We start from the raw sequence: 140730 nt of genomic DNA on the forward strand, positions 1-140730 counted from the left end.
CTATCACAGGGTCCAGCACATCGTAGGGGATAGCCCGTCTTGAGGAAGCCCCTGTCGCTAGTCAACCAGTCCTAAGGAAGGAGAAGACAGAGACAGGAAATCAGTGAAGAAAATAGAGTCTAGTTGTGGTGTGCTGGGGAGAAATCTGATGGGCAGTGATGGGGTAGGAAGGGGTGCCACTTTAGACAGAGTGGGCAGGGAAGTCCTCGTTGGAAAGGTAAGTTATTCCTGGAGAAGAAACCAGCTCTGTAAAAACCCAGGGGAGGGGCCTTGGGCTAGCACAGGAAAAGGCCAGAGGGGGGCTTGTTTTAAGAAACAGAAGATGTTTCTGGCCTGTAGTGATTAAAGCGGAGAGTGGTGTGAAATAAGGGGTCAGGGAGAGGACCTTGAACTTCCTGGTAGAGTTTTGATTTTATTTCAAGTGGATGGGGGGCTGTTGGAGGGTGTTATCCAGGAGTGTGTTCTAATCACTGGTAATAGTTTTAAAAACACCATCTGGCTGCTTTTTGGGAAACAGACGGGTGGTGAAGGGAGGAGGGGAGCAGGGAGCCCAGAGACCAGAGAGAAGCGGATGCAGTCATGTTTGTGGCCTGGACTCCAGCTGAAGCTCTGGGATGGAGAGCAGGGTCAGTTTGCTGTCTCTGGCTTCTTCCTTGGACGACTCTTAGTCAGGACCCTCCGTTGTTCATGGTCATTAGTCACTGTTCTCTCCAGTCTGCACGGGGAACGCTCTGCCCCCTGCAGGACGGCAGAGGAGGGCATCACTTCACTTCCTCTCCCACTGGAGGCCAGTGCTCCTGTGGTCTTCTGGTCTGGCGCTAGTTGTTTCTGCAGTTTCAGAGGTGATTGAAAGGGCTTTCAAGAGGCTTGCACGTTGGAAGGACACTCCAGCAGCAGCAGGAAGGCAGTGCAGACCGACCAGGCGGGGGCAGGGCAGGGATCCAGGAACAGACGGGGTAGAGTCTCAGGGATGGGGGTGTGTGCTGAGCTGTCTCACTAGCCCTGTGCGCCTTGGGAGCCCACTCTGCACCCCAGACTCCCCCCTGGAAATAGGGGTGCTGGTATCTATTTATTGGGTTAAATTATGTTATGCATGCAAAACTGTTAGCACAACGCCTGTCTATGGTTCGTGATCAGCAAAGGCTTGCCGTTGTCATTATTATACGGACACTTGTGATTAATCAAGTAGCAGCAAAGCACCCGGTGTAGGAGCATGGAACAGAAGGTGAGAAGTGACACGTGTCAGACTTTTCTAACCTCTGAGCAGCACGAACGTTCATGGACGTCCTCGTGCCTTCTGACCCTCCAGAGAGCGATCGATTTATTGTAAAAATGTATAAGGCAACATTGAAAAAGGGCAAATGTTCATTCTTCTTGTTTCTATAAATTGGTGATCAAACAAACATGATTTTAGGTTAATAAAACTGGAACTGGAACTAATTACTATTTTCATTAAAACCCTCACCACTGAAAGGGCTAAAGCAGAGTCAGAAGAGGCTGGTGGTAGATTAGAACTGGGGCCGGTGAGGGACAGGCAGGAGCTGAGAACAATTTTTTTTTTTAATTTTATTTATTCATTTTTTAGAGAGGAGAGAGAGAGAGAGGGAGAGAGAAACAGAGAGAGAGAAGGGGGGGAGGAGCTGAAAGCATCAACTCCCATATGTGCCTTGACCAGGCAAGCCAAGGGTTTCGAACCGGCTACCTCAGCATTTCCAGGTCGACGCTTTATCCACTGCGCCACCACTGGTCAGGCAAGAACAATTCTTAAGTTTATAGCTGGACAGTGGTTGGAGGGTGATGCCATTAACCACGTTGGGGAACACTGAGGGGGAGCAGCACTTCCTAATGGTATCAGTTCTCTGAAGTTTGCAAAAGTCTTTTTTTCATGAGTCTCACAGCATCCACTGAGGATGTTAAGTTCCATGGGGCATAATGTGATCATGTTCACCACTGTCTCTAGCACCTAGCACAGGGGCTGACATGTGGTTAATGCTTAGTAAGTATTTATTAAATGAATAAAAACAAAAAGACACACAAGCTTATCTGAGAATTCTCCTGTCTTCCTCTTAGTCACCTGGGCACTGGGTTTCTCAATCCAGAACTTATTCCGTGGATCCCTGAGACGATGACAAACATAGCTTCTCTGTCCCCGTGTTTCCCTCAACCCTCACGACAAGCCGGAAGGGGGAGGGAAAAGGGTGATTATGCCCCGTAACACAGGGCCACGGGGCTGGGACCCCAGAGGACTTGTTCCAATGGACAGCAAGTCCTGGTTCAAGGTTGCATTCTAACTTCCTGGGGGGGGGGGGAAGAAGGACTGTGGGCTGTGAGTACCTTTCCTGGGGGGACTGTGGGCACCTTTTCCGGGGGGAACTGAGGGCTGTGGGCACCTTTCACTCCCTTCATTCAAATGGACGTGGTCAGGGAACGGGGAGGACATGGGGTGGGGGTGAGGCAGACTCCACAGAGGACACTCTCACCTGTTCAGGAAGTCTCTGCTGTCCTGGAGGGAGAAAGCACAGGGTCAGTGTGAGTCAGACCTCACGCCCTGCAGCAACACCGCTCTAGAGAGAGGACGCAGCCCCTTCCTTCCGCAGCGGCGTTCTCGTGGATAAAACAGCAGACACAGCAGTGACAGAGCAGACAGGGCCGGTGGGGACAGAGAGGGCAGGGCCAGCGGGTCTGAGGCGATGGCCCGTGGGCTCAGGTGTGGAGGGCAGTGTGCAGGCCAGGGAGAGGACGGGCAGGTGGAGAGCCCTCGGCAAAGGCGGCAGGCCAGGTGGCAGTGGGTGGAAGGGCGTGGGTGGCATTTACACGGAGTTCCGTGCACAGCAGTATAACCACCCACGGGTTTCAGGTGGGGGTGCCACACGCCTCCGCTTCCCTGTGGCTGTGACGAAGCATCTTCCTGTGTCCAGGGTCCCCTTCTCCTTTTTAATAACAGGACCCAGCAAGAAACTGCACTCTCCAGGTTCCCTGGTAACCGGGGTCTGGACACGAGACCAAGCTCGTCAACAGGATGTAGGAGGAGGCAATGACGACAATTTGAGGGTCGTGTCCCTTAAAAAAGAAAGGAAACTGCCTTCTCCTCCTTCCTCTCTTCTCTTGGCTGAATTCTGGACATGGTGATGGTCCTTGAGAGCCCGGGCTGAGGGAGGCCCCGTGAACACGGCCCGTCTGGAGGCCGTGCTGGGGGCCAGCTGACAGTGAGAACAGCCTGCAGCCGCAGCGGCCGAGACAGAGAGCCACACGTGTCTACACAGACCCGCCCGCACAGCTGTGGACGGTCAAGGGCACTGTGGCCCGAGCTGGAGGAAGGACGGTGCTGTCATGTCTGTGTGGGGACAGGGTGCCCCAGGAAGGGGTCCCTGTGGGATGCTGGTTATTTCCTTCTGTGAGTCTAGAGCCTCCGTGACGTCTGCATTACATTCTGCCTGCCTTTCGCTCACTCACAAATATTAATTGCTTCCTACATGCCCGGCTCCGCTCTAGAAGCCTGGGGCACAGCAGTAAAACAAACAAGCAAACAAAACAAAACAGTGCTGTGCAAACCTCAACCTCATAGAGCTGACCTCGTACAGGGGAAGCTGACAGCAAGCTCTCCATGTAACACACACCGTTACAGGATCACGCAAGTGCTTGCGAACCAAATGGAATGGGCTGTCGGTCACTGCCTGTAACAGTCCCCAAAAGTCTCGGGAAAAAGGGGGCCCTGCAGCGGGCAGTTCTGAGCTCAGAGCCACACCCACTCGGCCAGGAAGCCGCTGCCCAGGGACGGCGGAGTTTCTGGCAAATCGTTCTCATCTGTCCCTCAACACAAGCCAGCCGCAGCCGCTTGAGGTCCGGGTAACGGCCGAGGCAGAGCGTGGAGTCTGCAGAGACGGGCGCTGTACAAGGGCCGACCCACGGGCGCTGAGCCCTCTACGGGATGGAGGTGGCGAGTGGCCCAGAGCTGGGACCCAGAGACAGGTGCAGGGACCCTTCTTTCACAGGACACAGAGGGGAGCCTGGGCAGTCCCAGGCCACCTGCGGCCAGACTCCTAGGGCTGCTGTCCAGCGGGCACATGGCTGGGCACCGCCAGGAGCAGTCACGAAGGGGCTCTTCACCGGCAAGGATGGTGACCAACACAGAGGAAGAGGAGTGAGCAGCCATCCAACCGGCAAGGTCTGTCTGTTCGTCCAGGGCTGGCCTGGAAGATGGCCATGTCTCTTATGGCCGCTCGTATCTCTGTCCCTTTAACACTGTCGTGAAATCCCCGCTCCGGAGAGCTCCCTTCCTTTCCCCGCCCTTTGTCTAAACGTCCGTGATGACATCTCTTGTCCTGCTGCCCCCTCTCGCCCGAGTTCTTTACCCGACAGTAGATCGAGCCCCTATCTCATTAGGACCTCATTCTTCCTGTCCACGGACAGTCCACTCACCTCCGGGAAAACATTACTGACAGTGAAGGAGCCGGCGGTCCGGTTCCTCTGCAGCAGAATCGGAACCCACACGGACAGAACCCACCGCCAGGACATTTCCTGTGCTGGTTTCTAAGGCGACACCCAGCCCTCCCTCTCCCCCCACCCGCCCCCAGGGACGTCCGTCTTCCGTCCGAAGGCACAGACGGCTGGGCCTCTACCGGCCACGGAGCTCCTTGGGGTGAAGCGGTGAGAGGCTCCCCTCGGGGCGCACACACCTGCTCGCCTGCCCCGCCCACACCGCCATGTCCCCCTGCTCCGCGCAAAGGCTGCAGACGAGGGGGAGGGGAGGGCGCTCCTCCCTGAAGGGGGAGGGAGAGAGGGGGGAGGGGCGGCAGCAAGTGGCCCCGTCAGAACCTGGAGAGACGTTCAGGGAACAGAATGACACCTGGAGGCTGGACGGAGCCAGAGACACACACTGGACACAACGAGAGCAAAGGACGCAGCAGAGAGAGCCCTGGGGATGAGGACAGTGGGGGCGGGGCTCTGACGGACACCTGACCCCCCCCATAGCCTGGGACAGCCCCCTCCCCCCCCTCTCTGGTCCTCAGCGAGTCCATCAGCACGGGGGCTGCACTGAGGGGGGGGGGGTTCTAAAAATCCCTGCTAGTCCTCAGTCCTGACTGCCAGTCACAGGGACAGAGCGCAGGCTGGAGCCACCTGAGGTCTGTGCCCTGTCATGTCCCCGGTGCCACCTGTCTGTGAGGCCTGTGCCCTGTCACGTCCCGGGTGCCACCTGTCTGTGAGGTCTGTGCCCTGTCACGTCCCGGGTGCCACCTGTCTGTGAGGTCTGTGCCCTGTCAGCTCCTGGGTGCCACCTGTCTGTGAGGTCTGTGCCCTGTCATGTCCTGGGTGCCACCTGTCTGTGAGGTCTGTGTCCTGTCACGTCCCGGGTGCCACCTGTCTGTGAGGTCTGTGTCCTGACACGTCCCGGGTGCCACCTGTCTGTGAGGTCTGTGTCCTGTCACGTCCCGGGTGCCACCTGTCTGTGAGGTCTGTGTCCTGACACGTCCCGGGTGCCACCTGTCTGTGAGGTCTGTGTCCTGACACGTCCTGGGTGCCACCTGTCTGTGAGGTCTGTGTCCTGTCACGTCCCGGGTGCCACCTGTCTGTGAGGTCTGTGCCCTGTCAGCTCCTGGGTGCCACCTGTCTGTGAGGTCTGTGCCCTGTCACGTCCCGGGTGCCACCTGTCTGTGAGCTCTGTGCCCTGTCACGTCCCAGGTGCCACCTGTCTGTGAGCTCTGTGCCCGGCCACGGGCCTGGGGTAGCGTTTCTGCTGCTGACAGGCAGGCCCAGCCCCCCACACCCTGCAGGTGGAGACCATCCGTGGGCCCTCCCCTGCCCCCCCCAGAGCAGGAAGACTGGGCACGCCCCTCCACTCCACAGGCTGCGAGCCCTTCTCAGCTGGGGGGGGTCTTCTCTGGGGGGAGGGCTCTGCAGGGCAGAGCTCTACTGCATTGCAACTTAGCAACCTGTTCTCCGGTCCTAGACATTCCCTCCTCCCAGAGACGGCCTCCCCACCCTACCTTTGGGGACCCCCCCTGGGCCACCCCCACCTCTAGAGCAACTTCACCCCCAGGACCACGGACAGCGTCCACGGACGGCTCTCTGCCGGAGCCTGGTCAGAAGGCAGGCTCGTGATGGTCAGGACCAGGGAGGAAGACAGTCCTGAAAATACTAGTAACCTTCCTTCCACTCTCATATCCTTAAACACTTTTTGTAGAAAAACTACTTTTTTTTTGTTGTTGTTGTTAGCAAGAGAGGGGGGAGGAGAGACAGGAAGGGAGAGATGAGAAGCATCAACTCTTCTTGGTGGCACCTTAGTTGTTCATTGATTGCTTTCTCATATGTGCCTTGACCAGGGGGTTACAGCAGAGCGAGTGACCCCTTGCTCAAGCCAGCGACCTTGGGCTCAAGTCAGAGAGACCTTTGGGCTCAAGACAATAAACTCAGGGTCATGTCTATGATCCCACACTCAAACTGGATGAGCCCTCGCTCAAGCCGGAACCTCGGGGTTTCGAACCTAGGACCTCAGCCTCCCAGGTCGATGCTCTGTCCACCGTGCCACCGCCTGGTTAGGCAGAACGCTTCCTTTTGGAAGTGTCCGCAGGCCAGTCATCTCATCTGATGTCCAAGTCACCACTGGGACAGGAGCTTGGGGGCAGGATGATCAGCCCCGTTGTGTCCGAGGAGGAAACCGAGGTCCCCAGCGGGAGTGGCTCCCCGGGGGACCGACGCCCTGGTGCCCAGGCTCCCTGCCCCCCGGGGAAGAGGTCTCACCTGCATGAGCTCGGCAGCCGGCTGCTGTGCTCTGCCCTCCAGCTCGGAGATGAGGAGCGTCAGCCGGGCGAGCTCCCTGCCGCCCGGGGCCTGGTCCTCCTCCCTGCCCTCCGCCAGCTCCTGCTCCAGCCTGGTCAGCTGGTCCAGCAGCCGCTGCTCCCGCTCCCGCAGGAACTGGTGGCCCTGCTCGAACTCGGCCACGATGGCTGCCTCTCCTCCTGGAGCTTCCTCTGCAAGGGCGAGAAGGGAGAGGGGTGATGCTGCCGCCGGGGGCTGGAAACCCCGGGATCTGGTGTGAGCGATGCCCCAGACGGATCCTTCCGCCCTAGCGGCCGCCTCTCATGAATTCTATTCTAGTGTTCGGGCTGGGGAGGGGGGTGGAGGGGAAAGGGGCTTTCCAGCATGCCTGGGCCAACCTCTTCTCCTCAAAGAAGAGTCGGGGAGGCCCTGGCCGGTGGGCTCAGTAGTAGAGCGTCAACGTTGTGTGCAGAAGTCCCAGGTTCGATTCCCGGCCAGGGCACACAGGAGAAGCGCCCATCTGCTTCTCCACCCCTCCCCCTCTCCTTCCTCTCTGTGTCTCTCTTCCCCTCCTGCAGCCAAGGCTCCATTGGAGCAATGTTGGCCCGGGCACTGAGGATGGCTCCTTGGCCTCTGCCCCAGGCGCTAGAGTGGCTCTGGTCGCAACAGAGCGATGCCCCGGATGGGCAGAGCATCGCCCCCTGGTGGGCATGCCGGGTGGATCCCGGTAGGGTGCATGCGAGAATCTGTCTCTGCCTCCCCGCTTCTCACTTCAGAAAAATACAAAAACAAAATAACAAAAACAAAGAAACAAAAAAAAAAATCAAGACAGGTAATAAGAACTGGGGGAGAGTCTGTGGAGAAAAAGAAAACCTCACTCACTGCTGGTGGGATGTAACTGGTGCAGCCAGTATGGAAGAAAGCAGGGTGGTTCCTCAAAAAATGAAGAGCTACCTTATGACCAAAAAATTTCCCTATTGGATATCTACCTTAAAAATTTGTAAACATTGTTACATAAAGACCCATGCACCCCCCCCCCCACATGCTTCATCACAGCATTATTCACAGTGGCCAACACATGGAAACAATGAAAGTGTCCCTTGATAGAGAATTGGATAAAGAAGATGTGGCCCACTGGGACACCACTCAGCATAAGACATGATGACACATTGCCGTTACGACAGCACGGATGAACCTGCAGAACATTATCCTGAGTGAAATAAGTAAATCAGAAAAAGCTAAGAACTATATGTTTTCACACAGGGTGGGATATAAAACTGAGACTCATGGACACAGATAAAAGTGAAGTCATTACCAGGGGAGGGGACTCTGGGAGAGGGGGAGGGGAGAAGGGAGTAAAGAGGGACAAATATACGGTGACAGAAAATGATTTGACTTTGGGTGATGGGTAGACAACATAATCAACAGTTCAAATGCTATAGAAATGTTTACCTGAAACCTAAGGACTCTTATTGATTAATGTCACCCTGTTAAATTTAATTTTCTAAATAAAAAATTTTAATAATTTATTTTTAACTTTTAGCATTTTAATTATGATGTGTTTGTGAGGACGGCTCTGGGTTTATCTTGTTTGGGACTCTCTGGGCTTCCTGGATGGTATGTCTATTTCCTTCTCTAGGCTAAGAAAGTTTTCAGTCATTTCTTCAAATAGGTTTCTCAACACCTTGCTCTCTCTCTCCTTTCTGGTACCCCAGTGATGTCAATGTTTTTATACTTGATGATGTCCCAGAGGTCTCTTAAACATCTCATTTTTTCTTAATTCTATTTTGCTTTTTGCTGTTCTGACTGGGTGTTTTTTGCTAACTTCTGTTCCAAATTGCTGACTTGATTCTCTGCTTCGTCTCATCCTCTGTTGACTCCATCCAATGTATTCTTCATTTCAGTTACTGTGTTCCTAATTTCCCACTGGTTCTTTTGACTGATTTCTGTCTCTCTGTGTAAGTTCTCACTGAGTTCACACGCTCTTCCCCTAAGTCCACTGAGCATCCATAGAACCAGTATTTTGAACTTTGCATCTGGTTCATTGCTTGTCTTCATTGTAATCAGGTTTTTTTCTTTCTGTTCTTCTCTTGAGACGTGTTTATTGATCTCCTCACTGTAGCTGCCTCCCTGTCTCTGTTTCTATGTATCCCTTAGGTAGAGCTGCTCTGTCTTGCATCTTGATAGAGTGGCCTTATGTAGTAAGTGCTCTGTGGGGGGTCTAGTGTTGCCGTCTTCCTGGTCACCTGCTCACCTGAGCCGGCTGGTCCAGGTGTGTTCCTGTCTGCACTGCATGTGCCCTCCTGTGGTGGTTGAGTCTTGATGACTCTTTGCACATTGATGATACACAGAAGCATCTAGATTCCAGGAAGATGTGAGAGTCCTCACAACACTTACTGCCTGTGGCTCCTCCCTCCCCAGCTCTGTCTCCCAGGCTTTCTCCACATCCATTATTTGCCCCAGCTGATGTTTTTGTCCAGAGACAGCTGCTGGTTCCTTGACATGAAATAGTTTTTGCACATGGTCTTTGCCTAGTTCATTCTTTACCCTGAGAGAGTTCTGAGTTATAAAAGGTGAAGATAAGACCTTTACATCCATCCTGTAAGGATCCACTGGACAGGTCACAACAGAAAGTTCCAGAGTTCTGATAAAGTTGATTCTGAGAGTTTTTGCTAGTTTTTCCATTGTTCTGAGTAAAAATGGACCTTCGAAGTTTTCTAGGCCACCACCTTCAGCCTATTTAAAATTGTACTTGTACATCATGATTCCTGGTCTTCTAAGGACGTCCAGGAAACACATTCATTTAGGAACATTGACTAAGTACCTACTTTATTCTGGGTACTGTGTATAAGAAATGGCACCTGAATAAAACTATCTCTCAGCTTTCGAGGATGATATCACCTCAGTGTGGTGGGATATAGGCAAAGAAACTGTAGCACAACATGGTACTTTATCTTTTTTATGTGTTTTGAACCCGACATTATTAATATTGTATAAAGGCTGTGTTCATTTATATGGATCTATCATTATCAATTGGTTTTCTGCTTTTCTTCTTTCTTACATGTTTCTATGACACTGTCAATATATTTAGAGCAGGTATTTTGCTAAGAGATTCAGTTATACTTATTTGAAAACATCTCTTTTTACTCCTGTACTTGAAAGGTCAGTTTCCCATCCCAAATTCCTACTTTGATATTGGTTGTCCCTCAGTCTATGATGACCACATTGCCCTGTCCTCTGACCACCACTCCTGACAGGGGGACTGAGCCACCTTCTACCTGCAGTTCCTTCCAGGTGACCTGTTTCCTTCTGTGGCTGCTTTAAGGTCAGCATCTGTCTCTGTGTCTGATGCTCCAGTGAAACATGAGTCTGTGTGGATCTCTGCAATGTTTCCTTAGTCCTGAGCCATAGTCTCCCCACACCGTGCCCCCTCCATGTGCTCTCTTCTCCCCTCTGGACTTGAACTAGACTCATGTTAAACCTCCTCATTCAGTCACCATGCAGCTGTGGTCGCAGAATAACAGCCACAGGAATACGTCCAAGCCCTAATCCCTGGGCCTGTGACTGTCACCATGCTCAGCAAGAGGGCCTTTGAGGGTGACATTAAAGGCATGACCTTGGAATAAGAGATTATCCTGCTAGCAGGGAGGGGCTAATCGAGTCTCCTGGGTCCTTAAATGTGAACATGACTAAGAAGTGAGAGTCAGACGGAGCACTGATTTCATCTGTAGTGATTTCTACACAGTAAGATACCATCAACCCTGTCTTTTTCAGTCTTAATGAAGTAGTGGATTTCATTAAGACATTTCAAGTTTAAATACTCTTATATTCCTGGAATACCTAACTTGGTCAAGATAGTTGCTTCATAGAGCAGTGATAGATACAGTCTGCTGAATTTCCTCAGGATTTTCACATCTGCTTTCTTAAATGTGATTTTCCTATTTCTTTCCCCCTTATTCATTGTTTGGCTTTCCCTGTATACCCTCATTCTCCTGAATACTGTGCAGAAGAGCAGGCGTCTTCCGGGAGGGTTAGTGAACTCACCTGGAATAGACTGGGTGTGGTTGGAGGGAAGCAGAATGTCTACAAAACTGCTGTTAATTCTTTCTTTACAGTCTTTCCCATTGACATCCATTTCTCCAGCCGCCATCTCTCCTCATCTCTGGTTTTTTCTGTCCAACTGCCAATCGGACGACTCTCTTCTATTTCTTTCTTCTTTTTTAAATTTTTTTTTGTGACAGAGACAGAGAGAGGGACAGATAGGGACAGATAGACAGGAAGGGAGAGAGATGAGAAGAATCAACCCCTCATCGCGGCTCCTTAGTCTCCTTAGTTGCTCATTGATTGCGCTCCCACATATGCCAGACCAGGGGGCTGCAGCGGAGTGAGTACCCCCTGCTCAAGCCAGCGACCCCTGGGCTCAAGCCAGCGACCATGGGGTCACGTCCATGATCCCGCACTCCAGCTGGTGAGCCCGCATTCATGACAGCAACCTTGGGGTCTCGAACCTGGGTCCTCCACATCCCAGTCTGACACTCCATCCACTGCGCCACCGCCTGGTCAGGCTCTCTTGTATTTCTAACAGACGTCTCAGCTCCAACATCTGTTACAATGAACGCCTGTGATGTCCCCTCAGATATGCTCCTTCCAGAGCCTCCCCATCTCCACTGACAGCGTCTGTCTACTGTGTCCTGAGATGTTTGGGGACCTTGACTCCTCTCTCTCACCCCAGATCAACCCATTGGGAAGCTGTAAAGTCAGTGGTGGGATTCAAATAATTTAACAACTGGTTCTCTGCCCTAATGACTGTTTTAAGTATAAAAAGCAATATACTGGCCTGACCTGTGGTGACTCAGTGGATAAAGCGTCAACCTGGAAATGCTGAGGTGTCCGGTTCAAAACCCTGGGCTTGCTTGGTCAAGGAACATATGGGAGTTGATGCTTTCTGCTCCCCTCTTCTCTTTTTGTTCTCTCTCTCTCTCCTTCTCTCCACCCTCTAAAATGAATAAATAAAAAAATATTTTTAAAAAATTAAACAGCCTGACCAGGCAGTGGTGCAGGGGATAGAGCATCAAACTGGGATGCCGAGGACCCAGGTTCGAAACCCCGAGGTTGCCAACTTGAGCGCGGGCTCATCTGGTTTGAACAAAAGCTCACCAGCTTGGACCCAGATCGCTGGCTCAAGCAAGGGGTTACTTGGTCTGCTGAAGGCCTGCATTCAAGGCAAATATGAGAAGGCAATCAATGAACAACTGAGGTGTCACAATGTGCAACTAAAAACTAATGATTGATGCTTCTCATCTCTCCGTTCCTGTCTGTCTGTCCCTGTCTATCCCTCTCTCTGACTCTGTTTCTGGGGGGGGGGGGAATATATATATATATATATATATATATATATATATATGTTAAACAAACAATATACTGAAAGGCAGTTTATTTCATGCATTTAATACTTAAATAAGAATGATAAAAGAGATATGGAAAACTAGAGTACAGTATAAAAATTTTTTTGTGTGTGTGTTCTAAATTTTGTTTTTTTATTTTTTATTTTTGTTTTTCTCTGATTTACTTATTTCACTCTGTATAATGTTATCAAGATCCCATCATTTTGTTGTAAATGATCCAATGTCATCATGTCTTATGGTAGTATAAAATTTTTTAAAAATATTAATGAAAAATATTAAATAACACCTGACAAAAAACAATAAAACTTTTATTTAAGATATTTTCATATTGTTCTTCATCAGGTAACACCAGCACACATATAATACCTCAGGGGAATTTGGGGAGCAGCACAAAGCTGAAACAAATGACAGCTTGTCACCCCTGGTTGTTTGCACTTTTTCTCTGGACCTTATATGTTTGTTTACTGAAGTAACAAATGTGAGCGAATTAAAATGTATAATATTATGAAAGGAATAATGAGTTTTATGAAATGAAGAAATACATATTTCAAGCATAGTTCTGTCAAACATTTTTCACCTATGGATGGAATGAACATTACTAAGGGCACTTAGAATACACTTTTGTGCAAATGAACATTATAAAAGAGTAAGGAATGTAAATCTGTGATGTCCACATGGGGCAGCTGCCCAGGCGCCCACCTTAAGAGAGAACCCTGATGACAAGTGTCATTTTAATGCCCATCCATGGAAATCAACAAAAAATTAAGTATCGGTTCTGCAGAACTGGTGTGAACCGGCTGAATCCCACCACTGTGTAAAGTCCATCCTCAGAAGGAACCAGATCCCACCACGCCCACTACGTCCACCGCTCACCCCGTGGAAGCACCTCCAGCCTGGAGCCTGCACAGACCCCACTGCTCCCCACTGCCCCCCTCGCCTCCACGTCTGTTCTCAGCACAGCAGCCACAGCTACCCTTCAAAGGGGACGTCCACCTGACCAGGTCGTGGCGCAGTGGAGAGAGCGTCGGCCTGGGACGCTAAGGACCCAGGTTCAAAACCCAGAGATCACTGGTTTGAACCTGGGCTCATCTGGCTTGAGTGTGGGATCATACACATGACCCATGGTCACTCGGGGTTGACCCCAAAGGTCAGTGGCTTGAAGCCCAAGGTCCCCAGCTTGAGCTAGGTGTCACGGGCTTGGCTATAGCCCCTCCCTCCCAGTCAAGGAACATATAAGAAAGTAATCAATAAATAACTAAGGTGCAGCAACTATGAGTTGATGCTTCTCATCTCTCTCCCTTCCTGTCTGTCCATCCCTATCTCGCTAAAAAGTAATAAAATAAAATAACAAATGAAGGGGACGTCAGACCATGTCCCTCTCCTGCTACAAAGCACGGCTCCCACCTCAGAGGACAGCCCGTGTCCTCTAACGTCGTCAGGCCCACGGGGTGTGGCCAGGCCTCTGTGGATTCCCACGCAGGCCTCCATTAGCACTGGACATTCCTGCCTGGACAGAACTCCTCCACACACCCTCGTGGACAATTCCTCATGTCCTTCACATCTTTCCTCAAGGCCACCTTCCCAGTGAGACCCACACTGACCCCCCAGATCACATAGCCGTCTTCCTGTCCCCACAGCCCACGCTCGGGGTCGCCTTCCCCACTGGGTTTTCCCAGGACACCTCCCCCTTCTGACAGACACCTCCCTGTTCACTGCGCTCATACACACCTGTCTCTCCCCACACGACACAGGCTCCCAAGGCCAGCAGTGTTCCTGACCTGACTTCAGTGATGTCCCCACGTGAACAACAGTGTCACACGTCTGCACACAACCAGTCGTGGTTCCTGAGTGGTCTGTGGGGGGCAGCTCCCTGCACTAGAGACGTGTCTCTATTGATGGGGCCTCAGAGCACAGCTGTCCTGTGGCGGCTGCAGCACAAGGTGCCCTCACACTGACCCCAATGCACCTGCACTTTCCCAGGCTGCTCCCCCTAAATCTACAGTGGACCCCACTCTGCACGTCCCAGAGTCTGCACTGAGCCAGCCCTGGAGCACGGGGCAGGGGAGGGCGGGCGGGCAGAGAGAATTCCAGCAGGGACTTCTCTAAGCTGAGGAATCCCTCCTCTCTGCTGATTCCAGAGCCTGTGTTTTTTTTTTGTTTTTGTTTTTTTTTATGTCTGCTTTTGTTTTGAGAAGGTTTAGAAAAGAAGGAGAGAACCATCAAGCCCCCAAAGGAGGAAAGAGCAGGATGCGTCTGAAAATTCTTCTCTCGACACCACAGACCCTGTGTGCAGGGACCCCCTTAGCTCTGCGGGACAATGACAGACAAGTCATCACCTGCTGCTGTCAGACAGGGACACCCAGAGGACAGTGAGACTGGAACTCCTAACAAGAACAAAAGCAGTCACATTGTCCCACAGAAACAAAGAAACAACAAATAAAGACCCAGGATACGGGGGTAATAGTAGGACCCAGGCCTGAGCCTCAGCTGACCAACCATATGATGCCATCGGAGCTCACAGAGCTGGAGGGGTCTTTTTTTTTTTTTTTTTTTTTTTTTTTACAGAGGCAGAGATAGACAGGGACAGACAGAGAGGAACGGAGAGAGATGAGAAGCATCAATCATCAGTTTCTCCTTGCGCGTTGCGACTTCTTAGTTGTTCATTGATTGCTTTCTCACATGTGCCTTGACCGCGGGCCTTCAGCAGACCGAGTAACCCCCTGCTGGAGCCAGCGACCTTGGGTCTAAGCTGGTGAGCTCTTTGCTCAAACCAGATGAGCCCGCGCTCAAGCTGGCGACCTCGGGGTCTCGAACCTGGGTCCTTCCGCATCCCAGTCCGACGCTCTATCCACTGCGCCACCACCTGGTCAGGCTGGAGGGGTCCTTTATTAGGACAAGTTACAAGGCCTGGGTGACACTTGAGTCCCTGTGATCACAGGTCCTGGTGGGACAAGTTCTACTGAAGAGATGAGGACAAAGGAGCAGAGAGGTGACCCAGCTGAGGAGTGACCACGTCAAAGTCCCACAGTGCCCTGAGCGCCGACTGGGCACAGGCCTGACCACAATCGGTCCTCACAGCCTCTCCTGTCCCTGCAACAGACTCAGCACAGCAGACACACGGGTTCTGGAAAGTTCTCAGTGCTCCCATTCATTTCTTCTCAAACTTTAAGGTCCTCTCTTTTAATTAACCCAGCAACCCCCACAGCAAGAACCGATAATACAAATTCACACCCAGAGTTTTATTTCAATAAGGGAGTAAGAAGCTGCAGCTCAGTGCTCCACGAAGTACAGACAGGGATGGGGAGGCCCAGCCCCCCTCTGCTGGACAGGGAAGTGTGGGGAGGGGACATGGGGGCAGGGGTGGGCCAGTCTCCCTCCTCTTCACACTATGCTGATAGGAATGCAGACACGTTCAGATGCCCTTTGCAGAGAGAGAAGTGAGAGGTTCCTGAAGTCACAAATTGGTTTGGGGTGTGTGTGTGTGTGTGTGTGTGTGTGTGTGTGTGTGTGTGAAGCATCTTCCGTCACTCAGTCCCCGACAACGCAGCTGTCTCACGCTGTAGAAGAAAATAATCACAAACAAATTCAGGTCAGTGGCTGTAACTGGTGACATTCTTAATAGTTCACCATGTGCTCAAAATGTCCCAGAGAATCCCCATCACCCAGTCCTGTTCCCTCTGTCCCAACTCCTCCCATCAGGGTCTCACCTTTAGAAGCCGTGAGAGACACATCAGAGCCCTGGGCACTGTCACTGCCTGAGGTAGAACACAACAGGACTTGGTCAGAGCCCCCAGGACAGGAGACTAAAGGAGGAACTATGGGGAGTGGGGTCCCCCATGGCTCCTGTCTGCACTGTCACAGGGTCTCAGGGGTCACCCCCTCCATACTCACTGGCAGCCTGATTGTAGCTCCCTCCTTTTCCACCTGTGGGAAGAAAACATCCCATGAGAGACCAGGGAGGAGGCAGGGCCATGAGGGCCTAAAGGAACCCCTAGTCCTGGACCCCAGAGAAGTTTCCAGAACTGTGACTACAGACCCAGGGCAGGATCAGGAAACCTGAGGAAATTATATGTGTGGGGACTGGACCACCCATCCTTCTGAAGGTCTGTCCTCAGCAGGACCCTCCCCTCTGACCTGTGACTGTTGGGGACCAGGTCCCAATCACAGACTCATCAAGGTGATAAATCTGTCCCTAATGTTCACACGTGCCTCACTAAAGAGTCAGTGTTAGCAAACAGCCCCAGACTGGGCAAGCACATGTGTGGGGACAGTACATCCCATTAATGAAGTGGACACACTTCTTCCTGGGCTTGGAACCCCCTGTGGGACAAGAAACTCAGACCCCACCCTTCCTTACCTGAGCGCCTCCTCCTCCACATCACAGCCCCCACCACAGCTCCAGTGACCACAGCTCCAAGGAGGACCAGGACAGCAACGATGACCACAGTGGGGATGGTGGCCTGAGGAGGCTCTGGAAAGGGAAGGGAAGGTGAGAGCCCTGACCCCCGGCCACAGCCCTGACCCTGCTGAAGTCCTCCAGAGGCCCCTGCTCCCTGAGAAGAGGCTCTGTGCCCACGTCTCCTCCTCACCCCATCTCAGGGTCAGGGGCTCAGGCAGCCCCTCGTGCTGCACATGGCACGTGTAGCTCTGCTCCTCTCCAGGGGGCACAGCCACGGCCGCCCACTTCTGGAAGCTCCCGTCCCCCGCAGGCCTGGTCTCCACAAACTCCATGTCCTGGGTCAGGTCCTGCCCGTCACGCTGCCAGGTCAGGGTGATCTCCGCAGGGTAGAAGCCCAGGGCCCAGCACCTCAGGGTGACCTCACGGTCAGAGATGGGGTGGTGGGTCACGTGTGTCTTTGGGGGGTCTGAGGAGAAAGGTGAGAAATTCAGAAACTTTTCATCCCTCATGGGACACTCCAGCAGCACTCCTGTGACCATCCTGAGAGTGGACAGGACAGCTGGGGTGGGGGAGGGAGTACAAAACCCAGACACCAGCCTGGACAGAGGCACCTGGGATGATGTCTTAGTGTCTGGAAAGTTCTAGAGTCAGAATCACACAGCCCAGGGTAGGAGGCAGGTCTCTGAGGGGAGAAGAGGGATTTCTGGTCCGGACATGGGTGGAGGCCAAATGAACCAGAAAAGCCGGGGTCAGACCTCAGACACACTGGGTGGGGGACAGAGAACAAGGCCTGAGGGAGAAAGTCCCCGTGGGGTCCCGGGGCCACTGCCAGGGTCAAGGGGAACCGCTGATGGGTTAGTTCAGGGTTGGTCTCCCCTCCATCCCGGAGAGACTGCACCTAATTGTCCCTGAGAGAAGGGAGAGGCGCTGTCTGTTCTCGGATCTGAAAACCCAGGGGACTCAATGTCCCGACCCAAAGGAGGGTGTTCTGACCCCGGTCCATTTCCTGTCTCCGTGTAGGAGCCGCAGCCCGAGGGGAGAGGAGGGAGCCCCGCGGCCCTGGTACCTGCGCGCTGCAGTGTCTCCTTCCCCTTTTCCAGGTAAAGGCGGAGCCCCTCCATACACCTGCCCTCCAGGTAGCTCCTGTGATGCTCCGCGTAACCGGCCTCCTCCAACTTGCGCCGGGAGATCTGAGCCGCCGCATCGGCCGCGGTCCAGGAGCGCAGGTCCTCGTTCAGGGCGAGGTAGTCGGTACCGTCGTAGGCGAACTGACTGTACCCGCGGAGGAGGCGCCCGTCCCGGTCCATTTCGCAGCCGTACATCTCCTGGAGGGTGTGAGACCCTGACCCCGCCCCGACCGCGGGGATTAAACCGAAACCGAAAACGAAACCGGGTCAAAGTCCCCGCGGGCTCCTCCCGGGTGGGGTGAGGGGTCCCGCGGTCTCGGGTGGAGCTCGGACCCGGACACTCGGGCGACCCCGGCCCGTCCGTGGGGATGGGGTCGTGACCGGGACCCGCCCGCGTGGCTCACCGTCCTCGCTCTGGTTGTAGTAGCCGCGCAGGGTGTTCAGGTTCACTCGGTTAATCTGTGCGTTGCTCTTGGCGCGCCGCGTCTCGCGGTCCCAATACTGCGGGTGCTCCTGCTCCACCCACGGCTGCTCCATCCACGGCGCCCGCGGCTCCATCCTCAGACTCGCGGCGTCGCTGTCGAACCGCACGAACTCCGTGTCGTCCACGTAGCCGACTTCGATGAACCGGGGCTCCCCGCGGCCGGGCCGGGACACGGCGGTGAGGAAATATCTCATCGAGTGGGAACCTGGCGACGGAGAGGTTCTGACACTCGCGACCCTTACCCGGCTCGGGTCCGGGAGACGGAAAAGGGGCCGGGACAGAGCAGGGGTCAGGACGGGGCGGTGGACACGCGTCTCCCCGGGGTCCTGCGCCCCCGCCGGGTCCCCTCGCTCCTCCCCGCAGAGGCCGTTCCCTCCCGACCCGCACTCACCCGCCCAGGTCGGGGTCAGGACCAGGGACCCCGAGAGCAGCAGGAGGAGGGTTGGGGACCCCATGACGCGAATTCTCAGGATCTGGGGACAATCTGTGTCGGGCGGGTCCGCGGAGACCTTATAACCGGGAACGACGGGGAGACTGATTGGCTTCTCTAGAAACCGGTCACCCAATGGGAGTGACATCTGAGGACTCATCATGAGTATCCAGGAAGGAGGACCCGACACAGGTTGTCAGAAGCAGAAGTGAAACCCGGGGTGATGGGGACTCCCCAACACTAACCTTCCCCGCCCAGACTCCGCCCTCGGGCTGAGACCCTGAGAGCCAGGCCTGGGGACCCGGGACTGTGCCCTGTCCCCTCCTCCTGCGCGGAGAGCTCTTTGTCACCCTGTCTCTCTGTGTCCTGGCCCAGGGGCTGTGTGAGGACACCAGGGAGAGACCCCCAGGCTAGGCCCCGACCCTTCCTCCTCTTCTCTTCCCGGAATCCCTTCCCCTGAAATGGACTCCCTGCCTCCCACCCCTTATCTCTCCCCCTGGACTCTTCTAGAAGAAAACTCACCCCAGGAACTTTGATATCAGAGAGTGAGCTCACCCTGGGAATAGAGGTGGAGGGACAGGGTTTCTCTTAACCCTGGAGGAGCTGTGTCTGAAAACACGGGATGGAAATTCTCAGAGACCAGTCTCCCTGTTGTCTGTGAACCCCAGTGGGGAGCACAGTCTTGGGAACCCTGAACATCAGGAAGCTGATCTGTAAAGAAATGATTTTGACTCCTTGGTACAGAAATGTGTCTACCCAGCACTGCAGTCAGACTCACAGAGCTCCTGAATTCTACTTCCCACACAGTGTGCCTGTGACTCGGGATTGTTACATTGTGAAATGATCTTCATTCCGTAGCCCTGAGTTCGTCTGCGAGTCCCCCACGTCCTCAATACAGAGAAGCCCAGGGAAGCCCTGTGTCACTGAGCATTTCAACAGGAGCATGTATGTCCTAGAAGTTACAAGTGCTCAGTGCGGTCATCCAGATAAGTGGTCCACAATCTTTTTTGGGCCACGGACTGGTTTAATGTCAGAAAATATTTTCACTGACCGGCCTTTAGGGCGGGACGGATAAATGTATCACATGACTGAGACAAGCGTCAAGAGTGAGTCTTAGAGGGATGTAACAGAGTCATTTTTTTAAAATAAAACATCGTTCAGACTTAAATATAAATAAAACAGAAATAATGTAAGTTGTCTATTCTTTTTCTGCGAACTGGTACCAAATGGCCCACGGATGGGCACCGGTCCGTGGCCCAGGGGTTGGGGACCACTGATCCAAATGATGGAGAGAGAGAAGGGAGGTTGGCTGGAGGCGTCCCAGATCCAGGGTGGAGTAAGGAGAGTTCAGAGATGGTGTCAGGGAGCCTGGAGCCTAAGTCAGCCTTCAGAGGGGCAATGGTCCTGCCTCAGTTTCCCTGCTGTTCTCGGTCTTAGACAGGAAGGAACCTGTGAGAAGTGAGGTCCCAGAGCAAATGGGGCAGCAGATCTGAGAGCACAGCAGCGGGGCCATCGGTCAGTTATGCTCCCTCAGGCTGAGGTCTGGGTGTGCATTCTCACGCTGCCATGTGACCTAGTGGAGGAAAGAATGACAAGAGAGGAAAAGGGAAGAACTGCTGGACCAGCACCTTTACGTAGACGAGAAGGGATGAGGCCTCGAGCACCAGCAGAGGGACGGCTCTGGCTGGGAGTGTGGACAGCTCACCTGTGGTGACGTCTCCAAGTAGATGGTGTTGGAAATCTGTAATAATCGTCTTCTAATGTGTTCAGTTTCCTCAGTGAAGCAGGAAACAAGGCCACTGGCAGTAATGAGATGGGGAAGGAGGGTGGGTGTTTGAGCAGAGGATGGGGGAGACTGAGGGAGCCGTGCAGGGACAGGATGATTGTGGGCAGCAGTGTGGACCCCCTTGTGGTCTGGGTCATGATGATAATGTGAGAGTGTCCAGGAGGCTGTGCTGTTCTCCAGCCTCCTGTAGCTGCACGGGGCAGGTGCAGGGAGGGCAGAGGTAGAATTCCCAGCTGTGTAGTTTTTTCAAGCAAGGGTGACAAGGCAAGGGAGATTAAGGGAGGGATTGAAATGCTGTCTCATGGAATTGAAGATGAGTGAGGAGGGAGGAGAGGACATCAAGGGGTGAGGGACGGTGACTAGATGGTAGGATAATAACCTGGGATCCCAGTGGGCACAAAGGATTGTGGGAGGTGATGTAGCACAGGGTGGTCTCGGGCCTGGGAAACAGGCACATTTGTGATGAATGGTTTGCTGATATTACATTACAACATGTGATCAAATAATCGCACCAGTGTTTCCAGAGCTTAGGCCGCCCTGCGGGGTGAGTAGGGAGATGGAGGGCAGAGCATGGGAAGCATGGCGTGGAGACTGTGGGAGGGCTGGGTTATTGGCAATGACAAGTCTAGGGGATGACAAGGGAGGGGGCCCAGGAAGAGCAGAGCAGAAGGTGATGGAGGAGAGGAGCTCAGGGAAGTGAGGAGCCAGGGACTGAGCATCCTCTGCTGTGTGTGTTCTGTCCCTGCTGTAAAGTGACCACAAACCGAGTGGCTTTAAACAGCAGCCCTTTATTATCTCATTGTTGTGTAGGTTATACATCAAACATGTCCTCACTGGACTAGGATTAAGGGGTCAGCAGGTCTCTGCCCCTCACTGGGGCTCTGGAAGAATCCACTGCCAAGCTCGTTCACTTGGTTGTCTGAACTTAGGTTCTTGCGAATGTGGGACTGAGTCCCTGTTTCCTTGCTGGGTGTCCGCTGGAGCTACCCTGAGCTCCCAGAGGATGTCTTCAGTCCTGGGACGTGGCCCCCACAGCACACACAATCCTTCCCCCACGTGGGTCCTCTCTGCCTCCCCTCACCCTCATCTCTCCTGCAGCATCTCTGACTCCAGCCAGAGAAACCTCTCTGCTTTTAGGTTTATGTGACGTGATTGTCCAGCCAGGTGATCCAGGATGGTCTCCCTGTCCTAAGGTCCTTAACCTTCATTACATCACCAAGTCCCGTTGCCATGTAAGGAAGCCTGTCCACAGGCTGCAAGGATCCAGGCTGGACATCTTTGGGGACTGTAAAGCCAGTAGCCGTGGCCAGGGCCACTATCACAGCAGCCTGGCCCATGCAGGTGCTCATTGGATTCGGACAGTCGGTAAAGAAACAGCGGAGCCAAAAACTGATGGGCCATAGCCTTTAATCCTAGCTTGCACCCGGCGGGCAAGTAAAAAATACACACTGGGCTCCAAAACCCAGTCACACTCAGTGCTCACAAAGCCACTGACTTATCGAGTTTCCTAGAATCAAAGGTTTCTAGCTCACTAGCCTTATTCTCCTCAGTTCCCCATCTCCTTCCTTATCCCAGATACAAACTCTACACAAACTGGCATCTCACTCAGCACTCCGCCATCTTGGCTGCTTCTCCTGGCCTCCTCCACGTGGCCTCCTTTAGCTGCTGGCTCTACTCTCTCTGCTCTCTCATGCTAACCTCAGGAACCAAGAGAGCAAACTCTCGTTCCGTCCCCATTTTATAGTGTAGAAATCCAAACCCTTAATCCAATATACATAACAGGGAAGTCTCTAATACAAAGTCACTTCTCTGAGGCATGATAGGATTGTACTACCTCACACCAAAAAGGGTGGGACAGGCTTAATCCCAAAACCAAGGCTACAAGGATTCTGCTTGCCCCTAGCCCACCCCAACACACATTAATATCACCTGGGCGACTGCCTCCTCGTGTTATCTTTAACAAAGTGAGCATAATACATTTTATCCGCCCAACAGGGACCAATGTTCATCCTTCCACATCTGATTATGTTGAAATCACTGAGGTCTAGGAGGTGGCACTCTGAGGAGGGTGACAGGGAGACAGGAGCTAAAAGAAATGGGGGTCCCCAGGAATTACCTACAATGAGGGGAGTGGGGGCTCTCATCTGATGATGGATTAGGGGATATTAGGAAGGAGAGAAGGGAAAAGTCAAAGCAGTTGAGGAGAAGGACCCACCCACCTCCAGGCCCAGGACACAAGGTCTGTGGGAGGGGAGACACCCCATGGCAGGACTTCAGAGGGAGCCGTGTCCTCAGGGAGACCCAGGTCCCTGTCAGAGCTGCAGGTGCAGGAACACCCTGGGAGGACTGTGTGGATTTGGCTGATCCTGGGCTGAGACCTCCGGGGGACACAGTGGGAAGGTTTCAGGAGCTGGGAGGGGGTGTGAGGGGAGACAGAGTAGGGGTGCACGGAGCCTGTGGAGATGAGCGTGCAGGATGTTTGGGGGACCAGGGGTGACTGAGACAGACAGGGGAAAGGAGAGAACGAGGTTCATCCTGGTGGGTTCAGGGCAGATGGTGGTGAGTGTGAGAGAGGGAGGTGGGAGGGGCAGGGGTCTGGGGCTCTCACTTGGGCTCTGTCGATGGGGATGAGGAGGTTTGGGGTGGTTGGTGGTTGTGTCTTGTTTCCAGTGTGTGGACCCTTTCTTGACCCCCTGAAGTGTTGGAGGAGAGAAGGGGTCTTAGAGGATGTGCCTGAGTTCACTCTTATCCCAGAAGTAGAAGACTGTGCCACACTAGGTCTAAGTGTGTCACCTGCCCCGTGTGACATGGGCTGGGCTGCAGTCACTGGAAGCCTGACTGGTCCAGTACAGTCAAGAGTCACCCTGATGGGGCTGCAGCTGGTGCAGGCTCTCAGCTGGGAGCTCCCTGGGGCTGTTCACCCGGTGGCCTCAGGCACCTCCACGGGGTTCTCTGCTGGGCGTGGCTGCTCCCAGCCGGGCACCTGGTTCCAGAAGGGGGAGTTCTAAGTGTTACTAAGCCATAAAAAAGAAGAAAGCCTTAACATTTGCAGCAATGCAGATGGATCTTTTTTTTTATTTTTATTTTTTTTATTTATTCATTTTAGAGAGGAGAGGAAGAGACAGAGAGAGAGAAGGGGGGAGGAGCTGGAAGCATCAACTCCCATATGTGCCTTGACCAGGCAAGCCCAGGGTTTCGAACCGGCAACCTCAGCATTTCCAGGTCAATGCTTTATCCACTGCGCCACCACAGGTCAGGCCAAATGGATCTTTAGGTAACTAATCGTCATTCTTTTCCTGCTTTTAAGATTCTTTGTAAAATTGGAAAGTCACATGCAATAGAATGAAACCTGACTACCCCTGCACAAAAATTCATTCAAAATGGATCAAAGACCTAAATAGAAGATATGAAACAATAAATTACGTAGAAGAAAACATAGGTACTAGACTATGGACCATGGCCATAGAGAACAATTTATGAATTTGACCCCTAAGGCAGGGGAAATTAGAGGGACAATGAATGAGTGAGACTATATCAACGAAAAAGCTTCTGCACAGCAAAAGAAATTGACAACAAAACAAAAATACAGCCAAACAAATGGGAGATGACATTTATAAACAACAGGTCCGATAAGGGCTTAATATCTAAAATATATATGGTCTACCTGAAAGTTCTGTTGGTTTTTGGAATAAAACAAAATACAAATTTTTCTTACCGTCAGTAAACTTTATTAAATACTATAATTGCCATTATTATGAATGATTGCTTGCCAGCGTGAGGGCAATTTGTATATCCCATTTTTGAAAAATGTTTTATCTTTTGATGCAAAAAATTGAACCAGTGCTTGTTTGATATCTTCTTCATTTTTGAATTTTTTGCCCTTCAAAAAATTTTGTAAGGACAAAAACAAGTGATAGTCGGAGGGTGCTAAGTCCAGGGAATATGGTGGATGCAACAGAATTTCCCAGCCTAGTTCTGCAATTTTTTGACGAGTCCCCAAAGCAGCATGTGGCCTGGCATTATCATGATGCAGCATGATGTTCTTCCTATTGAACATCGCCGGCCTCTTTTCTTGGACTGCTGTCTTTAAATTATCCAGTTGCTGACAATACTTCTCCGAATTGAGCTTTTTGTTCGGTTTTAAAAGCTCATAATGTATTGGTCCTCAAATGTCCCACCATATACACAACATTCTCTTATTCAGAGTCAAATTTGGTTTAGAGGTGGAAGGGCTAGGTTTTCCGGGTTCATAATATGCCCTTTTCCTTACAATGTTTTCGTAGGTAATCCACTTTTCATCCCCAGTTCTCATCCAATTCAAGAAGGGCTCGATTTTGTTCCGAGCAAGCAGAGATGTGCATATGACGACTCGATCATCCAAATTCTTCTGACTTAATTCATGTGGCACCCATCTTGAATATTTCCACACCAATCCTATCTTCTGAATATGATCCGAAATGGTTTGCTGAGCTGAATTAAACCTTTCTGCTATCTCTGATGTTGTCAGAAAAGGATCTTGCTCCAACATGGTCTTAACAACATCATCAATCAAAGATGGTCACCCAGAACGTGGCTTATCAGAAAGGTCGAAATCACCTGTTTCGAATTTTTCGAACCATCTTCTGCATGCCCTGTCAGAAACTGTACCTTCACCAAACACTTTCAATAAATTTCTACATGCTTCTGTAGCATTTCTTCCTTGTTGAAATTCATATCAAATACAGTGGCGTAAATGAACTTTATCAGTAGCTATGGGTACACTAAGGCTTCACACATAAGACTAATGTGAATCAACTTTGTTTTATTGAATAGTTAATTTGCTACGTCAGTATGTATACATTAAGTGATAAAAATAGAGAGGCACACATGCGCCAAATAAACATGTGCTTACATGTCGAAACTTGTTGTGATGGAAAGAGACAGAACTTTCCAGTAGACCTGATATAAAGAACTCATACAGCTCTACAAACAGGCAAGCACGCCAATGAAAAAATGGGGAGAGGACCTGAACAGACACTTCTCCCAAGAAGACACATAAACAGCAAACAGATATATGAAAAGATGCTCATCTTCACTAGTCTGAGAGAAATGCAAATCAAACTACAATGAGATACCGCCTCACACCTGTTAGATTAGCTCTTATCAACAAGACAGGTGATAGCAAGTGTGGTAGAGGCTGTGGAGAAGAAGGAACCCTCATCCACTGCTGATGGGAGTGTAGACTGGTACAGCCATTATGGAAGAAAGGATGGTGGTTCCTCAAAAAATTAATAATAGAAATAACATATGACCCAGCAATCCCTCTACTGGGTATCTACCAAAAAAACTCAAAGACATTGGTACACCCCCCACCCATGTTCATCGCAGCATCATTCCCAGTGGCCAAGACATGGAAACCAATCAATTGCCCTTCAATAAAGGGTTGGATAAAGAAGATGTGGTCCATATATACACTGGAACACCACTCAGCCACAAGAAATGGTGACCTATTGCCATTTACGACAACACAGATGGACCCTGAGAATGTTATACTGAGTGAAATAAATCAGTCAAAAAAAGCTAAGGACTATATAATTTCACACATAAATGGGATATAAAACGGAGACTCATGGACATAGATAAAAGTGAAGTGCTTACGGGAGGGGACAAGGGGGTGGAGGTGGAAAAAGGGAAGAAAATAAAGATGGACAAATATACGGTGACAGAAAATGATTTGAGTCTGAGCGATGGGTAGACAACATAATCCTCAGTTCAACTGATATACAAATGTCTGCCTGAAACCTATGTACTTTTCTTGATTGATGACACTTTGTCAAATTTAATTTTTTGAATAAAAAATTAAAAAAAAAGAATATTGGAGTATTACCTATTTGTGACAGATTCTTTCTTCAAGTCTAGATTCCACTGTTGGCCTCTAGGTGGCGACAGATCCTAGTTAATATTCCAGTTTTAAACCAGTTTAAACTCAGGTTCTCTGCAACAGGGGCATTCTGGCCTTTCATCCGAAACCTTAGACCACTTCTCACGAGAATTAAAAGCACCCACAGTTGTAATTCTCCACAGTTGTCAATGAGAAAGGAGAGGAAGGAAGGGATAGATCGTTACCGGCCCTGTTTCCAGATGACCCCGTCCACCCTCGGGGCAGCTGCAGTCCTGGCTCAGGGTGGACGTCCGCGTGCACACACAGCTCCACGCCTGTGCTCTGATGACGCACGTGGGGGGGAATTCTAGGCCGAGGGGGAAATCAGGGTGACCCCCTTCTTCTTATCAAACCGAAATTAATCAATTGATTGGTTCTGGTTTATAAGCAGAGGTGAAATGTTCAAGACTTCAATGTAACAGTCAAAATAGTCTTAAAAGTAAATCCTTTTTCATTATGACTCAAGACAGGATTAGTTAACTATCACTGGTTTCTCAGTCCTCTGCTGACCAGGTTTTCTTTTTATTTCTTTCTTCTCAAATCCCAAACACTGAACTTCCCTCACCTTAGACCAGGCCCACAATGAGAGACCAGTTCACAAAGTCCGTGGATGTGAAATTCCTTGGGCATAAAGTGGACTGCCTCTGTCTTTTTACCGGGAGGACTGACAGTCACTGCAGCGAATGACAACTTCTCTTTCTCACTTGGGGCACAGAGATTGGCTGCTTCTATTCTCAACTAGAAATATCACAGAATAGAAAGCAGTGCAGTTTCTCATGACACTGAGCAAACCCCCAAAATTTCACACAATAGAATATTTTCTTTTTGTGTGTGTGACAGAGACAGAGAGAGGGACAGAGAAAACAGAGAGAGGAACAGATAGGAACAGACAGACAGGAAGGGAGAGGGATAAGAAGCATCAATTCTTCTTTGGGGCACCTTAGTTGTTCAGTGATTGCTTCTCGTATGTGCCTTGACCAGGGGCTACAGCAGAACTAGTGGCCCTTTGATCAAGCCAGCGACCTTGAGCTTCAAGCCAGTGACCTTTGCGCCCAAGCCAGTGACCATGGAGTCATGTCTATGGTTTCACGCTCAAGCCAGGGACCTCTCAGGGTTTCGAATCTGGATCCTCTACATCCCAATCCGACTCCTTATCCACTGAGCCACTGCCTGGTCAGCCCACACAATAGAATACTCTCATTTCCTTCCTTGGTTTGTAACTTTGGCTTTTCTAAAACTGCTTACATGGTAATAGGGTTCATAAAACAGTTGTAGGCCCTGGCCGGTTGGCTCAGCGGTAGAGCGTCGGCCTGGCGTGCGGGGGACCCGGGTTCGATTCCTGGCCAGGGCACATAGGAGAAGTGCACATTTGCTTCTCCACCCCCACCCCCTCCTTCCTCTCTGTCTCTCTCTTCCCCTCCCGCAGCCAAGGCTCCATTGGAGCAAAGATGGCCCGGGCGCTGGGGATGGCTCCTTGGCCTCTGCCCCAGGCACTGGAGTGGCTCTGGTCGTGGCAGAGCGACGCCCCGGAGGGGCAGAGCATCGCCCTCTCGTGGGCAGAGCGTCGCCCCTGGTGGGCGTGCCGGGTGGATCCCGGTCGGGCGCATGCGGGAGTCTGTCTGACTGTCTCTCCCCGTTTCCAGCTTCAGAAAAATACAAAAAAAACAAAAAACAAAAAAACAGTTGTAATAAGAATTTCACATAATAATGGAAATAATTCTGTGTATTTATCTCTGTGTTCGGCAATAACCGATTGTTGTAGACTGCAAGGCTTAGCAAAAGGCTGAGTTCTCTCCCCTCCACCTCCATATTGGCTGTGATGCTGAGTATTTGCACCCACTTCACTTGCATCCTTAAGTTGCTGGAAGCAATTTACATGCCCTTTCCCTCACTCTTTGTTGAGATGTTCCCTTGAAGTTGGAAACTACTCCCGCAGTGCCCAACCGGGATCCACCTGGCATGCCCACCAGGGGGCGATGCTCTGCCGCAATCCGAGCCATTCTAGCGCCTGGGGCAGAGGCCACAGAGCCATCCTCAGTGCCTGGGCCAACTTTGCTCCAATGGAGCCTCAGCTGCGGGAGGGGAAGAGAGAGACAGAGAGGAAGGAGAGGGGGAGGGGTGGAGAAGCAGATGGGTGCTTCTTCTGTGTGCTCTGGCCGGGAATCGAACCCAGGACTCCTGCACGCCAGGCTGACGCTCTATCATTGAGCCAACCGGCCAGGGCCCATCCTCTTTTCTTTTCTTTTTTTTTTTTTTTTTTTTTTTTCATTTTTCTGAAGCTGGAAACGGGGAGAGACAGTCAGACAGACTTCCGCATGCGCCCGACCGGGATCCACCCGGCACGCCCACCACAGGGCGACGCTCTGCCCACCAGGGGGCGATGCTCTGCCCATCCTGGGCGTCGCCATATTGCGACCAGAGCCACTCTAGCGCCTGGGGCAGAGGCCACAGAGCCATCCCCAGCGCCCGGGCCATCTTTGCTCCAATGGAGCCTTGGCTGCGGGAGGGGAAGAGAGAGACAGAGAGGAAAGTGCGGCGGAGGGGTGGAGAAGCAAATGGGCGCTTCTCCTGTGTGCCCTGGCCGGGAATCGAACCCGGGTCCTCCGCACGCTAGGCCGACGCTCTACCGCTGAGCCAACCGGCCAGGGCCATCCTCTTTTCTTAATGAGTCTGTTTTCTTAATTCGGCACCATTCTCACTCAAGACCCAGAATTGTGAACTGTGCTCGAACAGGGACTTGAGTATGAGAAAATCAAACTGAATACAGGTGATGGAATCCCCAAGTGTGCACAGTGAGTAAAGAAAGATTTTGGGGAAAGTATAGTCGGGAGTAAAAAATTATGGGACAGTTAGGGTCAAACCTTTTCGTAAGAACAGTTATGCAGCTAGAACGCTTTTTGCGTTATGTTCAGAGGTGTGCCCCTGGTTCCCGGAGGAGGGAATGGTTATTTCTGCTGCAGGGGAGCCAGTAGGTAGAGCTCTGAGAAGGCAGTGGGGTGAGGAGACTGTGGCAGGAGGAATGAAGGTGGCAGTCTCTCTGGCAGCTGGTGCTGTACTTTGTGGCTCAGGGGCTGAGGAACGTAGGACAGTGTGGCTGCCTCTGGTTCTCTCCGGCTGCTTAGTCTGCCGCTCAGCTGAAGTTGAGGTGGGGGAGAAATCTCAGCATAGTCAACCTGAGCCACCAGTTACAGCAGCTATAGAATTTGAGAATGGATAGGAGACTCGGGTATTAGGAAAGTTACAGCTTTTCCTGTTATGGTCTAATTTTAATGTTCTAACTACAATCTTCTGAACTATCATTTTGTTTCTTATTCTTTGCCTGGAAAGAGGGTGAAGGGGGCACCTGTTTGGATGTTGCTAAACAGAAATCTCATACGGCCGTCTTGAGATTTTTTGAGAGAGATTCTGTTTGGTATTTATCCTTATTAAAACAGCCCTACATAAAATCAAGCAGCCCACGTTCTAATCTCTAAAATCCCGAGTTTCACTCTTGATTTGTGTGATTCTATGTGAGGTCTTTGTTTAATGTCTGCGTCTGTTTCTGAGACCCGAATTGACTTCTTGCATGCAAAGACTGGAAATGCCGGTTCTAATATTGAAAAATTAAAATGATTTTAGAACTTGTAAGGAGCACTCATTTAAATTTAAATAGAATAGAATGTAGATCCTTAAGACTTACTGATTTGGTTAGTGCATTGTGAGGTGTGTTCAGAGTTCGGAGCCAAATAGCAATTCAAGTATTAGAATTAATCAAAGTTACATACTTGTGTTTTTGTGCATAAATTGTCGTCGTTTCTTTCTTTTCTTTTTTTTTTACAGGGACAGACAGACAGGAACAGAGAGAGATGAGAAGCATCAATCATCAGTTTTTCATTGCGACACCTTAGTTGTTCATTGATTGCTTTCTCATATGTGCCTTGACTCGAGCCAGTGACCTTGGGTCCAGCTGGTGAGCTTTTGCTCAAACCAGATGAGCCTGCACTCAGGTTGGCGACCTTGGGGTCTCGAACCTGGGTCCTCCGCATCCCAGTCCCACGCTCTACCCACTGCGCCACCACCAGGTCAGGCAAGGAAGTGAATTTAAATGCATAAATATGTCACCAAACTACCAGGGCTTCTAGGAAGAAAAGGAGACAATGAAAGAAAGGAGATAAAGACACGAGTTTCCTTTTTTTTTTTTTAGGGGGTGTGGAATAACACTATTTTATATGTTTGTAAAAAAGGTAGGTTTTTTTTACTTTTAAAATAATTTTTTTTAAAATTTTTAATTTATTGTCTTGACACGGTTTCAAGTGTCCCACTCAGTATGACACCCTTAACCCCCCACACATCCTGTCCCCCAGGTCTCCATGCAAAGTAACACAAGATTTTTCTAGAACTGAAGACAGTAAACCTCCAGATTAAGAAAAGGCTCATCCCTGCCTCATATGTGACAAACTCCCCACGTCAGAGCACATCCTCATGAAGTACCAGAACCCTCAGGATAAAGCCAAGACCCTCAAAGAGAGAACACAGAGAGCTTGTCCAGGAAGGATTAGGAACCTCAGGGGCATCTTTCTTCTCCGCAGCAGCACTGGACGCTGCCTTCTAACTCATTTCCATAAAGGAAAACAATTTCCATATTAGACTTCTGATCCCAGCCAAACCACCAATCAAGTCTCAGGGGACATTAGTAGACTTGTAAACCCTCAAAAAACCTGCATCTCCCATGTCCCTTTCTCAGAAAGCTTCTGAGGACTTCTTCCACCAAACGGAGTTAAACTAAGAACAAGGAAGTTGTGTAACCCAGGAACGGGGGACCCTGACACAGGAGAAGAGTGAGGACGAGCCCCAGGGAGCCTGCTGCTCAGAACAATCAGTCCTCAGTACAGCAGAAGGAGGAGGACGAGAGAGATGCTGCCCAGTGGAGATGTAACCGACATTGCCTTTCTGTTTTACCATGAGTGTCAGAAGTTTCTGCTGAACTGAGAATAGATATTTAGAAAAGGAAGCAAAGACACAGGAGGAAATTACTTTGGAAAATATCTTAAAAAACTAAACATATTACCTGTGCTATGATCCCTCAATTCCACTCTAAGAAATGAGCACTTGTCTAAGAAGTGAGCACTTGTCTAAGAAGTGAGCACAGGCATATACAGTGTGTCCGTAAAGTCATGGTGCACTTTTGACCGGTCACAGGAAAGCAACAAAAGATGATAGAAATGTGAAATCTGCACCAAATAAAAGGAAAACCCTCCCAGTTTCTGTAGGATGATGTGGCAGCATGTGTGCATGCCCAGATGGTGATGTAACACCGTGTATACAGCGGAGCAGCCCACGGCCATGCCAGTCGAGATGTGGACGATACAGAGGAAAGTTCAGTGTGTTCTGTGGCTCGCTAAATTCGAATCCGTGACCAAAGTGCAACGTGAATATCAGCGCATTTATCATGAAGCACCACCACATAGGAATAACATGACTTGGTGAGATAAGCAGTTGAAGGAAACCGGCAGTTTGGTGGAGAAACCCTGTTCTGGTAGGCCATCAGTCAGTGACGAGTCTGTAGAGGCTATACGGGATAGCTACCTAAGGAGCCCTAAAAAATCTGTGCGTGAGCCCACATCAAACTGCACTGAATAGGTATGAAACTGGGAGGGTTTTCCTTTTATTTGGTGCAGATTTCACATTTCTATCGTCTTTTGTTGCTTTCCTGTGACTGGTCAAAAGTGCACCATGACTTTATGAATACACTGTATAAGAATGTTCAGGGCAGCCTTCTTCATAACAGACAAGAACTGAAGGCAACTCACAATTCAATATTGTTGGTGGCAAAATTATTCAATACATTGTGATCTAGTGATATAGTGAATCAATACTCAGCAGAATTACTGCTATAGAGAAGAATGATTCTTATATACAGAATGAATTTTTAAAAAGAAGCTAGACCCCCCCCCCCTCCAAAAAAAAAAAGGTGCTTACTGTATGATTCTGTAACTTTATGGGTAAAATGACCCGCAAGTTCTGCTGCCTGTGGCAACACAGAAGGCCGGTGTTTGTGACACAGGTGCTGGTGAAAAAACCCATCTTAACAGCTCAGATGCCTCGGTGCACATTGGGGAGCAGAGGAATTCAGGAGGCTGGAATCTCCTTAGGAGAAGGGCAGAGGGCAGTTTCTTTTCTTTCTTTCTTTCTTTTTTTTTTTTTTTACAAAGAGAGAGAGTCAGAGAGAGGAATAGATAGGAACAGACAGGAACGGAGAGAGATGAGAAGCATCAATCATTAGTTTTTCATTGCGCATTGCAACACCTTAGTTGTTCATTGATTGCTTTCTCATATGTGCCTTGACCGTGGGCCTTCAGCAGACTGAGTAACCCCTTGCTCGAGCCAGCGACCTTGGGTTCAAGCTGGTGAGCTTTGCTCAAGCCAGATGAGCCCGCACTCAAGCTGGTGACCTTGGGGTCTAGAACCTGGGTCCTCTGCATCCCAGTCTGACGCTCTATCCACTGCACCACCGCCTAGGCAGGCTGCAGTTTCTTTTGAGGAAAGGAAGTTCTCATCTTCACGGCTGGCTGGACTTCCTGGGTCCTCTTGGCTTCACGGGAGACCCAAAACTGGAAGCCTCAACCTGGTGAGAGAGGGGAGGCCTGCGGGGTCATTCTTCCCACTCTGATGTTAGCTCTTGACACGGGTCAGCTGGATGTCTGTCACTCATCACCAGCATGAACATTCCTTATTCTGGGAGGGGACCAGGCTGTTGAACTGGAATGAAAACTCAGCCAGAGGTGAAAGCAGAGGATTGAGTATCTATTTTTGATTTGTTACAGAATACCTGTCTTTGATTCCTAGATTGGTGATGTTAAATCCTAGTTATAGTTAAAGGAACAAGCTGATTTAATATTCACTAGATTAACATGGGTGCCTTTATATAAATTCTTTCATAGGCTTACTTTATTAGTATATTATTATTATTATTATTATTTTAGTGAGACAGACAGACAGGGACAGACAGACAGGAAGGGAGAGAGATGAGAATCATCAACTTGTAGTTGTAGCACCTTAGTTGTTCATTGATTGCTTTCCCATATGTGCCTTGACTGGGGGATATCGCTGAGCCAGTGACCCCTTGCTCAAGCCAGCGAACATGGGGTCATGTTTATGATCCCACACTCAAGTCAGCAACCCCACAGTCAAGCCGGCGACCTTGGGGTCTTGAGCCTGGGTCCTCAGCATCCCAGGCTGATGTTCTGTCCTCTGTGCCACCACTGGACAGGCTGCAATCAATGATCTTTCTGCACCTGGAGGAGAAGTGAAGTAAATAGTTCAAAGAGTTTGTGCATTAAAACAAATTAGCTATTCTGCTGCGGACCAGCGTGGCTAAATAATTCCAGGTCCTGAGTGGGAAGGGCAAGGAATGGAGAAAATAAACTTAGAAAAAAGATGGGATTGGGAGGTCTCTGCAATGCAAAGATAGCTTGTAAAAAGCCAAGAGCCCCCTCCCCCCGCTTATTATATAGCCATGTGCAAATAAGGAAGTCTCCCTTACAAAGTCGCACAACTCCAAGGCAACCCAAGAATTCCCCCAAGTGCAGAAACCCTCCACCCCCCATAACTGAAATCAACCAACATCAGAACAAACAAAGGGTGAGAGGAAGGGCATGTAAACTGCTTCTAGCAACTTAAGCAAGCAAGTGAAGTGGGGGGATGGGATGGGTGCAAATACTCAGCTTCTTGCCAACATGGAGGCGTGGGGGAAGAACCTAGCCTCTGGCTAAGCCTCAGACTGCAAGGGCTTTGCCAACCTGCAGTCTCTCACACCATTCTCCCAAGTTCCACTCACACAGTGTACAGAAATCCCTATTTCCTCACATTCTCACCAAAACTCTCAGTGAGCTTTTTAATTTTTTTTTTAAGATTTCTTTTTTTTAAAATTCATTTTAGAGAGGAGACAGAAAGGGAGAGAGAGAGACAGAGAGGGAGAGAGAGAAGAGAGACAGAGAGAGAAGGTGGGGAGGAGCTGGAAGCATCAACTCCCATATGTGCCTTGACCAGGCAAGCCCAGGGTTTCGAACCGGTGACCTCAGCATTTCCAGGTTGACGCTTTATCCACTGTGCCACCACAGGTCAGACCGAGCCTTTTAATTTGTATTGGCCTCATCAATTAAATGCATCATCACATAGTTTTACTTTGCTTTTTACTTAGGGCAGTGAAAGGATTTTTGTCTTCTAGGAAAAGTCATCCTTTGTCTTATTTGCCAAAAATAACTTTGTCCATTTTCCCCCTTTATCACTTGACTGTTTAGAGGCGCGTGTCTGTATAGATGTCATTTCAATTTTAATTTTGTTATCAACTGTATCTACTTGCGGCTTCCGGGTTTGGGGTCATGTTTAGAAAGAATTTCCAGATAAGATTTAAAAAGCAGCCACTCATTTCCCCACATGGCTAGCCTGTTGTTCCAGAATCGTGTGGCAGTAACTCTTTCATCTTGTACTAAATTCTTACTGAACGTTCGGGCTTCCTTCTCAGTTACTATTCTGTCCCACCGATCTTTTAGCTTATTCCTGACCACTCTATTTTTTCAGACTAACTTTAGAATCACTCGGTGAAGGTGTTGCAGCGAAACTGGCGAGAGTAGACAAACGTTCTCCACACCGAAGCACAAATTTAAAGGAGTCTTTTATCCAAAGCCCCTGAGACATAAGTCAAATCATGCGGGCCCCAAACACACTCAGGAGCAAGCTTTTTCTTTTTTTTTAATTTTTATTTCAGAGACAGAGTGAGAGTCAGAGAGAGGGACAGACAGGGATGGAAAGAGATGAGAAGCATCAATCATCAGTTTTTCTTTGCAACACCTTAGTTGTTCATTGATTGCTTTCTCATATGTGCCTTGACCGCAGGCCTTCAGCAGACCGAGTAACCCCTTGCTCGAGTCAGTGATCTTGGGTCCAAGCTGGTGAGCTTTTTGCTCAAACCAGATGAGCCCACGCTCAAGCTGGCAACCTCGGGGCCTCGAACCTGGGTCCTCTGCATCCCAGTCCGATGCTCTATCCACTGTGCCACTGCCTGGTCAGGCAGGAGCAAGCTTTTAAAGGCAGGATTACGTTCTGGCTAGGCCTAGGGTTTAGGGAGCAGCAAATAAAGCAATGAAACAAACTCATTTACAATGTTTATCTATAGGATAAACATTCAGGGAGAAACATTCTGGGAACATCGGCAACCTTGCAAAACCAGCCCAAGGCCACAGCCTGGGAAACCAGCTTCAAGGCCAGAGGTAGGGAGTCTTTTAGACAAAAGTAAGTTCTGCTGAAAGTCTCTTTGCTTCATTTCAAAGGAAGATAAGAGGAGACAGAGGAAGTAGATATACCCTGGGCTGCCTCAAGTTTAGTACCTGGAAGTTTAGCCAATACTCTCAGAAATCACTGGGACTCTTAGGGCAGGCGCAGGTGTCCCCAAACTACGCGGGCCACAATTTGGCCCCCTAAGGCCATTTATCCAGCTACCGCCGTACTTCCAGAAGGGGCAACTCTCTCATTGGTGGTCAGTGAGAGGAGCACTGTATGTGGGAGCCCTCCAATGGTCTGAGGGACAGTGAACTGGCCCCCTGTGTAAAAAGTTTGGGGACCCCTGGTAGAGGGTTAGTTCCGCTCAGATAGGTTTGGTTTCTGCTGCACCTGAGGACAGTCTGAGACGGTGGCTTTCGTCTTCCTAACATACATGACATTTGGATGCAGCCACTCTGCAGTGAAGAAGGTCCCGGGTATCACTGCCTTTTCATGACACTGTCTGGTGCTGGCTTTCACCTTCAAGAATGCCTGGCCTGACCAGGCAGTGGCGCAGTGGATAGAGCATCGGACTGGGATGCAGAAGGACCCAGGTTTGAGACCCTGAGGTCGCCAGCGTCAGCGCGGGCTCATCTGGTTTGAGCAAAAGCTCACCAGCTTGGACCCAAGGTAGCTGGCTTGAGCAAGGGGTCACTTGGTCTGCTGAAGGCCCATGGTCAAGGCACATATGAGAAATAAATCAATGAACAACTAAGGTGTTGCAACGCGCAATGAAAAACTGATGATTGATGCTTCTCATCTCTCTCCATTCCTGTCTGTCCCTCTCTCTCTCTCTCTCTCTCTCTCTCTTTCTCTCTCTCTGTCCTTGTAAAAAAAAAAAGATGGCCTCCTGGTCCCAGCAGCTGTGGAAGGCCCTGCTATGTGTGCATTCCAGGCTCTAAAGAATCAGGAAGGGGAAGAGGAAAGGGCATACTTCCCAGCTGAGCAGGTTTTTAAAACTGTCTCAGAATTCCCATGCAGAAAGTTCCACAAACATATCACAGGCTGCCCACAGCTCAGGACTGTGTTGGGGTGTGAAAGAGCCAACACTGGATGAGTGAACGAGTTGGGGGTCGATTCCTCGGGGCAGCCGTTACCAGCGGGACAAGCTTTTGTATGGTGGCACTGCCTTCATGAATTTGCGATAATATTGGCAGCAAAGGGGCCTGGGAGGTCCCTTTAGCTCAGGGGTCAGGAACCTTTTTGGTTGAGAGAGCCATGAATGCCACAGATTTTAAAATGTAATTCCATGAGAGCCATACAACAACCTGTGTACATTAAGCATTATCCAATAAAAATTTGGTGTTGTCCCGGAGGACAGCTGTGATTGGCTCCAGCCACCCACAACCATGAACATGAGCGGTAGGAAATGAGTGGATTGTAATACATGAGAATGTTTTATATTTTTAACGTTACTATTTTTTTTATTAAAGATTTGTCTGCAAGCCAGATGCAGCCACAAAAGAGCCACATCTGGCTCACGAGCCATAGGTTCCCAACCCCTGCTTTAGCTGGACATATTGCTACCTGGAATAAAACTTTAAGGAAGGGGTAGAGATTGACACTGAAACAGTTTACAACAGCCCCTTATCAAATAAACTGCTGTATCAGAAGTCTCAAACTGGAGGTCAGGAGGCCAATTTCATCTTGCAGATATGACTTTACAATTTTTAGTTATAGTTTTCAACAGTCAAAAGTCAGTATATTTCACATAAAACTCTCAGGTTTTTGCTTTCTCTTAAAAAAAATCTAAAAATTTGGAAACACGCTAGGATCACATTCTCAATAATCATCTTCAGTTAAAAGTGAGAAATAGTTGCCTTTCGAAAGGGACCTCTGTGGTTCCATTAGTCACTGTCCCATCTCACTATTTAATTGTCTACCTATCCGTCTCCAACAGGCATTTCTGTTTGTGCCCATTGGTTTACAACTGAATAATAATGGTTATAAAGAAGGATGTATAAAATGTGACAGTGGAATTATCCAATTAATTTTTAGTCTAATATTTAAGTACCAAATATTTAAGTACCGTCCGTATAATCAGAGCTGTGTGCAAATCATAATGGAGGACACAGGTTGGCGGAACAGCCTCTGTTCTCACAGTTACTTAAGGCTCTGACCTCAGCTTCCCTGTTTACTAATAAGCAGGTTAGTATTCTATCTACAAGAACTCTGACAGACAGGTAGGAGTGCCACACAAAGCCAAGTCAGAGGAAGTCAAGATAGACAATAACCAAGGGGCAGAATTTGAGGTGTTGTGTAAACAGGGGAGGCTGCCTGGAGAGACTGACCGGACTCCCGGGCAGGCCCCTCGGAGGACGGTGAGGAGAGCAGTGTTGCAGAAAGACAATGAGGACAGCCGGGGTGTTGTAGGCCAGAGGTGCTCACACTGAACCCCACGCTCAAGAGTTTGGACAATGTCCCAAAAGTAAAAAAGGAAGCTTGAAGCTTTCCAAGTGAGACTTGAACAACAAAAGGAGGATTCTAAGGGTTTTTTTTAAGAATGACTTCCCCTTGAGGTGTTTTTTATGTAAACAGGTTACAGGGAAAGACAGACTAGTGGAATTGGTTGCATTGATCCAGTGACTGATTCACTAAAAACAAAAAAACCACAAAAAGAACTTTTGCAAATGGACGCTTGAAATAATTTAGGTCAGAGGATAGTCATGGAAATGAAAATGAACAGAGGCCAAGTATGAGAGAGAAGCGAAGCAAGGCTGTCCAGAGGCCATTAAATCTAGGGGACAAAATAAATACTGTAGCAAACGGAAGAAGTACAGCAGGGATGAGGGTGAAACTCAAACGACTTGTAACTCGACTGGATAATGAAAAGAACCCCGGTCACCGCGGGGTTACGTCTCCCTAATACCTCGGGGAGGAGCAAGCACTTTAGGTCCTATTCAGTGTAACTGGAAGCAGCGGGTTCCTTTCATTTCCTTCCTTTTAAGTAAATAAACACCCTTACGGTCAAAGAAGCAAAGGACGTAATGAAGTCGCCCTCCTCGGTGGAGTATCATTATTCGCGTCTCACCGGAGAGGAGACTGACGCTCAGAATGGTAAACAATCTGCCTACGCACAGCTGCAAGTAGCCTGACTCGGTCTCTGTCCTGCCGGAATGTTGCCGTCTGATACCCTTTCTTCCTTGAAACAAAATTGCGAGTCCTGCAGATGGGGTGTGGCTAGGTCCGCTACCCCCGTCCGGCCTGGGGAGGCCAGATGCCTGTTCTTCCCACACCAGCGCGGAGGCCTCTTCCTCTCCCGGAGCTGAGACCTGGGCACCACACGGGAAACCCAGGCGAGGGCGCGGGGTCCAGGCCCACGGCCGCGGGAGCTCGGCGGTGGGCCCGCAGCGCGCAGACAGGGGCTTCTTTGTCACTGCCGCACCCCACGGACACTGCCTGCCTCCGCTACCGGTCCCCGAGGCTTGTGCTCCCGCGCGTTCCGTCCACGAGTGGGTGACCCGGCCTCTTCCGTCCTCCCCCGGAGGAAGTAAACCGCTTAGGTCCCGGAGGCCAAGACATGCAGTCGCCGGGAAGGCCCCCGCCAAGCCCCGCCCCGGGTGCCTCCTCTTCCGCTCTCGCCGGGGTGGGGTCTGTGCGGCCCCCCGGGATCCGCTCCAACGCGGCCACGTTGTCCCGCGCTCCTTGGCGCGCGCGGCCCACGGGGGCGCCCCCGTGGCGTAGCCGCCGGACTTGGTGGGGCCGCGGTCGTGCCGAGCTCGCTCTGCGCGGCTCCGCGGCGCGGGGAGCGGCCCGGCCACCGCGTGGTTCCAGCGCGCGGGCGCGTCAGAACCCGGGGCCCGGGAGGCGCCGCCCTCCGTCGGCCCCGCTCGCTTTCCCACGGTGCCGCCCAGGCACTGCGACCCGCGGCGGGGAGCGCGGTCCAGTTGGGCTCCGCGCAGACCGGGGCGCCGGGGCCCATGCCCGTGCGCCCCCGCCGGCCCGCGCCATGGCCTCCGGGAGCGTGGCCGAGTGCTTACAGCAGGAGACCACCTGCCCCGTGTGCCTGCAGTACTTTGCCGAGCCCATGATGCTGGACTGCGGCCACAACATCTGTTGCGCGTGCCTCACTCGCTGCTGGGGCGCGGCGGAGACCAACGTGTCGTGTCCGCAGTGCCGGGAGACCTTCCCGCAGCGGCACCTGCGGCCCAACCGGCACCTGGCCAACGTGACCCAGCTGGTGAAGCAGTTGCGCACCGAGCGGCCGTCGTCGGGGCCCGGAGGCGAGATGGGCGTGTGCGAGAAGCACCGCGAGCCCCTGAAGCTGTACTGCGAGGAGGACCAGATGCCCATCTGCGTGGTGTGCGACCGCTCGCGGGAGCACCGCGGCCACAGCGTGCTGCCGCTGGAGGAGGCGGTGGAGGGCTTCAAGGTGCGCGCGGGGCGCGCGGAGCTGGGGAGTGGGCCGTGTGTGTGTGTCTGTGTGTGCGTGGCGGGGGGAGCCGGACAAAGGGAGGCGAGAGCCCGAGAGGCTTCCTTTTTTTTTTTTCTTCTTTTTTTTTTTTTCGCCTAGAAAATGGCTGAGCCGGACGTGTGTGTTCACAGCCGTCATTTCCTCTCTGTCCGCACTAGAGTCCGGGCACTCAGATTGGGGAGGAAAACCTGTAGATGGTGAGGAAGCCACAAGGCCCCCTCCCGCCGCCCATGCGCCTTTCCTCCTGTGCCCCAGCTCGCGGGGCCCCCATCCTCCAGATGGATGACCCCACGGAAACCGCCCTTGGCCGTGGGAGAGGTGTGCTCGTGACACCGCGTCCGTATCAGCAGGCTTCAGAGGCGCGCGTCCTCCTCTGGGCCCCTAGTGGGTCTCTCAGACCCCCACACAAGTTCCACCGGCAGTCACGCATCAAGCAGGTCACCACCTAGTCGTTAAGCATTTCCCCGTCGAGGCCCGGCCTTGGGCTCCGTTTTGTTCTGGAAGCTCAGGGAAAGACTGCTGAAGTTACTTTACCATTCAGACCCGTAGAAGGTAACAGTTACTGTGAGGTTAAGTGAAATGAAGTGCTGTGTGGAGGAGCCCTTTTGTGGCTGTTGAACCAACAGAGAATAAATAATAATAGTACAGCTGAACTGTAACAGTAACAGGGAAACAGTAATTTCCTTGGCTATGGTGGAAGAGCTACTACGGCGTGGAAAGCCTTTGAGTAGAGTCACATTTCCACTAGGCCAGCGGTTTTCAACCTATGTGTTACAAGAATTTCTCTTTTCCTTTTTGGGAGACAGGAACGTTGAGCTGCTCTGTGTGCCCTGACCAGGGATGGAACCCGCAACCTTCTCATTTCGGTGTAGGATGGTTTTAACCGACTGAGCTAACAGGCCAGGGCCTTAAACCATGCAGTACCTGACTTCTTAGGGGCCCTGACCCCTTCTTCCTTAGAATGTCAAAATAACGACAACAGCCAGCACAGCACTGATAACCATCCGGTATGAACGAGTCAAAACTATACCTATTTTCTTTTTGTCTGATCAGAGGGGGAAAAAAAAAATATATATATATATATATATATATATATATGTGTGTGTGTGTGTGTGTGTGTGTGTGTATGATATATATATGTGTATATATATCACATATATGATATATACTTATATATAGGCGTGCCACAGAATTTTAATAATCAGTTGACGTATCCCGCGAGATAAAAAGGTTGAAAATCGCTGTACTAGGCCATGTGGTGTTTTTCCAGGGTCAGGTAGGTCGTGGACTCGCTGTTTAAGTTAAATTGCCGAAGGGAGAGTATGGGGACCCCCGTGTCCTGGTGATGGCATTGTGGTCCAGGGACAGGCTCAACCCTGGGACCTGGCATCAGGCACTGGGTGGCATGATGGCATTGTGGTCCAGGGACAGCCTCAACCCTGGGACCTGGCATCAGGCACTGGGTGGCATGTGTGATGAGCAGAATAGCCACGCTGAGCCAAAGGTCCTGGTCCTGAATGGCCCGACTGTGTTTGCTTTTCCTAGGAGCAGATTCAGAACCAGCTGGATCACTTGAAAAGGGTGAAGGATTTAAAGAAGAGGCGGCGGGCACAGGGCGAGCAGGCACGAGCCGAACTCCTGGTAAGGGTCTTCGCGGGTCACAGATACTGTCACTGCCGCTGGCTGCTTTCTCCTCGGTCAGGCTGGTCTTCCTTCCGCAACCTTGTCGCCCAGACTTCTGGCTTCAGGTGAAACAAGGCCATAGGCTGGTTGGAACCCCCTAGAGAGCTGACCTGTCAGAAGCTTCACCTTCTAGCCCTGGGTAGCTCAGGGCTGACCCTTGACAGAGCCGACAGAGATGAGGTTCTTAGCATCCCTGGGTACCGTTCTGCAGGCAGATGCTGACAGTGGCTTTGCCTGAGCCCCGTGCTGCTTCCTGTGGGGGTGTTCGCTTTCTTGATGACACTTCATTTCTGAAGGTTTCACTGTGTTTCCTTCCCCTGGTCTCCCAGGGCCTCGGCAAGGGGCTGATGTGCTAGTCTGTGATAGGGATATTTGGGGGTTTTATTTTGAAAATCGAGACAAAAAAGTACAGAGACGGTTATAGTATATATACTTAAAGAAACCCATCTTCTGGGTTTTTAAACATTTGTTTTTTGAACAATAAATATTAAAAATTTCCAGTATTGCAGGTATTTGCATGTGGAGAGCAAACCGTTAGACTAGTGGTGTGTAAACACCGTCTTGTGAGAAGTGCCCGTCCTGGCCGGAGGGTAGCCGAGAGCTTTGGCACGGGGATCTTGTGCCCGCGATGCCCTTAGAGGCTGTGCTTGTTGTCCCCGTTCAGGCCTCTGAGACCTCAGCTCCCCGAGGTCTGATGGATGGAGAGCTGAGGTTTCCAAACTCTTCTAGTGAGTTTGGGTGGAGTCAGGTTATTAAGCACATAACCTTGTTCTTTGCAGGAGGATTGTCAAGGAAAGGAGATAGCCCTTCTCTGATAGGGTATTTGGACACACTTATACTTTTTTTTTTGTATTTTTCCGAAGTGAGAAGCAGGGTAGCAGTTAGACTCCCACATGCGCCCGACCGGGATCCGCCCGGCATGCCCACCAGGGGGCGATGCTCTGTCCATCTGGGGTGTTGCTCTGTTGCAACCAGAGCCATTCTAGTGCCTGAGGCAGAGACCATGGAACCATCCTCAGCGCCTGGGCCAACTTTGCTCCAGTGGAGCCTCAGCTGCGGGAGGGGAAGAGAGAGACAGAGAGGAAGGAGAGGGGGAGGGGTGGAGAAGCAGATGGGCGCTTCTCCTGTGTGCCCTGGCCGGGAATCAAACCCCCGGGACTCCTGCACGCCAGGCTGACGCTCTACCACTGAGCCAACCAGCCAGGGCCCTGGACATACTTCTTGACTCTGACCACTAGCCAGTTGGATAGATGGAGAGAATAATGCAGCCTCCTGAGGCCTCAGTTTTCTCGTATGTGAAATGGGGCTACACTGTTTTTTTTGTTTTTTTTTACAGGGACAGAGAGAGAGTCAGATAGAGGGATAGATAGGGACAGACAGACAGGAACAGAGAGAGATGAGAAGCATCAATCATCAGTTTTTCATTGCGACACCGTAGTTGTTCATTGATTGCTTTCTCATATGTGCCTTGACCGTGGGCATTCAGCAGACTGAGTAACACCCCGCTCGAGCCAGTGACCTTGGGTCCATGCTAGTGAGCTTTTTGCTCGAGCCAGATGAGCCTGCGCTCAAGCTGGCAACCCCAGGGTCTCGAACCTGGGTCCTTCCTCATCCCAGTCCGATGCTCTAGCCACTGTGCCACTGCCTGGTCAGGCTACACTGGTTTTTCAGAAGGCTAGTCTTGCTGCCGTCTTTCCTTCAGTGGTGCCTGTGTTTCTCTGGTTGTTACTTGAGCAATTGAGTGATTGGGGGAGGGTGGGGCAGGGATGCTAAATGTTCTGCAGTTTACATCCCAAGCCAGCCAGAGTCACCCCTCCACCAGGGTGCCAACAGCATCCTGTTTGTTGTTGTTGTTTTTTTAATTTAATTGAGAGTAGGGAAGATAGACTCTAGCAAGTGCCTGACAGGGATCCACCGGGCAACCCCCCATCTGGGGTCAGTGCTCTGCCCAGCTGGGGCCATGCTCACAACTGAGCTACTTTTAGCACCTGAGGCGGGGGGCTTTACTGAGCCATCCTTAGCACCGGTGGTCAATGTGCTCAAATCAATCGAGCCATGGCTGCAGGAGGGGGGGGGGAGAGAGAGAGAGAGAAACAGAGAGAGAGAGAGAGAGAGAGAGAGAGAGAGAGAGGGAAGGAGAAAAGGAGTAGAGGGAGGGGGGAGAAGCAGATGGGTGCCTCTCCTGTGTGCTCTGACTTGGAATTGAACCCGGGACTCCCCCACACCGGGTCGACACTCTACCACTGAGCCAACTGGCCAGGGCCAACATCCCTTTTGAGAAACACTGCACTGAATTAGTTGATCTTTAAGGTCTCTCTCAGCTTTAATTTTATTTCTAAGATGACATTTTATCATTTTTTGTCTTGGAAATCTTGGAAAGACTTACCCAGCTGAAAAAAGAGGTACAAGCTTAAAATGGGTTTTTGTTTTTGTTTTTTTTTCTGAAGTTGAAAACAGGGAGGCAGTCAGACAGACTCCCGCCTGTGCTGGACTGGGATCCATCCAGCATGCCCACCAGGGGGCGATGCTCTGCCCATCCGGGGCATTGCTTTGTCGCAACCAGAGCCATTCTAGCGCCTGAGGCAGAGGCCATAGAGCCATCCTCAGCGCCTGGGCCAACTTTGCTCCAATGGAGCCTTGGCTGTGGGAAAGGAAGAGAGAGAGAAAGGAGAGGGGGAGGGTGGAGAAGCAGATGGGCGCTTCTCCTGTGTGCCCTGGCCGGGAATCAAACCTGGGACTCCTGCACGCCAGGCTGATGCTCTACCACTGAGCCAACCGGCCAGGGCCTTAAAATGGATTTTGAAACGAAGGTGTTTGTGCGTGGCACGTTGCAGGGAGTCTTGAAGGAGGGCGGCTAGAGGGATGGTTACTGATGGAAGGCTCTCGGAAGTCTGAAATAGGTCAGCTAGCCTTCTGGAGAGGACCAGATAGTAAACATACTGCTCACAGAAATGAAGGGATATTTCAGAATGGGTATGAAGCAGTAAGATACCCTCTCATGTTTGTGAGCAGTGTATTTTTGGCACTGTGGGCCATGTCATTTGTTACAAGGACTCACTCAGCTGTTGTAGCCCCAGAGCAGCTTAAAGACCACATGTAAATAGTTTACGGGTGTGGCTGCGTCCCACTAAAACTTGCCTGGGGTGGAGGTTGTGGGGGGTGATAGACAGGAGAGGTTTGCTCTGGCTTTGTTTAGAACACCGTGTTAATAGGGCCCTCTCCTGGGAGGTGGGTGGGGAAACTGGCAGATAAATTACACGATGACCTGGGAGGGGGCAGGGTGGAAGGAAACCCTTGGAAGGGGCTCCCTGAGGATTGTTGTAGAAATCACGTTTGCAGGTTCCCGACCATCCCCCGTGGGCACCTGTCCGGTGCCTCTTCCCTGACAGCCTTTCGTGGCTCTCCGCTGTACAAAGCCCTTGCCCGTTAGCCGGCCAGGCAAGGCGGGCGCTGGTCTCTTACTTCTGGCTTCTACCCTCAGGGTTTATGTGGCCCCATCCGGGCAGAAGCTGTGCCTTCCCTCCCCCTCTTTGACCAGTGCCATTTTTTTTCCACCTGGAATGCTCTCCTGGTCTTGGACCACACGGTGAGCTCCTGGTTCTTCTCCAAGACTCTCTGACCTCCGCTCTGGTGAGAAAACTGTGCCGACTTCCTCCCACCACAGCTGTCTCCCCGTTTTGTTTTGTTTTGTTTACAAAGACAGAGAGACAGTCAGAAAGAGGGATAGACAGGGACAGACAGACAGGAACGGAGAGAGATGAGAAGCATCAATCATTGGTTTTTCATTGTGGCACTTTAGTTGTTCATTGATTGCTTTCTCATATGTGCCTTGACTGTGGGCCTTCAGCAGACCGAGTAACCCCTTGCTCGAGCCAGCGACCTTGGGTCCAAGCTGGTGAACTTTGCTCAAACCAGATGAGCCTGCACTCAAGCTGGCAACCTCTGGGTCTCGAACCTGGGTCCTCTGCATCCCAGTCCAACGCTCTATCCACTGCACCACCGCCTGGTCAGGTTGCCTCCCCATTTTTACTTACCTGTCTATGATGACGTGTGTCACATGAACCCCACTCTGACTTGACTTGAGTTTCTTGGCGGAAGCGGCTGTGTGTTAATTATCACTGGGATAACGCAGTTCTTGGCCGTTATAGATCCAGTCAGTTAAGGTTGAGGGGGAGAAAACCAGCGAGGGAACCAGATGCTTGTTTCAGTGTACAGGACGCAGCGATGAGGTCGGGGAGTAGAGAGTGGGGGCCGGTGGGGGGGCTGCAGAGGTGAACCTCCCCTCCCCTCTCCTCCCTGCCCCCGCTGTGCGCAGAGCCTGACCCAGATGGAGAGGGAGAAGATCATCTGGGAGTTTGAGCAGATGTATCACTCCCTGAAGGAGCAGGAGTACCGCCTGCTGGCCCGCCTGGAGGAGCTGGACCTGGCCATCTACAACAGCATCAACGGCGCCATCACCCAGTTCTCCTGCAACATCTCCCAGCTCAGCAGCCTGATCGCCCAGCTGGAGGAGAAGCAGCAGCAGCCCACCAGGGAGCTCCTGCAGGTGAGCAGGGGCGGCCAGTCCCAGCGGTCCTGGGGCGTGACCCTCCTGGTGCAGGGGGTACAGCAGGTGAGCAGGGGCGGCCAGTCCCAGCGGTCCTGCGGTGTGACCCTCCTGGTGCAGGGGGTACAGCAGGTGAGCAGGGGCGGCCAGTCCCAGCGGTCCTGGGGTGTGACCCTCCCGGTGCAGGGGCGGTCAGTCCCAGCGGTCCTGGGGTGTGACCCTCCCGGTGCAGGGGCGGTCAGTCCCAGCGGTCCTGGGGTGTGACCCTCCTGATGCAGGGCGGTCAGTCCCAGCGGTCCTGGGGTGTGACCCTCCCGGTGCAGGGGCGGTCAGTCCCAGCGGTCCTGGGGTGTGACCCTCCCGGTGCAGGGGCGGTCAGTCCCAGCGGTCCCGCGGTGTGACCCTCCCGGTGCAGGAGCGGTCAGTCCCAGCGGTCCTGGGGTGTGACCCTCCCGGTGCAGGGGCTGCAGCCGCATAGCCCTCACCCAGCGAGCCCACAGGAAGGGAGGCATGCCTGCCTGTCACTCACGAGTTCATTAAACACATGTGAGTGGTCTGCTCCGGGCCGGGCATTGTTCGAGGGACTGGGGTCAAGGGGTGGAGAAGCTCTCCTGAAATGGCTGTTCTGATGTTGCGATCAGATAACAACATGATGAACAGACCAGTACCAGAGCTGCTGACTAATGCCATGAAAAACTAGGGCCCGCCCTCTGTTCTTGTGTGTCCCGTGAGGTCAGTAGGGTTCTTACATAGATTAAAGTGGTTGGAAAAAATCAGGACAATGTATTTCATGTGTGTGAAAATGTAAAATTCACATTCTGTCATCCACATATGTGATTGGCAGGAACATAATCCATCTTTATTATTTTTTTTAATTTTATTTCAGAGACAGAGTGAGAGTCAGAGAGAGGGATAGACAGGGACAGACAGACAGGAATGGAGAGAGATGAGAAGCATCAATTATCAGTTTTTCGTTGCAACACCTTAGTTGTTCATTGATTGCTTTCTCATATGTGCCTTGACCGCAGGCCTTCTGCAGACTGAGTAACCCCTTGCTCGAGTCAGTGACCTTGGGTCCAAGCTGGTGAGCTTTTTGCTCAAGCCAGACGAGCCCGCGCTCAAGCTGGAGCGCGACCTTGGGGTCTCGAACCTGGGTCCTTCTGCATCCCAGTCTGACACTCTATCCACTGCGCCACCGCCTGGTCAGGCTTTATTATGTTTTATCTGTTCTTTTCTACTGTAACCTCAGAGCTGTGACAGAGATTGTCGGGCCTTATTTTTTCCCCACTCCTGCTTTAGAGTGAGAAGAGGGGGGTTCACGCTAAGCTTTTATGAACACTGGTATTTCTTGCTAGCAAAAGAACGGAACAGGTGACCAGAGAGGCACAGTGCAATCAGGAAGGATGTTTCGACATTAGGAATACTGGGAGGGCCAGTGTTCATGGAGTGTGAAAACATGGCCGTTGTGATGGCCTCTGTGGGACAGCTTGGGCGGGGCCCGTTAGGGAGAGAGCTGGGGACTCGATGTGCTGAGTAGAGACTACGAGAATCAAAGGCTGAAGGAGGTGTAAGGAAATTCTCGGAGATGAGGGAGGGCTGTGGGGTGTCCTGGGAAGGGATGCTACATACAGTTTTAAAAGAACGTGGGGGAAGAAGAGCCTGTGTCAGAAGGACCAAGGTGAGGGCAGTCCCCGGAGCTCTGACAGTGATGGGGACTGGTCACCGGAGGGTTGTTCCTGAGGAGGCAGAGGGGTGGGAACTACAGCACGTGTGGGAGTTGGTTTTGGAAGGTCCTCTGTTGTGGTGCAGGCAGGTTGTGAGGCTTCATAAAAACCTGGTGACCTTCGTTCTCTCTTTTTTGTGTGTGTGTATTTTTCTGAAGTGAGAAGCGAGGAGACAGTGAGACAGACTCCCGCATGCGCCCGACCGGGATCCACCCGGCATGCCCACCAGGGGGCGATGCTCTGCCCATCTGGGGTGTTGCTCCTCTGCCACTGGAGCCATTCTAGCGCCTGAGGCAGAGGCCATGGAGCCATCCCCAGCGCCAGGGCCAACTTTGCTCCAGTGGAGCCTCGGCTGCGGGAGGGGAAGAGAGAGACAGAGAGGAAGGAGAGGGGGAGGGGTGGAGAAGCAGATGGGCGCCTCTCCTGTGTGCCCTGGCCGGGAATCGAACCCGGGACTCCTGCACGCCAGGCCGACGCTCTACCACTGAGCCAACCGGCCGGGGCTCATTCTCTTTCATAGCGAGAGTGCAGGGTCATCCTTGAGCAGGATTGTTAGGGGAGATAGGACCTTTGAGGGGTGTGGGAAAGTTCTGGAATTACCGCTTTACAGTAAAGCCAGTTGGTTTGTGAGACGTGGGCTTGTTCATTGAATTTGGGATTATCCTGGGAGCAGTAAGCCATGACTGCTCCGATACAGGCCTGGAGGACTCGGGTAGCTGGGCTCATCCAGGATTCAGGCTTTGAAAGATGGACTTCAGGTTTTGGTGGTGGTGGTGGTGATAAAATAAATCAAGGCATTTACTGTGTCACCCATTTCAAAGCATATAACTCAGTAGCTTTTAATCAACTAAAAATGTTTGCAAAATTACCACAACCACCTAGTTCGAGAACGCTTTGACCACCTCAGAAGGAAATCTGTGCCCATTCCTGGTCCCTTTCTAGCCCCGGGCAACCACTGATTTGCTCTGTGTCTCCAGGGGTGTGCTTATTCTGCATGTTTGACATAAGGGGTGGAGTCATTTATTTTTCACACACATACACACATGCAATGGAATACTAGGCAACGGTAAAGAAGAAGAAGGTTGACACCTGTGAACAATGTGGTTTCCAGGATGTAGTCTTAAATGACTGGAAGCATCCACCAGAAAATACGGGGATGGGAGAAAGAGTGACAGATTCTCTCCGGCCGAGTCTCAGACTTTATGAGTGCCAAAAATGAGAACAGTGATGAATTATCTATAACCCATGGAATAATGTGAGAATTTATGAGTCCCTACTACTGATGAATAAGAAAGGAAGATTCTCCCTTTCAGTAGTGGTATGTTGACGAAGTAACACAAGGAATTTTGACTTTTGAAAACGACAAATTGGCAACCCGTATAATGACAGTTAATTCAGACCATAATTTTTGATAGACGATGAATCTAAGGAGGGAAAGGTTAATAGAAATTGTGAAATAGTAACATAATTTCAGAGTGGTCACTTTTAGGTTACTTATTAATTACACAGCGGAGAATAGCAGCTATCAGTAGTAAGCGGAAAGCAAATACTGTGTGCCTTTCGAAGGTCCCAACATTCGCTTGTCATAGGTTGAACAACCTGAATCTAGTCATGAGGGGAGATCTGACAAACCCAGATGGAAGGTCATTCTATAAGATGACTAGCCTGTATTAAACCATGGTCAGCCTCATGGAAGAAATCGGTGCTAAGGAACTGTGTGAGATTAAAGACACCTATTATAACTAAATGCAGTGGGTGACCCTGGATTGCCTTGGGAGAGAGAAGTAGCTGTGAAGAACATGATTAAGTCAGTTGGTTAAATCAGAATATGGACTAGCTAAACATCAGTGTTCAGCTTTCCAAGTTGGATAATGGTACAGTCGTTACTTAAGAAAATGTACTTGGGAAATGAACACAGAATAAAGCGGTCAAGGAGTATAATATACGCACTTCCCATGTATGAGATGCACCGGTTTTTGAAAAATCTGGGGTTAGAAAACTGGGTGCATCTCATCTAATGGTTGTGGCATCTCAAATGCCCTCAATGGAACTGAGGACAAGGCCACCTATGAAAACAGGGATTCGTCATCAGACACAGATGAGGACAAGCTCATGGGTGGGAGTTCTGACAGTGAGGAGTTGTATGAATTTTATGAATAAAACTTGAGTTCAATAACTTTATGGAATGCATTTTTTTTTTTTTTAATTTCAGGCCCCAGAATTAAGGTGCGTCTTATACATGGGAGCGTCTTATACACGGGGAAATCTGGTTGACAGTGATGTCTCAAACGGTTCAAAGGATACATTTGTTTATAGTAACCTGGTGCGTCTGTGTAAAGAGTACACAGTATATAGGAGCGCTTTCTGCTGGCAGCTTTTCTGTGTACTTGAAATAATTTTACAGTAGAGAGTGTTGGGAAGCCAGCTGCCCAGGTGTGGTCTGAGGGGAGATGCTGAGTTAGTAAGTTTGAAATCCTGAAGTTCTCGAGCCTTGTTGCAGAACAGGGACAGAGGAAGCGCTGTGTAGCGAGTAGTGTGCCCAGTGTCCTGGGTGTTTCCCTCCTTGACTGTGAGTGGTGCTCCTGGTCCCCCGGTTTCTCCCAGGACAGGCAGCCCATCGTTGGGTGTTCAGCAAATGTCTGTGAAAGGAAACTGTAGATACGAACGACTTCTCATGATTATCCTGTTTCTTTTCTCTCCTAGGACATCGGGGACACACTGAGCAGGTACAGTGTCTTTCTCTCCCTCGTGTTAAAGTCAAGCAGGGGAAGCCTGTCTCCTGCTACTTAGGAATCCTGAAAGGAGCCCAAAGCCAGAGATGCCCATCTTTCCCGATGGGCACATACCCTGCCTGTCCCTGAACAGTCGTTAGTGCACAAGGAAGTTGCATGGACCAGGCTCCTCTCATTAAAACTTGGGATTGACCGGTTGTGGGGTGAGTGGGCAGAGTGCGGGGCCCACTGGGGAGGGTGCCGGTAGTTTGTCCGTGGGGAGGGTGGGGGCTTCCAGGCACTTGGCAGAGTGCAAGGGCACGTTAGGATTGTTGCATCCTAAACATTCCAGGGTCCTTTCTCTTTCATTCTCTCTCTCCTTTCCTTTAATGGGGAAAAGATGTTCCCGAAAGGGCGTGGCCAGCTTGCTTATGTAATTAGTGATGAGACACCTGGATCCTGGCTCTTCCTCTCGTTACTTCGTTATTTCAGTCCTGTGTCATCAGACAGAACGTGAGGAAGAAAGCGCTCCCCGGGTGTTGGAACAGGACTGAACAGGGTGGACTTGGGGTGGGCAAGAAGCCAGGCAGAGGAGGCACAGCTGCGTTTATAGAGCAGGGTGGTGCAGGCAAGCCGGAGAGGCCTGGGGGCGGACTGTGCGGTGGAGGACGGCTGGGGCGGAGTCACGAGCGGTGGAGGACTGCCGGGGCGGAGCCACGTGCGTTGGAGGACTGCGGGGGCGGAGTCACGTGCGTTGGAGGACTTCAGGGGCGGAGTCACGTGCGGTGGAGGACTGCAGGGGCGGAGTCACGTGCGTTGGAGGACTTCAGGGGCGGAGTCACGTGCGTTGGAGGACTGCCGGGGCGGAGCCACGTGCGTTGGAGGACTTCAGGGGCGGAGTCACGTGCGGTGGAGGACTGCAGGGGCGGAGTCACGTGCGGTGGAGGGCTGCAGGGGCGGAGTCACGAGCGGTGGAGGACTGCCGGGGCGGAGCCACGTGCGTTGGAGGACTTCAGGGGCGGAGTCACGTGCGGTGGAGGACTGCAGGGGCGGAGCCACGTACGGTGGAGGACTGCGGGGGCGGAGTCACGAGCGGTGGAGGACTGTGGGGGCGGAGCCACGTGCGGTGGAGGACTGTGGGGGCGGAGTCACGAGCGGTGGAGGACTGGGGGCAGAGCCACGTACGGTGGAGGACTGCGGGGGCGGAGTCACGAGCGGTGGAGGACTGCGGGGGCGGAGCCACGTACGGTGGAGGACTGCGGGGGCGGAGTCACGAGCGGTGGAGGACTGCAGGGGCGGAGCCACGTACGGTGGAGGACTGCGGGGGCGGAGTCACGAGCGGTGGAGGACTGTGGGGGCGGAGCCACGTGCGGTGGAGGACTGCGAGGGCGAAGCCACGTGCGGTGGAGGACTGCGGGGGCAGAGCCACGTGCGGTGGAGGACTGCAGGGGCAGAGTCACGTGCGGTGGAGGACTGCAGGGGCGGGGTTGTGCTGTAGAGGACTGCAGGGGCGGGGTCGTGCGGTGGATTACAGGGGTGGAGTCATGTGCAGTGGTTGATCGCAGGGGCGGAGCCATGTACGGTGGAGGATTACAGGGGCAGGGTCATGTGCCATGGAGGATCGCAGGGGCGGAGTCACGTGCGGTGGAGGATTGCAGGGGGGAAGTCATGTGCGGTGGAGGATTACAGGGGTGGAGTCATGTGCAGTGGTTGATCGCAGGGGCGGAGCCATGTACGGTGGACTGCAGGGGCGGAGTCAGGTGCGGTGGAGGATTGCAGGGGTGGAGTCGGGCCTGGAGGGAGCTGAACTAAAGCTGATTACAGTCCTGACGGGTGAGGACACGCCCGCCCGAGGAAACACAGCTTGGTGATGTGGGCACATGGCGGCTGGTTCGGGGTTGTGTGGATAGAATCATGTGGATAATAGACTTTTCCGTGAGGGCCCCCGGGAAGGGAAATGAGTTGGTCATTGCAACCGTCCCAGCCAGCTGACCCCCCAGCAAATGCTACTTGTTACTTTTGACTTGGATGTCAGTCTAGTTCTGACCTAACAGGATCCTAACGTTGATGCCATTAAGGCTTGGGTTTGGCTTTGGCTTTGTGAGGTAGGGAGTCCACAATTTCATTGGCTTCAGACCTGAAACATCATAAGGACTTGTCACCGTAAGAGACGTGCCTAGGACTGGTCTGGTGGGTCCAGGGATCGCCAGACTTGGGGTTCCTTCCCTGCACTGCTCTGCCATCACCCCCTAAGGCACGGTCCTTTCTCTATCATCAAGATAGTTGCTACAGTGCCAGCCACAGGAGGGAAATACGTCACATCACCTTTCTCTGTAAGCCGGTTTCTGAAATTCATGCCAGATGCTTTTGAACCTCTCATTGGTCAGACCCCTGTCGCAGGGTCACATCTAGACTGGGCAGCTAGGACCCCGTCAGCTTAGGAAGATGGAAGAAGGGATAGTTGTGGGCAGGCAGTGAGCAGTCCGTCTTTGCCACGGACCCCTTGAAAGGGCTTGGGTAGTTGGGTACTGTTCCGGAAGGACCCATCTGTATGAAGGTGTCATTCTTACCCTGTTTGGGAACCTGAGGGTTCTGGGTCATTGCCCACCGTGACTATCCAGGACTTCGTCATGGAATCTCGGGCTTTCAATTCAGTTCAATTCCACTCAATTCAGTAAACCCTGTGAAAAGCCATGAGCTCTTTGCTTTGGGGGATTTTTAAAAATGAAGATGTCTCTTCCTTTTTCAGTCCAGAGGGTCATAGTCGAGGAGGGGACGATGGAAAAGGGGCTTTTAAAGACTCTGGACCTCGGTTAGCCAGTTCAGCCCAGGCCCTGGAAGGTCATGGACGGTCATGGGGTTGGGGAAGAGAGTCACTCTTTTTTTTTTTTTTTTAACTTAGGGCTGAAAGAATCAGGATCCCCGAACCTTGGATCACACCTCCAGATCTGCAAGAGAAAATCCATATTTTTGCCCAGAAATGTCTGTTCATGACGGAGAGTCTGAAGCAGTTCACAGGTAACGTGAACGGCGGTGTCCGTGAGGGGAAGTGGGTGGGTGCTCGGACGTGGGTCTCGGCTGGCAGGCTGCGTTTTCCAGCCGGGTCGTGGGGTGCACACTGATGGATGTTTCTTTCTCCCCTTAGAAAAAATGCAGTCAGACATGGAGAAAATCCAAGGTAAATCTGTCTACTTAACGGGCGTTTGATGTTGGAGTTTCCTGGGAGACGGGCGTCTGCAATGCCGCGTGGGGACGCGCAGGGCTGGTCGAGTCCCACTGCCCAGCGTGCCTGGCATTTCACCCCTTCCTTCTGCCCTGTTCAGTTTTTTTATTTGTTTGTTTCTGTTAATAGCCTCATGTTTCATTTTGAAGTCTTTTAACTCTGTGCGCTCAGTTCTCAATCTTAATGGATAGAGGAGAAAAATGAGCAGCCCAGAACGGATCCTGAATTAGTGATTGTCCGCAGTTAGTGAAGAGGGTGAACGGAAACGGTCCTCGTTCCGTTCCAGCTGACCCAGAATGTACAGGTATAATTTACGGAGTGCCTACTGCTTGCGGGCGCGGCTGCTGACCAGTGTAGGGGGCACTGAGCAGCCTGACCGGGCGGCACCTTGAGGGAAGGGGTGAGGAGCGGGATTCGGGAACGAGGGCGCCTGGGTCCCAGGTCCCGCGCTGCCGTGAGGGTCCCGCACCATGTGGGCATAGCTCGTAGGTACTGCCCCCGCGCCCCTTTGGTCTGGACCCCTGCAATAAAGTACATTTTGCAGTCAAGCGAATCACGAATATGTTAGTTTCCCGGTGCATATAAAAGTTATGTTTATACAACGCTGTCTGTTTGAAGTGTGTAATAGCATTATGTCTTTTTAAAAAAAGTGTACATACCTTGATTTAAAAATAGTTTATTGTTTAAAAATGCTTAACCATCTGAGCCTTCAGCCAGTCGATATTTTTACTGGTGTAGCGTCTCACCTTTGGTTTGTAAAAAAAAAAAAAAAATACCCCTCCCCCATGTTGGTGAAGTGCAATAAAACAAAGTATTTTTGTAATTTCTTCCTCTGTAAAATAAGGAAAATAGTAGTTATGACCCTTGTAAGGTTGTAAGGAGTCAATTAGGTGCCGTTTCTAAAGCCTCTAGCATGGGGTCTGACTCGTCATAAACACTCTGGGTATTTTATTAGAACGTGTTCCAGATATTTAAGGAGAACTCTTTCAATGTAAAACTTTCCGCTCCTGTGCCACATTCAGTTAGGGACTGGCTCTACATCCAATTATAAAAATCCTAGGCGGTGTGGTGGAATCTAAAATCCTTATATGTATAGGTTAGTTCTTATTCTTTGCAAATGACAACGACCCATCATCTCTGTTAATTTATGTATGCTGAGTCTTTATTTGCACGGTGTCTTTTTTTTTTCATATACATACTCTTGGTACCTCCCAACATCAATGTAGGGGACGCTCGCATGTCCATGAGCAAAACAAACGGAGAAGTTCCACTTAACACGGTGGATGATCCCAGAAGCTGTTAGTTTGGACGTGACCTTCTTCGGTCTAGTTCTCATGGACTTCTCTTCTCCTGCTACTTAAAAGGCTTCCTGTGAAACTATTTTTGTTAACTCTAAAGTGCCTTTTAAGTGAATAGTTTTATTGGCTCCAGTGTGGTAGTGGGTGTCACTCAAGCCACCTAGCCCCTAGCACAGAGGTGACTTGTGACAGCCAAGAGTTGTGTGTGTGAGGTGCACTTGGAGCTGTGTGTCCCCTTGTGGACTGATCGTGCACACTGGAGGGTGGGATCCTTGATCTTGGCCCAGTTGGACCCAGTGGGCTACCGGACCAGACTCGTGGTTATGCCTTCACTCCAAGTTCCCAGTGCCCCGTCCCCTCAGAGCTGGATGACCGGAGTCAGTGTAGGAGGAAGTCAGTGCGTGGCTGGCGGTAGGGTTCTAGTGGAGACCACTGCTTTATGACGCTAACCAAAGTTCCCTCAAGTTGGGTGTTTCCTGGAAATACATATCTGACTTCCATAACTTCTTTTCTCTTTTGTTCTTTCAGAATTAAGAGAGGCTCAGTTATACTCAGGTAAGTGTTAGAAAAACCACGCAGGGAAAGAAGTATCTATACAAATTTTTATGAACGTCATCAGTATTGGACGATTGTAGAAATTGCCTAAAAATTTTGGATCCATTAGGTCAGTGGTTTTCAACCTTTTCATACTTGGGGACTGGTGAACATAGAATTATTATTTCAGGGATCGCTAAGGCAGGAAATCGCCCTGAGCATAAGCGAATCTGACTGAGATCATTGGGTCTGTAATCTTCCTACACCATCAGGGTGGTCCACTGCTGAGGAACAGCTTGAAATCTCTGCTGGACCCTTCCACAGACCAGCAACTAAAAAGCACTATCATTTCATGTGTAAAAATGATAAACAGTAACGGTGAAAAGTCATTGCTTGTTTCTATGTGTTTACGATGCTTTTGCCTCCTGCAGTGATGCAGAGCTGAAGACATGGACCTTTGAAATAGGAAGTCGAGCATAGGTGCTGTGAAGAATTACTGAAAGAAATCGCAGCTCCCCCAAAAGTAGAGCCAGCGCTCTGTCTGTCCAGCCTCAGGGCAGTGTGTGGTTTGTAAAAAAACAGCTATCCTTCCGAAAAAGAGATCCGAGTTCAAAACTCGTTCTTAGTGCAGCGGGAGTCTAGGAATCTCATGTTGTCACATTTCTGTTCCTTGGTGCAAGAGTTGAAACTTCTCTTCCCCTGACCCTCTGGTCGGCAAACTGCAGCTCACGAGCCACATGCGCTCTTTGGCCCCTTGAGTGTGGCTCTTCCACAAAATACCATGTGCTGGCAAAGGCCAGCTTAGCAGTATCCTAATTAAGTGAGTAACAAGGTACCTACCTATGTAGTTTAAATTTTAAAAAATTGGCTCTGAAATGTCAGTCGTACTGTTGATATTTGGCTCTGTTGACTGATGAGTTTGCCGACCTCTCCCCTGACCCATCACCTTCACTTAGTGTTCAGACCGGGCGAATCTTTGTTCTCAGAGGCACTCAAATCTGAGGTGTGTGTACTCTGTACAGTCACTGGGCGTTTTCTGTTCTGTGGAATCCTGAAGGGAGCGGACAGCAGGCCTTCTCTTGTGATTCATATTTCTTTGAACAAGTATTAATTGAACACCTTGTTTATGTGCTACACTGTCTAACGTGGTGCAGGATACTATAGAAGGAACAAAGGAGCATAAGACCCTGTCCTGTCCTTGGAGCTGAGTGTCTGGTCGGTGGTCTGAGGTATACACTCGGCATGAGAGAGGTGTGGGTGACTGTTGTGGACAGGTGGTTGAACCAAGAACTGACCGTCTGGGGTTTTGATTGCCTCTACCCAGTGGCCTGTTCTGGGGTTTTTGCAGGATTCTTATAGCCCACCTGAGCTTTGGGTTTGGAGGGGTAATGTTTTGGAATCTTTTTTATTTTTATTTTTATTTTTGTATTTTTCTAAAGTTAGAAGGGAGGCAGAGAGACAGACTCCCGCATGTGTCCGACCGGGATCCACCCGGCATGCCCACCAGGGGGCGATGATCTGCTCATCTGGGGCCTCACTCTGTTGTAACTGGAGCCATTCTAGCGCCTGAGGCAGAGGCCATGGAGCCATCCTCAGTGCCTGGGCCAACTTTGCTCCAGTGGAGCCTTGCCTGCGGGAGGGGAAGAGAGAGACAGAAGGGGGAAGGGTGGAGAAGCAGATGGTGGCTTCTCCTGTGTGCCCTGACCGGGAATTGAACCTGGGACATCCACACGTCGGGCTGATACTCTACCACTGAGCCAACCAAACGGTATGTTTTGGAATCTTCCCCTGAACAACATTTGAGAGTAGGTGAGAGAGTGTTTGTCCCTGTTTGTGAAGCAGGAAGAGTCCACGATTGAAAGATGTGTTGATACTAAAAAACCACCAAGAGAAGTGGGCGATACACAGTTTCAGATTTAAAGAGAGGGGAAGTGTAAATAGCTCCGGCCGGAGCTCCGGACGGTTGAGGAATGTGGGCCATGTATTGGACGTTTTAAGAAAGTGAATAGGGTTTGCACGAACTGAGTAGAGGTTCTGTGGAATGGAGAATATAGAAGAGTGAATTTAAAGATGGGAAAATTGTTACAGGTTCCCAGTTCCTTCTCTTCAGTTCCAAAACTCTCTCATTTGTACCGTATTTCTCCATGTATAAGATGCATCCTTTTCCGAAAAATTTGGCGTCTAAAAACTGGGTGCGTCTTATACAGTGGTTGTGGCATTTCAAATGCCATAGATGGAACGGAGGACGAGACAGTATATGAAGACAGTGATTCGTCATCAGACACAGGAGGACAAGCTCATGGATGGGAGTTCTGACAGTGATAAGGAGTTGTATGAATTTTATGATGAATAAAACTTGAGTTCAATTACTTGATGTAATTTTTTTTCAAATTTTGGGCCCCAAAATCAAGGTGCATCTTATATACATGGGAGTGTGTATACACGGATACGGTATATGGGAAATTCAATTTATCATGGATATTGTGGCTTAAGAGGTCAAAGAAAGGGATTGGATGTAAAAAATCTTGATCTTTTCCATATAGCCTGGCTTTGAAAGGTCAACAGCTAAATCCCAACAGTCTTTTGTTGTTGTTGTTGTTGTTGTTGTTGAATGTTAAATTCAGGGCTGTCTTTCATTATAAAGTGAATGCGGCCTGTCCTCTGTGGTGGGGGGCGGCTCTTGTTCTCTTATCCAGCAGGTAGGCGGAAGCTGGGTGTTCTCCAGCGGGTTCTCCTGACCCTCCGCTGACCCTGCCCTCCTCCTCTGTGTCTCCGCAGTGGATGTGACCCTGGACCCCGACACGGCCTACCCCAGCCTGATCCTCTCTGACAATCTGCGTCAAGTCCGGTACAGCTACCTCCAGCAGGATCTGCCCGACAACCCGGAGCGGTTCAACCTGTTTCCCTGTGTCCTGGGCTCTCCCTGCTTCGTCGCCGGGAGGCACTACTGGGAGGTGGAGGTGGGGGATAAAGCCAAGTGGACCATAGGGGTGTGTGAAGACTCGGTGTGCAGGAAAGGTGGGGTGACCTCCGCCCCCCAGAACGGGTTCTGGGCCGTGTCCTTGTGGTATGGGAAAGAGTACTGGGCTCTTACCTCCCCAATGACCGCCCTGCCCCTGCGCACCCCTCTTCAGCGGGTGGGGATTTTCTTGGACTATGATGCTGGTGAGGTGTCCTTCTACAATGTGACGGAGAGGTGTCACACCTTTACTTTCTCGCACGCTACCTTCTGCGGGCCTGTCCGGCCTTACTTCAGCCTGAGCTACTCGGGAGGGAAGAGTGCCGCCCCTCTGATCATCTGCCCCATGAGTGGGATTGAGGGGTTTTCTGGCCAAGTTGGGAGTCCTGGTCATGCAATGGAGACCTCCCCGTGAGGAGGTCAACGCAGGCTAGAGGGGCCGATGACCCTACTTCTACCCCAAGCGTAAGGGATCTTGTTGCCTTGCCATTTCCCGTCCTTGACAGCCGGATATCCTGACCACTTTCCCAGCCCCTGCAGTGGAAGACAGGATGTCCGCTTCCTCTGTCATCCTCTCCCCACAAAAACTGAGATATAATAGCATCGAGATTGTTCAGAAATAAAAACCAGCTCTCCATCTCTAGTGTGTCACACTTTTTGGTTTTGTACATTGTCCAAGGGTATAAAGAATATGGATAGTCGCCTGACCTGACCAGGCAGTGGGGCAGTGGATAAAGCATCAGCCTGGAACGATGAGGAATTAGGATCAAAACCCCAGGGTCACTGGCTTGAACCATTGTAAAGCCAGAAGCCAGGGCCAGGGCCACTATCACAGCAGCCCGGCCCATGCAGGTTCGCATTGGATTCGGACAGTCGGTAAAGAAACCATGGAGCCAAAAACTGGTGGGCCATAACCTTTAATCCTACCTTGCACCCGGCGGGTAAGTAAAAACATACACTGGGCTCCAAAACCCAGTCACACTCAGTGCTCACAAAGCCACTGACTTATCCGAGTTTCCTAGAATCAAAGGTTTCTAGCTCACCAGCCTTCTCCTCAGTTCCCCATCTCCTGCCTTATCCCAGATACAAACTCTACACAGACTGGCATCTCACTCAGCACTCCACCATCTTGGCTGCTTTTCCTGGCCTCCTCCACGTGGCCTCCTTTAGCTGCTGGCTCTACTCTCTCCGCTCTCTCATGCTAACCTCAGGAACCAAGAGCCAAGTCCCGTTTTGCCCCCATTTTATAGTGTAGCTTCACAACCTTTAATCCAATATACAAAGTAGGGAAGTCTCCAACCCAAAGTCACCTTCTGAGGCATGATTGGATTGCACCACCCCACATCAAAAAGGGTAGGAAAGGCTTAATCCCAAAACCAAGCCCCAGGCTACAAGGATTCCGCCTGCCTTTAGCCCACCCCAACACACATTAATATCACCTGGGCGACGGCTTCCTCGTGTTATCTTTAACAAAGTGAGCATAATACATTTTATCTGCCCAACAACCATGGTCTCATAGACATGACCACATGGTAGCTGGCTTGAGCAAGGGGTCACTGGCTTGGCTGGAACAGTCCGGGCACATAAGAGAAAGCAATTGATGAACAAATAAGGTGCTATAACAAAGAATTGGTGCTTCTCATCTCCCCCTTCCTGTTTGTCTCTAAAAACAAAACTAAAGAAATGTCAAAATAGTAACGGGCTTTTAATGAGCTCTGTTGATGGTCCCACACCACCTTTACTGAACTTTAAATTATGGGAAACTTGAAGCACACACAAAAATGAATATATATATAGTACCATCTCGACTTCAACAATTTCAATATATGGTCCATCTCATTTTGAATACTCATTTTTCAACCTTACTCCTATTAAGATAATTTTGGGAACTTTTCAAAATTCTTGTAGAAGTTGTTTTCATAAAAGGAACGACCTGGTGAGTCCTATTGACACGGTAAATAGTGAAAATATTTACATTTAGTTACACCTCAACTTACACAAGAAAGGACTTTAAGCCATTTAAAACAAAGCAAAGTAACGTTACAGGAGTTTAATGTGTAAAGGAAGAAAGAAAAGGATGAGACAAAAAGTGACCAAGAATAAAAGTAAATTAATGTATCGCCTAACATAAGGACAGTAAATATGGGCCACAGTTTGGTTTTTTGAAGATTAACACGGGAACCTTGTTAATTTTATAGCTCATAGTTTTTATGAGATAGGAACGGACTAAATGTTTAAGGGACTTACTGGGATTCTTGTTAGTAAAAGGAATTTCTGCCTTGAGTTTTTGGTAAATAGAAACATCACAAAGGTTTATCTTTAATATAATGAGTTTGACAAGTCAATAAGGAAAGATGAAGACCTCAATAAAACTCTGGTAGTGGAAATCCCTCCAACAGGAAGGTTGAAGCTCGCTACCCTTGACCTTGGCCATCGGCTGAGAGGTCGCGAGCCTCACCCTTTCCCACCCATGAAGCTGTTTAACTGTTACGAGCATTGTGTGTTGCTCAGGTCTGGGGTATCCACCTCGCTTCAGACTTTTTGGAAAGCAGTTGGACAGTATTTGCCAAAAGCTTTTAAAACCGGATCAACTTGGATGTAGTGATTCCACTTCTAGAAACTGGAGGGAACAATGACCGGGATTTTTTGAAACAACTTGACCCAAACAAGGATATTCTTTAGTTATTTTCCATGAAAACGAATGATGGGAGAGGATGCAGTGTTCAGTGCCATTCAGTCGGGAATCCGCAGGACTTTGCAGGGGAGGCGGGGGGCACTCATGATGACTTTCCAGGAGGTGGTTCTTGCCCGTGGGGAGCATCATCCTTTCCCGCGCAGGGGAGACCTGGCCTTTCTTGCCTCACTGGGAGAAAAGGGAAAGCTTTCTGTGCTCACAAATACAGAAAATGACCCGTTGGGACGAAAGGCACTTAGCGTTCTCGAATCTATGTTTCTATTTTCTGAACTTCCGGGCAGCGCAGACAGCGGCGGAGACACGCGTGGACTGCGCTCGGGAGGACCGAGCGGGTGCGCAGGCGCAGACCGGGCGCGCGGACGCCACCCGCAGCGGGTTCCGGGGAAGGACGGCGCCGCCCCCACCGCGCAGGCGCGCGCGCCCGCTCCGAGGGGTCGGGGGGGTCCGAGGGGTCCGAGGGGTCCGAGTTCCCCACGCAGCCCCCGCTCCACGTGCCCTGGGCAGCGCAGACCCGGCGCTCGGGTTCCTCCGCGCAAAGCCGCGGAACAGGCGGAGGGAGTCCCACCTGCCTTCCCTGCAGGTCGCCCTCGCTGTCCCCGCCGGCCGTGGCTGGAGAAGGTCGGGGGGCCGTGCAGTCTCCCCTCGGCGACACTGGCTCTGTCCGGCCACCCGGACAGGGGCGACGTCGCGTCCACTCGGCACTTGACCGCCCCGCTCGCCACGGTCACTTCCGGGGCCCCAAAGAAACTTCTCACGGGCGGCGGGCGGTTCTGGGTACAAAACAACCGAAATAGGGGAGAACACGGGGGCCCGTGGACTCGGAGTCATTTATAAAACTGTTGTCGTTCCTGACCGTCTGCTGAATGAAGACGTCCCGGGGCGATGCGGAGTCACCGGGGACGCGGGCTGGCCAGCCGGCCGCACGACCGCTCCCTGTTCTTGCTCCCTGCCCGAAGCCAGGGCTGTCGGACAGGTGTCCACGCGTGCGGGTGGCCGTGGCGAGGCTGTCGGACAGGTGTCCACGCGAATGGGTGGCCGTGGCGAGGCTGTCGGACAGGTGTCCACGCGTGCGGGTGGCCGTGGCGAGGCGTCCGGCAGTCCCAAGTTCAGTTCTGTGCTGTCCCGTCCCTTCCATCCCCGCTATCTTCCTTTCCAGCCTCTAGGAGGCGGTCTGCTTTCCCGGCCCGTCATCCGGCGGCCCGGACCGACAGCCGACACACACTCGTTGCGCGACACACACACACACACACACACACACACACACACACCTACGTCACACACAGAGACGCTGACTTTTCATGTTTATCTAAGTGAAAAACCACCTCTTCTCTCGAGGTGTCAGGATGGCCGAGTGGTCTAAGGCGCCAGACTCAAGCTCCGCTTCCCCGCTGGGGATTCTGGTCTCCGAATGGAGGCGTGGGTTCGAATCCCACTTCTGACACATACCTTTTTTTTCCTTCTTCCCTCCACTTTTAATTTTTCCAAAACAAACAAGCCTCTGAACAGCAGTCATAAACAACTTTCCCAAAACACAGTGTTAAAAAAAGCAGACTTTAAACGTTCTCCCAAGAACTGGTAACACCGAAACGGTGGAAGGCGGAAGTCTCGCGGTACTTTATTGGAAGCCGCGAGACTTGGCTGCAAAGACGCTTTCTGAATGAATCCGGAGCGGATCCTGGAGGCATCGCGAGAGAGCGTGGGAACCGCGGGAACGAGGACCCGGATGTGTGCTGGGGCGGGGAGAAGGCGGCGGACGGGCTGCACTGTGTTCCGGGCTCCCCTCTGATGGCGTCCCGGAGCCCCAGGCCTCCGCTCGCGTCCTCGGGACCCTTCCCTGCTTCCGAGACGTGAAACCAGGGCCGCAGGATCTCTTTCCCCGGGAACGACGCGCGCGTGGGCGGCTGCCATGGTGGTCTCGGCGCGGCAGCTGGGCCTCCGCCACGGGTGACCGCGGCCCGTGCCGTGTCGTCCTCCTCGCTGCTCTGCCGTCAGGACCAAACCCCCCTTCTCTGACGGCTTCTCCAGGGAGCGGATCCTGCGTTCCTGCGCGGGAAAACTTAACTCTTGACGGAGGAAATAATCACGAGTCAATTCCACGGGACAGTCGTATTCCACTCCATTACTCCCACCTTTTTTTTTTTTTGGAGGGGGGGGTGGACGTTTATTTTTAATGATCATTCATCCAATAAATATTTCATGAGTGCTTGTTGGGTGCCCGGGGAGGCATCCGGGGCGGTGGCAGTAAAAAAATGTGAAATAGGGTAAAAGGACGAAAGAGAATAAACAAACTAAAACTTTAAAACAGTGGAATAGCATCAGCCTCCGCCCTGACGGCGTTCCTAGGCCCGTGAAACGACTTGGCCGCAGGAACGCCACATTTCACGATTCCCTAATGGGATCAGAAGACGAAGAATTGGTCGTTTCTGCCGGAACTGGGTGACTTCAGGAAGATGGCTGGAGGGGAGTGGGTGGCAGCTGTCACCCTGGGTTTGTTTACTTACTTTAAGCGAGGGGGGGGGGGACGACGGGGACAGAGAGGAAGGCAGAGAGATGAGAAGCATCAACTCCTAGTTGCAGCACCTTCGTTGTTCATTGACTGCTTTCTCATCTGTGCCTTGACCCCGGGGCTCCAGCCCAGCCAGTGACCTCTTGCTAAAGCCAGGGACCTTGAGCTCAAGTCAGCCACCGTGGGATCCTGTCTGCAACCCCACGCTCAAGCTGGTGACCTCGGGGGTGTTGAGGACCTGGGTCCTCAGTGTCCCAGGTCACTGCTCTATCCAGTGCACCGCCCCTGGTCAGGCTCATATTGGATTTTAGAAGGTTAATTTTAGTTGGAAAAAAAGAAAACAGTGTTACAGAATTTTTATAAAACTACTTTTTAAAGGGAAATTTTCCCTTCCTGTTTGACTAACAAGGGCATCTTGGAATTATTGGGGAGATAATTCAGTCCTTGACTTACTCTCTTGTTTGCTGTTTTAGTAAGAGTCAATAAGAACTTTTATACCTTCCGTGACCTACATTTCTCACTCAGGTGGCATTAATGTTGAACTTTTCTTCTGTGGTCTCCCCAGCCCCTTGCACTGGTGGTTGTTAGGGGTGCCTGGGTCTTCACAGAGCTGCCAGGTGAGCGCGTCTACAGGACTCCAGGTCTGGACGTGGATAAAGGGAGTAGAGAAAGCCTGTTCTAGCTTGGGATCCAAACCGTATTGTGCAATCTACCAGCCACAAAACTGATACCGCCCTGGCCGGTTGGCTCAGTGGTAGAGCGTCGGCCTGGCGTGCAGAAGTCCCGGGTTCGATTCCCGGCCAGGGCACACAGGAGAAGCGCCCATCTGCTTCTCCACCCCTCCCTCTCTCCTTCCTCTCTGTCTCTCTCTTCCCCTCCCGCAGCCAAGGCTCCATTGGAGCAAAGATGGCCTGGGCGCTGGGGATGGCTCCTTGGCCTCTGCCCCAGGCGCTAGAGTGGCTCTGGTCTCCGCAGAGCGACGCCCGGGAGGGGCAGAGCATCACCCCCTGGTGGGCAGAGCGTCCCCCCTGGTGGGCGTGCCGGGTGGATCCCGGTCGGGCGCATGTGGGAGGCTGTCTGACTGTCTCTCCCCGTTTCCAGCTTCAGAAAAAATACAAAAAACAAACAAACAAAAAACCCAACTGATACCGTGTTTCTGCCATTGGAATATATGCCTCAATTATTACCAAATTGATATTTAAAAAAAAGTAAAATTATGACTTTAGTACAAATAGAAATGAGTGTGTCAAAGACTATTTAATTAATAAAATAATGTAAAAACCAGTAAGATGTTAAAATTAGCCCAAAAGAAAATTCAAAGTTCAACGCGTATCCACTATCTGGAATGCTGAAATAAGTTTAGAAATAGATTTTTTTAAAAGTTCTTAATTTCCAGAGCAATGATCACTTGTGTGCCATTGGACATCACTCACTTGTATTTCTGTGAACGAAGATGATTTGCACTCTTGCACATTTTCTACAATTCAGTTGTAAAATAGCTCAAAATCAAAGTTGTTATGGACTGAATGTGTGTGTCCCTTCCAAAGTCAGCTGTTGAAACCTCATCTCCTTGATGTGATGGCATTGGGAGATGGGGTTTTGAAAGGTAACTGGGTTTCGATGGGGTTATAAGGATAAAACCTCATGAATGGGATTCGTGTCCTTATAGGGGTCCTGAGAGAGCGTGCTTCCTGACTGCTCTTTGGGCCGTGTGAGGACGCAGCAGCAAGAACAACTGTCTGCACCCAGCAGGACCAATCAGGACCTTGCAACTTCCAGAACCATGAGAGAGATATTTATGTCATTTACGCCACCAAGTTTGTGGTATTTTGTCATTGTAGCTTGATCTGACTGAGACAGTTGCCCTAGACAAGATAGATGCCCGGGAGTGCTTTTTTGCCCACCTCAAACTCACATTTTTTCCCCCAACCAAACTCACATGGGAGAAGGAGGTGATTATAACCATCAAAACTAAACACAACCTTCCTGACAGGAGGAGAGTCTGTGATGGTCTAAATTACAGTGGTTAGGGAGTGAGAGCAAGAGGCAGGACTGCTAGTCAGTTAACGTCTGCCGGCCAGCTAATGAAAGATTTCTCACGGATCTGTTTCCGCCTGTTAGAATTTCGTCTTCATTTCCAGGGGGCTGTTTCTGCAGCCTGTTAGCCAGGCACTGTCTGACTGTGGGAGCCTCTTGCTTGTTGTTCATTCAGGCACCACCTAATCCTAGGGGCTCCCCTGGTGTACCCGTGGACTTCCGGATCGCTGCCCTAGCTCACTCAAAAGAGTGGACATTACTTCATGTGGACTCGTCTCTCCTAGATCTGTCCCGGCTTCACCCTCCTTCACTGCTCTGTCCATAGTTCACACAGTTCATGTAAATTCTTCCAGACTACCTTCTGCCCCCCCTCCCCCACCCCCACTGCCACTTGATGTATAAAAATGCTTGCAAAACTCTGGGAGGACGGACGTGTCTTTTGTTCCTAGCCATGCTGCCGGTGGTTTAGACTTTATGCCTCAAGGTCGATCTTTAGACTAGCATGTTTTTTTTTAATTTTTAATTTTTAAATTCATTTTAGAGAGGAGAGAGAAAGGGAGAGAGAGAGACAGAGAGGGAGAGAGAGAGGAGAGAGAGACAGAGAGAGAACGTGGGGAGGAGCTGGAAGCATCAACTCCCATATGTGCCTTGACCAGGCAAGCCCAGGGTTTCAAACCGGCGACCTCAGCATTTCCAGGTCGACGCTTTATCCATTGCGCCACCACAGGTCAGGTCAGGCTAGACTAGCATGTTTTGGCTCAATAAAACCTTACCACAAAAACAGATTCAGCCATGGAACTTAAACATTTTTAGTTGAACGTTTCCTATTTAGCTAATACAATGACATAAAGTTGGATTTTTTTAAAGTTGAATTTATTAAAAAGTTGTAGATGGGCCCTGGCTGGTTGCCTCAGTGGACAGAGCATCAGCCCGGCATACAGACATCCAGGGTGCGGTTCCCAGTGAGGGCACAGAGGAGAAGTGACCATCTGCTTCCCTGCCCTTCCCTCTCCCCCTTCTCTGCCTGTTCTCCTCCTGCAGCCAGTGGTCAGTTGTTTTGAGCGTTAGCCCTGGGAGCTGAGGATGGCTCCGTCAGTCCAAGCATTGGTAGGGGTGCATGCAGAAGTCTGTCTATCTCCCCTCCTCTTACTTATAAAAAAGGGGGCCAGTACTAAACCTGACAAGCTCAGGAGAGGTCTGCACGGCGGCCTTAAGGAGTCAGAGACCGAAAGGAACCACGTAGGGTGGAAACGCAAACTTCCTCACTGAGAGCAGCTCGTGGTGGGCAGGCGGGGTCCTAGGCCAGCGGCTTCCTTGACAGAGATTGTTACCTTAACTGAGCCTGTTGTCTCTTCACATCTAAGATACTGCATCCTTGGAATGTCCGCGTAATTCCCTTTTTCTTTACAGAGCAAGGGGCCATGGCCCTCATTGTTATCTTGTTTCCTGAATACCGTCTCTGTGTGCTGTAAATGTTACTTATAACCAGTCATACCCACCAGTGTGGAAGAAGTATCTGTCACTTTATGTCACTTTTTACTCAATCTCAGGGATTCCTCCACTGTGCTCTCTCCCGCCTCCCTGACCTACCACCAGTGGATTCCGTCTATCGCGGTCTCTTCCTTTAACTCCAATGTTTAAAATTAGCTGGGAAACTGCCGTCCCTGGAGCATTGTCTCCATCCATTGAGATTTTTCTTCCGAGCAACTGTCATCAGTTTGGCTCAAATAAACTCACAAAAATTCTCCACAGGGTTGGATGTTTCTTGGAGGAAGTGGAGAATTTAGGCATCTATCTCGCTCATTGTCAGCAAGCAGTCTCTATTTCGAAATAATCCTCCAGTCAATCTGTGTACTCACTGCATATAGTAATAGCAAACACTTATTGAACAGTTCCATGAAATGTACATAATGCTACACACAAGCGTTCCTGGAGAAAGAACTAGGTTCTTCCACGGTGTCGTGGGAGAGGAATTTCAGGGACACACGTGGAGGAGGATAGTGGCACGATTTATGACAGTGCTCTTGAAAAGGCGGCCGCCCTCAATGAGGCGTTTCCCCGGCCATCAGCTGGTGGGGGGCGTTCCCTGGCCCGGGACACCACGCCTGACACCTCACCCATCACCAGGCGGCTTAGCTCCACCATGCCGGCAGAAGTCCAGTCTGTAGCTGCGGGGCCGCACCGGCACCTACCAGAACCAGAGAGGGCCAGGGCCCGGAGCTGCAGGGCCGTTCCCCCCGGCACCGTTTCTGCCCCGGGCGGTGCACCAGCCCACACGGCTGCTGGAGGGTGACGAGCCTTTGTTAAGCGTCCTGTCTGCTTGGGCTTTGGAGAGAGCGGCTTTCTTTCACATTGATGACTCCCTTCCCCGGCTCTCCCCAGATTTTTCCTCAGGGTCGTCCCCTCCCCTTCGGGGTCACCACCCAGGCTTCCACTGCGCGTGCACTCAGCAAAGGGGTTTCCCCTTAACCGTTATCCCCCCCCCCCCCCCATCCTCCTTCTAGAGAACTGACTAGTTATTCCCAGTGTGACTGGAAAGCTGATCTTTCCTGCCCATTCGGGCCTTTGGCAGAATGATTCAGTTATTCCCTGGATTTTCTGTGAAACTGTAGTTTCTGACTTAAATCAGGCTTAGCCACGTTTTCCCCCTTCTCTTTTTTTTTAAATACTTAACGAGCTGCCTAGGTATTTTTATTGTTTTTAAGTGAGAGGAGAGGAGATAGTGAGGAAGACTTCCACATGCACCCTGATTAGAATCCACCCGGCAAACCCCATCTGGGGCCGATGCTTGAATCAACCAAGCTATTTTTTAGCACCTGGGGCTGATACTCAGACCCACAGGCTATCCTCAGCGACCTGGGCCGATGCTCAAGCCACTGGTTGCAGGAGGGAAAGGGGGAGAAAGGGGAGAGAAGGAGGTGGTCGCGTCTCCTGTGTGCCCTGACTGGAGATCAAACCTGGGACTTCCATATGCCAGGCCGATGCCCTATCTGCTAAGCCTGTGTTATTTTTAAAGATTTTTTTACTTACTGATTTTACAGAAAGAAGAGAGGTAGAGGGGGGAGGAATGAGAAGCATCAACTCCTAGTTGCTCCACTTTAGTTTTTCATTGGTTGCTTGTTGTATGTGCCTTGACCAGGCAAGCCTTGGGTTTCAAACCAGCAACTTCTGTGTTCCAGGTCAACACTATATCCACTGCACCACCAAAAGTCAGGCAAGGTATTTTCATTTTTATTTATATTAAGGTAGGGATGGCAATAAAGAAAAGGAGAAAGAGGAGGGGAAATAACTAAAGTTTCTATCAAATACAATCATTTGTAGTTGAAGACATTAGCCATTAAACTAAATGACCCTTGACCTTGATAGTAATAACTTCTGTGAGAACTTCCTTTTTCTTTCTCACTTCCTTTCCCCCTTTCTTTATTTTCTGTTCCCTCTTCACAGTGGTGGGATTCAAATAATTTATCAACTGGTTCTCTGCCCTAATGACTGTTTTAAGTATAAACAAACAATATACCAAAAGGTAATTTATTACCTTATGCATAAATAATTAAATAAGAATAATAAAAGGGTACCCCAAAGTAGATTATGTTATAAGAGTTTTTTTTTTTTTTTTTTTCTGAAGCTGGAAACGGGGAGAGACTGTCAGACAGACTCCCGCATGCGCCCGACCGGGATCCGCCCGACCGGGATCCACCCAGCACGCCCACCAGGGGGCGATGCTCTGCCCACATCCCCAGCGCCCAGGCCATCTTTGCTCCAATGGAGCCTTGGCTGCGGGAGAGGAAGAGAGAGACAGAGAGGAAGGAGGGGGGGTGGAGAAGCAAATGGGCGCTTCTCCTATGTGCCCTGGCCGGGAATCGAACCCGGGTCCCCCGCACTCCAGGCCGACGCTCTACTGCTGAGCCAACCAGCCAGGGCCTGTTATAAGAGTTTTAAAATATTAATGAAAAATATTAAATAATACCTGACAAAAACAATAAAACTGATTTAAGATATTTCCATATTGCTTCTTGATTGAGGTCCTCACTTCCTACTGAAGTAGCAAGTGCAAGGGAATTAAAACATAGTATTTTGCCTGACCAGGTGGTGGTACAGTGGGTAGAGCGTTGAACTGGGACACAGAAGACCCAGGTTCAAGACCCTGAGGTCACTGGCTTGAGTGTGGGATCGTAGACATGACTCCATGGCTGCTGGCTTGAGCAAGGGGTCACTCACTCTCCTGTAGCCCCACCCCCATCAAGGCACATATGAGGAAGCAATTAATGAATAAGGAGCCACAACAAAGACCTGATGCTTCTCATCTCTCTCCCTTCCTTTTTGTCTATCTGTCTCTCTCTTTGTCTCTCTCTTTGTCTCCCTCACAAAAAAATAAATTAAAAAATAAAATGTGGTAGTTCATCAAAGGTACAATGAGTATTTATGAAATGAGTAAATGTTACAAGCATAGTTCTGTCAATTTTTTTTCACCTATGGACGGAATGAACATTACCACAGGACTTAGAATATGCTGTTGCGCAGAAGAATGTTAAAAACGAGTAAGGAATGTAAATTTGCGATTTCCTCATTGGGTGGCTGCCCAGGCGCCCACCGTAGAGAGAACCCTGATGACAAGTGCCAGGTTAACAACCGGTTCGCTGAACTCAAAATGTTAGGTATTGGTTCTTCTGAACCAGTGGAAACCAGCTGAATCCCACCATGGTGTTAACCTAAACATAAAAAGCCATAGTAAGAGGCAACAAGGATTTATCTCAGATTTAAAAAAATTGCTACTTGGCCCTGGCCGGATACCCAGTGGTTAGAGCTTTGTCTTGAAGTGCAGAGGTTGCTGGTTCAATCCCTGGTCAGTGCACATACAGGAACAGATCTATGTTGCTGTCTCTCTCCCAAGTCAATAATAAAAATGATTAATAAAAAAATATCTATTTGAGAAGCATCAATTCAGGCAGAAACCCAATAGTGTTCTCATTAGGTAATAAAGGCAAGGGAAAAGAAATAATTACATGAAAAAAAGAACTTCCATAGATATAGATATGCTTGCATAATAGTGCTAATTACCAAGCATGTCTTTAATTCTCAGTCTGGTAGTCTTAACAAACAGTTGTTTGGGACACAGTGCAGCTTCAGACCCATTCCAAGGGTTATTTTGTCCAGTTTTCACGTTACAAATGTTTGAGGAGTTGGACAAGCAAGGCAGTTTCTATGAGATGGCAGCTCAGACTCCGTGTTAACCTGACTTTGTTTATATTATTTTTTACATTATCTAAAGAGTAACTTTGACTTGACCAGGTGGTGGCGCAGTAGATAAAGCATCGGCCTGGAAGACAGAGGATCAAAGTTCGAAACCCTGAGGTTGCCAGCTTGAGTGCAGGCTCACCAGCTTGACCCCATGGTCGCTGGCTTGAGCAAGGGGTCACTGGCTCTGCTGTACGCCCCCCTATCCCGTCAAGGAACATATGAGGAAGCAATCAATGAACAACTAAGGTGCCCAACAAAGTACTGATGCTTCTCATCTCTCTCCCTTCCTGTCTGTCTGTTCCTCTCTCTCTCTTTCTCTCTCTCTCTCTCTCTCTCTCTCTCTCTATCACACACACACACACACACACACACACACACACACATAATAACCTTGCATATTAGCACCAATAGAAAATATTTTCTAGTAATGTAATTACTTTTCTTTCTCATAAAAATACCTTGCCTTCCCCCCATTATTGGAACATTATTTGGGTGTCAGGCCTGAATCAGTCGGTGCTTTCCAGGATTGCTGCAATTCTTTGATCTCAAACTCTTACTTCTCACTCTGGCTTTTTATTTAATATTATTATTATTATTTTTGCATTTTTCTGAAGCTGGAAACAGGGAGAGACAGTCAGACAGACTCCCGCATGCGCCTGACCGGGATCCACCCGGCAGGCCCATCTGGCTTTTTATTTAAAAAAAAAATATATATATTTTTTTCTTAAATTGATTTTAGCAAGAGATGAAGGGAGAGAGAGACAGGAACATTGATCTGATCCTGTATGTGCCCTGACTGGGGATCAAGCCGGCAACCTCTGCGCTTCTGGACAATGCTAAGCAACCAAGCTCTCCAGCCAGGGCTGGCTCCTCTGTCTGTTCTTCCTTGAATGGGGTCTAAACCCACATGAATAGCAAGGGGATGAGAGGGTCTGAATCCCTGACCAGTGATTTGAAACCAGGGGGTCTACTCCCCATGACCAGCTAAGGCAGGGAAGGTCACCCTCGGAGTGAGGTCCTTGTTTTGCCCATTGCTTAGACACCTGGGCCTCTCCATCCTGGTGGCCTCTGTGCGGGGCCAGTCCTTCTCGCTCTGCTCTGCTCGTGTCTAACTGCACGTCGCAATTCCATTAATAAATGACCACCCACAGAGCCCAAAAGTCACTTCTCAGCCCTCTGCTCCTTTTTCCTGGACACTCTCTTCCGCGGCTCTGGTCCTGGACCCTGCGTGGTGGCCTGAGCCTGACCCACGCAGTCGGGGCTGCAAGCTCGCCCGCCCACCTGCAACCCCGTCCAGTGCCCTTCCCACTGGGCCAAGTGCGTTTAGGGTTTTCTTCTTTTTACCCTCTTGTATGACACTCTCGGTTTGATGGCAACATTTTTAAGCAGAGAGATTTTATCCCTGACCTGTCTCCGGGGTTGTTCAGGCCGGATTGCCAGCTTTTCTGTGGGGTAAGGTGGGGGAGAGGGCCGGGGAGCTCAGAACCCACTGTGACTTTCGGTGTGATGCTCGGTTTTCCTTCTCCCAGCTTAGCCACAAGGTGATATCCAGGACGGAAGAATATAAAAGTTGAATTTGATGAAGCAGAATTTCTCTTGTGACTGCTGAAAAAAATATTGTAGTTAAAGGTCATGGAAATGTTTCTGGGCACACTCTGCCGCGAGGGGGTGTAGCTCAGTGGTAGAGCGCGTGCTTAGCATGCACGAGGCCCCGGGTTCAATCCCCGGCACCTCCAGGTCTGTGCGGCGTCTGCTTTTGCAGAATCGAGTCTGCCGCTTCCTTTTTCTGGTGCTTTCTTGTCTTTCCGGTGCCTTTTAACCCACAGGAGGAACCCGGAGAAATCACACCGGTCGTATTTCGGTTCACGTCGCGGCATCGCTGTTTCCGGGCCGTGGCAGCAGCTTCCTGAGGCCGCCAAGCGGGGCGACAGGCGTGGGAAGCGCCCACTTCCGAGGGCTCCGGAGCCGGAAAACCGGGGCGGCCCCAGGGGAGGCTCCATCCCCCCGGTTCACGTCCCAGGACCAGGGAAGAGGGGGACCCACAGGAAGAAAACGGGAGCCGGTGCACAGCCCACGGGAAGTCTTCAGATCGCCCCGGTTCCTGGTGGGCTCCGGGGGCGAGGACCCCTCGAGGCGGGAAGGGCTTCCTCACCTGCCCCCTGGCGGCCGCCCCATCCTTCCCCTGCCCCCCCCTGAATACTAGATGGGCGTTTATTTGCCCCATTGTTCCCGACGTTAGAGTTGCATTAAAAGTATGATGTAAGCTTTGCGTCTAGATAGTTCTTCTCGCGCTTACGTTCCAGCCTCCTTGTCGGGCCCGCCTCAAGCAGCAGCGCTTGGCTGATTTTAAAAACTGAGTTAGAGAAATCAAAATAAAGAGAGACACCTCGCCACCTCTTTTCTCACCCCTCCAGCCTCCATCCCCCCGGTTTGAAGGACCTCACACAGGCAGGTATGAACATCCCAACACACACACACACACACACACACACACACACACACACACACACACACACACACACACACTCCCAAGCGGCTGCGGGGCCACCGCCTGGGCCAGAAGCGCTCACATTAGTGGCATGGTCCGCCCTCAGAAGCATAGGTCGGGAAAGGACCCCGTGCAAGCCCTGGAAGAACGGAGGGTCAGGGCTATTTTGGCGGAGAATTCTGGGAGCTCTGGTCAACAATGGACTGCATGGAAGTCCACAGACAGATACCTGGCCAGGAGAGGCCCCAGGGTGTGAGCACCTCTTGCCCAGGCCTACACTGTGAGGCAGGGTGTATGCTCCAGACAGAGTGTAAGGGGTATTTGTGTTTAACAGTACCTGAAATGGTTCATTGTGAGGTAGTTCTAAAGTTAACCTTCCACACTGTCTCTTCCAACATGACCAACCGCCTCGCTCACCTGTACGCGGGATCCGGTCCTGTCTCTGTGGGCAGCACACTCGGGCCTGTGCTGGATGTGAGACTGTACACTTGACGTTAGATTTTTGACAAGGCTCACAAAATTAGATTATGTAGGGTTAGGTGATGGTGTTTCCTCGATCCTCAGGGTTACTGACTGCGCCTGAAAATTAAACGACAAAAACAGGAGACCAGGACACAGATTTATTTAATAAGTTACACGGGACACGAGAGCCTTTGTAAGGGTATGAAGACCCAAAGAAACGTTAGACCTGAATATTTTATGCTAAGGTTTGATGAAGAGCGTGGCAAGAAAAAGAAAATGCTGAGATGTCCTAAATCAGTGTTTATCAGTCGCTGGGCGCCACTGGAAATTTCCTGCCCATCAGCAAAAGAGCTAACCACCCTGATGTCGAATGAAGATGACAGACCCAAGGATCCTAGTAGAATTCTCTCATGCCCCGGGTGACTTCCGCTTTAGTGGTTCCTGAAGTAATTCTCCTATTTTCCCTGGTCCCCAAGTGTAGAAAGGTTAAAAACCACTGCCCTAAATTAAATTGCAGATGCCAGAGGGTGGAAAGAAGAGACAGCAACAGTTGATCACTAAAAAAACGAAGGGCGGCCTGACCTGTGGTGGCGCAGTGGATAAACTGTCGACCTGGAAATGCTGAGGTCGCCGGTTCGAAACCCTGGGCTTACCTGGTCAAGGCACATACGGGAGTTGATGCTTCCAGCTCCTCCCCCCTTCTCTCTCTCTCTCTCTCTCTCTCTCTCCCTCTCCTCTCTAAAATGAATAAATAAATAAAAATTTAAAAATGAAGTGCTAAACCCAAACAAACAAACGGCTTACATTCTTGAGGTTATGCTGGAACTTTAAATTAATTTCCAGGTGGCTATTTTCCCGATTAGCTAAAGAGAATAACCGGGCGGCGTGGACCCCGGGAGCCTCCACTTCTTGTTGACACATGAACTTTCTGGACTGTGGCCCACGACCAATCCTTACAGGAGCACGCACGTCTTCCTTACAGACTCCACGCCTACCCCTGAGCTGGCCCTGCTTCACTTTGTCCTGCCCCTTCATCCTCTCCACACAACTGACATCTTTCTCCCCCAAACTGTTTCCGTGAAAGGGCCCGTTCACTCCAGGACACAGACACATCTGTCTTCTCCACCTAGCTCTGCTGGTGGTGGTTCCGACTCCCTGACCAAGACCTGGTCCTTCTCTGGCATTTGACCAAATAAATCCGTTCTTTCAGAAAGCTTTTGACCGTGGAAGTTTTTTGTTTGTTTAACAAGTGGACAGTTGTGGAAAGAGAAGGTTGGTTCAGGAGTGCAAGGCCATCGAGTAAACTGGTGGACCTTAGCAGGACCTGTTTCCTAAGGGTCTTCCTGGCATCTCCTCGTCCTTAGAGGGTCCAGCAGGACACTGCAGAGGGTCCTTGGGTTACGACAGTTGCGACATACAACGTTTCGAGTTTATGAGGCTCACTCCCGTAAAAACTTAAAAGCACTGAAATGTAAGTGTTTTGACTTACGTCGTTAGTGTCGTACTTACATGGTGAACTAGTTTGGTTGTGTGCAGCGGAGGAACGCACAGTAAGGGGCGTATGAGTGAGGGAGTTGGTGGCCCCAGAACACTTACCTACGCCACTTTGGACTGTTCAAAGCGCAAGTGTTGCGTCTGCGTTAGGCTACTAGGGTGTGTTTCGACGTACACGGAAGTTCGGGTTAGGTCACTGTTGTAGGAACGGGACTGTGTCGTGGTCCGAGGACCTCCTGCACTGTCCTGTACCCGGAAGGCACCTGTCAAAGGCCAGCTTGTATGACCTGCTTTGAGAAGGAAGGTGAAGAATGATCTTCCTGCCTCTGCCATTTTCTCAAACTCCTCAGCTTAAAATATTCAGTATGTAAATGTGCTCTATTTGGGGTGAGTATGCGCTGAACCCCATTAGTAACAAGATAGAATCTATCAGAGGAAAATTCAATCTAAACTTTATAGATTTTTATTTTTTCTAACAACTTTTATGGTAAAGATTTGTGGGTTTTTTTGTGGCATAGATATATTATCTTAAGACTAAAGGTAGAATTTTAGGCTAAAGGAAGCTTTTTTGAAAATTTAAAAATGTTGATTAAAAAAACATGAATTTGTACTGCTACTTTCTCAGAGTTTGGAGAATGAGGACAATGAAGTGTATGTTTTAAGTGGGAGGATCTTCAGAATATCACTTCTAAAGTGGATTTTTTTCTGTCATTTAGGAATGCTGTAAACTTGAAAAAATTATTATTATGTTTTGGTAACAGCGATTGCACTTAGATAAATTTGAGTACTCTATAGCCACATATGGCTAATAGCAGCCATTTGGACAGTACAGGACATTTCTGTTGTTGAAAAGTTCTGTCGGATAACACTAAATTAAAGTGTTTGTCTTTTGGAAGAGAAAACTTTAATCCAACCAAAAATTGTAAAATTTTACTTTTGAAGATATTATTAAAACATACAAAGTTTAAATAATTTTAGATAATGGAATGAAATTCATTTTTAAATGTCCAAATGGTCCCTTGAGGTAGAGGATGATAACCTGGCCATCATTCTAGTGTTTTGGAGGACTTTGATGACTGCAGATGGAAAAGAGTCAGCCATCCATAGAGCTTCCTGTGTAAAGTTTTTCTCAATAAAACTTGGATGAGTTCAGGAAATTGCCTTTGCCATTATGAGCGCTTTCACTTAGTAAGCATCAAAGGCGCCACCACGTGGCCACTTTGGGAAAAACAAAGTAATCCTTGAATGAATTTTGTGATGGCTGATATCTTTCCGTATGTAACGGTCGATTGTTGTTTCTGAACATGTTCTTCTGGATTCTTTTTTTTGTTTGTTTGTTTGTATTTTTCTGAAGCTGGAAACGGGGAGAGACAGACAGACTCCCGCATGCGCCGGACCGGGATCCACCCGGCACGCCCACCAGGGGCGACGCTCTGCCCACCAGGGGGCGATGCTCTGCTGTGACCAGAGCCACTCCAGCGCCTGGGGCAGAGGCCAAGGAGCCATCCCCAGCGCCCGGGCCATCTTTGCTCCAATGGAGCCTTGGTTGCGGGAGGGGAAGAGAGAGACAGAGAGGAAGGGGGGGGGGGTGGAGAAGCAAATGGGCGCTTCTCCTATGTGCCCTGGCCGGGAATCGAACCCGGGTCCCCCGCACGCCAGGCCGACGCTCTACCGCTGAGCCAACCGGCCAGGATCTTCTGGATTCTTATAGGGCTATAGAGGGCATTTGTTAGTGATAATACTTATCTGTGGGGTTCAATATTCATAACAGCAATTTTTCCGATGTTGATTTTCCTCTAACAGTTGCAATATTTTTAGAGACAGAGAAAGAGAGAAAGAGAGAGAGAGAGAGAGAGAGAGAGAGAGAGAGAGAGGAGAAGAGGTGAGAAGCATCAACTCATAGCTCTGTGACCTTAGTTGTTTATTGATTGTTTCTCATTGACGCCTTCACTGGGGCTGTGCTGAGGTGGACGGGAGGGGTGCCCGCTGAGTCAGTGACCCCTTGGGCTCAAGCCAGCGACCTTGGGGGCCTGTTGATGATCCATGTGATCCCACATTCAAGCCAGCTGTCCCATTGATGAATATGTTTTCCCATTTAGTAGAGTGTCTTCATTTCATTGATGAAAAAAAAATTTCACTTTACTGTGAAAAAAACTTTCAGTTTGATGTAGCTGCATTTGTTTATTTTTTTTTATGTTTCCCTTGCCCAAGGAGATAATCAGCAAAAATATTGTTACAAGAAAGTTCGAGATTTTACGGCCTATGTTTCCTTCTATCATTTTTATGGTTTTGAGGCTTATATTTAAGTCTCTAATGTATTTTGAGTTTATTCTTGGGCATAGTAAGAGGTGGTCTAGTACCATTTCTTGCATGTATTTGTCCAATTTTCTCAACACCATTTATTGAATAGACTGTCTTTACTTCATTATATGTTCTTGCTTCCTTTGTCAGATAGTAATTGGCCATAAAGCCATGGGTTTGTTTTGGGGCTCTTTATTCTGTTCCATTGATTGATAGATCTGTTTTTTATGTCAGTACCATGCTGTTTTTATTACTATGGCCTTGTAGTATAGTTTGATATATGGTAGCATGACTTCTCCAACTTTTTCTTCTCAAGATTGCTATTACTATCTCTTATAGTACTCATTAATTTTTTTTATTTTATTTTATTTTACTTTTGTGACAGAGAGAAGGAGGAACACTGAGAGAGAGAGGCACAGACAGACAGGAAGAGAGAGAGATGAGAAGCATCAATTCTTCATTGAGGCACCTTAGTTATTCATTGGTTGCTTCTCATATATTCCTTGACCAGGGGGCTCCAGTTGAGCCAGTGACCCCTTCTTCAAGCCAGCAACCTCGGCTCAAGCTACTGACCATGGAGTCATGTCTATGATCCCACAATCAAGCCAGCAACCTTGGGGTTTTGAACCTGGGTCCTCTGTGTCCCAGGCTGATGCTCTACCCACTGTGCCAATGCCTGGTCAGGCATACCCACTAAATTCTTGGAATCTTGTGTCTTGATTGGAATTGTATTGACTCTATAGATTGCTTTGGGTAGTATGACATTTTGATGATATTAATCTTTATCCATGAGCATGGTATGTGCTTCCATGTATTTTTATCTTCTTCAATTTCTTTCTTTAATGTCATAGTTTTCTGAGTACAGGCCTTTTACAACTTTGGTTACATTTATTTCTAGGTATTTTTGATGCAATTGTAAGTAGGACTGTTTTCTGAATTTCCTTTTTTAAAGAATTTTTCCATTGAGAGAGAGAGAGAGGAATGGTGAGGAAAAGAGAGAGAGAAGTATCAAGTTGTTCTTCCACCCTGTTGTGTCATTTAGTTGTGTACTCATTGATTTCTTCCTGTACGTGCCCCAACCAGGGATCAAATCCACAACTTCAGTGTGCTAAGATGATCTTTATCTACTGAGCAACCCTGCTAGGCAATTTCCCTTTCTGATAATTCACCATTACTGTATAAAAATGCAATTGATTTCTGGATACTTATTTTATATCCTGCTACTTTACTGAATTCATCAGTTCTAGAAGTTTTTTTGACGGACATTTCAGTGTTCCTTCTATACAGTATTATGTCATCTGCAATTAATGACAGTTTTACTTCTTTCTATCCAATTTAGATGGCTTTTATTTCTACTTCTGGTCTGATTGCTGTGGCTAGGACTTCCAGTGCTGTGTTGAATAAGAGTGGTAAAAAGTAGACATTTCTGGACCCTGGCCATTGACTCAGTGAATAGAGCATCTGCTTGGTGTGGGGACATCCCGGGTTCGAGCCCTGGTCAGGGCACACATGAGGAGTGACCATCTTTTTTTTCCTCTTCCCTCTCTCCCTTCTCTTTCTCTTCCTCTCTTGCAGCCAGTCACTCAATTGGTTTGAGCGTCAGCCCCGGGCACTGAGAATAGCTGGTTTGATTCAAACAATGGCCCCAGATGGGGGTTACCAGGTGAATCCCTGATGGATTCCAGTTGGGGTGCATGTGGGAGTCTGTCTCTCTGTCTCCCCACCTCTAAAAAAAAGAAAAAGAAAAAGTAGATATTTTTGTCTTGTTTTGGATCTTAACGGAAACACTTAATTTTTGCCCATTGACTGTGATGTTAGCTGTCAGTTTGTCATAGATGGCCTTTATTAGGTTGAGGTATGTTCCCTGTGTTCTCACTTTGCTGAGAGTTTTGATCATAAGTGGGTGCTGGATTTTATCAAATGCTGTTTATTTTTCTATTGATATGATAATGTGATTTTTCATCCTTCATTTTGTTTATGTGATGAATCCCATTTATCGATTTGTGAACATTGTACTAGTCTTGCCTCCCTGGAATAAATCCCACTTGATTATAGTCTATGATCTTTTTAATGAATGTTTGGACCCGGTTTGCTAATATTTTGTTGAGGAGTTTAGTTTCTATGTTCATCAGGGATATTGACCTATAGTCGTTCTTTGTTGTGTATTGACCTGGTTTTGGAATTTGAATAATGCTTATCTCATAAAATTAGCTTAAGAGTCTTCCCTCCTCTTGAAAATTTTAGAACAGTTTGAGAATAGGTGTTAGTTCTTCTTTGAATGTTTGGTAAAATTTCCTTGTGAAGCCACTCAGGTCCAGGACTTTAGTTTGCTGACAGTTTTTATTACTGCTTCAATTTTATTGGTTATCATCAGTGTTCAGTTTTTTTTAGTTCTTCCAGATTCAGTTTTGGAAGATTGTATGTTTCTAGGAATTTATCCAGTGGTGGCATTCAAATAACTTAACGAGCGGTTCTCTGTCCTAATGACCATTTTAAGTATGAAAAGAACCATATATCAGAAGGTAGTTTATTATTTCATGCTGTTGTCATGAACAGTATCATTTCAATAGCCGGTTCGGGATCTGGGTGGTGGTGCAGGCTCTGATGGTGACCGAGGAGAGGCCGCTGCCCAGGAAGCAGGTACCAGGTGCTCCACGGCTTTCTCCAGTGTGCCTGCTTTTAAGTGGCTCACCTCGCAGGACAGACCAATCCCAGGTCCACTGGGTTACACTCGAGCCAGCCCTGGCCCTGTGTGTGCCGTGTGCACCTGCACCTCGCACGGGGAGGGGGGGGTTGACCACCGGGTGGACCAGCTCCTAGACGATCCAGGCACCACAGGCGGGGGTCCAGCTGCGTGAAGCCTTTTGGACTTCTATAAAACAGGGGTCGGGAACCTATTTGGCTGAGAGAACCATGAACGCCACATATTTTAAAATGTAATTCCATGAGAGCCATACAACAACCCATGTACGTTACACATTATCCAATAAAAATTTGGTGTTGTCCTGGAGGACAGCTGTGATTGGCTCCAGCCACCCGCAACCATGAACATGAGTGGTAGGAAATGAAAGAATTGTAATACATGAGAATGTTTTACATTTTTAATTTTATTATTAAAGATTTGTCTGCGAGCCAAATGCAGCCATCAAAAGAGCCACATCCGGCTCACGAGCCATAGGTTCCCGACCCCTGCTATAAAAGAATATGTGGCAATATCTAAAAAAGCTTTGAACATTTTACTACAATTTTCAACATTCTATTTATGTGAATTAGGATTTTCTACCCTCAACACAATTAAGAGTGAAAAGAGAGGAATTCTTTAATGTATTGATGAGGAAATGAGAGTTTGCCTTTCAAATATCTGCCCAAACATTGAAGATATCGCTAGGACACATCAGGCTCATGTTTCTCATAAACACAAGAATGAAAAAACTTAACACATTTGTGCTGGGACCTGCCGAATTGACTAAATCATACTAAGAATGTGTCTATATGTATAAAAAGATAACTTTTTTGTCGCTTTTTTATTTTTTAACCCCTCTTTTTTACGAATTCTAAAAAGCATAACTCAAAAAATGTAACATTAAAGTGTTTTTTACTGTCAGAATAAATTTAATTTTGTCATATTTATTTCATTTAATTACCATAAAAGCATACTTGGAGTTTATATTTTTTAATATTTGACTTAATTATTATAACATATTTCTCAGAAATTTGTATATAGTGTGCCTACAATTATTTGTAGGATTTTAAATGTGCCCTGACTTCAAAAAGTTTGAGAACCACTGGGCGAGGGCCTCCTCTGTTTTTTTAATGTTTGGACTTTCTGTCTCTACAAGGATTAATTTGTGTATGCTGTCTTTATATACAGAATCCACTTCATGTAAGCTTTCAGATCATTTGTGTTCTGCCATGATGTTTCTTTTGATTTTTTTTTAAAAGACCTGTTTTGATGGTTATTTTCTAATCAGTTCTAATTTTGTGTATTTGCACCCTCCCCGTTTTTTATTTTGGCTTAGTTGGGGTAGATGTTTGTCTATTCTGTTGACTTTTCAAAATCCAGATATTTTTTTATTAGTAGTCCACTTTTTTTTTTTTTAAAGCATTATTTCCTGAATTGGCTTCAGCCAACCCTTCCTTATTTTACATTCTTTTGGCGTATTTTGTGCATGCTGTAACACCTTGACACTGAGAATTGGACTTATTTATTTTTCGTTGTTATTAAGGCCCCTTCCATCTCGGAGGGGAGGTTTTTATTCACGTCGCCTGCCGCGGTCTTCTGTTGCTATAGCGACCACTTGGTCTTCTGTTGCTATAGCGACCTCCGCCGCGTTAGCCGAGGCTCGCCCCCCATTGGTTGGGAAGGGAGACCCCGAGCTTCCGAGGGGGATGCGCTGGGTGAAGCGGCCCAGCTGCACGGAGGGGTCCCCGGGGTCCCAGCGCCGCCTTCCCGCGGTCTCCCCGGGGCTGGGGGGCTGGGAGGGCGGCTCCGCGGGGCGGCCCGGGTCTCTGGCGGCGGCCGTGGGTCCGGAATGCGGCTTCCTGCCGTTTCAGCGGAGCGCGGCCTCGGGCGGGGGTGGGGGGACCGATGCCCGAAAGCCTGATTTTGTCTTGAGTACCTTCTCGAGCCGGCTTCCTGGCGGAGGGGGTGTAGCTCAGTGGTAGAGCGCGTGCTTAGCATGCACGAGGCCCCGGGTTCAATCCCCGGCACCTCCACGCTCGGAGAAGACAAGCGTATCATTACCCAATGGACCTTTGGTTCCGTTTTCCAGTATTAGAAGAGAAGAGAACGCGGGACAGATGTAAGAAAAGGCGCACACAACGCAGAGGGTGTATCCTTGAAGAATGTTATTATCCATTGTCACCCCCATCAATGCAGAGGGTGTATCCTTGAAGAATGTTATTCAGCAATGTCACCCCCATCCATGCAACAAAAAGGACGTGGGTTGGTTGTTTTCAAGCCGTGTTGATACCGTGATCGGAACTGCAGGTTGAGCAGAAAGAAAAGCAGAGGAAATTGACCAATCTGGAAAACTTGAGAAGTTTATTTTTCATTGAAATGAATGTGCAGAAGTCACACTTCGGCCGAAATAGTTCCACTGAGAAGTATATCCGGCTGAAGACCTCAAAATTTCACAGATTAGGTTCCAGTTTTGTTGTCTTGATTCTTAGCGGAGAATTGGACTCACTAGATATTTACATAATTTTTCCTAAGACAATTGCGCCCTCTGTTGGCAAGGAATTTTCCAGACTCCTAATCAGTGGACCTTTGACCCCAGCAAAGCGGGTGGCCCAGGAGAACTTGTGAGAGATGCAGAATGTCAGCTCACCCCAGACCTACTAAACTAGAGGCAGCGTTTCAACAGGGTCTCAAGATGACTCCTTTGTACATTGAAGTTTCAGAAATACCAGTTTGAGTGTTGTTAACTGCATCAAGAGGGTATTATAATATGACTACATGTTGTATTTTAATTTTATTCCAATTTCTTATTCCAAGGTAGAAAAAAATAATTGCAAAATTCTATTTGTGTGTGTGTGTGAGAGAGAGAGAGAGAGAGAGAAAGAGAGAGAGAGAGAGAGGAAGGGAGAGAGATGAGAAGCATCGACTTAGAGTTGAGGCACCTTAGTTGTTCATTGATTGGTTTCTCAAGTGTGCCTTGTGGTGGAGGACACACCTCTAGTGAGCAAGTGACCCCTTGCTCAAGCCAGCAACCTTTGAGGTCATGTCTATGAGACCATACCTGGCCTTCAGGGGTTTTTATCCTGAGTTCTCAGCATCGTAGGCCAAGGCTCTGTCTGCTGCGCCACCACAGTGGTCAGGCTGTATTTCTGTTTTTGAACCTTGTGTGTTCTAATCATTGACCCTGTTTCCCCCTCAATGGTAATATATTTACTAATAGTTTTGAATCAATATACATAATTTAATTAGATGTAGTTTCCTTTTTTATTTTATTTTATGTGAAAGGAGGGGAGATAGACTTCCTTTGCGCCCTGACCGGGATCTACCTGGCATTTCCTGTCGGGGCTAGTGCTCGAATCAATAGAGCTATCCTCAGCACCTGAGACCAACGCTGGAACCAGTCAAGCCGCTGGAGGGGAAGAGTAAGAGGAGGGGGAGGGGAGGGGCATCCTGACTGGGGATTGAACCTGGGAGTCTGCAAGTGGGGCCGGTGCTCTATCCAGTGAGCCAACCAGCCAGGGTCAAGTTTCTTGTTTCTTAATAAAAATTTTGCAACTTTCGTAATCCAGATTGTGCTAACTTCCAATATGAACAGGGAAATGAGTACACCTGTTTCTGCTTGGCAACATTTTATTATTTTTTAAGTTGAACTTATCGAGGTGGCACTGGTTCACAGCATTATACAGGGTTCAGGCGCACATTTTTGCCACATCTTCTGTACGCTGTGTTGTGTTCACCCCACAAGTCAAATCTCTATCCATCACCATTTATCACACGTATACCCCCCCTAACCCTGTAATCACCACACTGTTGTTGCATCCATGAGTTTTTCTCTTTTTTCATCTGTTTTGCTCAAATGCCCCCCATCCCCACAGCTGTCCGCCCCGGCTCTCTACCTGTAAGTCTGTTCCTATGTATTTGCTTGTGAGTTCATTTTGTGCATTAGCTCTCACATAGGAGTGAAGCTATGTGGTACTCATTGTTCTCTGACTGGTTTATTTCACTTCTCATAATGCCGTCTAGGTGTGCTTGGCAACGTTGAAAAAAGAATTAAGATTTTTGTAATCATTTCAAAATTCATAGCTGCCTCTTTCTCACCAAATTCTCAGGAACTTTTGTGCTAACCCCCCATTTGTGTTCTCAGCTCTGGGATGGATTTTGAACGTCCGAAACCCTCAGCTGCTGCACTCAAAGTGTGGGCTGGAGATTGATCAGGAACTGGGACATCTACAGTTCCCCGAGTATAGAAAATGTCAGGCTGCCTCTCTCTGTGTGAAGTGATTAGGTATTTTTTAAATGAGAAATTAAGTTTCAAAAGACACACTTTCTCAAGCTAAGATGCCTTGGTTTAGAAAAGATTGGCACAAAATAGTTAAAGTGATGAAAAGCAAAGACCTGCAACCGAGACTACCCTACCTAGCAAGGCTGTCGTTTGACCGTAAAGGAAAAATGAAGAGCTTCCCAAACAAGAGAGAGCGAATGGAGTTCATTACCACCCAACCATTACAGGAAATGGTAAAGGGACTTTAGAAGGAGAAAGAGACCCTGGCCGGCTGGCTCAGCAGTAGAGCATCAGCCTGGCGTGCGGGGGACCCGGGTTTGATTCCCGGCCAGGGCACATAGGAGAAGCGCCCATTTGCTTCTCCACCCCTTCCTTCCTCTCTGTCTCCCTCTTCCCCTCCCGCAGCCGAGGCTCCATTGGAGCAAAGATGGCCTGGGCGCTGGGGATGGCTCCTTGGCCTCTGCCCCAGGCGCTAGAGTGGCTCTGGTCACAGCAGAGCATCGCCCCCTGGTGGGCAGAGCGTCGCCCCTGGTGGGCGTGCCGGGTGGATCCCGGTCAGGCGCATGCGGGAGTCTGTCTGACTGTCTCTCCCCGTTTCCAGCTTCAGGAAAAAAAAAAAAAAAAAGAAGGAGAAAGAGCCTGACCAGGCGGTGGTCCAGTCGTTAGAGCGTAGACCTGGGATGCTGAGCTGAGGACTCAGGTGTGAAATCCCGAGGTTGCCAACTTAAGCACAAGCTCACCAGCTTGTGTGGTGCCGGCTCTCCAGCTTGAGCGTGGCCCCATGGTCACTGGCTTGAGTCCAAGGTCTCTGGCTTGAGCAAGGGGTCACTCTCTCTGCTGGAGCCGCCCCCCTCCCCAGTCAAGGCACATATCAGAAAGCAACCAATGAACAACTAAGGTGCTGCAATGAAAAATTGATGCTTCTCATCTCTCTCTCTGTCTGTCCCTCTCTTTGTCTCTGTCACAACCACCCAAACCTGGTTGCTGGTTCAAAACCCTGGGCTTGCCTGGTCAAGGCACATATGAGAGTTGATGCTTCCTGCTCCTCCCCTCTTCTCTCTCTCTCCCTCTCTTCTTCTCTCTTTTTTCTCTCTCTCTAAATATAAATAAATAAAATATAAAATAAATAAATAATTAGTAAAGCCGAGTAATGGATATGTGAGAATTCATTGTAATACTCCTTTTACTCTTAAATATGCAAAAGAGTCTACAATAAAAAAGAAAAGAAAAAATACTGATTGACTCACAAAAGAGGGAATAGAAACTCTGAATAATCTTATTTTAATTAAAGAAGTTTAATAACTGAACAATAACCTTCCAAAATACAAAGTATCAGAACTGGATGGGGTCATTGGGGGATTATACATTTAAGGAAGAAATCATAACAATTACTCCCAAAGGACTGAATTAGAAAGAATACTTGCCAACTCGTTCAAGGAGGCCAACATTACCCTAACACCAAAACCAGACAAAGATATTACAAGAAAAGAAAACTGCAGGTCAATATCTGTCATGAACATACATGCAAACATAAGCAAACTGAATCCAGCAGTGCATAAAAAGACTTACACACCATGTATGTCTACATGGAATTCACCCAAGGTATGCAAGGCTGGTTCAACATTTGAAAATCAATTAATGTCATCTATCACATCAACAGGCTAATGAAAAACGATCACACGGTCATATCAATAGATGCAGAAAAAGCATTTGATAAAATCCAACTCATTTATGATAAAAAAAAAAAAAGCTTTCAGCAAATTTAAAATAGAAGGGAATGTCTTCGATTTGATTTTTTTTAAAAAAGCTATAAAACATCATTAGCCAACGTCCTACTTAATGAGGAGAAACTGGAAGCCTCCAGCTAATATCTGGATGTCGCCTCTTAACACTCCGTTCCAGTGTCCTGATGGAATTCCTGACTAATTCAGTCTGTCAAGAAGAGGAAGTAAAAACTACGCAGAGGGTAACAAGACCTGTACTGACACATCCTTGGCACCCCAAGTCCACAGTTTACGTTAAGATGTACTCTTGGTGTCGTACATTCTATGAGTTTTTTTTAAATTTATTTATTAAATTTAATGCAGTGACATTGATAAATCAAGGTACATATGTTGAGAGAAAACATCTCTAGATTATTTTTTTTAAACTTATTTATTTATGTATTTATTCATTTTTTTAGAGAGGAGAGGGAGCAACAGAGAGAGGAGAGACAGAGAGAGAGAAGGGAGGGAGGAGCTGGAAGCATCAACTCCCATATGTGCCTTGACCAGGCAAGCCCAGGGTTTCGAACCCGCGACCTCTCTAGATTATTTTGACATTTGATTGTGCTGTATACCTCTCCCCCAAAGTTAAATTGTCTTCTGTCACCTTCTATCTGGTTTTCTTGTGCCCCTCCCCTCCCCCAACCCCTCTCTCCTTCTTCACCCCCTCCCCCCTCCCCCTACCCCCACCCCTGTTGCCATCACATTCTTGTTCATGTCTCTGAGTCTCATTTTTATGTCCCTTCTGTGTATGGATTCATATAGTTCTTAGTTTTCTTTCTGATTTACTTATTTCACTCCGTATGATGTTATCAAGGTCCATCCATGTTATTGTAAATGATCCGATGTCATCATTTCTTATGGCTGAGTAGTATTCCATAGTATATATGTACCAAAGCTTTTTAATCCACTCGTCCTCTGACGGACACTTGGGCTGTTTCCAGATCTTCGCTATTGTGAACAATGTTGCCACAAACATGGGGGTGCATTTCTCCTTTTGGAGCCGTTCTATGGTGTCCTTGGGGTATATTCCTAAAAGTGGGATAGCTGGGTCAAAAGGCAGTTTGATTTTCAGTGTTTTGAGGAATCTCCATATTGTTTTCCACAGTGGCTGCACCAGTCTGCATTCCCACCAGCAGTGCAGGAGGGTTCCCTTTTCTCCACATCCTCGCCAGCACTTATTCTGTGTTGTTTTGTTGATAAGCGCCATTCTGACTGGTGTGAGGTGATATCTCATTGTGGTTTTAATTTGCATTTCTCTAATGATTAGTGATGTTGAGCATTTTTTCATATGCCTATTGGCCATCTGTATGTCCTCTTTGCACAGCTAAAGACAACAAGAACAGAATAAAAAGACAAACTACACAATGGGAGAACATATTTGACAATACGTCTGATAAGGGGTTAATAACCAAAATTTATAAAGAATTTGTAAAACTCAACACCAGGAAGACAAACAATCCAATCCAAAAATGAGCCAAAGAGATGAATAGACACTTCTCCAAAGAGGACATTTTATGAGTTTTGAGAAATATCTAATGGCTTATGTCCCCCATGATAGTATCACCCCTGTTGGTGTTACCTCAGCAACGAACGAGAGTCCCCGTTGTTCCACAGTCTCTCCAGCACTTGGTGTCACTGTTGCAGATTTCCGCCGTTCCACTTGTAGTGTCGTGGTGTCTCCTTTTAATTGCATTTCCCTGATGATGTGTGATGTGGAGCATCTTTCCTGGGCTTATCTGCCATCTGTACATCTTCTTTGGTGAGGTGTCTGTTCATATATTTTGCCCACTTTTATTTTTTTTATACAATTGTTTATTTTCTTGTTGAATTTTAAGAGTTCTTTGCCTATGTTGGAAACTTGTCTTTGGAAATGCAAATATTTTTTTTCCTGGTCCATGGCTTGTATTTCTCATAGCAGACTTTTTTTTTTTTTAAAGGGTGGGAAAGGCTTAGTTTTTTTTGTTTTTGTTTTTAATTATTTTATTTATTCATTTTAGAGAGGAGAAAGAGAGGGAGCGAGAGAGACAGAGAGAGAGGAGAGAGAGACAGGGGGGAGGAGCTGGAAGCATCAACTCCCATGTGTGCCTTGACCAGGCAAGCCCAGGGTTTCAAACAGCGACCTCAGCATTTCCAGGTCGACGCTTTATCCACTGCGCCACCACAGGTCAGGCTGACTTTCTTTCTTTCTTTTTTTTTTTTTTTTGAAGTCAATTTATCAATTACTTTTTTAAAAATGAATTGTGCTTTTGCTGTTGCCAAGATCCCCCTTGAAGAGCCGCCATTCTGTAGGAGAAATGAAAAGCCACAGGCAGCTTCTTCCGCTCCCTGAGCGGTGAGAAAAGCGCGCTCAGTGGCGACGCCGAAGGTCCGTGTCGGCTGAGCCTCTGCCTCTGGTGACGAAAGTCGGGACAGGATTGTCACTCTTTTCATCCACTGGACCGGTGGTTTGTTTTCTCTTTTCTTTCCCATCCGAATGGGATCAGATCGAGAGCAGCAGCATCACAGATTCCTTTGACCATTTTAACCTACTGTGCTGCAAAGAATTTGGGTCGTAGTTTCCACGAGCCTTTTTGGCTAGTAGCACGTTCTTTTCTAGGGTCAGAACAGTTCCTTAATTCAGAACAGTTCCTTAATTCTTCCCGCCTAGGATTTTGGTTTGGTCAACAGAAGAAAGAACGGTCGTGCTGCAGTTACTTAGGAAAGCTGTGCTCCATTCTCAGCAGCGAAGGAAACTGGATGCTGCTCTGGCGTCTCAGAATGTTACTTGAACCTGGCTACTGTGGCGCAGCGCAAAGTGGGAATGTCACCTGAACCTGGCTACTGTGGCGCAGCGCAAAGTGGGAATGTCACCTGAACCTGGCTACTGTGGCGCAGCGCAAAGTGGGAATGTCACCTGAACCTGGCTACTGTGGCGCAGCGCAAAGTGTGAATGTCACCTGAACCTGGCTACTGTGGCGCAGCGCAAAGTGGGAATGTCACCTGAACCTGGCTACTGTGGCGCAGCGCAAAGTGGGAATGTCACCTGAACCTGGCTACTGTGGCGCAGCGCAAAGTGGGAATGTCACCTGAACCTGGCTACTGTGGCGCAGCGCAAAGTGGGAATGTCACCTGAACCTGGCTACTGTGGCGCAGCGCAAAGTGGGAATGTCACCTGAACCTGGCTACTGTGGCGCAGCGCAAAGTAGGAATGTTACTTGAACCTGGCTACTGTAGCGCAGCGCAAAGGGGGAAAACGCTTTGCGCATTTCACAGGATAGGGACTCTGCAGAGGAACTCTCGCCCCAGGGGATGTAGCTCAGTGGAAGAGCGCTTGCTTCGCATGTAAGAGGCCCCGGGTTCAATCCCCGGCATCTCCACGAGGGTTGTTTTCTGAACCAGCCTTGTTTCTGGCCCTAAATGACTAATAAGCACAACATTCTAGGTTCAGTTTTTTCAACCATTCTTGTCTCTCGCCTAAAATGACTAAGTGCAATATTCCAGGTTCTCTCTTTCCAGTCATCCCTGTCCCTGACCTTGAGTTATCAAATACAATATCCTACTTCTTTCTAATTTTTCCCGTTATCATTTCTTTAAATTGAGCTATATTCCCGCCCTCATGTTGATGTCTTTTCCGTCTGGCTAACTAACCACTTCCTGGAGATTTCCCGGGGTGTTTTTATAATGTACAAAACCAGAGGGACAATTTAGAAGTAACCTCATGCTATGAATGGATCCAGGAAGTTGTAATATAGCTACATATCAAATAGTTTAGCTCCATCGAATGAGGTCCTATCCATTCCCACTTTCCACTGGAAAATAACCAGTAAAAATAAAACCTCTTAGTAATTTTTTAAGGGGAGTGGAAAGCAGCATGACTTTTTTAGTATTGATATGGTTGTTGCATATCAGTCTTCAAGAGTTCATCCTAAGCCCATAGGAGGCATTTCTTCATATACGGTAGTGACTAACCTAGTTACTTTATTTTTCTCTGCCTCTTCCGCTTCACTCAAGTTTCTGTGTGGGATGGTCCAGTGCGGGAGGTCTGGGAAAGCAGTCAATGTTCAGAATAGCCTCTGAAAATGGAAGGCTGAGTTGGTTGGGAAGCCAAAATATTACTGCCTGGCAGAACTGAGGGTCGAGTTGAGGCTGCATTCTGGGCAACGGCGGGTGCACGAATATTTAATGTGATTTCTGCATTGCACTTACTCCTTGATTTAATGGAGTGCTTTGGAATATTAACAATAAAAAAGCAATAATTAATTTACTCTAGTGTTTCTATTAATATTTAAAAATAATAAAAAATGTCACTAGGTGTTTTCTCTGCCCTTGTGAAGAGACGTTTCAATGCTTTATTTAATATGTATTTGTTTTGTGGTTTCTCTATGGTGTGATATAACTGCTAAGTCAGAGGGTAGACCTGAGAGTTAAGGGAGAGCGATGCATCAGTAATATTTGCAACTCTGTATCATAATTACGTACTGGAGGTTTGTAAAAGACACAAGGGGACACAAGAGAGTAGGATCGACTCTTCTGGAGGAGGTAGGTCAGGGAACGCTTCACAAAAAAATAGACACTGTGATGTGTGTTCAAGGATAAGTGGGGGTTTGAGAGCTGGAAATGACCATCAAAACGTTACTCCATGATCTACTCGGAATAAACACCATGCGTGTGACACGAATGAAGACATGAAAGAAAACACTGGAATATTTAGTTAGTTACATGTGGGTGTGGAACAGAGGATGAGACCGGAAAACATAGAAGATGATGTAGGTTTTAATTCCCGTCACATTTGTCACTTCCCTCTGCCACCTTCAGTTTGTTATATTTGTATGAGTCTCTCTGGGGTTTTTTTGTCCATTCGTTTTTTTTTGTTTGTTTGTTTGTTTTTTTTTAATTTTTTTTTTAAATTTATTCATTTTTAGAGAGGAGAGAGAGACAGAGAGAGATAGGGGGGAGGAGCTGGAAGCATCAACTCCCATATGTGCCTTGACCAGGCAAGCCCAGGGCTTTGAACTGGCAACCTCAGCGTTTCCAGATTGACGCTTTACCCACTGCGCCACCACAGGTCAGGCTGTCCATTCGTTTTGGCTATGGTAATGAACATGGACATACCTGTATCTTTTTGAACTAGTGTTTTTATTTTCTTCCGATAAATTCTGAGAAGTGGAATTGCTGGGTCGTAGGGTAGTTCTAATTTTAGTTGTGTTGAGGAATCTCCGGACTATTTTCCACCGTGGCTGCACCGATTTACACTTCCGCCGACAGTGAGTGTGCAAGGGTCTGCTTTTCTCCGCCTCCTCACCAACATTGGTTATTTGTTGGCTTTTGGATAACAGCCATTCTGACAGATGTGCAGTGATCTCTCAGGGTGGTTTTGATGGACATCTCTTTGATGATTAGTAATATTGAGCATCTTTTCATGTGCCTGTTGGCCATCCGCATGTCTTTTTTGAAAAAAAAAACACATCTATTTCAGATACTCTGCCCATTTTGTAATTGGGTTTTGCTGCTGGGTTGAGTCATACAAGTTCTTTATATGTTTTGGATGTTAACCCCTTATTGGATAATATGATATGCAAATATTTTCTATTCAGTCTCTGTCAATGTCAATTATGTCAGTTTGGTCTAATGTGTCATGTAAGGCTGATGTTTTGATTCATTGATTTTCTGTTTGGATGATCTGTTTACAGTTGTCAATGGAGCATTAAAATTCTTAACTATAATTTTTTTTTTTACTGTGTCTTCCCTTAGTTCTGTAAATAGTTGCTTTATATCTTTCAGTGCTGATTCAGTGCATATAAATAAAGAAGTGTTATATCTTCTTGATGTAGTGTCCCCTTTATCTTTAAAAATTTTTTTTTATTTTAATAATTTTTATTAAGGGCTATAAAAATATCCAGAAAGATAAATAAATGTGATGCAATGATATATGTTCTAACATGAAGAACTTTCTTTCACTCATTGTTTTCCTTCACAATGGCCTTCAAATCATAGGACGCAGTGATTCGTGTCCTTTCCTCTTCTTTTATTGCATGCTGCAGAACTTCTGAATCAGTATCCCGCCCTCAGCCTTCTCATTTATAAATCAAATTCATTTCCAATCCATTGTTTAGAGGGAGCGTATTTTTTTCTGTTCCACAAAGAGGACTCTTGCTTTCACAACTGGATCATAATGCAGTAGAGTCAGTTTCTCCCGTAGTCGGCTCCTCTTAGTGTTGAAAGAGTAACCTGTCCCAGCTTGGCTTACCATTTTCACCAGAATGGTCTTTGACTTGCTCCTGGCCAAGGAGGCAGCGGACAGCAACATGACGACACCCTCGAAGTCCTTTATCTTTACAAAACATCCATCTTTGTGTTTTGTTACTGTTGGTGTCTTGACATCAGTGTGTCGGATATAAGTGGGGCTACACCTGCTCTTTTGTGGATGTTATTTGCTTGAGAATCATTTCCTACTCTTTCATTTACATTTCTCTTTCATCTAAAGTTGTCTTTGCTCCTTAGATGTGTCTTTTGAAGGCAGCACATGGTTGGCTTTTGATTTTTGATCCAAACTGCTACTCTGTCTGTCATTGTTGGTGAATTCGGTCTATTTACATTTAGGGTAATTATTGATGCGTGAGGATTTCTCATAGCCATTTTACGTTTTGTTTTTTAGTAGCTCTGTTTCTCCATTGGTTCTTTTCCTTGGCATTTTTGTCAATTTTGTTTGGTGTTACTCCATACTTCTTTTTTTTGTATTCCCTTTCTTTAATTTATGTGTCTCAATTTTGACTTTTTTGTGAGTGGCTACCATTTGTTTATTGAAAAAGAACGTTTCATATATACAGTAGTCCTTTGTTTTTGAATGTATCTGACCTTCACCCTCCTTCCCTAAGTCAGACCTTTATGCCATCTTCTTTTATGTTTTTATTGTTACAGATTACCCTTTTTTATGATGTAAGTTTGTTGGAAATTTTACTTATAGTTTTGTCACATTTTGTTATTTGTTTTTTTTTGTTTGTTTGTTTTGTTTTTTTTTGTATTTTTCTGAAGCTGGAAACGGGGAGAGACAGACAGACTTCCGCATGCGCCCGACCGGGATCCACCCGGCACGCCCACCAGGGGCGACGCTCTACCCACCAGAGGGCGATGCTCTGCCCCTCTGGGGCGTCGCTCTGCCGCAACCAGAGCCACTCTAGCGCCTGGGGCAGAGGCCAAGGAGCCATCCCCAGCGCCCGGGCCATCTTTGCTCCAATGGAGCCTTGGCTGTGGGAGGGGAAGAGAGAGACAGAGAGGAAGGAGGGGGGGGGGGGTGGAGAAGCAAATGGGCGCTTCTCCTATGTGCCCTGGCCGGGAATCAAACCAGGGCCCCCTGCACGCCAGGCCGACACTCTACCGCTGAGCTAACCGGCCAGGGCCTTGTTATTTGTTTTAGGTAGAATAATCCTATTGACTATTTTCTGCAGTGGGTGTTTTTGGTGATAAATTCCCTCAGCTTCTGTATGCCTGAAAAAAATCTTTATTTCTTATTCATTTAAAGGATAACTTTGCCGGATATATGTTTTGTTTTTTTTTATTGGCTGGTAATTTCTCTCTTTCTATAATTTAAATTATATACTCTCTTCTGGCTTGTAAGGTTTCTGCTGTAAAGTTCAATGACGACCTAATGGTCTTCCCTTTATATGTTACTTTCTTCTTTTGTCTGGCTGCTTTGAGAATTCTTTCTTTGTCATTAATTTTTGACAGTTTTGATACAATGTGCTTTGGAGAAAGCCTTTTTCAGTTAACTAGGTGCCTCCTGTTTGCTTCTGTTTGTTGGATTTGTGAATTGAACTCTTTCCATATGTTTGGGAAGTTCTCATCAATTATTTATTTGAATAAGCTCTTCATCCCTCTCTCTCTCTCTTCTTCTTCTGGTTCCTGTTATTCTTAGGTTGCTCTTGATGATGGAGTCAGACAGTTCTCATAGAGCTGTATCGTTTTTTTAATGCTCAGGCCTCTCCTTCCTGCGGCATCATTTCAGATGTCCATCTGAGTGCAAGCTGCCTGTGTGTGTTGTCTCACATCTTGTTGAGTATTTTCAGAGCTTTAATCTTGCAGTCTCTGTCATTTGTATCCTAAATTTATATGTGTTTAAGTTTGTTTTCTGGAGATTTAAAATTTTCTTTCTGACTGCATCACTCCCTTGGTTATTCACGGTGTTTGATGGGTTCCTTCTCTGTTTTTTTGTTTGTTTGTTTTTAATTTTTTGTATTTTTCTGAAGTTGGAAATGGGGAGGCAGTCAGACAGACTCCCACATGCGCCCGACTGGGATCCACCCGGCATGCCCACCAGGGGGCGATGCTCTGCCCATCTGGGGTGCTACTCTGTTGCTACCAGAGCCATTCTAGTGCCCGAGGCGGAGGCCATGGAGCCATCCCCAGCGCCCGGGCCAACTTTGCTCCAATGGAGCCTTGGCTGCGGGAGGGGAAGAGAGAGACAGAGAGGAGGGAGAGGGGGAGGGGTGGAGAAGCAGATGGGCGCCTCTCCTGTGTGCCCTGGCCGGGAATCGAACCCGGGACTCCTGCACACCAGGCTGACGCTCTACCACTGAGCCAACCGGCCAGGGCCTCCTTCTCTGTATTGACATCTGTGTGAGTGGCTCTTCTCTAGTAGATTACTACCAAGAGGTCTTTCTACTACTTCCCAGTAGATGGTGCCGAATGACAAGTTTTAGCTCTCTGTGCTGACCCCCCTCTCCAGTGGTGATGCAGGCTGTTGTCCATGTCACTGCGTGTGATGCTGGCAGTGGGGTGGGCTGGGACCACCAGGTTCTGTCTTCGTTTTTCCTCCTAATGATGCACCCTTGGGCCTCTGCATGTTCTTCCCTGTGGCCTGACGGGACCGGACACAGAGCACCCCCTTTGCACAGAAGAACAGTGGTTGTGTAGTGTCAGTCAATTCTCGGGTATGCCATCAATGCTCTTTGTGCCCTGACACCAGGGTGAAGGGAGGTGACTTATAGGAGTCCGGGGGACTGTGGGGCTTTGGGTCTTTGCTTCTCTGCCTGGAGCACCAACCACGGAACCATCATGACTGTTCCCAGTGCTGCAACCCCAGCCTGGGTCCCTGCCCTCAGCCACTGCTCCAGCTTCCTGCCGTGGGAGTGCTCCCTGGATCTCTCTGCCCCTCTCAGCAGAAGGACAGCTTCCTCCTATGGGAGTGCTCCCTGGGTCTGTCTGCTCCTCTCAGCAGAAGGACAGTCTTCTCCTGTGGGAATGCTCCCTGGATCTCTCTGCTCCTCTCAGTGGAAGAACAGTCTCCTCCTGTGGAGTGCTCCCTGGATCTCTCTGCTCCTCTCAGCAGAAGGACAGTCTCCTCCTGTGGGAGTGCCCCCTGGATCTCTCTGCTCCTCTCAGCAGAAGGACAGTCTCCTCCTGTGGGAGTGCTCCCTGGATCTCTCTGCTCCTCTCAGCAGGACAGCTTCCTCCTGTGGGAGTGCTCCCTGGATCTCTCTGCTCCTCTCAGCAGAAGGACAGTCTCCTCCTGTGGGAGTGCTCCCTGGGTCTCTCTGCTCCTCTCAGCAGGACAGCTTCCTCCTGTGGGAGTGCTCCCTGGATCTGTCTGCTCCTCTCAGCAGAAGGACAGTCTCCTCCTGTGGGAGTGCTCCCTGGATCTCTCTGCTCCTCTCAGCAGAAGGACAGTCTCCTCCTGTGGGAGTGCTCCCTGGATCTCTCTGCTCCTCTCAGCAGAAGGACAGTCTCCTCCTGTGGGAGTGCTCCCTGGATCTCTCTGCTCCTCTCAGCAGGACAGCTTCCTCCTGTGGGAGTGCTCCCTGGATCTCTCTGCTCCTCTCAGCAGAAGGACAGTCTCCTCCTGTGGGAGTGCTCCCTGGGTCTCTCTGCTCCTCTCAGCAGGACAGCTTCCTCCTGTGGGAGTGCTCCCTGGATCTCTCTGCTCCTCTCAGCAGAAGGACAGTCTCCTCCTGTGGGAGTGCTCCCTGGATCTCTCTGCTCCTCTCAGCAGAAGGACAGTCTCCTCCTGTGGGAGTGCCCCCTGGATCTCTCTGCTCCTCTCAGCAGAAGGACAGTCTCCTCCTGTGGGAGTGCTCCCTGGATCTCTCTGCTCCTCTCAGCAGGACAGCTTCCTCCTGTGGGAGTGCTCCCTGGATCTCTCTGCTCCTCTCAGCAGAAGGACAGTCTCCTCCTGTGGGAGTGCTCCCTGGGTCTCTCTGCTCCTCTCAGCAGGACAGCTTCCTCCTGTGGGAGTGCTCCCTGGATCTCTCTGCTCCTCTCAGCAGGACAGCTTCCTCCTGTGGGAGTGCTCCCTGGATCTGTCTGCTCCTCTCAGCAGAAGGACAGTCTCCTCCTGTGGGAGTGCTCCCTGGATCTCTCTGCTCCTCTCAGCAGAAGGACAGTCTCCTCCTGTGGGAGTGCTCCCTGGATCTCTCTGCTCCTCTCAGCAGAAGGACAGTCTCCTCCTGTGGGAGTGCTCCCTGGATCTCTCTGCTCCTCTCAGCAGGACAGCTTCCTCCTGTGGGAGTGCTCCCTGGATCTCTCTGCTCCTCTCAGCAGAAGGACAGTCTCCTCCTGTGGGAGTGCTCCCTGGATCTCTCTGCTCCTCTCAGCAGGACAGCTTCCTCCTGTGGGAGTGCTCCCTGGATCTCTCTGCTCCTCTCAGCGGAAGAACAGTCTCCTCCTGTGGGAGTGCTCCCTGGATCTCTCTGCTCCTCTCAGCAGAAGGACAGTCTTCTCCTGTGGGAGTGCTCCCTGGATCTCTCTGCTCCTCTCAGCAGAAGGACAGCTTCCTTCTGTGGGAGTGCTCCCTGGATCTCTCTGCTCCTCTCAGCAGGACAGCTTCCTTCTGTGGGAGTGCTCCCTGGATCTCTCTGCTCCTCTCAGCAGAAGGACAGCTTCCTCCTATGGGAGTGCTCCCTGGGTCTGTCTGCTCCTCTCAGCAGAAGGACAGTCTTCTCCTGTGGGAATGCTCCCTGGATCTCTCTGCTCCTCTCAGCGGAAGAACAGTCTCCTCCTGTGGGAGTGCTCCCTGGATCTCTCTGCTCCTCTCAGCAGAAGGACAGTCTTCTCCTGTGGGAGTGCTCCCTGGATCTCTCTGCTCCTCTCAGCAGAAGGACAGCTTCCTTCTGTGGGAGTGCTCCCTGGATCTCTCTGCTCCTCTCAGCAGAAGGACAGTCTCCTCCTGTGGGAGTGCTCCCTGGATCTCTCTGCTCCTCTCAGCAGAAGGACAGTCTCCTCCTGTGGGAGTGCTCCCTGGATCTCTCTGCTCCTCTCAGCAGAAGGACAGTCTCCTCCTGTGGGAGTGCTCCCTGGATCTCTCTGCTCCTCTCAGCAGAAGGACAGCTTCCTCCTGTGGGAGTGCTCCCTGGATCTCTCTGCTCCTCTCAGCAGAAGGACAGTCTCCTCCTGTGGGAGTGCTCCCTGGATCTCTCTGCTCCTCTCATCAGAAGGACAGTCTCCTCCTGTGGGAGTGCTCCCTGGACCTCTCTGCTCCTCTCATCAGAAGGACAGTCTCCTCCTGTGGGAGTGCTCCCTGGACCTCTCTGCTCCTCTCAGCGGAAGGACAGTCTCCTCCTGTGGGAGTGCTCCCTGGATCTCTCTGCTCCTCTCAGCAGAAGGACAGTCTCCCCCTGTGGGAGTGCTCCCTGGATCTCTCTGCTCCTCTCAGCAGGACAGCTTCCTCCTGTGGGAGTGCTCCCTGGATCTCTCTGCTCCTCTCAGCAGAAGGACAGTCTCCTCCTGTGGGAGTGCTCCCTGGACCTCTCTGCTCCTCTCAGCAGAAGGACAGTCTCCTCCCGTGGGAGTGCTCCCTGGACCTCTCTGCTCCTCTCAGCGGAAGGACAGTCTCCTCCCGTGGGAGTGCCCCCTGGATCTCTCTGCTCCTCTCAGCAGGACAGCTTCCTCCTGTGGGAGTGCTCCCTGGACCTCTCTGCTCCTCTCAGCGGAAGGACAGCTTCCTCCTGTGGGAGTGCCCCCTGGATCTCTCTGCTCCTCTCAGCAGAAGGACAGTCTCCTCCCGTGGGAGTGCTCCCTGGACCTCTCTGCTCCTCTCAGCGGAAGGACAGCTTCCTCCTGTGGGAGTGCTCCCTGGATCTCTCTGCTCCTCTCAGCAGGACAGCTTCCTCCTGTGGGAGTGCTCCCTGGATCTCTCTGCTCCTCTCAGCAGAAGGACAGTCTCCTCCTGTGGGAGTGCTCCCTGGATCTCTCTGCTCCTCTCAGCAGGACAGCTTCCTCCTGTGGGAGTGCTCCCTGGATCTCTCTGCTCCTCTCAGCGGAAGAACAGTCTCCTCCTGTGGGAGTGCTCCCTGGATCTCTCTGCTCCTCTCAGCAGAAGGACAGTCTTCTCCTGTGGGAGTGCTCCCTGGATCTCTCTGCTCCTCTCAGCAGAAGGACAGCTTCCTTCTGTGGGAGTGCTCCCTGGATCTCTCTGCTCCTCTCAGCAGGACAGCTTCCTTCTGTGGGAGTGCTCCCTGGATCTCTCTGCTCCTCTCAGCAGAAGGACAGCTTCCTCCTATGGGAGTGCTCCCTGGGTCTGTCTGCTCCTCTCAGCAGAAGGACAGTCTTCTCCTGTGGGAATGCTCCCTGGATCTCTCTGCTCCTCTCAGCGGAAGAACAGTCTCCTCCTGTGGGAGTGCTCCCTGGATCTCTCTGCTCCTCTCAGCAGAAGGACAGTCTTCTCCTGTGGGAGTGCTCCCTGGATCTCTCTGCTCCTCTCAGCAGAAGGACAGCTTCCTTCTGTGGGAGTGCTCCCTGGATCTCTCTGCTCCTCTCAGCAGGACAGCTTCCTTCTGTGGGAGTGCTCCCTGGATCTCTCTGCTCCTCTCAGCAGAAGGACAGCTTCCTTCTGTGGGAGTGCTCCCTGGATCTCTCTGCTCCTCTCAGCAGAAGGACAGTCTCCTCCTGTGGGAGTGCTCCCTGGATCTCTCTGCTCCTCTCATCAGAAGGACAGTCTCCTCCTGTGGGAGTGCTCCCTGGATCTCTCTGCTCCTCTCAGCAGAAGGACAGTCTCCTCCTGTGGGAGTGCTCCCTGGATCTCTCTGCTCCTCTCAGCAGAAGGACAGCTTCCTCCTGTGGGAGTGCTCCCTGGATCTCTCTGCTCCTCTCATCAGAAGGACAGTCTCCTCCTGTGGGAGTGCTCCCTGGATCTCTCTGCTCCTCTCATCAGAAGGACAGTCTCCTCCTGTGGGAGTGCTCCCTGGACCTCTCTGCTCCTCTCATCAGAAGGACAGTCTCCTCCTGTGGGAGTGCTCCCTGGACCTCTCTGCTCCTCTCAGCGGAAGGACAGTCTCCTCCTGTGGGAGTGCTCCCTGGATCTCTCTGCTCCTCTCAGCAGAAGGACAGTCTCCCCCTGTGGGAGTGCTCCCTGGATCTCTCTGCTCCTCTCAGCAGGACAGCTTCCTCCTGTGGGAGTGCTCCCTGGATCTCTCTGCTCCTCTCAGCAGAAGGACAGTCTCCTCCTGTGGGAGTGCTCCCTGGACCTCTCTGCTCCTCTCAGCAGAAGGACAGTCTCCTCCCGTGGGAGTGCTCCCTGGACCTCTCTGCTCCTCTCAGCGGAAGGACAGTCTCCTCCCGTGGGAGTGCCCCCTGGATCTCTCTGCTCCTCTCAGCAGGACAGCTTCCTCCTGTGGGAGTGCTCCCTGGACCTCTCTGCTCCTCTCAGCGGAAGGACAGCTTCCTCCTGTGGGAGTGCCCCCTGGATCTCTCTGCTCCTCTCAGCAGAAGGACAGTCTCCTCCCGTGGGAGTGCTCCCTGGACCTCTCTGCTCCTCTCAGCGGAAGGACAGCTTCCTCCTGTGGGAGTGCTCCCTGGATCTCTCTGCTCCTCTCAGCAGAAGGACAGTCTCCTCCTGTGGGAGTGCCCCTGGATCTCTCTGCTCCTCTCAGCAGGACAGCTTCCTTCTGTGGGAGTGCTCCCTGGACCTCTCTGCTCCTCTCAGCGGAAGGACAGCTTCCTCCTGTGGGAGTGCTCCCTGGATCTCTCTGCTCCTCTCAGCAGAAGGACAGTCTCCTCCTGTGGGAGTGCTCCCTGGATCTCTCTGCTCCTCTCAGCAGAAGGACAGTCTCCTCCTGTGGGAGTGCTCCCTGGATCTCTCTGCTCCTCTCAGCGGCAGGACAGCTTCCTCCTGGGGGAGTGCTCCCTGGATCTCTCTGCTCCTCTCAGCAGAAGGACAGTCTATTCCTGTGGGAGTGCTCCCTGGATCTCTCTGCTCCTCTCAGCAGGACAGCTTCCTTCTGTGGGAGTGCTCCCTGGATCTTTCTGCTCCTCTCAGCAGAAGGACAGCTTCCTCCTGTGGGAGTGCTCCCTGGATTGCTCTGCTCCTCTCAGCAGAAGGACAGCTTCCTCCTGTGGGAGTGCTCCCTGGATCTCTCTGCTCCTCTCAGCGGAAGGACAGTCTCCTCCTGTGGGAGTGCCCCCTGGATCACTCAGCTCCTCTCAGCAGAAGGACAGTCTCCTCCTGTGGGAGTGCTCCCTGGACCTCTCTGCTCCTCTCAGCAGAAGGACAGTCTCCTCCTGTGGGAGTGCTCCCTGGATCTCTCTGCTCCTCTCAGCAGAAGGACACACAGGCACAGCTGGTTTTCCTCCCTCTCCAGGCTGAACCCCATGTGAGCCCTCAGCTGCAGGGTTCCATCCTTGGCTCCCCCCTTTTCTGACTCCCCCATCCATTCCTGCTTGCCCACCTTTAGTTGATTCGACGTGTGGCTCTCTCAGGGGTACCTGTACACTAAGCTGGTGCTCTTTTATTGAGTTATCGATGTTCAACTTGTTAAGACTGTCAGAGGGGGAGGACAAGGTGATCTTCCAGGCCGCCATTTCTCTGACATCACTCCAGTGTCTCATTGTTTTTATTGCAATTCCTTAATGACAAATGATGTCAAACATCTTTCCCGTCCTTACAGAGGTCCCTTGTCTATCACAGGGGTTAGGTTCCAGAACTCCCCATGATAGACGAAAATTTGTGAAGTAGCGACACTATATTTATTTTATTATTTACATATATTTTAAGGCTTTATTTCGATTTGATATTCTTTTTATATGGTTTTTTTTTTTTTTATCTTTCTGAAGTTGGAAACAGGGAGGCAGTCAGACAGACTCCCGCATGTGCCCAACCGGGATCCACCCAGCATGCCCACCAGGGGGCGATGCTCTGCCCATCTGGAGTGTTGCTCTATTGAGACCAGAGCCACTCTAGCACCTGAGGCAGAGGCCATGGTGCCATCCTCAGTGCCCGGGCCATCTTTGCTCCAATGGAGAGGGCGAGGGGTGGAGAAGCAGATGGGCGCTTTTCCTGTGTGCCCTGGCTGGGAATCGAACCTGGGACTCCTGCACACCAGGCCGATGCTCTACCACTGAGCCAACCGGCCAGGGCCTAATATGTTTTAATTAATATTTTTATATTGTTTTCATTTATTTAGGCTAAAAAATGCTTATTTTACTGCAAAAATAATTAAAATAATAAATATATAAAAATACCTATATACTGCAAAATCCTGGGATATAGAGAAAAATCCATAATACAAAATTAGATATATACAATTTAAAAATCCGCAATACAGTGAGATCACAAAAAGTGAGCTGCGATGTGGTGAGAGACGACTGTTTTTGCACCTGTATATCTTCTCTCATGGGTATGTGCTCAGAAGTTTTGCTCAGAAGTTTTTATTTTTCCTTTGTATTTGAAGGATAGCTTTGATGGGTATAGTATTCTTGGCTGGTACCTCCTCTCTGTCAGTACTTTGAATGTTTGGGTCCACTCTCTTCTGACTTGTAGAGTTTCTGCTGAGAAGTCTGACAATAACCTAATGGGCCTTCCTTTATATGTTATGTCCTTCTTTTTCATATCTGCCTTGGGTGTTGTTTCTTTGTCATTAATTTTTTTTTTTTTTTCATTTTTCTGAAGCTGGAAACGGGGAGAGACAGTCAGACAGACTCCCGCATGTGCCCGACCGGGATCCACCCGGCACGCCCACCAGGGGGCGACGCTCTGCCCACTAGGGGGGAATGCTCTGCTCCTCCGGGGCGTCGCTCTGTCGTGACCAGAGCCACTCTAGCGCCCGGGGCAGAGGCCAAGGAGCCATCCCCAGCGCCCGGGCCATCTTTGCTCCAATGGAGCCTCGCTGTGGGAGGGGAAGAGAGAGACAGAGAAGAAGGAAAGGGGGAGGGGTGGAGAAGCAGATGGGCGCCTCTCCTGTGTGCCCTGGCGGGGAATCGAACCGGGACCTCTGCACGCCAGGTCGACGCTCTACCACTGAGCCAACCGGCCAGGGCCTCTTTGTCATTAATTTTTGACAATTTTATTATGATGTACCTTGGAGAAAGTCTGTTTAGGTTGAGGTAACTCGATGTTCTTGTTTGCTTCGTGGATTTTGATATACTAATTATACTTATATTGCTCTTTCATATGGAGTCAGACAATTCTTGTGGAGATCTATCATTAAAAAATTTTTTTTGTAGGAATCGCCTATACTTCAGAATGCTTTATTAAGATCTTATTGCTTATGTAGTTAGGCACCGATTGAGCTATACAAGTTTCCCTGTGCCTGGTCCCAGGTCACTCTGTGTAGAGCTCCCATGGCTGCTGGAAGCTGGGACACCCCTAGGCAGGGGCGGGACCTACAGTGGGAAGGACAGTGACTCCTAGGAGTTGTAGAGGGGGCAGTGGGCTTCAGGAGGGTCTCTGGGTAAGAGGTCAGGAGTCTGGGCTTAAGCCAGGTCCCAGGGGCAACATTCCCTGAGATGAGTCCAGTCCCAGCCCCTCTGGGGTTTCCAGAACTAAGGCCGGGTGTGGAGAGCAGTACTGTGGAGGGAGCAGGGGGCACTGTCTCCAGGCACTGATGGAGCTTGGGTGAGCTTGGCAAAATGGCCGAGGTGATGGGTATGAAATCTGTGGCACTGGGCTTTCCTGCAGGACAGTGGTGGTGGTGGTGGTGGGGGCATCCTTTATTTGGTGAATCATGCACCACAGCTGGGCTGGGTACCAGCCCCAGGCATGTGGGCAGTGGGTCTGCTGGGGTGGCCACAGCAGGCAAAGAAAGCCAACTGTTGCCCACACCCCACTTTAAGCAACTGCATTCACGCAGGATGAGGCAGAGAACCTACTGCATCAGGGGTGGAGTCATTTCTCGGGCCTGAGTGTCGACGCTCCCTCAATTCCTTAGTCTGGAATAATTCGGGGAGGCAGTGCCTTAAGTGTCCAGTTTCCTGAACCAAACCCATTCTACAAGTCTCAGGTGTTCCTTCACCCACTCACCTGGCTGGTCTCACTTCCTTAGCTTTTCTCAAACGGCACTTGTGACAGGTTACTGAGGGGGACGGGGACTGGGAGGTGGCTCTGGTGGCCATGGGCAGTCTCTGGGGTCAGGGGTCATGGTTCCGGTGGCCATGGCCATTGGCTGCCATAGTACAGGCGCACAGCCAGACCAACGAGAAGCGTGGCCAGGAAGAAGGCAGCTGTGAGCTGCAGCCGCAGCAGGGCCGCGGAGAGCACGTGGCGTTGACCACCAGGGAGCAGGACACCCCAGAGAGACGGCGGCGTTGACCACCAGGGAGCAGGACACCCCAGAGAGACGGTGATGCTGCTGCCGTGCGTCATGATGGCCGACAGGAGCCGTCCGTGCACTGCCCGGCTCAGCACCACGAGCGAGCGCTGCCCAGCCCGAGAAGCCCTCCCGGAGGCCTGGGCCAGGGCCGCCGCCTGCATGCAGACCTCGGTTCAGGAGCACACCGAAAGTGTAGGGGAAGAGGTTCTGAAGGGCCAGGGGCAGCCGCTGTCGCTTCCTGAGCAGCTCTGTGTACACGGACGACAGGGGCCTGGGGCCAGCCGCAGCTGCTGCAGGGGACCCCCCAGGAAGAGCGTTCCCAGGGTCCTGGAGGCCCCCAGTTGCATAGCAGGCCCCCGCTGCCAGCAGCAGCAGCAGCAGCGCTAAGCCCCGGCGTGCAGACAGGCGGTGCCGGAGGCAGACGCAGTACAGCAGGGCCGTGCTTCCAATCTTGGGATTGCTCAGCACCTGGTGGGTACTGGGGTCCGTGTAACGTTGGAGATAAATCACCAGGTTATTGTTAGCGCTGTAGAGCGAGGCTGAGAATGCGAAGGGCGCGGCCCGGCGCCAGGGTGGGGCCCCCAGGGGCCATGCTTGCCAGCTCACCAGGAGAGAAAAGGGGCACAGCAGCAGCTTGGTCAGCTCAGTCAGCAGCACAGCTGAAGAGGGTCGGAAGGGCACGTGGCCACCCACATGGCACAGTGCCAACAGTGGGGCATGGGCACCGTACATGGCAGTGGACAGGAGTAACATCAGGGTCCAGCGGGCCTTCCTAGGCTTGGCACACCCCCGTTCTCTACACTCATGCCCACGCCAGTAACTACCTACAAGCAGTGAGGACTGTAATATGTTTGGGGAGAATCAAGATATGGAGCCAGCCCCCAAGAGGGAGGAGCCGCACAGTATCTCACCAGAAAAAATACTGAGAACTCTAGTTAGCTGCAAATTCCATAGTCGGGGCGGGAAAGGGTCTGGTGGCCTTAGAGGCCATGGTCTTGGGATCAGTCCCCAGGGAGTTAGGGAGGGAGGAGTCCAGGGTGCTGGCTGATGAGCCACTGTCCACCCTCTGCAGGAAGGGAAGCAAGGACGAAGGTGGCAGGAGAGGTGGAGACGGCAAATGGGTGACAGCCGGGAAAGCCAGCTCTGGTGTCTGTGGTTGGAGGCGTCCACCTGCAGCCCCCAGCTGCCCATCCTGCTCCCCAAGGCATCCGGAGCTGGCCAGGTCCCCTGCGCAGTGACCGCAAACAGTCCTCAGTGTCTTCTCCACACTGGGCAAGGCATCTGCCTGAGCTGAGCAGAGGCCAGCGCAGGTGCCCACGGCAAAGCCCCATACTGCTGGTGCCCTCAGTCTGGCCACCACGTAGCCAGCCAGGAAGCCCCTGAGGAATGGGGAGGACCACAATGAACCATCCTGGCCCACAGCGCTGTGGTCTTTGTCTCCTACACGCTGCTGCAGGCGCTCCGGCTGGTTCTTGAGAAACGCCAGGTCCTTAAATTTGGGCAGGGAATCCTTGTCATCCACCATCTTCTCCCCCCCCCCCCCCCCCCCCGTTGAACTTCTAAAAACTTTTTTTTGAGTCTCTTCTCTGTAGCATTTTTTTTTTTTTGTATTTTTCTCTTTTTTTTTTTTTTTTTTTCATTTTTCTGAAGCTGGAAACAGGGAGAGACAGTCAGACAGACTCCCGCATGCGCCCGACCGGGATCCACCCGGCACGCCCACCATGGGGCGGGGCTCTGCCCACCAGGGGGGCGATGCTCTGCCCATCCTGGGCATCGCCATATTGCGACCAGAGCCACTCTAGCGCCTGGGGCAGAGGCCGAGGAGCCATCCCCAGCGCCCGGGCCATCTTTGCTCCAATGGAGCCTTGGCTGCGGGAGGGGAAGAGAGAGACAGAGAGGAAAGCGCGGCGGAGGGGTGGAGAAGCAAATGGGCGCTTCTCCTGTGTGCCCTGGCCAGGAATCGAACCCGGGTCCTCCGCACGCTAGGCCGACGCTCTACCGCTGAGCCAACCGGCCAGGGCTTTTGTATTTTTCTGAAGTGAGAAGAGGAGAGGCAGAGAGACAGACTCTTGCATGCACCAACTGAAATCCATGGAGCAAGCCCACTAGAGGGCGATGCTCTGCCCATCTGGGGCGTCGCTCCATTGCATCCAGAGCCATTCTAGCGCCTGAGGCAGAGGCCATGGAGCCATCCTCAGCACCCGGGCCAACTTTGCTCCAATGCAGCCTTGGCTGCGGGAGGGGAAGAGAGAGACAGAGAGAAAGGAGGGGGGCAGGGTGGAGAAGCAGATGGGTGCTTCTCCTGTGTGCCCTGGCTGGGAATCGAACCTGGGACATTCACATTCCGTGCTGACGCTCTACCACTGAGCCAACTGGCCGGGGCCTTCTGTAGCATCTTCAGTTGCCTGTCTTCAATGTCACTGATCTCTCCCCTATCTGGCCTGTTCTATTAGCTGAACTTGCTACCTCATTTTTTAATTCATGTATTGAGTTCTTAATCTCTGTTTTTAAAGTTTTGATCTCCTTGGTGAAGTACTATTTTGTTCATTAATTTGTTTTTTGAGCTCATTACATTGCCTATCAGTGTTTTCTTGCATCTCATTGAGTTTTTTCAGAACTTACATTTTGCATTCTCTATCATTTAACTCCAAGGTTTCCATGTGATTGAGATTGCTTTCGGTAGATTTTTCATTTTCTTTCCGAACTACTTGTCTGTCTTGTGTAACCCTGGTATTTGATTTCTTCTTTCTTGGTGGCATTGTTAAGAACTCCAACAAAAAACAACTAAAAAATAAAAATTGAAAAAACATAATGAAAAATATAAAAACTTAAAAAATAATGACAAGTAGCCTGACCAGGTGGTGGCGCAGTAGATAGAGCATCGGACTGGGATGCAGAAGGACCCAGGTTCGAGACTCCGAGGTCGCCAGCTTGAGCGCGGACTCATCTGGCTTGAGCAAAAAAAGCTCACCAGCTTGGACCCAAGGTCTCTGGCTCCAGCAAAGGGTTACTTGGTCTGCTGAAGGCCCACGGTCAAGGGGCATATGAGAAAGCAATCAATGAACACCTAAGAAGTCACAACGCACAACGAGAAACTAATGATTGATGCTTCTCATCTCTCTCTCCGTTCCTGTCTGTCTGTCCCTGTCTATCTCTGCCTATTTAAAAAAAAAAAAAAAAAAAAAAGAAAAGAAAAGAAAAAATAATGACAAGTAAAAAGAAAAACTACAAAAAACAAAGAGCAAAAGCAAAAAAACCCATAAAATACCCACACTAATAATAAAAATTAAAATTAAATAAAAAGAAATTCAAAGAACAAAGGATAATAAAAAAAAAGAAAAAAAATCAGCTTTGAAAGGTTACTGTTTTCTCCCTGTCGGTGTTGCTGTATTTCAAGGTTTCGCTCTGTGAAATTCCTGGGCTGCCCTCCTCTGAGACGTTGCCGTTGCAATGATGTAGGCAGGCTGCAGTTATGTTGCAGGGGGCATGTTGTGAGGGCTTTATGGCTTTACGGCTTTAGCAGTGGTGATCTCACCCCTCTGCGCTCTCCTCCCCATGTCTCAACAGGCCAGGGGTCAGACACAGAGCACCTCCGTTCTTCAGGCTAGAGAGTGTCCCTGGAGAGTTAGCTGTGGGGTCTGTCTCTGCCCCTCTCTGTACCTGTGAGGTGAGAGAGGTGGGACTGGGAGGCTGGGAGGCCGCACTTTGGTTTTCTCTGTCTCTGTACCAAGTGTAGGCTGCTGGCAGAGTGTGGGAACACTGGCCATGACCCCCATTCTGCTGCTGCTTTGGTTTAGAATCACCCCCAATGACCCTCAATCTCTCCTGTCCTCTCAGCAGAAGGAGGGGCAGTCACTCTGGGCTCCCCTCTCTGTCCCCAGCAGACAAAACCCAGACACCCTGAGCTTCCTTCCTCCCCAGAGAAAAAGAAAACCCGGTTACTCCGGGCTTCTCTCTCTGGAGCTGACCGTGAGTGTGTTTTACCTTCCACCCCCTTCAACCCTTTCCACCTTTAGTCAATAGAGCATACAGACCTTTCAGGCACGCCTGTGAGCCCAGCTGGGACTCCTTTGCTGCATTATAATGATTCAACTTGTTGAAATTTAAAGGGGAGAGATCAGGAGTATCTCTCACCCTGTCATTTCTCTGACATTATCTCCCTGTAACTACCAGGATGTGAAGGACATATATACTGAAACAACACAGCATTATTGAACAGAGTTGAAAAGGACACAGTGAAATGGAAATATATTTCATGTTCATGGATTGGAAGACTCAACACAGTGAAAATGGCCATATTACCCAAATCAATATATAAATTTAATGCTATCCTCATCAAAATCCCAATGTCATTTTTTAAAAGAAATAGAACAAAAAATTACCAGGTCTTTATGGAACCATAAAAAAAACCCCCAAATAGCCAAAGCAACCCTGAGAAAAAAAAGAATGAAGCTGGAGGTATCATACTACCTGACTTCATATTATACTACAGAGCCACAATCATCAAAATAACATGGTATTGGCAGAAAAACAGACACACAGACCAATGGAACAGAAGCAAGAGCCCAGAAATAAAACCACATAATTATAGTCAAATAATCTTTGACAAAGGAGCCAAAAACACAGAATGGAAAAAAGAAAGCCTCTTCAATAAACAGTGCTGGGAAAACTGGAAAGCCACATGCTAAAGAATGAAACTTGACTAAAATGTGTCCCTTTGGACAAAAATTAATTCAAAATGGATCAATGACCTAAATATGAGATCTGAAACAATAACTTACATGAAAAAAAAACATGGGTACTAAACTCATGGACCTTGGCCATAGAGAATAATTTATGAACTTGACCCCAAAGACAAGGGAAGTAAAGCCAACAATAAATGAATGGGACTATATTAAACTAAAAAGCTTCTGCACAGCCAAAGAAATCGACAACAAAACAAAATGGCAGCCAATCAAATGGGAGATGATATTTGCAAACAACAGCTCTGGTAAGAGGTTAATATCCAAAATACATAAAGAACTCACAAACATCAATAAACAAGCCAACAATCTAATTAAAACATGAGGAGAGGCCCTGGCCGGTTGGCTCAGTGGTACAGCGTTGGCCTGGCGTGCAGGAGTCCTGGGTTTGATTCCCGGCCAGGGCATACAGGAGAAGTGCCCATCTGCTTCTCCACCCCTCCCCCTCTCCTTCCTCTCTGTCTCTCTCTTCCCCTCCTGCAGCCGAGGCTCCATTAGAGCAAAGTTGGCCCGGGCGCTGAGGACAGCTCCATGGCCTCTGCCTCAGGTGCTGGAATGGCTCTGGTTGCCATAGAGTAATGCCCAGATGGGCAGAGCATTGCACCCTGGTGGGCATGCCGGGTGGATCCTGGTCAGGCACATGTGGGAGTCTGTCTGACTGCCTCCCGTTTCCAACTTCAGAAAAATACAAAACAAAACAAAAACAAACAAACAAAAAAAACATGGGAGAGGACCTGAACAAACACTTCTCCTGAGAAGACATACAAAATGCCAACAGATATATGAGAAGATGCTCATCTTCACTAGCAATTAGAGGAATGCAAATCAAAACTACAATGAGATACCACCTCACACCTGTTGGATTAGCTATTATCAACAAGACAGGTAATAACAAGTATTGGAGAGGCTGTGGAGAAGGAACCCATATTCACTGTTGGTGGGAATGTAGACTAGTACAGCCATTATGGAAGAAAGTATGGTGGTTCATCAAAAAATTAAGAATAGAACTATGAGCCAGCAATCCCTCTACTGAGTATCTACCCAAAAAACTCAAAAGCATTGGTATGTAAAGACACATACACCTACATATTCATTGCAGCATTATTTACAATGACCAAGACATGGAAACAACTGAAGTGTTCCTCAATAGAGGACTGGATAAAGAAGATGGATACATATATACAATGGGATGCCACTCAGCCATAACAAATGATGACATATTGCCATTTATGAGGACATGCATGAACCTTCAGAACATTATACTGAGTGAAATAAGTAAATCAGATAAAGCTAAGAACTATATCAGGGGTCCCCAAACTTTTTACACAGGGGGCCAGTTCACTGTCCCTCAGACCATTGGAGGGCCAGACTATAAAAAAAACTATGAACAAATCCCTATGCACACTGCACATATCTTATTTTAAAGTAAAAAAACAAAACGGGAACAAATACAATATTTACAATAAAGAAAAGTAAATTTAAGTCAACAAACTGACCAGTATTTCAATGGGAACTATGGGCCTGCTTTTGGCTAATGAGATGGTCAATATGCTCCTCTCACTGACCACCAATGAAAGAGGTGCTCCTTCCGGAAGTGCGGCGGGGGCCAGATAAATGGCCTCAGGGGCCGCATGTGGCCCGCGGGCCGTAGTTTGGGGACCCCTGAACTATATGATTCCACACAGGTGGGATATAAAACTGAGACTCACAGACACAGATAAAAGGGAAGTGGTTCCCAGGGGAGGGGTGTGTGGAGGAGAGGGTTGGGCGAAGGGTTTAAAGAGGGACAAATATAGGATGACAGAAAATGATTTGACTTTGAGTGATGGGTAGACAACATAATCAACAACTCAAATGCAACAGAAATGTTTACCTGAAACCTATGTATTCTAATGATCAATGTCAACCTGTTAAATTTAATTTTCCAAATAAAATTAAAACAAATAAAAGGCCCTGGATGGTTGGCTCAGTGGTAGAATGTTGGCCTGGCATGTGCAAGTCCCGGGTTCAATTCCCAGTCAGGACACTCAAGAGAGGCACCAATCTGCTTCTCCACCCCTCCCCTTCTCTCTCTCTCTCTCTCTCTTTCCCTTCTGCAGCCATGGCTGTATTGGAGCGAGTTGGCCCCAGGTGCTGAGGATGGTTCCATGGACTCCAGCTCAGGCACTAAGAAGAACTCAGTTGCTGAGCAACGGAGCAATGCCCCAGATGGGTAGAGCATTGTCCCTTAGTGGGCTTGCTGGGTGGATCCCAGTCAGGGTCACTTGGGAGTCTGTCTCTCTGCCTCCCCTCCTCTCGCTGAATAAAAAATAATAATAATGAAATAAAAATCTCTTAAGTAGCCACTGAAAGTATTTTCCTATTTATTCATGTATATAAGGATCTGTTTCTTCATCCAATTATTCATTTATTTTTTAAAAATGATTCAGATATTTACTTATGTCAGGTATTATAGTAAGCACTGAAATGCAATGAAGGATGACACAGAGTCTCAGCTGACCTTCAGAAAGGCCCCTTGCTTTCTTTTCTTTCATGTCACCCCACCCTTGTGCATCCCCCCCCCCCCTTGAATCAGTCGGCAAGATACAGAGAAGACCTGACTTTGGTTGGTGGACACACAATGCAATATATGGATGATGTATCATAGACTCATACTCTTAAGACCTATATAATCTTATCCACCAACGTCACCCCAATAAATGTAATTGACAAAAAAGACACATACTAGGAGACACGGAGACCTCCCACTGACATGCGAATGGGCCATTTTAGAAGCAGATCCTCCAAACACAATTAAATCTTCAGAAGACAGCGTTCCCTGAATTCAGCTTCACACGCCCTGGCTGGGTAGTTCAGTAGTTAGAACACCTTCCAGATATGCCAAAGTTGTGAGTTCAGGTTGTGGGTTTGATTCCTGGTCAGGGCACATACAAGAAAGAATCAATGTATGCATACGTAAGTGGTACAACAGAGCGATGTTCCTCTCTCTCTAAAAAAATTAAATACATATTTTTAAAATTCAACTTTATGAAATACCTGAGTCCAGAACCACCAGCCATTCCTGACCCACTGAATCTGTGAGATAATAAATACTTATGTTTTTTTAATCCACTAAATTTTGGAGTATATGTCAGCAGTGGATAACGATCGGTATTCACAGTAAGCTGTGTTTTACATTTATTTTAGGGGAATCATTGTTCCTTACCAAAAAAAAAAAAAAAAGAATTTTTATGTGTCTTTCAAGGCTGCAGATTGTTATCAGAAACTACGTTTCTTGAAAATCAAATAACGGTGCTGTCATTTTTCTCTTTTCATCCCGAAAAAAAAAAATCTGAAGTCTTTGTGTAGGTTGTTCAGTACGCCTTATCCTCCAGAGGAGTCTGGACCCACCGTTAGAACATGAATTGGCAAAAGAAATGGACAACTGTACTTATTTTAGAGCAGTCATGGTCTGTGCCCACCGTGTGGGTCCACCCTGGTCCTACCGGATACAACTGAGGGTCTCCGGGGGAGGGGAGACAATGAGACGCGCTGGTGTGGTCTCGTCGGTGGTTGAACCAGCCTGGTCTCCACTCCGCCTCTCTCCCCGAGTCCAGACGTCCTGGACCGCACCCGCTCCCGCCTGTGCCCGGTCGGGCTCCCCAGCTGTCCCCTCCGGTCCACTGGGCACTCCTATCAGTTCACCTGGATTGGCTCACAGGTCGTGCGTCCCGGGACCTCTCTGACCGAGGCGGGGGGAAGGCCTTCTCGGTTTGCATCGCTTGGAGAAGGATGGGTCCCGGCGTCTGGAAAACCGTTCCCCCTGTGGAAAGGAAAGCCTCCCGGGAAACGCAGGTCTAGGCTTCAGATTAGAATGAATGACCAGCTTCCTTCCTCGTTCTCCCTTCCGAAGACTCAGAGCAGGACCCGAGGGTTCCCAGTCTCCGGATCTGTTTGTATCCTTTGGATTAATGAAGACCAAACCGTCACAGAGAGCAGTCATCTCTACGCTTTAGCCCCTCCAGTTGCCGGAAGAAAAGAGGAATACAGTGTTTTCTTTTTGTTTCCGTTGTTCTGGGCTTTCTTAGAGGGAAGAGCAGCCTGGTTTGGGCAGCTCGGTTGGTTAGAGCCCCGCTGGGTGCCGGCGGATTCCTGCTCGGGAATCTGTCTGTCTCTCTCCTTCCCTCTCTCACCACAAGCAATAAATAAACGTTAACAAAGCGCGCACAGCAGTTTCTGGAGTCTGGGATTGGGGTGCAGAAATGGGGAGGGGAATTAGGGGGAGCTTCGTAGATACCGTCGTTAAAAACATCCATTGACAACGCGTTTTTATTTTTTCCTGTATGGTTAAAAGCAAGAGTAAAACTCAGAAAAGGAGTGTCCAGGAGAATGTCTCTTACTGAGATTTCCGAGCCCAGTGTGTTCTCATCAGTTACTGAATGTCTGCAAGATACAGAATCTCTCGGTAGTTGATTCATAGAAAAGAGAGGCGTGGAAATTCTCTCCTGTACAGCAGAACAAAATATGCTTATTTTAGAAACGTAAACTCACATTTTTGCCACAAGAAGGCAGTTTAGAAAAGCTTGCTGCGTGAGGAGGGGATGTAGCTCAGTGGTAGAGCGCATGCTTAGCATGCATGAGGTCCTGGGTTCGATCCCCAGCATCTCCAGGGTTTTTTTTTCTTGTTTCTTGGATGTGGAAGCATCATCCAATTGGCAAACAAATTCGTGTTTTCGCTTCGGGTGGGTGCTGAGGTGTGGAGTGACGAGTGGGAGGGTGGGGGGCTCCTCTCTCAGGTTTCACGTTCTGAGGTTGTTCAAACGCAAATACGGACGGAGAGCGGCCCCAGACTGGAGGTGGGGCTGCCGCTGCCTCGCACGTCTCCTGCTTCCCACGTCAAAACGGGCTTAGAGCTTTCGGACAGGGTCTAAACTGCGCCCCGAAGAACTGTGTACAGAGACAACGCGAAATCAGACGTTAAGACTTACTGGACTGACGACCATTGATTGCAATTAGCATCGCTATGTTATGTTATCTGCACCGACAGAAATGCCTCCCTTCTGTTGATATGTAATCATCGTCCCTCCTTCCCTGACAAACACCCCTCTGCTTTTGTCTCCTCGTTGGAGAACCCCTTGGGCTCCTGCCTGAATCAGTGTGACCAGAATAGCTATTCTTACGGATATGAAATAAATGCTTCTTGTCCCTTGGTTTGGAAAAGCCCTTTTGTTTTTAGGTTAACAGGACTCAATAACAGAAAGGTAGATTTCAACAGAAGATTTCTAGAAAGAAAACACGTATTTCCCAGGCCAGAGGCTATGATAATATTAGGTAAATATAGCTTCTTACAACGTGGATAGCAATTCTCTCAGAAATCGAACACAAAGGAGTGAAATAGAAACATTTTGACACAAACACACTTCTCCCTCTGTGCATTCTGTCAGTGAGCTGTGGACAGAAACTGTCCATCCTGCTCGCATTTTTAAACTTAAAATTTGCCTCACTGATTCTAACAGAACTTGCTTCAATTTTTCAAACGACTGAAAAAAAAATCCCCTTCTCTTTCTGAACCTGGCCACTTTGTACCCTTCATGTGGTTAAGAACTTGATCTTGGCTTAAAACTCCTTGGTATAGTAGAGTATTTGGTCAGAGGTCCATTACCTCTTAGGGTGAATGTTGGGCGGATAAAATGTATTATGCTCACTTTGTTAAAGATGCCGTCGCCCAGGTGATATTAATGTGTGTTGGAGGCAGACAGGATCATTGTAGCCTGGGGCTTGGTTTTGGGATTAAGCCTCTCCCACCCGTCTTGATGTGGGATGGTACAATCCAATCATGCCTCAGAGAAGTGACCTTGTATTAGAGACTTCCCTATTTTGTATATTGGATTAAAGGGTTTGAATCTACAGTATAAAGTGGGGGTAGAACGGGAGTTTGGGCTCTTGGTTCCTGGGATGATTAGCATGAGAGAGTAGAGCCAGCAGTGGGAGAAAGGCCACATGGAGGAGGCCAGGAGAAGCAGCCAAGATGGTGGAGTGCTGAGTGAGATGCCAGTTTGTGTAGAGTTTGTATCTGGGATAAGGAAGGAGATGGGGAACAGAGGTGAATAAGTCTGGTGAGCTAGAAACCTTTGATTCTAGGAAACTCGGATAAGTCAGTGGCTTTGTGAGCACTGAATGTGACTGGGTTTTGGAGCCCAGTGTGTATTTTTACTTGCCCGCCGGGTGCAAGCTAGAATTAAAGACTATGGCCCATCAGTTTTTGGCTCCGCTGTTTCTTTACCGACTGTCCGAATCCAATGCGAACCTGCATGGCGGCTGGGCGGCTGTGATGGTGGCTCCGGCCTTGGCTTCTGGCTTTACAGTGAAGTAGATCTATCTTGTTGCATTGATCTCAGCATCCAATCTGCGACACCACTCACCACTGTCACATTAACAAGGGAAGGAAATTTAGAATACAGTTTTCTGTGGTTTGGGGTTTTTTTTCTCTGCTGAATCTTTATCAATTCTGGAATTGTAGGAAGCCCCTGGCTGGCTGTGGTTACATCTAGGACTTACAGGTGCAAAGACTGTTGGGCAGATAAAATATATTATGCTCACTTTGTTAAAGATAGCGCTGCCCACATGGAGGCCGTTGCCCAGGTGATATTAATTTGTGTTGGGGGCGGGCTGTGGGCAGGCAGAATCCTTGTAGCCTGGGGCTTGCTTTTGGGATTAAGCCTTTCCCACCCTTTCTGATGTGGGGTGGTACAATCCCATCATGCCCCAGATAAGTGACTTTGTATTAGAGACTTCCCTATTTTGTATATTGGATTAAAGGTTTGGATTGCTACACTATAAAATAGGGGCAGAATAGGAGCTTGTGCTCTTGGTTCCTGAGATTAGCAGAGAGGAGAGGGCAGAGAGCAGAGAGAGGCCATGTGGAGGAGGCCAGGAGAAGCAGCCAAGATGGTGGAGTGCTGAGTGAGAAGCCAGTTTGTGCAGAGTTTGTGCAGGGAGAAGGAAGGAGATGGGGAACAGAGGTGAATAAGTCTGGTGAGCTAGAAACCTTTGATTCTAGGAAACTCGGATAAGTCAGTGGCTTTTTGAGCACTGAATGTGAGTGGGTTTTGGAGCCCAGTGTGTGTTTTTACTTGCCCGCCGGGTGCAAGCTAGGATTAAAGAAGATGGCTCATCAGTTTTTGGCTCCATTGTTTCTTTACCGACTGTCCGAATCCAATGCAAACCTGCATGGGCCAGGCTGCTGTGATAGTTGCCGTGGCCGCTGGCTTTACAAAGACTCGGGGTCAGAAAGTAATGAAGGCCACCCCCTGGACATCAGACTCTGGTGCTTGGGTCTGACAGCCGTGGGTGGGCGCAGGGCTGTGGCACCTGTCTGGTAAGAAGACACACCGCATTACGGCAGGGTCTCTGAATAAGCCCCGTCACGAGTGGCGCTCTAAAGCCTACACTCTGTTAGCTGCTGTGATCTGCAGGCCACGTCCTGTGCTGTCACTTACTGAGCGACTGTTCTCGCCTGCATCCGTTACAGGCCCATCGTAGAGCGTCTCTGATGTCGCCTTCAGGGTATTAGAACCCTTGGAACTGAATGTAAACTAATAGCCATGGCATCTCCCGCTGAGCAGTCAGTCAGGAACGGCGTCACAGAATGATTCCTTGCCTCCCTCATTCTCCACGAGCCTCATTCCTTACTGTGGCGGCGAGCTGTCGGGAGACTCCGATTCTCCCCGGTAGCCAGTTCTGACTTGTAGCTGCTCCGTGCCCTTGACCCCTTCTCCACTGTGTGTTCTTTCGTAGTCACTTCGGGTCACTAGGCTGTGTGATCAGCGTGGTTGCAAGACTGCTTCTCTGATTCTTCTATTCCAAGTCACATGAAGCGATTCTCATTTAACCAATAAAAAGTTTGGGTACAGTTTAAGAGCAGTGCCCTGACTGAAGTATTTTATCTGGTAGATCAAGTGTGCTCTGAGTGACAAGAGGGATTAAAAAAATCAATATAGTTTCCTTTAGATCCCAGTTTTTTTATTTTATTTTTATTTTTTATTAATTTTACTAGGGTGACATCAATAAATCAGGATACATATGTTCAAAGAAAACATGTCCAGGATATCTTGTCAATCAATTATGTTGCATACCCATCACCCAAAGTCAGATTGTCCTCCGTCACTGTTGGGCAGATAAAATATATTATGCTCACTTTGTTAAAGATAGCGCTGCCCACGTGGAAGCCGTCACCCAGGTGATATTAATGTGTGCTGGGGGCGGGCTGTGGGCAGGCAGGATCCTTGGAGCCTGGGGCTTGGTTTTAGGATTAAGCCTTTCTCACCCCTTTTGATGTGGAGTGGTGCGATCCCATCATGCCTCAGAGAAATGACTTTGTATTAGAGACTTCCCTATTTTGTATATTGGATTAAAGGTTTTGATTTCTACACGATATAATGGGGGCAGAATGAGAGCTTGCTCTCGGTTCCTGAGATTAGCATTAGAGGAGAGAGCAGAGCAGAGAGAGGCCACGTGGAGGAGGCCAGGAGAAGCAGCCAATATGGTGGAGTGTTGAGTGAGAAGCCAGTTTGTGCAGAGTTTGTGCAGGGAGAAGGAAGGAGATGGGGAACAGAGGTGAACAAGTCTGGTGAGCTAGAAACCTTTGATTCTAGGAAACTCGGATAAGTCAGAAGCTTTGTGAGCACTGAATGTGAGTGGGTTTTGGAGCCCAGTGTGTGTTTTTACTTGCCCGCTGGGTGGAAGCTAGGATTAAAGATGATGGCCCACCAGTTTTTGGCTCCATTGTTTCTTTACCAACTGTCCGAATCCAATGTGAACCTGCATGTGAATGGCCACGATGGTGGCTCCTGGCTTTACATTTGGCGTAGTCTGTGGCAGGATTCGATACAGATCAGTATGGAGCCACCACCGCCTTTGAGCGGTGGAGTAGAGGACTGGCTGCTGTTATGGTTCCCCATGGCTGTCCTTTTGGGGGCCATAGGCTGGCTGACTTTTACAGCCATGCGTGAGGAAACTGAGAGCTCTGTGGAAGAGGCTGCCCGGGACCTGCAAACCGAGCAGTAGAAGGAGTTGGAGCAAATGCAGGAGAAAAAGATGCTGACCCTGGAGCTGGAGGAAGTGCTGGAAGAGGAGGCTGACCAGGTCTGTGAGATTCGCCTGGAAATGGAGCAGCTACTGGAGGAGGATTCACAAGTTCGTGAGTTGCAGATTGCCCTGGGCCAGCAGCGGCAGGAGGCTGGGGCCGGGGCTGAGGCCGGGCTCGGGGCTGCAAGCCCGGCAGTGGGAGCTGGTGTTTTCAGTTCCTCTTTGGAGAATGAGGAGAATCGGGCTGGAGTTGCAATCCACAGTCTCCATAAGACGGGAGCCCAGCTGGAAGGAGCACCTACTGCAGCCCCGGTAGGTCTGCAATTTTGGGACATAGGGTTGGACATGCTCTTCGGAGCAGAGATGGAAATGCTGACTGCCATTGCCACGTGCTCCTCTTTGGGACAGTGTAAGACCTGCCAGGATGGCAGGGATGAGGGGGGTGGCTGACGCCCCATGTGTGTGGACTGATTTCCTGGACTATGACCAGAGTGGGCATTGGCTCCTTTGTTGGATGGACTTACGGATTACGGATTTTGGACAATGTGAAATACCCTGATGGGGGTGGGGGCGGCTTTGCTGGAAGCACTCCCTTGCCCCGGGAAGCTTTTCCCATGGCTAGGAAGAAGGCCGAGGACATTTTGCGCTTTGGGCTAAGTGCTCAGAGACTGGTGAAGTGTACCTTTGTGATTGTTGAAACTGTATGATTTGTGCTGTTGTAATTTGTGTAATGTGCCTAATTTCCTTGCACAGGGATGCCGGTAGTGTAGATTGTGAGTAGTAAAGTGAGCATAGGGGTGGATTGTTGGGCAGATAAAATATATTATGCTCACTTTGTTAAAGATGGCACTGCCCACGTGGAAGCCATCGCCCAGGTGATATTAAAGTGTGTTGGGGGCGGGCTGTGGGCAGGCAGGATCCTTGTAGCCTGGGGCTTGGTTTTAGGACTAAGCCTTTCCCACCCTTTTTGATGTGGGGTGGTGCGATCCCATCATGCCTCAGAGAAGTGACTTTGTATTAGAGACTTCCCTATTTTGTATATTGGATTAAAGGTTTTGATTTCTACACTATAAAATGTAGAACAGGACAGGAGCTTGCTCTCTTGGTTCCTGAGATTAGCATTAGAGGAGAGAGCAGAGCAGAGAAAGGCCACATGGGAGAGGCCAGGAGAAGCAGCCAAGATGGCGAAGTGCTGAAGGAGAAGCCAGTCTGTGCAGAGTTTGTGCAGAGAGAAGGAAGGAGATGGGGAACAGAGGTGAATAAGGCTGGTGAGCTAGAAACCTTTGATTCTAGGAAACTCAGATAAGTCAGTGGCTTTGGGAGCCCTGAATGGGAAGGGAAGTGTTTTCCCACTGTGTGTATTTCTTGACCGCAGGGTGCAAGCTAGGATTAAAGAAGATGGCCCACCAGTTTTTGGCTCCATTGTTTCATTACCGTCTGTCCAAATCTAATGCGAACCTGCATGGGCCGGGCGGCTGTGATGGTGGCCGTGGCTACTGGCTTTACACTCATGGAGATAGAGAAAAGTAAACTGACTGGGGGGGGGGGGGGGAGATGTGGGGGAGGGGCTTGGGGGAAGGGAGTAAAGAGGGACAAACATACGGTGACAACGGAAAATGATTTGACTTTGGGTGACGGGCACACAACACGATCAACAGTTCAAATGCTACAGAAATGTTTACCAAAAACCCTATTGATCAGTGTCACCCCCTTACATTTAATTTTCTAAAAGAAAAAAGCGTGAAATGAACTGCAACAAATACAAACAATGAATTTCTTTGAGTGTGACTTCAGACTGTGTTCATGTGATTATCTTCTTGGTCGCCCCCCCCCCCCCCCCCCCCCGTATTTCTTTAAGCCTGTATTGCATTCGTACATTTAAAACAATGATCTTTCTGGCCCTGGCTGGTTGGCTCAGCGGTAGAGCGTCGGCCTGGTGTGCAGGAGTCCCGGGTTCGATTCCCGGCCAGGGCACACAGGAGGAGCGCCCATCTGCTTCTCCACCACTCCCCCTCTCCTTCCTCTCTGTCTCTCTCTTCCCCTCCCGCAGCCAAGGCTCCACTGGAGCAAAGATGGCCCGGGCGCTGGGGATGGCTCTGTGGCCTCTGTCTCAGGCGCTAGAATGGCTCTGGTTGCAATAGAGCAATGCCCCAGATGGGCAGAGCATCGCCCCCTGGTGGGCGTGCGGGGTGGATCCTGGGTCGGGCGCATGTGGGAGTCTGACTGCCTCCCCGTTTTCAGCTTCGGAAAAATGAAAAAAACAAAACAAAAACAAAAAACAAAACAATGATCTTTCTAAAGGAAGTATTAGCTCTCTGCACGTTTAGGGCAGCAGTGTCGTTTCACATTATTAGGTTATGAAAAGAGCGGGTGACTGGGTGGGAAGGGAACAGTCGGCATCTGACGCAACAGGCAGATGAGTGGGCGCAGAGAGGAGAGAGAGTGAGGGGCGGGACCGTGGATAGCGGAGATGGACAGGCCGGAGGTGCCCGGGTGCCATGGAGACGCGCTAGGTTCTCAGGGAGGAACACACGCCCCTAAGTAGAAACCGAGACTGTAGAGTAGTAACAGACACGAGTTTCGCATGTAACTATTTTAGCGTCCTGCTTTCGGGGCTCCAATGTGATTTCTTTTATTCAAATGCCTTTAAGGAACAGCCCAAATTGAGCGACTCCGTGGCGGGAATCTAAACGGCAACTCGGGGTGCAGAACACTTTGACCCTCGGCCCCGGGGAGCAATCTCTGGAGTGTGGGGGAACGGCTTCAGACGGGCTGATACCTGGGATCCCTTGATTTCTGCTTGTAACCCCTGTTGTGGAAGCCACCCATCAGAAAGTGCCATTGTGCTCATATTGTTAAATACCTAATAGAAGTGTTTTCACAGTCCTCCTCTGTGAAAAGCATACTCACCTACGGTTTTTCCAAACCAGAGCCTGGATGGTGACAGTGTTGCGGTTGGTTGGTGCAGGGCCCCTGTAGGACAGGGTGCTCTTGTGCAAGGTGAGGTTGTGGGTTTGAGTCTCAACCAGGGAGCATACAAGTTCAAAAGGGAGTGAATGGCCCTGGCTGGTTGGCTCAGTGGTAGAGCATCACCTGGTGTGTGTGAATGTTCCGGTTCAAATCCTGGTCAGGACACACAGGAGAAGCAACCATCTGCACCCCTCCCCTTCTCACTTCTCTCTTTCTCTTTCTTTTCTCCTTCCCCTCCTGCAGCCAATGCTCCATTGGAGCAAAGATGGCCCAGGCGCTGAGGATGGCTCCATGGCCTCTGCCTCAGGTGCTAGAAAGGCTCTGGTTGCAACAGAGCAACTCCCCAGATGGGCAGAGCATCGCCTCCTAGTGGGCGTGCTGGGTGAATCCCAGTCAGGCTGCATGTGGGAGTCTGTCTCTGCCTCCCCTCCTCTCACTGAAAATAAAAAGGGAGAAAAAAAGGAAAAGGAATGAAGAAGTGGTCACCTCTCTTACTGGGTGTGTAGCACCACCACCAGTGTGCCATCCGAGTCAGGTTTGGGGGAAGTGTGACAATTACACGGCTTCTCTGTGCCAGTGGCTATTATTGTCCCACCTGTCCCCTCAATGCCAACCAGACGGTGGATAAGTCTGATTCAAAGATTCCACCTTAGCTTACTCCTTTAGGTTCCTTGCAAAGACTCTGAGATAGAGATTTCCATTCAGGAAGTTTCCTGGGGTTACTTAAGGGCCAGTCCCCGAGGGGTGAAGAAGAGAAGCTGACTTTGTCAGAGGGAGAAATTGGCTGCAAGAGCAAGGACCAGAAAGGCACCAAACTCCCCCCTGTGGTCTCTGCAGCCAGGACGGCCCTTCCGAGTTGTCCTGAGGTCAAGAAATTAAATCTGGGTCATGCTGTTTTCCACAGTGGCTGCACCGTTCTGCATAGCCATCTCACTTATAGGAATATATCCCAAGGACACCATATCACCGACTGAAAAAAAGAAATGCACCCCCATGTTTATGGCAGCATTGTTCACAATAGCAAAGATCTGGAAACAACCCAAGTGTCCGTCAGAGGAGGAGTGGATTAAAAAGCTGTGGTGCATATATACTGTGGAATACTATGGGGCTATGAAAAAGGAGGAAATATTACCTTTTGCAACAATATGGAAGGACCTGGAAACTATTATGTTGAGTGAAATAAGCCAGGCAGAGAAAGAAAAATATCATATGACCTCACTCATTTGAGGAATCCAATGAACAATGTGAACTGAGGAACAGAATTGAGACAGAGGAGGGATCAAAGGGTCCAGAGGAAAAGAGGACAGAGGGAAAGGGGATGATAGGATGGAATAAACCTGAAGGGAAGGGGGGAGGGCGTTGTGGAGAGGGGGGCAAGGGAGATGCTGAGGGGAATAGGGGGAGGGGGATGCATTCGGGGTGACCCTAGAAGAAAAGAAATTAAATACTGTTTTTTTCTGCACCTCATGGATCAACACCTGGGTGCGGGCTGCGCCTGGAAAAAGCCCGAGACTGACCCGAGGCGATTCCTGAAGAGGGAGGACAATCATCACGTGGCGACCCGCCAGGGACCTGGGGAGACAAGTCTTTCTGTGCAAGGGGTTCCAGCCATCTGAGCAAAGCCACATCTGGGATGCGGTGAGAGGGAGGAGACACAGCAGGGATTCCTCACCAGCACAGCCACTCCGGACTCCGCAGAAAACACTGTATCGGGACCGAGGCAGGGCTGGTTCTGGAGCCAGCGAAGGTGAAGGGGCCAGGCGTCATCACCCGAGTGGACTCAGGGTCAGACCACAAGGAGTTTGTGTTGGGTCAGGGAGATGCCCTTCTCTCCGTGTGAGGTGATTTTTTTTTTCTTTTTTTCCCCTCCCACTCTTGGGGAGAGAAGCATGGTGAATGAGGATTGAGCCTAAGAGAGTTGGAGACCGACAATACTATGTTTCTCTAGGAGAGGAAATGTGCCCTGAAGTGGAGCTCAGAGTGTGTGGTTCTGACCCTCCCGGCTATTCTTGAACTTTCAACGGTTCAAGAGGGGGAGGGGTGGAGAAGCAGATGGGCGCTTCTCCTGTGTGCCCTGGCCGGGAATCGAGAGAGACGAGGGCGTCAGAATGTCTAAGAACATCGTTCTGGAGGATACTGCGGCCGACCGAACCTTTCTCAGGGAAACAATGATTTTCCTTTGATGGACTTGAATTTTTCAGTTTGTAACAGAGATCTGAGGGTACGAGGTTTTCATTCGTTTTGCACTCACATACCTAGCAAAAAGAAAGAACCGTGGTCTTCTGAATATAAAGCTACTTAGCAGAGAACTTTAATAGTAAGAGGTGATTTGGTCAAGGGGAGAGGAGATAAAAAGAGAGTGTAGTAAACAGATGAATTCTGCTTTTCCACAGGTTGCCTGGCCCCAGCGTGGTCTTCCTATTTGGGTTTGAACTGCTTCAGGTACGTCAGGATGTCGGACTTGACGGTACCGACCGGAGTCCGATGGAACCAGCGCATGACAGGGAGGCCGTCAGGCCCCACCAGGAACTTTTCAAAGTTCCAGCGAATGTCATGGGTCTTTACGGGCTCCCAGGAGATGTGTCTGGAGGAGCCCAGGAGCGCAGAGGGGTGAGGACAGGAGTGCTGGAACAGAGAGAAACCACAACGCCCCGTCGGCTTCTGGATGACTCAGGCGGTTTTTACGCACAGGTAATCCACCCCCCTTCGATACCTAGATATTTTCATTTCCTGGGATTCTTAGTAAATTCTGTGAATGACCTATGACCGAGAATGTTTCACCAGATGTATTTTATCTTTTTTTTTTTAAATTTATTCTTTTATTTTTTTTATTTTTCTGAAGCTGGAAATGGGGAGAGACAGACAGACTCCCACATGTGCCCGACCGGGATCCACCCGGCATGCCCACCAGGGGGCGATGCTCTGCCCCTCCGGAGCGCCGCTTTGCTGCGACCAGAGCCACTCTAGCGCCCGGGGCAGAGGCCAAGGAGCCATCCCCAGCGCCCGGGCCATCTTTGCTCCAATGGAGCCTCGGCTGCGGGAAGGGAAGAGAGAGACAGAGAGGAAGGAGAGAGGGAGGGGTGGAGAAGCAGATGGGCGCTTCTCCTGTGTGCCCTGGCCGGGAATCAAACCTGGGACTTCTGCACGCCAGGCCGATGCTCTACCACTGAGCCAACTGGCCAGGGCCTATTCATTTTTTTTTATTATTATTAGAGAGAGAGGAGAGAGAGAGAGAGGAAAGAGAGAGAACAGAGGAGGAGCAGGAAGCATCAACTCCCATATGTGCCTTGACTAAGTAAGCCCGGGGTTTCGAACCGGTGACCTCAGGGTTCCAGGTCGACGCTTTACCCACTGCGCCACCACAGGTCAGGCAGATGTATTTTATCTTGATGTCATTTTTTTCCCATGACCTCATCACAAAGTTGTGCCGCTGTGGGTAAGATAGGGTGCCTTTCTAGTTTCTGGGTTCCTTCTCTGCTGGTAGCTTGGATTAGACTGTGGTTTCTTAGGTCTTGGGCTCTGTGGGCCAGTAGTATTTAAAAAAATATATTTTGGGGAGGGGCCAACATAGTATTACTGGCATTTTCTATTTGTTTTTATCAAATAATTAATTTTAAAAAAAAATCATCCCTTCAACAGTTGACTTAATGGAAAAGATTATTTCAAGAGTAAGCTGCAGGGCAGCCCTGTAAGTCATTGGAGTTTATGACACTCTCCTCATACTGTTCTAGTTTCTTCGGTTTACTGGGATTTGCCTTTGAAACAGTTAACCCTGGTGATCTGTGGGGCCTCTTAACTCTCACACTCTCTCCGTGGAAAGTTGTTCCATACAAGGCACTGACTGAACTGGGTTACATCTGTTGACTTCTGTGTGTCCCTCTCTAAACTGAGCTCATCAAGGGGTAGCACCGTGTCTCATTTTTCTTTATATTATTAGTATTTAGTAAATTTCCTGATGGGTAGCAGGCACTAAATAAACGTCCCCTGAATGAATGAATGAATGAATGTCAATGAGCCAGAGCTGTCATTTTACACAAGTCTCTTCACCCCATGGAGCTCCATGGATTCTGACTAACAGATGGGATCCCAAACCCCATGCTGGTCTGGAGACCTCCTTCAGAGCCCAGTCCCACCTTCAGGCACGAGCCGTTGGGTCCGTTCACACCACAGCGACTCTACGCTAAGAACACGAGGGACGCGGTGGCTTATGGCAGCCATCCACTCACCTTCAAGAAGGTGAAGACCTTCTGTTCTTTCTCACCATTTACGTCACCTTTCTCAAATAGCTGGAAGTTAGGTACATAGCCTCCCCCTGGGCGGACGTACCTGTAACGAGCCATAACGTTACCACGAAGCCCCAGAATATAAGAAGGTTATGGTGGAACCCCAGAATCTGAGGCCCTGGGAAAGGGAGAGGTGTCAGACAGGCTGCAAAGGAATATGAGGCCTTTTTTTTTTTTTTAACTTTGGCCTCCCTGATTCACCTGCTTATTCTCTGTTCCACACCCTGTCCCTGTGACCCACACGGTTTCTGCACCCTGTTTCAGAGTGCCTGCCCACCACCGTTCTCCCGGGCCTCCCTGCACAGCCCGAGTCGCACCAGGGTGTGCCAGAGCCCAATCAGTGTAGAAAGGCCACTGAGCCCATTGCTTTAGTTTAGCACCATCCCTAAGTCCCGGAGAGGGAAGAGCGTCTGGAGACTGAGGGGAGGTAGACAGAGGCCTCTTGCAGGGTTTGAAGCAGGTACTTACTTCAGTCCCGGGAGGATCTCTGAGTTCTCTCCCGGCTCCTGCTCTCCAAACTGGTTGCAGGGAAAGCCTAACACAACGAGGCCGAAGGGCTTCAGCTCCTCCTGAAGCGCGTTCAGTTCTGCGGGAGAGAAGGGACACGTGGCAGTGTATGGCTCCAGGGACTTTGCCTTGTGTAGACAAAGCTCCCGTTTTACAGAGGAGGAAACAGAAACCCAGGGAAGAAAACCGTTCTTTAGATTAGGAAGACTTTTTAGAGGCAAGACTGACGTTAGGTGTCGAATCTTCAGACGTGCATTCAAAGCTTTTTATTAAAGGGCAGTCGTTCAAGGAGAGCTCCGAGACGGTGGTGAGCCAGGGGCGTGTGACAACCCTCTCCTCCCGGTACGGAACTGGAGTGACAACTAAATTTAAGGGAAATCATCCTGAAAAGCCCACTCAAGACTAAAGGAGGAGGAGTCTTATAAACAAGACTCCACAGAAGAAGCCACGTATATAAGAAGGGCAGAGATATAAAAAGAGCCGGTCCCACTTCTCGGAGCAGAGGTCTCAGCCGGGCTCTGGCAGAGGGAGGGCCGAGAGGACTAGAGGTGCATATGGAGAGTCTGAGGTTAGCAGCTCCAGGCAGAGGCACAGCAGGGGACAGCCACCAGGACCGCTCTGCTGAGTCACTGTCTAATGACACAGTCACTGCCCTCCATTGGCATCAGCCTGTGAGGAAGCAGCTGCCCCACCCTGAGGACTCTCTCACCCGCCATGGGGAGATTAGGCTCCGCTGAAGAGCCAGCAGGCTTGGCTGGGGAGTGGAGGTCTGAACAGATTCAGGGGGCGACAGTGACTCAGTTTTCTGGCTTTGAGGCAGGAGGTGCCCCCCCCACTTTCCCGTGAATGACAGGTGCTCCCCCCTCATGGGAGAGTCAGTGGAACTGTTGTCCTTGCAGTTGTCAGGCCAGATTTCCAGGTTCCAGAGGTCCCACCACCTAATTCTTGGCGGCCATCAGAGGACAAATAGAAAAAAAAGCTGTGGTAGGCCCTGGCCGGTTGGCTCAGTGGTAGAGCATCGGCCTGGCGTGCAGAAGTCCCGGGTTCGATTCCCGGCCAGGGCACATAGGAGAAGCGCCCATCTGCTTCTCCACCCCCCCTCCTTCCTCTCTGTCTCTCTCTTCCCCTCCCGCAGCCGAGGCTCCACTGGAGCAAAGATGGCCTGGGCGCTGGGGATGGCTCCTTGGCCTCTGCCCCAGGCGCTAGAGTGGCTCTGGTTGCAACAGAGCGACGCCCCGGAGGGGCAGAGCATCGCCCCCTGGTGGGCAGAGCGTGGCCCCTGGTGGGCGTGCCGGGTGGATCCCGGTCGGGCGCATGCGGGAGTCTGTCTGACTGTCTCTCCCCATTTCCAGCTTCAGGAAAAAAAAAAAAAAAAAAGCTGTGGTATGTTTATATAGCGAAATACTACGCGGCCGTGAAAAGGAAGGAAATGTTACCTTTTGTGGCAGCAGGGATGGACCTGGCGGTTATGATGCTGAGTGAAATAAGCCAGGCAGAGAGAGACAAATATCATAGGATCTCATTTATATGTGGAATCTGGTGAACACAAACAAAGGAATAGAACAGAAACAGAGCAGGGTCACAGGGAAGAGAGGGACGGCTGTCCGAGGGAAAGCGGGGATGGGACCAGAGAAGGGGGAGGGGTTAGTCACGTCATGTGTACGTAACGCACGGATGCAGACAGCAGGGCAGCAAGTCCCAGAGAGAGGGGGAGCCGGAAAGAGGGGAGGAGGGCAGAGGAGGTGAAGCGGGCAGGAAAGAGACTTTCCACGGGGCGTGGGGGGCACACTGTGGGGAGAAGAGGGTGTGAATTGAGTGGGACGCTTGAAACCATGTCAACACAATAAAGTAAAAAGAAAAATTAAAGAAAAAGACAAAAAGAGAGAAGATCAAAATAAATAAAATCAGAGATAAAAGGGAAGTAACAACAGACACCCCCCTCCCGAAACATAAAGCATGTAAAACATATTACAAACAACTATCTACCAACAAGTTGCACAATCTGGCTGAAATGGATAAAGTTCTAGAAACATACAGTCTTTCAAAACAAATCAGGGAGAATCAGAGAGTCTGAATAGACAGATGAAGGCCAGTGAAATCAGAGCAGTGATCAAAAACTCCCAACCAACAAGTCTTGGAATGGATGGCTTCAAATATGAATTTTACCAAACATTCAAAGAAGAGATAATGACTATTCCTCACAAACTAAGCCAATAAATTCAAGAGGAAAGAAGACTCCCAAGTGCATTTAAAAAAAAACCCCAGAATTATCCTAATTTCAAACCAGATAAAGACACTACATAAAAAGAAAATTATAGTCCAATACCCTTGATGAACATGCTAAAATCCTAACACAGCACTAGCAAACTGAATCCAGAGATATATTGAGGTCATGCACCATAATCAAGTGAGATTTATTCCAGGGATGAAAGTTGGTACAACATCCACAAATCAATAATTGTGTTACTCCACATAAACAAAACGAAGGGTAAAAATCACATGATCATATCAATAGATGCAGAAAAATCTTTTGAAAGATCCTAGAACCCACTTATGTGAAAAACCTTCAGCAAAGTGGGAATAGAGGGAACAAATCTCAATGTAATAAATCCCATAAATGACAAAGCAGAGCCAATGTCATGCTCAATGGGCAAATATGATACTACAAAGGTTTCCCTTAATATTATGGACAAGACAGAGAGATGTCTGATTATACCACTCTTATTCAATACAGTACTGGACGTCATAGCCACAGCAATCAGACAAGAAGAAGAAATAAAGGCATCCCAAATAGAAAGGAAGAAGTAAAATTGTCATTAATTGCAGATAACATGTGACTGTACATAGAAAACCCAAAAGATTCCACCAAAAAACTACTAGAACTGATAAATAAATTCAGTAAAGTAGCAGAATAAAAAATAAATATCCAGAAAGAAGTTGCATTTTTATATAACAATAATGACCTATCAGAAAAGGAAACCACAAAAACAATACAATTTACAATAGCTTCAAAAAGAATAAAATACCCCCCTCCCAAAAAAAAGGAATAAAATACCTAGGAATAAATTTAACCAATGACATAAAAGACTCAGAAATTTATAAGTCACTGGAGAGAGAAATTGAAGAAGATACAAACAAGGGCTTGATTCCTGGTCAGGGCACACAAGAGAAGCACCCATCTGCTTCTCCACCCCTCCCCCTCTCCTTCCTCTCTGTCTCTCTCTTCCCCTCCCACAGCCAAAGCTCCATTGGAGCAAAGTTGGCCCAGGCACTGAGGACGGCTCCATGGCCTCCACCTCAGGCGCTAGAATGGCTCTGGTTGCAAAAGAGCAGCGCCCCAGATGGGCAGAGCATCCCCCCCTGGTGGGCATGCTGGGTGGATCCCAGTCAGGTGCATGTGGGAGTCTGTCTCTCTGCCTCCCCACTTCTCATTTCAGAAAAATACAAAAAAAATAAAATGAGCAAAGGACCCGAGTAGACCTTTTTCTAAAGAGGACATACAGATGGCAGAAAGACACATGAAAAGATGTTCAATGTCACTAATTATCAGAAAAATGCAAATTAAAACAACAATGACATATCACCTCACACCTGTCATAATGGCTATCATCAATAAATTAAGAAACAACAAGTGCTGGTGAGGGTGTTGAGAAAAGGGAGCCCCCGGGCACTGTTGGTGGACATGCGGATCAGCACAGTCACTGTGGGAAGTGGTATGGAGTTATCTCAAAAAATCTGAAACAGAACCGTCTTTTGACCCAGCGGTGCCACTTCTGGGAATATATTATTAATAATCCTGAAACAGCCTGACCAGGCGGTGGCGCAGTGGATAGAGCGTCGGACTGGGATGCGGAGGACCCAGGTTCGAGACCCCGAGGTCGCCAGCTTGAGCGTGGGCTCATCTGGTTTGAGCAAAAAGTCCACCAGCTTGGACCCAAGGTCCCTGGCTCCAGCAAGGGATTACTCAGTCTGCTGAAGGCCCACGGTCAAGGCACATATGAGAAAGCAATCAATGAACAACTAAGGTGTTGCAACGCGCAATGAAAAACTAATGATTGATGCTCCTCATCTCTCTCCGTTCCTGTCTGTCTGTCCCTGTCTATTCCTCTCTCTGACTCACTCTCTGTCTCTGTAAAAAATAAATAAAAACTAAAAAAAAATCTTGAAACACTAATTCAAAAGAATATGTGCATCTCTGTTTATTGTAGTATTATTAACAACAGCTCAGATCTAGAAAAAGCTCAGGTGCCCATCGTAAATGAGTGGATAACAAAGCTGTGGTCCGTTTACGCAATGGAATACTACTCAGCCATAAAAAAGCAGGAGATCTTAACCTTTCGTGTCAGCACGGATGGACTTGGATGTCATTATGTTAAGTGAAATCAGCCAATCAGAGAAAGACAAGCACCATGTATTTCACTCACATGTGAAATCTAACCAAATGAACTAGCAAGCAAAATATATAGAAACAGACCCATACATAGAGCGCAAGCTGGCAGCTGTTGAGCAGTGGTGGTGGGGGTAAGGAAAATGGAGGAACTGAACAAAAAGGGGAAAAAAAACCTCATGGCCACGGACAGCAGGGTGGAGGTTGCTGTGGGCAATGAGGCGGAGGAAGGTAGAGAGTTGATAAGACGAGGGATGAAGAGTTGACTGGGGCTGTGAGCACCCAACATGGTGCAGAGGGGTGTCTTGTAAAATCGGGCACCTGACAGTTGTATAATTGTGTTAACCAGTGTCATCCCAATGCACTTTTTAAAAAGTACAGTATTTCCCAAATCTGCAATACATCAGGATCAGCTGCACGCCTTCCCCTGAAAACAGGGATGTCCGGGTCCTCCCCAGAGGGCTCTCTGATTCTGCTCCTCTGAGATGACTCCCAGTCTCTTTGTTAGTTAGAAGCTCACCGGGCCACTGTTGGTGGGATTGTAAAATCACGCAGCTGCTGTGGAAAATAGGATGGAGGTTCCTGAACAATGTTAGCAGGGAAACTACCAGTAATCCACGTTCCAATAAATCTGTGCTTCACACAGCGGGCTGGCCAGACCTTGGGGAGTGAAGTCACTTGATCATAAGTAGATATTTATTGCTATATGTAATTAGAATTAAAATATAATTATATTTTATCTATATTTAAAATGTTATATTGAGAATTATATTTTAATTATAATTAAGATTTAGAATATAATGAGCTGGGAAATTTAGTCCCCAGGGGGTTTGGATATAAATTCTTACCAGGATATTGGAGTGTTAGACCACAGTAGGTGGCCACGTTGACAAACAGGACATGCTTGCCCACATACTGCTTGAACGAAATGAGTTCCTTTCCGTTAAGAGTGAAGGCGTCATATTCATAGATGGTACCTTTCACATCTTTGTAGCACTCCATCTGGAAGATTGAAAAATGATAACATTAATAACAACAGTTCCTAACATCTGTGGAGTCTTTCAATGCACTTACTGAAAAAAAAAAATACTGTACAGGTATTAACTGACACTCAGAACACAAACAAGAGTTGTATAAGATGTCAGTGATCAGGCTCAGGGGTAGCTGACTTTTTTATACCTACTGCCCACTTTTGTATCTCTGTTAGCAGTAAAATTTTCTAACCGCCCACTGGTTCCATAGTCATGGTGATTTATAAAGTAGGGAAGTAACTTTACTTTATAAAATTTATAAAGCAGAGTTACAGCAAGTTAAAGCAGATAATAATAATTACTTACCAAGTACTTTATGTCAGATTTTCGCTAAGTTTGGCCGAATAAATCTTTATAAAACAACTTACTATAGTTAAATCTATCTTTTTATTTATACTTTGGTTGCTCTGCTACCGCCCACCATGAGAGCTGGAGCGCCCACTAGGGGGCGGTAGGGACCAGGCTGACCAGCACTGATCAGGCTGAAAGCTCTTGTGACTCAAGACCAATGGTTCTTTTGAGCCACAAACAGTCCAGTGTCTCTTGCTGTTCTTCTGGAAGAGGCTGGATGTTAGGAAGCGCTTGGGTGAATGGAAAAGAGCAGAAATGGGTGAGCTGGGATGGGAGGACCGGGAACCAAGTGAGGCCAAAGAGAAAAGCACACTGAGTGCCAGGCTTCCGTGAGAAGAGGCTAGTCCTGGGCTCTGGACTGCAGATACGCTGTCTGGGTCCTCTCCACATAGGAGGGGTTTTTAGTTGCTTATGTATTTCACAGGGGTCTTGTTACTTCTTTAACCTTCCCTCCTCCTTTTTAGCTCTCACTGCAACCGTTAGCCCAGTGGAGGGCAAAGATGGCCCATTGATTTCTGGAATCAGAAGTCAGCTCTGTTGTTAAGTTCCTTTGTGAGCCTGGGCAGTTCTTATCCTCGATGCTCTGTTTCCCCAGTGGCGAAATGAAGACGTTCGTGGAGATCACTGTCAGATCCTCCAGTGGTCTTCCAGCTTCACTTAACACTCTAGAATCTCACGTCGTCTCTGCCTCGAGTGATCTGCTCTCCCCTGTCACTCTCTTATCTCTAGGATGGTCGTACAAGCTGAGACGGAAACTCCGACTTTTCTGTAGCTCTCCAGACAGGAGATAAGTTTAAACGTCTGTGTAAAGCCAGCAGCCAGGGCCAGGGCCACCATCAGAGCAGCCCAGCCCATGCAGGTTCGCATTGGATTCGGACAGTCGGTAAAGAAACAGCGGAGCCAAAAGCTGGTGGGCCATAGTCTTTAATCCTAGTTTGCACCCGGCGGGCAAGTAAAAATACACACTGGGCTCCAAAACCCAATCACATTCAGTGCTCACAAAGCTACTGATTTATCCGAGTTTCCTAGAATCAAAGGTTTCTAGCTCACCAGACTTATTCTCCTCAGTTCCCCATCTCCTTCCTTCTCCCAGATACAAACTCTACACAAACTGGTATCTCACTCAGCACTCCGCCATCTTGGCTGCTTTTCCTGGCCTCCTCCACGTGGCCTCCTCCTGCTGCTGGCTCTACTCTCTCCGCTCTCTCATGCTAATCTCAGGAACCAAGAGTCAAGTCCCGTTCTGCCCCCATTTTATAGTGTAGCTTCACAACCTTTAATCCAATATACAAAATAGGGTAGTCTCTAATACAAAGTCACTTCTCTGAGGCATGATTGGATTGTACCGCCCTACAGCAAAAAGGGTGGGAAAGGCTTAATCCCAAAACCAAGCCCCAGGTTACAACGATCTCCAACACACATTAATATCACCTGGGCGACTGCCTCCTCGTGTTATCTTTAACAAAGTGAGCATAATACATTTTATCCGCCCAACAGTCTGTCTGCGCGTTGCTCACTGAAGTGTGTCTAGTCCTGTCCCTCCTGTCACATTCTCAGCTCCTTCCTTGCCTCATTCTGTACTCGGTATGTAACACTCGCCTTCTTTATCAGCTCCATCCCTCCCTGTTCTCACACTTCCTGACTGTATTTGATCCGAGTTCTACAGACAGAAGTAAGTTCTGCAGGAAAGGCTCACTGCCTGTGCTTAGGTTAAATCCCTCCACCAGGCAGAGCTCAGCTCGCTCCTCCCGTCTCTATCCAGGCAGGGTCCACGCAGCAGTGCCCACAGGCAGGGAGGGGGAATAGCTAGGAATCAAATGGGAAGTACAGGAAGGAAGCTACCAAACCCCACGGTGAGAAAAAGGCAGAAGGGGACTGTCTGGCCAGGAGTCAGCCATTGTGGCCATTCACATGCAGATTCTCATCAGATTCCGGGAGAGGGTAAAGAAACAGTGGAGCCCAAAAATGGTGGGCCATTCCTTTAGTCAAGGCTCCTACCAGCCAGCGAGCAAACAGACAAGGAAAACGCTTCCATTTCACTCAAAAAGGGCTCAAAAAGCTATTGGCACATTCTCTGGTTCCCCAACCAGGAGAATCTTCTCCGGTTTTTCCCAGAATCAAACGCCCCACCAGTCTCAGCGGAGCTCCCCAAAACCCCTCAGCTCTGGTTCCCCATCTGGCAACATTGCTTCTTTCTCTGCAAAACTGGCTTCTCTCTCATTCCCTGCTTCTCCCTTTCCTGTTAAAACTTTTTGAAGGGAGGGGGACACCCCCTCCTCCAGCAAACATTAGCATAACAATGGTCCTTCCCAAGCAGGCAGGTCATTTGCAATTTCACAGACAACATATACCTGGCGCTGCCCAGCACTGTTTTTAAACAACACAAGTGAGTAACTAAAAAAAAAATTTTACAAACTCATTTGCCCAACAGGGACTGATCAAGAAAGGAAAGATAAAATCTGATAAGTTAGGATCAGATTTAAATTAGGAATCAACTAGACTCCCTGGAAATGCAGTGGAGAAGGGGTTTTAGCCAGACACCCCCTCCCTGCACCTAAGGAAAGAATGACTCAGCACAAAGCCAGACACTCCCCTCCCTCCACCCAGGGAAAGAATGACTCAGCACAAAGCCAGACACTCCCCTCCCTCCACCCAGGGAAAGAATGACTCAGCACAAAGCCAGACACTCCCCTCACTCCACCTAAGGAAAGAATGACTCAGCACAAAGCCAGACACTCCCCCCCTGCCCCCAAGGAAAGAATGACTCAGCACTAAGCCAAACACTCTCCTCCCTCCACCCAGGGAAAGAATGATGCAGCACAAAACCAGACACTCCCCTCCCTGCACCCAAGGAAAGAATGACTTAGCAAAAAACCAGACAATCCCCTCCCTCCACCCAAGATAAGAATGACTCAGCACAAAGCCAGACACTCCCCTCCCTGCCCCCAAGGAAAGAATGACTCAGCACAAAGCCAGACACTCCCCTCCCTCCACCCAGGGAAAGAATGATGCAGCACAAAACCAGACACTCCCCTCCCTGCCCCCAAGGAAAGAATGACTCAGCACAAAGCCAGACACTCCCCTCCCTGCCCCCAAGGAAAGAATGACTCAGCACAATGCCAGACACTCCCCTCCCTCCACCTAAAGAAAGAATGACGGAGCACAAAACCAAATCAAACCTGTTTTTCAACCTTGAGAGCCATGGATTCTTTCATTAGCTCACCAGGTGGTAGCTGCTCAGCCCCTGCTCTTGGGGAGAAAGGTGTTTTCTCTGCATAAGCTTCTGCATTTTTCCCTACATGTCTCACACTTACATGAAGAAAAGACATGAGAATGTCCATTTTTAGTTCCGTGATATGTGGGTCCAAGAGAATTTTTTTTTTTTAATTTGCCCTTTTTTACCCCTTTGCTGCTGCAATGAAAAAGCATGTTGGTGAGTAAAATGTGGAGACTTAGAAAGACTCTGACTCGACGACTCCTTTTAGTCCTGTTTACTCCTGTTATTGCTGTTCTAAATTTATTTAGGTCTGTGCGATATTTAAGTCAAATACCTGGAGAATGAGCTTTGCTTAGGCAGCACTGGGTGACATAAAAATAAAAATGTATCAACCCTCAAACACAAAAAAGAGTCATCCAGGAGGTTTTCTGGTCAATTTCAGAGAGGGAGAGAGATTTCACTCACATGCTGTCAATAACAATTATAGCTTCCCTTCCCATAAGATGCATACTCTTCCCCACAAGTTTACAGTGAGGAAGCCGAGGCCAAGAGAGGTAACCCACTCACTGTGTGAACGAGAATTCACCTGCCCTGACTTCCTGACTCCCTGCTGCTCGAAGTCCTCTGACACACACACACACACACACACGCACACACACACACACACACACACACACACACACACACACGTTTCATCGACAAGGCAACTGAGCCGTGAATCAGAAGTAGAGCCGAGGCTAGGATCCAGGGGTCTGACTTTGTATTCGGTTGTTTTAGGTCTCCTATGATTCTTTCTGTGTGTTTTATGTTTTCTCTGATAACTCTCTGACTTTATCCATCCCTTTAAAAAGTCCCCATTATAGTTTTTCTTTCTCTGTATGGTTTTCCTGCTTAACTGTATGTGAGATGACTTAGCTCCGCCTCCTCTCCGAAACCCTCGTCCCCACCTACGCCCATGCCCACCGCTCTCCCGCTCCTCCGATCAGCGCTGAGAAAGCTGTGTGGCTGGAGGGATATCCAGGTGACCTCTCCCTGGAGAAGGGGAGGGGAGAAGATCACAGTAAGGAGACTCTTTTTTTCCCTACCTATATTTAATTCTAGGAAGATTCAAGGAGAAGAGAAGTTCAGGGAAAACCACAAAAAAGGAAGCGAACAGGTTGGAGTCTTGCAAGAAGGACTGCAGAGCGAGACCTTGGATAATAAGAGAGCAGAGCGCCTTCCCGTCAGAACGCAGCCCAGCCTTCCCTGGGGTCACTCACCTTCATCTTCTCGGGACTGGGATTTGTCTGCACAAACCCAGCTAGGAGAAGGGGGAAAAGACAAGAGGCCCCGAAGTGTGCAGCCATCACTAGTGTGTGTAGGACACTCCTCTGAGAGTCTGAGTCCTTACGCACCTCAGCAGCCTTTTGACACCCTGGCAGGGACCAGCCCAAGTCTGCAGGGGCCAGTAGCGGGGTGGCAAGGGTTTCCGGGGTGTGAGTGGGCCACAGGCATGCATGATTGAAACCACATCCTTACCCACGCACACCCCCACGAGCACACAGCGTTCAGCAGGGCAGTGAGAATGGGGAACTCGTGTAAATTCTGGCAGAATTATGGAACAGTGGCGGCAAATGCCCCGTAGCCCCGATGGTTGTTATTGCTTTTTCCTGAGTGGCTAGGAGCTTCTAGATACAGACACGGCCTCCCGGACTTCGCAGTCAAGTCCAGACACTATTTCCTTTCTCTTATAACATTTATTGGGGTGATGGTGGGGAACAAAATGATACAGGTTTCAGGTGCACAGTCCCACAACACATTATCCGTACACTGCATTGTGTGTTCACCACCCAGGTCAAGTCTCCATCCATCACCATCTATCCCCTTTTAACCTTCCCCTGCACCCCTGGGTCCCCGGCAATCTATCTCTAATATTATCTGAACTTTAAAAAAATACCAAAGAATGGATGGCCCAGAATCTCTGTAAAAGAAAGGGAAAGACACGGGTCTTGAGTGGGGAAGACATATTTACAGTGTATGTGAAGGAAGCACATCGGTTTGTTCATTATATACATGCTTTCTTTTTTTGTTTTTTGCATTTTTCCGAAGCTGGAAACGGGGAGGCAGACAGACTCCTGCATGCGCCCGACCGGGATCCACCCGGCACGCCCACCAGGGGGCGATGCTCTGCCCCTCTGGGGCGCTGCTCTGTTGCATCCAGAGCCATTCTAGCGCCTGAGGCAGAGGCCAAGGAGCCATCCTCAGCGCCCAGGCCATCTTTGCTCCAATGGAGCCTCAGCTGCGGGAGGGGAAGAGAGAGACAGAGAGGAAGGAGAGGGGGAGGGGTGGAGAAGCAGATGGGCGCTTCTCCTGTGTGCCCTGGCCGGGAATCGAACCTGGGACTCCTGCACACCAGGCCGACGCTCTACCACTGAGCAAACCGGCCAGGGCCTATATACATGCTTTCAAGTGCTTGTCAATTAGTGAGAAAAAGAAAGACAATCGGTCTGACAGAGAAAAGGAGCAGCAGACAGCAAACCACATGCATCTGTGGTAGGATTCAGTGTTCTCACCACTAATCGAAGAGGTGTCAATAAAAAAAGGACGCACTTGGCATTGATCGGATTGTTCAAAGCTCAAAGGGAGGGTGGTATCCATCCCCCGGGGTCAGTCTGGTCTAAAAGGTTCTTGCAGGTGGGGTGGGAGAGGCTGTCCACCTGTGGACTTTCTAGAGTATAATCTGCCATTGGGGAGGCAGTGGTTTTTAAAAGTGCTCTTAATCTCTTGAAAGAATTTAAGAAAACATATGCTTTTCTCCTCAAGGAGCAACCATGTGCGCGATCGTCTATCCAGCAGCAATGTCCAGCACTTGTGCGGTAGTCTCAGCTAAAATTTTGGGGTAGATGGTTGGTGCTGCTGACCTGGAGCCCGGGAATTGCTGGGTTTCTCGTATCGCATCATGAACGTGTTTGGTCCTCGTCCGCCTCCTGGGAGACTCAGCAAGACCTCCCTTTTTCTTGTCTTCAGTGCAGTTTTACTGTTTGGACCTCTGGGCTCCAGTGTGACTTGATCATACTCAAGTCCATGATCGCTGGTCCTTCCAAGGCCCCGCCCTCTCTGGCTTTATTCATTACTCACACCCTTCGATCTCCAAACTCCATTTCCCTTTATTTCTCCTCAGCAGTATACTATGTTTATTAGTCGTATTGCTTGCATCATATATATATATATATATATATATATATATATATATATATATATATAGTCCCCATCAGATTATTAGCTTTTTTGTTTTTTAAAATAATTTTTCTTTTGCAATTACAGTTGATGTACAATATTATATTAGCTTCAGGTGTACAATATCGTGATGAGACATTTATATAACTTACAAAGTTATCACACCAATAAATGTAGCATGTTACATCCCAGGAGACAGACCACAGCAAACCCAAAGTGAATTTTATAAGTTTTATTGCAAACCTGCGCAGGGACTGCAGGCAACCCACGCAAGGGAACACTGCAGCCCCGAGCCTCTAAAATGGCTCCTTTTTATAGGGTGGCTATCTAGGCTGAGCAAGCAAGCAGCATTTACAAGGGCGAAAGAGGTGCGGTTAGCTGACCTTGTTCTTGGCTAAGTCTCTAGAGTAGGGCTTCCTGGATGTTGGGTACATAGAGTTCTGTGGAAAATATTGCTACATTTCTAACGGTTGTTTATCTTTTTTTCCTCCAGCCATGTACTGGATGTACTCAGTTTTCCTGGCTGGTGGCCTGCACTGCTTGTCCTAAGATGTCACATAGCACCCATCTGACACCGTACGTAATGATCACAATATTACTGACCATACTCTGGATGCTGTGCTGTACTTGTGACTGTACTGTAACTGCCGATTTATACTTCTCTAATCCCTTCACCCTTTCCACCCTTCCCCCGACACCCTCCCATCTCGCAATCATCAAGATAGTCTCTGTATCTATGAATTTGTTTCTGTTTTGCTTGTTCACTTATTTTGTTTTTTAGACTCCATATGGAAGTGAAATTATGTAGTATTTGTCTTTCTCTGTCTGACATGTTTCACATAGCACCATACCCTCTGGGTCCACCCGTGTTCGTGCAAGTGGCCAGGTTTTACCATTTTCATGGCTGAGTCGTATTACATTGTATCTAGGTACCATTTCCCCTTCGTTCATTCCTCGGTGGATGGACACTTAGATTGCTTCCCTATCTTGGTTATTGTAAAGAATGTTGCCACGAACATAGGGATTCATGTCTTTTCAGATTAGTGTTTTGCGTTTCTTTGGATAAATAACCAGACGTTGAATTGCTGGGTTCTTCTTTGTCTCTTTCTTTTAAAGTTTATTTTGTCTGTATAAGAATTGCTACCTTAGCTTTTGTTTGTTTGTTTGTTTTTGCATGAAATACCTTTTTCCATCCTTTACATTCAATCTGTGTGTCTTTTGCTCTGACGTGAGTCTCTGGAAGACAACAGATATTTGGTTTTGTTTTCTTATCCATTCAGCCACCTTATTTTTTTTTATTGGAATGTTTAATTTATTTACATTTAAAGTAATCATTGATAGTTATGTAGTTATTGTCATTTTATTACTCATATATTTTTTTCTTCTTAAAGAAGTCCCTTTAGCATTTCTTGTAATACTGGTTTGTTTGGTGGTGATGAGCTCCTTCAGCTTTTTCTTGTCTGGGAAGATATATGTGTCTCCTTTAATTCTAAATAAACCTTGCTGAAGTACTATCAGTTGTAAACTCTTGCTTTTCATAACTCTGAATATTTTGTAACAATCCTTTCTTAACTGAAAAGTTTCTGTTGAGACATCAGCTGATAGTCTTATGGGGCTCCTTTGTAGGTGACTAGCTGGAATTCTTTTGCTGCTTTTAAGAGTCTTTGTATTTAACCTTTGCCATTTTAATTATGTGTCTTGGTGTGACCCTTTTTGGGTTCATCTTGTTTGGATCTCTCTACGTTTCCTGGACTTGTTTGTATAGTTCCACTGACAGGTTAAGGACATTTTCATCATTATTTCTTCAAATAGGTTTTCAATTCCTTGCTCTCTCTCTTCTCCTCCTGGTACCCCTGTGATTCAAAGGTTGTTATACTTGGTGCTGTCCCAGAGGCTCCTTAAACTCTCCTCATTTTAAAAAATGATTTTTACTGTCTGCTGCTCTGATTGGGTGTGTTCTGCTACCTTATCTTCCACATCACAGATTCCATTGTCTGTTTCATTTCATCTATTGTTGATTCTATCTAATGTATTCTTTATTTCAGTTATTGTATTCTTTATTTCTGACTGGTTATTTTTTATGTTTTCTATCTTCATTTTCTTTGACAGAGACAGAGAGAGAGTTGGAGATAGAGACAGACAGACAGAAAGGGAGAGAGATGAGAAGCATCAGTTTTTCGTTGTGACACCTTAGTTGTTCATTGACTGCTTTCTCATATGTGCTTTGACCAGTGTGTGTGTGGGGGGGGCGTTCCAGCTGAGCCAGTGACCCCTTGCTCAAGCCAGTGACCATGGGCTCAAGCCAGTGACCATGGGATCATGTCTACGATCCCACGCTCAAGTCAGCGACCCTGCACTCAAACTGGTGAGCCCTGGCTCCAGCTGGATGAGCCCACTCCCAAGTGGGTGACCTTGGGGTTTCAAACCTAGGTCCTCCACATCCCAGTCTGATGCTCTATCCACTGAACCACTGCCTGGTCAGGCTCTATCTCCATTCTTATGTTTCTTATCACTTTGTTATAGTTCTCACTGAAAATTCTACTGTATTAATTTATTGAGCATCTTTATTGTAACATCCACCGGGTACAAGAACAAACGTCAGAGACTTTCAGGAGTATAGATGTAACTTTATTGGCCAGTTTTACCTGCACAGGGGCAAATTCCCGAGGTGTCCAGAGACACCGTGCTCACAAGGAGCTGCAGATGGGAATCGCACCTAGCGCTCACAGCTAAATCTTTTTATAAGCTAAGCAAGCAAGCCTAATACAGAAGCAGATGTGGCGGTAACCTATTTGCTAAGGGGGCTGCACATAGCATAGCAAC

The 140730-nt window shown here is 49.2% G+C and overlaps 3 protein-coding genes, 5 non-coding genes and 2 pseudogenes across 9 annotated transcripts; 6 read left to right on the top strand and 4 right to left on the bottom strand.

Annotated features, from left to right (window-relative positions):
* Positions 1-15382: 15382 nt before the first annotated feature.
* LOC136387864 (patr class I histocompatibility antigen, A-126 alpha chain-like) lies at positions 15383-19029 on the bottom strand. Its single transcript, XM_066359974.1, has 8 exons — positions 18563-19029; positions 18092-18376; positions 17627-17902; positions 16751-17026; positions 16519-16632; positions 16053-16085; positions 15869-15916; positions 15383-15718 (listed from the first exon to the last, which is right to left on the bottom strand). The coding sequence occupies exons 1-8, from the start codon at positions 18762-18764 to the stop codon at positions 15714-15716; spliced, it is 1239 nt and encodes a 412-aa protein (XP_066216071.1). The 5' UTR covers positions 18765-19029; the 3' UTR covers positions 15383-15713.
* Positions 19030-39124: 20095 nt separating this feature from the next.
* On the top strand, positions 39125-59339 carry TRIM27 (tripartite motif containing 27). Of its 2 annotated transcripts, none has more exons than XM_066359989.1 (8): positions 39125-39976; positions 41564-41659; positions 46017-46247; positions 50675-50697; positions 53585-53700; positions 53828-53860; positions 55732-55758; positions 58516-59339. In XM_066359989.1, the coding sequence occupies exons 1-8, from the start codon at positions 39125-39127 to the stop codon at positions 59109-59111; spliced, it is 1974 nt and encodes a 657-aa protein (XP_066216086.1). In that variant the 3' UTR covers positions 59112-59339. The 2 variants fall into 2 exon arrangements, with proteins under 2 accessions (XP_066216086.1, XP_066216087.1); XM_066359990.1 differs by having other exon boundaries at positions 46083-46247.
* Positions 59340-62728: 3389 nt separating this feature from the next.
* On the top strand, positions 62729-62832 carry TRNAL-CAA (transfer RNA leucine (anticodon CAA)). The gene is made up of 2 exons: positions 62729-62766; positions 62787-62832. It is a non-coding gene; the product is annotated as a tRNA-Leu (tRNA).
* A 10004-nt stretch (positions 62833-72836) lies between these two features.
* Positions 72837-72908, top strand: TRNAA-AGC (transfer RNA alanine (anticodon AGC)). The gene has a single exon. It is a non-coding gene; the product is annotated as a tRNA-Ala (tRNA).
* A 9653-nt stretch (positions 72909-82561) lies between these two features.
* On the top strand, positions 82562-82633 carry TRNAA-AGC (transfer RNA alanine (anticodon AGC)). Its single transcript has one exon. It is a non-coding gene; the product is annotated as a tRNA-Ala (tRNA).
* A 7296-nt stretch (positions 82634-89929) lies between these two features.
* TRNAA-CGC (transfer RNA alanine (anticodon CGC)) lies at positions 89930-90001 on the top strand. Its single transcript has one exon. It is a non-coding gene; the product is annotated as a tRNA-Ala (tRNA).
* Positions 90002-92511: 2510 nt separating this feature from the next.
* Positions 92512-92944, bottom strand: LOC136389642 (large ribosomal subunit protein bL33m pseudogene; annotated as a pseudogene).
* An 11018-nt stretch (positions 92945-103962) lies between these two features.
* LOC136388503 (probable UDP-sugar transporter protein SLC35A4) lies at positions 103963-104943 on the bottom strand (annotated as a pseudogene).
* An 8512-nt stretch (positions 104944-113455) lies between these two features.
* On the top strand, positions 113456-113527 carry TRNAA-AGC (transfer RNA alanine (anticodon AGC)). The gene has a single exon. It is a non-coding gene; the product is annotated as a tRNA-Ala (tRNA).
* A 9744-nt stretch (positions 113528-123271) lies between these two features.
* On the bottom strand, positions 123272-136076 carry LOC136389643 (epididymal secretory glutathione peroxidase-like). Its single transcript, XM_066361483.1, has 5 exons — positions 135951-136076; positions 130941-131094; positions 125667-125784; positions 125142-125241; positions 123272-123540 (listed from the first exon to the last, which is right to left on the bottom strand). The coding sequence occupies exons 1-5, from the start codon at positions 136035-136037 to the stop codon at positions 123334-123336; spliced, it is 666 nt and encodes a 221-aa protein (XP_066217580.1). The 5' UTR covers positions 136038-136076; the 3' UTR covers positions 123272-123333.
* Positions 136077-140730: the final 4654 nt, after the last annotated feature.

Source organism: Saccopteryx leptura, chromosome 1 (assembly GCF_036850995.1).
Source record: "Saccopteryx leptura isolate mSacLep1 chromosome 1, mSacLep1_pri_phased_curated, whole genome shotgun sequence".
NCBI lineage: Eukaryota > Metazoa > Chordata > Mammalia > Chiroptera > Emballonuridae > Saccopteryx > Saccopteryx leptura.

Excerpts from the sequence above, each read along its gene's own strand:
- LOC136387864 (XM_066359974.1), bottom strand. The coding sequence starts at position 18,764 with ATGATGAGTCCTCAGATGTCACTCCCATTGGGTGACCGGTTTCTAGAG. Across the intron at positions 17,903-18,091 it reads CTACAACCAGAGCGAGGACG|GGTCTCACACCCTCCAGGAG; the intron begins GTGAGCCACGCG and ends GGGCGGGGTCAG. Across the intron at positions 17,027-17,626 it reads GGAGACACTGCAGCGCGCAG|ACCCCCCAAAGACACACGTG; the intron begins GTACCAGGGCCG and ends CTTTCTCCTCAG.
- TRIM27 (XM_066359989.1), top strand. The coding sequence starts at position 39,125 with ATGCAGTCGCCGGGAAGGCCCCCGCCAAGCCCCGCCCCGGGTGCCTCC. Across the intron at positions 50,698-53,584 it reads ATCGGGGACACACTGAGCAG|GGCTGAAAGAATCAGGATCC; the intron begins GTACAGTGTCTT and ends TTTTTAACTTAG. Across the intron at positions 55,759-58,515 it reads AGAGGCTCAGTTATACTCAG|TGGATGTGACCCTGGACCCC; the intron begins GTAAGTGTTAGA and ends GTGTCTCCGCAG.
- LOC136389643 (XM_066361483.1), bottom strand. The coding sequence starts at position 136,037 with ATGGCTGCACACTTCGGGGCCTCTTGTCTTTTCCCCCTTCTCCTAGCT. Across the intron at positions 125,242-125,666 it reads GAGATCCTCCCGGGACTGAA|GTACGTCCGCCCAGGGGGAG; the intron begins GTAAGTACCTGC and ends GGCTCGTTACAG. Across the intron at positions 123,541-125,141 it reads AGGTCTTCACCTTCTTGAAG|CACTCCTGTCCTCACCCCTC; the intron begins GTGAGTGGATGG and ends TCTCTGTTCCAG.